The 144,179-nt window shown below is 36.1% G+C and overlaps 1 protein-coding gene across 2 annotated transcripts; it reads left to right on the top strand.

Moving 5' to 3' along the window:
• The first annotated feature begins 67,298 nt into the window (after positions 1–67,298).
• On the top strand, positions 67,299–139,815 carry Hycc1 (hyccin PI4KA lipid kinase complex subunit 1). Of its 2 annotated transcripts, XM_076835318.1 has the most exons (12): positions 67,299–67,490; positions 95,394–95,472; positions 102,226–102,327; positions 108,046–108,225; positions 109,125–109,205; positions 109,715–109,830; positions 110,215–110,310; positions 116,280–116,396; positions 119,614–119,701; positions 120,225–120,384; positions 133,832–134,127; positions 134,944–135,004. In XM_076835318.1, exons 2-11 carry the CDS (start codon positions 95,422–95,424, stop codon positions 134,098–134,100), a joined length of 1,260 nt encoding a protein of 419 aa, XP_076691433.1. In that variant the 5' UTR covers positions 67,299–67,490; positions 95,394–95,421; the 3' UTR covers positions 134,101–134,127; positions 134,944–135,004. The 2 variants fall into 2 exon arrangements, with proteins under 2 accessions (XP_076691433.1, XP_076691422.1); XM_076835307.2 differs by lacking the exon at positions 133,832–134,127 and having other exon boundaries at positions 134,944–139,815.
• The last annotated feature ends 4,364 nt before the right edge of the window (positions 139,816–144,179 follow it).

Here is a 144,179-nt window from a genome sequence, read left to right as displayed (position 1 = left end):
TGCTCAAGCTATTTGCATGCCTAAGAAAAAACTGACAAAGACTTGAACTCTCACTTGTGGTTGACTTTTGAGGCTCTGTAAAAGCAGCAAGTGATGGGTAAGGCAGAGTTATAAATGACAGTTGGAGTATTGAAGGCACAACTCAACACAAACATAGAGTCAGAGTGGGAGAATTATTGGCTTAAAACATTTAAGGAAATCTGGTGCTGAGGCTATGACTCAGAGCACTCACTTAGCATGTGAGAGGCACTAGATTTGATCCTCAGCACCACATAAAAATAAATAAATAAATAAATAAATAAATAAATAAAATAAAGATATATTAAAAAAACATTTAAGGAAATCTATGTGAAAACATTAGCTGATGATCAGCAGGTTGACTGAGCAGAGACACATGGCAAAGAATCTAGACTACACAGAATAGTCTAGGACATGTACTAGACAACAGCATAACAACAAAAACAAATAGCTACAAAAACTTTGTGGAGAGGAATTAATTTGATTCCTAGATTGACATATTAAAGTGGCTACATGTTAGTCTTCGACAAATGAATTATTACACACAAAGAAATAGAAAAGTGTGATACCAAAACAGAAAAAAAAAATCAGTCAATAGAAACCATCTCCCAAAACTCAATAGGAGGAAAACAAGCCAACCAATTTTTTTTTTTTTTTTTTGGTGGGGGGAGTTGTAAGCAGACGCTTCTCCAAAAAATATACATATATATTAAATAAGACTATGAAAATATCCTTAACATCATTAGTTATCAGGAAATTACAAATTAAAATCACTGTGATACCACTTCACACCTAAAAAGAAAACCTTATCAGTATATATACTGATATATATCATATATATCATATACTGCTAGTAAAATGTACAACCATTTTGGAAAACAGTTTAGCAGTTTCTTAAAATTGAATATCTACGTACTATATGAATTGGCCATTCTGCTTCTAGGTATTTACCCCAAAGAAATGAAAGTATATGTCCTATCAAAGACTTGTACAAAAATAATAAAACAGATTTATTTGTAATGGCCTAAAACTGAAAACAACCCAATGTCCATCAATAGGTGAAGTGATTAAAAAGGTGATATATACGTACAGTAAATCACTGGTTGAGCTTCCTTAATCTGAAAATTTAAAATCCAAATTGCTCCAAAATCCAAAACTTTTTGAGCATTGATATGACACTACAAGTTCATAAAACTTTGTTTCATGCACTACAGTATTTAAAATATTTTATAAAATTACTTTCATCCTATATGTATAAGATGTATATAAAACATAAAAAGAATTTCATGTTTAGACTCAGATCTCATGCCTCAGATATCTTATTATGTATAATAAAAATATTCCAAAACTTTTAAAAATACTTCTAGTCCCAAACATGTCAGAAAAGGGATACTCAACTTGTACTATGCAGCAATAGAAGGAATTAGTTACCGATATTGTAAAAAAGTGAAGATCAAAATCATTATGGCAAGAAGAACACAGAAAAAATATTACATATTATATCATTCTATTTATGTAAATTTCTAGATCATTGTGAGCTAATTTATAGTGACAGAAAGCAAATTAGTGATTTCTTGGAACATGGGTTGGGGATAAGGAGGGGTAAGTGGGGGAAGAATTCAAAAGGGGCATAAGAAAACATTTTGGATGATGGATATTTCATTATCGTGATTGTGGTAATGGTTACATGGGTGCAAAATCAAGCAGATTGTATGTTTCAAATATGTCCATTATACTTAAATTAGATTAAAAACAAACTATGAGTTCATGGAGAATTTGGATATATGAAACATAACACTTCATTATTTAAACCTCTTAATATTTTTAAAAAGTACTTGAAGATTTAGTGGATGAGAGTTGGTAACAAGTTTGGAAACATTGTATTTACCTTTTTTAAAAGAGCTTTAAATGTAAATTATGACAGTGGAACCCTTGCTTTTTTAAATCTTTAACAGTATGACAGGCAAATTATTTTCAGCATTACTTAAAAAATTCTTAATGAGATTAAACATCTTTTTATATGTTTATCATTTATAATTTTTTCCTTTGCAAGTTGCCAGTTTGTTCATTTCTCTTTTGGAATTTTTCTTATTAATTTGTAAGCATTTTTATTGAGTTAGGTTTTAGATATATTGAATTTGAGATCATGTACATGTAAAAATATCTAAGAAATCACTGAAGATTCAGGATAAGTTCTCCAAGGGAGAGAGGGGGAATGAGTTAAAGTGGATTACCAAATTAGAGTTCAAGTAAAAAAAAGATCCAGGGAAGCAAAGAGTGACTTGGAAAAACATGTCCTCGTATGACCCTAACTAAACACATTTCCTGTTACTATCCAATTTAATGCGGCATGTGTGATTGTGGGAAGTCCAGTCTTTTTTAGAATCCCCCTCTCTAAGTATGTCCAAGAAATCCCAAAGATGCTGATTCATGTTTCATGTCACATAAATGTCCTTTGAGCTGTTTTTTTTTTTATTTGTTTGTTTGTTTGTTTGTTTGTTTTTTCTTTAGCAAACTCAAAACTCAGTGTGCCCCCTTGAGGCTTTAGGATTCCATAGAGCCCTGTTGCTGGAACCCAGAATGTGCTGCTGATGTAGCATTGACAGCGACTCCTGGTGCACTGTGTTCTGAAACCCGAGTAGTCTCAAGACTGCCCTAACCAGGCTGTGCTCCAGTTGCTCAGTGACTATCAATGCTGTTGCCACTGTTGCTACTGCTGAACCTGAACCTCAGGGTTGCTGTCAAATAGGGCAAGCAAAAAAGTTATGACTCAAGATGGGCTAACCTGCTCTACAGGTTTCCACCAGGGATATTGCAGATCCCAGCTCCAGGGTATGCTCATTCCTCATTGTGCAGAGAAAATATGTGCATTTTGTAGTCAAATGGGGTCTGTATCCAAAACAGCCCAGCCTCATCACATTCAAACTTTCATGATTCAAATAGATATTCTCTAGGCCCTGATCCTGTCTTCAGGATGACTGTGTTGAAGGCAGGTTCACTAATGGATTCAGATTTAAAGCTCACATTTTCTAGCTGATCTTTTAGCCTGTCTTTTCCCATCTTTTTTTTTAATTTTTTTTTTATTGTTGGTTGTTCAAGACATTACATAGTTCTTGATATATCATATTTCACACTTTGATTCAAGTGGGTTATGAACTCCCATTTTTACCCCGTATACAAATTGCAGAATCACATCAGTTACACTTCCATTGATTTATATATTGCCATACTAGGGTCTGTTGTATTCTGCTGCCTTTCCTATCCTTTACTATCCCCCTCCCCTCCCCTCCCCTCCCCTCTTCTCTCTCTACCCCCTCTACTGCAGTTCATATCTCCCCCTTGTATTATTTTTCCCTTTCCCCTCGCTACCTCTTGTATGTAATTTTGTATAACCCTGAGGGTCTCCTTCCATTTCCATGCAATTTCCCTTCTCCCTCCCTTTCCCTCCCACCTCTCGTCCCTGTTTAATGTTAATCTTCTTCTCATGCTCTTCGTCCCTACTCTGTTCTTAGTTACTCTCCTTATATCAAAGAAGACATTTGGCATTTGTTTTTTAGGGATTGGCTGCCTTCACTTAGCATAATCTGCTCTAATGCCATCCATTTCCCTCCAAATTCTATGATTTTGTCATTTCTTAATGCAGAGTAATACTCCATTGTGTATAAATGCCACATTTTTTTTATCCATTCGTCTATTGAAGGGCATCTAGGTTGGTTCCACAGTCTTGCTATTGTGAATTGTGCTGCTATGAACATCGATGTAGCAGTGTCCCTGTAGCATGCTCTATTTAGGTCTTTAGGGAATAGACCGAGAAGGGGAATAGCTGGGTCAAATGGTGGTTCCATTCCCAGCTTTCCAAGAAATCTCCATACTGCTTTCCAGATTGGCTGCACCAATTTGCAGTCCCACCAACAATGAACAAGTGTACCCTTTTCCCCACATCCTCGCCAGCACTTGTTGTTGTTTGACTTCATAATGGCTGCCAATCTTACTGGAGTGAGATGGTATCTTAGGGTGGTTTTGATTTGCATTTCTCTGACTGCTAGGGATGGTGAGCATTTTTTCAGGTACTTGTTGATTGATTGTATGTCCTCCTCTGAGAAGTGTCTGTTCATGTCTTTGGCCCATTTGTTGATTGGGTTATTTGTTATCTTGTTGTCTAATTTTTTGAGTTCTTTGTATACTCTGGATATTAGGGTTCTATCTGAAGTGTGAGGAGTAAAGATTTGTTCCCAGGATGTAGGCTCCCTATTTACCTCTCTTATTGTTTCTTTTGCTGAGAAAAAACTTTTTAGTTTGAGTAAGTCCCATTTGTTGATTCTAGTTATTAACTGTTGTGCTATGGGTGTCCTATTGAGGAATTTGGAGCCCGACCCCACAGTATGTAGATCGTAGCCGACTTTTTCTTCTATCAGACGCCGTGTCTCTGATTTGATATCAAGCTCCTTGATCCATTTTGAGTTAACTTTTGTGCATGGCGAGAGAAAGGGATTCAGTTTCATTTTGTTGCATATGGATTTCCAGTTTTCCCAGCACCATTTGTTGAAGATGCTATCCTTCCTCCATTGCATGCTTTTAGCCCCTTTATCAAATATAAGATAATTGTAGTTTTGTGGATTGGTTTCTATGTCCTCTATTCTGTACCATTGGTCTACCCGCCTGTTTTGGTACCAGTACCATGCTGTTTTTGTTACTATTGCTCTGTAGTATAGTTTGAAGTCTGGTATCGCTATACCGCCTGATTGCTTAGCATTGTTTTTGCTATTCTGGGTCTTTTATTTTTCCATATGAATTTCATGATTGCTTTCTCTATTTCTATAAGAAATGCCATTGGGATTTTGATTGGCATTGCATTAAACCTATAGAGAACTTTTGGTAATATCGTCATTTTGATGATGTTAGTTCTGCCTATCCATGAACAGGGTATATTTTTCCATCTTCTAAGATCTTCTTCTATTTCTCTCTTTAGGGTTCTGTAGTTTTCATTGTATAAGTCTTTCACCTCTTTTGTTAGGTTGATTCCTAAGTATTTTATTTTTGGGGGGGGTATTATGAATGGAGTGGTTGTCCTCATTTCCATTTCAGAGGATTTGTCGCTGATATACAGGAATGCCTTTGATTTATACGTGTTGATTTTATATCCTGCCACTTTGCTGAATTCATTTATTAGCTCTAATAGTTTCTTTGTAGACCCTTTTGGGTCTGCTAGGTATAGAATCATGTCATCTGCAAATAGTGATAATTTAAGTTCTTCTTTTCCTATTTTTATGCCTTTAATTTCTTTCGTCTGTCTAATTGCTCTGGCCAGTGTTTCGAGAACTATGTTGAACAGAAGTGGTGAGAGAGGGCATCCCTGTCTTGCTCCAGATTTTAGAGGGAATGCCTTCAATTTTTCTCCATTCAGAATGATGCTAGCCTGAGGCTTAGCATAGATTGCTTTTACAATGTTGAGGTAAGTTCCTGTTATCCCTAGTTTTTCTAGCGTTTTGAACATAAAGGGATGCTGTACTTTGTCGAATGCTTTTTCTGCATCTATCGAGATGATCATATGGTTCTTATTTTTAAGTCTATTGATGTGGTGAATAACATTAATTGATTTCCGTATATTGAACCAGCCTTGCATCCCAGGGATGAATCCTACTTGATCATGGTGCACAATTTTTTTGATATGTTTTTGAATCCGATTTGCCAGAATTTTATTGAGGATTTTTGCATCTAGGTTCATTAGAGATATTGGTCTGTAGTTTTCTTTCTTTGAAGTGTCTTTGTCTGGTTTTGGAATCAGGGTGATGTTGGCCTCGTAGAATGAATTTGGAAGTTCTCCCTCTTTTTCTATTTCCTGAAATAGCTTGAAAAGTATTGGTATTAGTTCCTCTTTAAAGGTTTTGTAAAACTCTGCTGTATACCCATCCGGTCCTGGGCTTTTCTTAGTTGGTAGTCTTTTGATGGTTTCTTCTATTTCCTCAATTGATATTGGTCTGTTTAGGTTGTCTATATCCTCCTGCCTTAATCTGGGCAGGTCATATGACTTAAGAAATTTATCGATGCCTTCACTATCTTCTATTTTATTGGAGTATAAGGATTCAAAATAGTTTCTGATTATCTTCTGTATTTCTGAAGTGTCTGTTGTGATATTGCCTTTTTCATCCCGTATGCTAGTAATTTGATTTCTCTCTCTTCTTCTCTTCGTTAGCATGGCTAAGGGTCTGTCGATTTTATTTATTTTTTCAAAGAACCAACTTTTAGTTTTGTCAATCTTTTCAATTGTTTCTTTTGTTTCGATTTCATTAATTTCAGCTCTGATTTTAATAATTTATTGCCTTCTACTTCTTTTGCTGTTGTTTTGCTCTTCTTTTTCTAGGATTTTGAGATGGAGTATGAGATCATTTATTTGTTGGTTTTTTCTTTTTTCAAGGAATGAACTCCAAGTAATGAATTTTCCTCTTAGAACTGCTTTTAATGTGTCCCATAGATTCCGATATGTTGTGTCTGTGCTTTCATTTATCTCTAAGAATTTTTTAATTTCCTCCTTGATGTCTTCTATAACCCATTGATCATTTAGTAACCAATTGTTCATTCTCCAAGTGATGCATGTTTTTTCCTTCCTTCTTTTATCGTTGATTTTCAGTTTTATTCCATTATGATCAGATAAGATGCATGGTATTATCTCCACTCCTTTATATTGTCTAAGAGTTGCCCTGTGACATAATATATGATCTATTTTTGAGAAGGATCCATGTGCTGCTGAGAAAAAAGTGTAACTGCTTGATGTTGGGTGGTATATTCTATATATATCAATTAAGTCTAGGTTATTGATTGTGTTATTGAGTTCTATAGTTTCCTTATTCAACTTTTGTTTGGAAGATCTGTCTAGTGGTGAGAGAGGTGTGTTGAAGTCTCCCATGATTATTGTATGTTGGTCTATTAGACTCTTAAACTTGAGAAGAGTTTGTTTGATGAACATAGCTGTACCATTGTTTGGGGCATATATATTTATGATAGTTATGTCTTGTTGGTGTATGGTTCCCTTGAGCAGTATGTAGTGTCCCTCTTTATCCCTTTTGATTAACTTTGGTTTGAAATCTATTTTATTTGATATGAGTATGAACACTCCTGCTTGTTTCCGAAGTCCATATGAGTGATATGATTTTTCCCAACCTTTCACCTTCAGTCTATGTATGTCTTTTCCTATCAAATGCGTCTCCTGTAGGCAGCATATTGTTGGGTCTTGTTTTGTGATCCATTCTACTAGCCTGTGTCTCTTGATTGGTGAGTTTAAGCCATTAACATTTAGGGTTATTATTGAGATATGGGTTGTTCTTCCAGCCATATTTGTTTATTTATGTTACTAAACATGGTTTGTTTTCCTTTTTGATTATTTTTCCCCCCTTTACTGTCCTACCTCCCACTGTTGGTTTTCATTGTTATTTTCCATTTCCTCTTCCTGTAATGTTTTGCCGAGGATGTTTTGAAGACATGGTTTTCTAGCTGCAAATTCTTTTAACTTTTGTTTATCGTGGAAGGTTTTAATTTCATCTTCCATCCTGAAGCTTAATTTCGCTGGATACCTGATTCTTGGTTGGAACCCATTTTCTTTCAGTTTTTGAAATATGTTATTCCAGGATCTTCTAGCTTTCAGAGTCTGTGTTGAAAGATCAGCTGTTATCCTGATTGGTTTACCCCTAAATGTAATCTGCTTCCTTTCTCTTGTAGCTTTTAAAATTCTCTCCTTATTCTGTATGTTGGGCATCTTCATTATAATGTGTCTAGGTGTGGATCTCTTATGATTTTGCACATTCGGCGTCCTGTATGCTTCTAGGATTTAGGATTCTGTCTCATTCTTAAAGTCTGGGAAGTTTTCTCGTATTATTTCATTGAATAGGTGGCTCATTCCTTTGGTTTGGACCTCTATACCTTCCTGTATCCCAATGACTCTTAAGTTTGGTCTCTTTATATTATCCCATATTTCTTGGATGTTCTGCCCATGGTTTCTTAACAGTTTTGCTGAGCTGTCTATGTTCTTTTCAAGTTGAAATACTTTGTCTTCATTGTCTGATGTTCTATCTTCTAAGTGTTCTACTCTGCTGGTAGTATTCTCAATTGAGTTTTTAAGTTGGTTTATTGCTTCCTGCATTTCTAGGATTTCTGTTTGTTTGTTTTTTATTACCTCTATCTCCCTGTATAGTTGATCTTTTGCTTCTTGGATTTGTTTATGTAATACATTGTCGAAATGGTCGAAGTGATCTTTCATTGTCTGATTTTGCTGTCTAATGTCTTCCTTGAGACTCCAGATCATCTGCAGCATGTATATCCTGAATTCTTTATCTGACATTCCATCTGCTGCAGCTATTACCTCTTCTAAAGTTGAGTTGACCTGCATTGCTTGTGGTCCTTTCTTTCCTTGTCTTTTCATATTGCTCGTGTTTCTTTCTGCTTGGTGAAACTGTTGTGTTTTTGAAATTTTCCCCCTATATATTTATATTGCTCTTGTATAGTTGAAAAGTCTCCCTTGCAGGGGCAGGTGGCAGCTCTGCTCCTCCTCCAATTGGGGTGATCTGTCTGCCACGCTGGCGGGCCGCTGGGACTGTTCTGCCGGTCGGTCGCAGGTCTGCCTACCTTGGAGGCGCAGGCAGCGGCTCTGCTCTGCCCTTCCTCCAATTGGTGTGACGTGTTTACCACGTCCGTGAACCCCTGGGCCTGTTCTGCCAGTTAGTCGAGGATCTGACTACCTTGCAGGCGCGGGCGGCGGCTCTGTTCTGCCCCTACTCCAATTGGGGTGTCATGACTACCATGCCTGCGGGTCGCTGGGCCTGTTCCAGGCGCGGGAGGCGGCTCTGCTCTGCCCCTTCTCCAATTGGGGTGACGTGATACCATGCCGGCGGGTCGCTGGGCCTGTTCCGGGCGTGGGCGGCAGCTCTGCTCTACCCCTACTCCAATTGGGGTGACGTAACTACCATGCCGGTGGGCCTCTGGGCCTGTTCCAGGCGCAGGCAGCGGCTCTGCTCTGCCCCTACTTCAGTTAGGGTGACGTGTCTGCCACGTCCGCAAACCCCTGGGCCTGTTCTGCCGGTCAGTCGCAGATCTGACTACCTTGCAGGCGCGGGCGGCGGCTCTGCTCTGCCCCTTCTCCAATTGGGTTGTCGTGACTACCACGCCGGCAGGTCGCTGGGCCTGTTCTGGGCGCGGGCTGCGGCTCTGCTCTGCCCCTCCCCCAAGTGGTGTGACGTGTCTACCACGCCGGTAGGCCGCTGGGCCTGTTCTGCCAGTCTGTCACAGGCCTGCCTATCATGCGGGCTCGGGTGGAAGATCTGCTCTGCCCCTACTCCAATTGGGGTGTCGTGACTACTACGCTGGCAGGTCGCTGGACCTGTTCTGGGCGCGGGTGGCGGCTCTGCTCTGTCCCTGCTCCAATTGGGTTGACGTGACTACGACGCTGTCGGGCCGCTGGGCCTGCTCCGACCGCGGGCGAAGGCTCTGCTCTGCCCCTACTCCAATTGGGGTGACGGGTGGCATGTCTACCACACCAGCAGGCCACTGGGCCTGATCCGCCGGTAGGTCACAGGTCAGCCTACCTTGCGGGCTCAGGAGGTGGCTCTGCTCTGCCCCTCCTCCAATTGGTGTAACATGTCTACCACACCAGTAGACCGCTGGGCCTGTTCCGCCGGTCGGTCGCAAGTCTGTCTACCTTGCAGGCTCGGGCGGCGGCTCTGCTCTGCCCCTACTCCAAATGGGGTGATGTGGCTGCCACGCCGGCGAGCCGCTGGGCCTGATGCGGGCTCGGGTAGCGGCTCTGCTCTGCTCTGCCCCTCCCCCAAGTGGTGTGACGTGTCTACCACGCCGGCAGGCCGCTGGGCCTGTTCCGCCAGTCTGTCACAGGCCTGCCTACCTTGCGGGCGCGGGTGAAGGATCTGCTTTGCCCCTACTCCAATTGGGGTGTCTTGACTACTCCGCCGGCAGGTCGCTGGACCTGTTCTGGGCGCAGGTGGCGGCTCTGCTCTGTCCCTGCTCCAATTGGGTTGACGTGACTACGACGCTGTCGGGCCGCTGGGCCTGCTCCGACCGCAGGAGAAGGCTCTGCTCTGCCCCTACTCCAATTGGGATGACGGGTGACGTGTCTACCACACCAGCAGGCCACTGGGCCTGATCCGCCGGTCGGATGCGGGTCTGCCTACCTTGCGGACTCGGGAGGCAGCTCTGCTCTGCCCCTCCTCCAATTTGTGTGACGTGTCTACCACACCAGTAGCCCGCTGGGCCTGTTCCGCCGGTCGGTCGCAAGTCTGTCTACCTTACAGGCTCGGGCGGTGGCTCTGCTCTGCCCCTACTCCAAATGGAGTGATGTGACTGCCACGCTGGCGGGCTGCTGGGCCTGATCCAGGCTCGGGGAGCGGCTCTGCTCTGCCCCTCCCCCAAGTGGTGTGACGTGTCTACCACGCCGGCAGGCCGCTGGGGCTGTTCTGCCAGTCTGTCACAGGCCTGCCTACCTTGCGGACGCGGGTGGAGGATCTGCTTTCCCCCTACTCCAATTGGGGTTTCTTGACAACCACGCCGGCAGGTCGCTGGACCTGTTCCGGGCGCGGGCGGCGGCTCTGTTCGGCCCCTGCTCTAGCCGGGGCGACGCGACACCACGCCGGCGGGTCGCTGGGCCTGTTCCGGGCTCCGGCTGCGGCTCTGCTCCGCCCCTCTGGCCTCCACAGTATTCAGCAGGACAGTTTCCGCGGGTTCTTTATCCCTGGGCCAGAGCAGTTCCGGGAGCCAGAATTCGGCCTCTCTGGACTTGGTGCATGCTCCGACAGGAGCAGGCTCCAAGAAGCAGTTTCCGCGGGTTCTATAGCCCTGGGCCAGAGCAGCTCCGGGAGCCGGAGCTCCGCCGCTCCGGGCTCGGGTGCTTGTTCTGATAGGAGCAGACTCCAAGAAGCAGTTTCCGCGTGTTATTTAGCACTAAGTCTGAGCAATTTGTCTGCGAGACGCAGACAATTGTTAGCCTGAAATTACCTGTTCTATAGCTGAAAGAGCTGCAATCAGTCGAAAACAAGGATGGTGACGTCAGCTCTCCAAGATGGTGGCCGCTGGCTTCCTCCGTGGTCTGACCGGTGTGGAGAACTGAACTGGACGTTTCCTTCCCCCGTCTCCAACCCAGAATTCAGCTCCGAGCTCAGCAAAAGCCTAGCTGGCAGGAGCCCGCAGAATCAGCATTGCTGTATCTCTGCGCCACCAGCCCGTCGTTTCCCAGTGCGCGCCGCAGACTCCAGCCGCGGGGCGATCTGCTGAACAAGCAGCGCTCCATACGGACAGATCGCTCGCGTTTGAGCCCCTGAAGCTGATCCTCGTGCGATGAAAATCCTTCCACTAGGTTTTGGAGCACCCCAATTTTGCTGGAAATTCCTAACAAGATAGCTTTTAGCCGTTCTAACTCGTCATTTTCCCTCACAGTGACGCAGTACACGGAGTTACTGCACTCCCTTCGCGGCCATCTTCCCTCTCTCCCATCTTTATGGTAAATGATCTCACAATGATCTTGTTGCTCTTTCCTGTTCCTAATTTGACATGCCACCCAAGTCTATCAAACAATTTTGATTCATTTGAACTTGAGATGGAAAGAGACAAGTTCTCACTTAATTTCTCCCAGGAGTACTTCTATGTGTTGGAATCTCTAACCAACACGCCCTCATTCTAAGTAGCCTTGAAGTTTTCTACAATAACGATTATTTGGAGGTATAGAAGGAGGTGTCTGGTGCCATTGAAATATATTGCATCAAAAGAGAACCTTCTCCTACTTTCTTAACCAGGTAAAGGAAAATTGAAGGGTTGAATCCCCAGGAGTGGTGGATTTTCCATGACATTAATGAAGCTTAAGTATCACTTGCTCCATTTCTATCTAAGTGCCAGGGGAGGGTCCTTATAAGGTGTTCACAATGTCATGTATTTTCATAAAACTTACCAAATAATATATTTTTGTATTTGCTTTCTTAAAGATGATATTTCCCCCAAATTATATAAACTTAAGCTTCACAAAACTTGAGTCCATCTCTGATTCCAGGCAAAAATCGTGAGAAGGTTTTTTGATATAACAGGAGGCCAAGTGGCATGATAGAATCAAGCTGGTCTGATTCCATCCCTTCTCCATTTCTTAGTATCTGTGTAAATGCAAGGTGTGTTGCTTAACGTCTCTGAACCTGAGGTTCCCAGCTAGAAAATAGAGATAATAACGCATGTCTTACTGTACTCGTGTGGGAAACTATTACCTAATGGAATACCTAATGGTGTTTAGCATATAGTAGGCAATCAAAAATGTAGTGTGTTATTATGGTTATCATCACATTGCTAACTGTAAAAAGATCTATCCTGGAGGACTGGAAACTTATTTCCTATGTTTCTTACATATCTATTTATACTTACCTCTTACCTAGACCCTGATCAAACAAAGCCTTAAACATGAAGGAAGAGGAAGTCAGAAAAACTGGACTTGACTCTGAACTGATTTATCTTTGCATATCTCAAAATTTAGGTTTCCTGCATTATTAAGTTTCCTTGCATTTCCCAGTATTATATTTCTAGAAATTCATATACAGGCAAAAAGGTTAGAAAATGTCCTTCACAATCACACACTTTTGGTATAAGTATAAAAGGGAATTCTGACTTTGAAAATATAAGGAAATAACACTCTTTCAAACACGATTGCAAAGGGAAAGGTCGGTGGTCTTCAGACATAAGCCAATATGTCAATCCAAGTGCCCCCACCAGGAATATGGTAGTTCTTTTTCTTTTTCCCAATTAAAGTGCCAAACATTTAGTTTTCTACTTCATCTGATTCTAAAGTTGAGAAAAAGTATTATAATTAGACACAATCTCATTTTAAAAGGTATGAGTTACATATATAAGTGCCTTAATGAAAAAGAGTCAAAAATGAAATGCAATATCTCAAATATCCTCAAGTAATTGAAACCCAATGAGCATGATACATTTCTTATAATTACTTAATTGGCTGTTTGCCTGTGGGTCAGACACTAATTCACTGTAACTACAGCTTATAATTGAAATTCTATTTTAGTTAAAGAACACAACATGCCAATAAATCATCCAAAGAAAGGATTCTGCCACAGATTTGCTAAATGAACTTAAGTGTTGACTCTGGATCTCCTGTACTTAAAATAGATAAGGAGAATCTCACAACCATCTTGATTTAAGTATCTAAATATTTATGCAAAGTACTAAGCTAGAAAAGACACTATAGTAGGTTGCAAATTGAATCTTTTGTCATTATGTTAGTAAACAGTTTCACTTCCTTCTATTAACTTAGCTGCTCAAAGTCACTTATTAGTAATTCACTTAATAAAAATAATTAATGTCTACTGCCATAAACTAGTTAACATAGTAGGCACTTAAATGTTGATTTTACCAAACAACTAAGTACCAAAGGGAATTTTGAATTTAGAAATAGTCCTTGCCCTTAGTACTTTCCAAAGTTGATGGCAGAAGCCCAGTTGAGTGAATAGGACAGTATGTTCCCCGAAAGGACATAGACTGCCTCCCCATGAAGACTAAAAACTGTGGCCAGAGTCATAAAATACATATCGGATACTGAATACTCACTATGTGCTATGCATTGCAAATAATCCACCTTCATTATCTCACTTAATGGGAACGATAAAATATGCTACAGGGTATACTACCATCCTCACTTTACAGATGAGGAAATGGAGGTTTTTAAGACATTAACAATTTGCCTTAGGATGCAGAGATAGAACATGGCAGGCATTCCGACACCACAAGCCCACAATCCTGTTACACTAACACTGAATAGAGAAGTAAGTATTTCTCCAGTAGTGTCAGGTATCCATCCACTGAGTGAGCCTGGGTCCCTCCGTGTCCACTCTATGCTGTAGTTTCCCTGGTCCCCACCCCAGCCGTCCCTGCCTGTTTGTCCGGCCAGCACTGGCTTGTCTGCATAGTTTGACTTCCTTTCTTGCATATGCCTGGGTGAGAGGTCTGTTCCACAGCATGGTTCAACTCTTGCCTACTTGTTTGCTACTCTTGCCTGCCCAGTCCAATGCTGATTCAGATCATTTAGGCAACATTGATTATATATCTGCTATGTACTGGGTAATAAGCAAGATATTTGGAATGGGTTGAAAGAAATGTGGAGAAAATGTCATAGAAATAAAAATATGATAAGGGTTTAGTATGAGTATGTCCAAAGTGATCCAGGAACCTGGAAGAGGAGACCATTTAATTTGCCTGTGACTATGGAGAAAGTCTATATGGAAAGATCTGGGTTTTCAAGCATGAATAGCAGTTTTCCTGTCAGAGATTGTATAATAAGAGTAAGAAAGAATAACTGCATGGGCCAAATGTTCTTTGTTGAGGGTTGCTATGGTTTCCTGCTTCAGTAGTGCTTGGACAGAACCTGACACTCAAATCCCCTTTCTTCTGGGTGGGTGACTCAGAACCAGCTTCTTGCCACTTCTCTCAGTGTGTTCATACACCTAAGGTTCCCACCATCAGCCCAGCCAGCACCTCTCCTCAGACACTGCCATGATGACAACAACTCCAGAACTCCCATGGGAAATTGGAGGTTATCAGATGCCGGATAACCTGGAGCTCTGCCTTCCTACATCTACCATCCATGAGCTACTACTTTAACTGCAATGAAGTTGGGTTTTGTTTTGTTTGCAATGAAGTAGCTTTGACAAATTTTGCCAAATGCTTTCTTCTCCAATCTCACACACAAAAAGGAAGATGTGCTGGGAAATAGACGAAGCTGCAGAATTAAACAGTGAAGCCAAATCTTCCTTCAGGATATCAAGAAACCAGACCATGACCTCTGGGAGAACAGGGTCATTACTGCACTGACCAAACTGACCATTGACAAAAGGGACCCCCCACTTCTGTGACTTCATTGAGACTCCATTATTTCAATGAACTGGTAAAATCCATCAAAGAAGTGGGGTAAAGTGGTGAATGCCTGTAATCCCATTAGCTCAGGAGGCTGAGGCAGGAGGATTGTGAACTTAGTGAAGCTTAGAGCTTAGAGCAACTCAGTGAGACCCTGTCTCTAAATAAAATAGAGAAAAGGGCTGGAGATATGGCTAATGGTTAAGCACCCCTGGGTTTAATCCCTGCAAAAAAAATCCATCAAAGAATTGGGTGACCGGTAACCAACTTGCATAAGACAGGAGCCCCCAATTTGGCATAGCAGAATATCTCTAGGACAAGCATGTCCTGGGAGACAGTGATGACAAGACATAGCCATATGGTGCCGGGAGAACTGGAGATCCATATGCAGCAAAATGAAAATAAACCTCTATCTCTAACCATGCACAAAACTCAACTCAAAGTGGATCAAGGACCTAGGAATTAGTCCAGAGACCCTACAAATAATAGAGGAAAAACTAGGCACAAATCTTCATCATGTCAGATTAGGCCCCCGACTTCTTTAACAAGGCTCCTAAAGTGCAAGACATAAAATCAAGAGTTAATAAATGGGATTAAGAAGCTTCTTCTCAGCAAAAGAAACAGTCAATGAGGTGAACAGAGAGCTTACATTTTGGGAACAAAATTTTTCCACACACACATCTGATAGAGCACTAATCTCCAGAATATATAAAGAACTCAAAAAACTTAACATCAAAAACAAAACAAAACAAACAAAAAACCATAAACAATCCAATCAATAATTGGGCTAAGGAGCTGAACAGACACTTCTCAGAAGAAAATACACATTCAATCAACAAATATATGAAAAAATATTCAACATCTCTCTCTCTAGTAATTAGAGAAATGAAAATCAAAACCAAGATTTCATCTCATACCAATCAGAATGGCAGTTATCAAGAATACAGACAACAATAAATGTTGGTGAGGATGTGTGGGACAAGGCACACTCATACATTGCTGGTGGAACTGCAAATTGGTGCAACCAATCTGGAAAGCAGTATGGAGATTCCTTAGAAAACTTGAAATGGAACCACTATTTGACCCAACTATCCCACCCCTTGGTCTATATCAAAAGGACTTAAAAGCAGCATACTATAGTAATGCAGCCACATCAATGTTCATAGCAGCTCAATTCACAATAGCTAAACTATGGAAGCAAACTAGATGCCCTTCAGTAGATGAATGGATAAAGAAACTGTGGTATATATACACAATGGAATATTACTGAGCATTAAAAGATAATAAAATTATGGTATTTGCAGGTAAATGGATAGAGCTGGAGAATATCATGCTAAGTGAAGTAAGCCAATCCCCCCAAATCAAAAGCCAAATGTTCTCTCTGATAAGTAGATGCTGATCCATAATGGGGAGAGGGGAGGCATGGGAAAAATGAAGGAACTTTGATTGGGCAAAGGGGAGGGAGGGGAGGGATATCAAGATACATGTATAGGGGAAGGAAAGATGGTAGAATGAGATGGACATTATTACCCTAGGTACATGTATGACTGCACATATGGTGTGATGATATGTCATGTACAACCATAGAAATGTAAAATTGTGCTGCAATTGTGTACAATGAATCAAAATGCATTCTTCTGTCATATATACCCAATTAAAATAAATAAATAAATTTTAAAAAAGACATAGCCATGGGGTGACTTCCCTGGTCACAAAGGCAGTGCATGTAGGCTAAAGATACCTTCACCTTTCCTTGCAGTCATACCAAACATCCATTTAAATTCTCTATACCATTTCTTCAAATAAAGAAATTTGCTACCCGTCCCTGCAAAAGGAGAAGGAATAACAGTATGTATCTTTAGCCATATCCCTGGGTCAATGTCTCTCATTTTCCTGATGTTCAGTTCAGGATGTGAAGCAGTTTCTCATAAGCCTCCCTGGCAAATGATCTCTTACTTGAGGATCCACGACATTGAAGGACTCAGTAAGCAAGGGTGGGTGGGGACCATCAGCCTCTGTCCACACAAGAGAAAACTTTCAGAGTGTTAATTCATCAGTTGAAGTAAGGCAGCTTGGGTGATTGGCATTTTCCAGAGAAGTCCTGCAAATAGGGTCCATTTACCTTACTATTAATTTATATATCCCACCAACCCATCTTCTTCCTCCATTTCCCTCCTTTTCCACCTCCTCTCCTCTGCCTCAAGGAGATGTTGACTCTAAGGGACTTATTATCAACCCAATCCTTTGGGAAGTCAGAGTCTTAACCTACTTTGTGTCAACCTCTGCCACTCCATGCCCTGGGAGCTTCTGGGACTGGGAATGAGGCTCCTTTCTATCAGCTTTTTCTCTCACATGCTTAAAGAACAAGATTGTAAGCTTCTAGGTTTGCTTTTCAAATAACGAATAAGGGAGCTGTAATCCATCTTACAGTTAGCCTTAACATCAGCCATCCTAATATAGCCAACAGTAAATCTACTTGCAGCATAAATAAGAAGAATCCACTTTCTTCTCTTGCCTTCTTTTCTCATCACTGCCTGGGTCTCTGGCTTTTGCCCTCAGTGCTCCAGACAATTGAAATATCATCTCCAGACCCCCTCACCCATGGTGCTATTTCAACTTCTGGATCTTTTATCTGTTCTTTGCTCTTGTCGGGTCTCAGATGTTTCATGCAGCCTGGAGTGGATCAGCATGGTTTAGTAAGACTTAGAACAAGTCTTCCTTGATTCTGCCCTCATGCAAAAACAAGCAAACAAATAACAACAAAAACCCCAAGTCATATGTCATTCCTGTGTCTCTATCTGAACATTTAAAACACTACTTGAGTAAATTAAATAGTGTTTTACTTGTCTGTTCACATATCGGTCTCTCCCTGGTGGGCAGTCTTGTTAGCTGTGAGATCTGTAATTCTAACACTGAGTACAGTGCCAGCAGACTAGATGACGGATGCATATCTGTTGCAGTGAATTAGCTTATTAATCTATTTTACTTCATAGGTCAAGTTGGCTGAAGGAAGCAAGTCCTTTTTCCAAATTCATTTCCACTGAGCTTTACCATCCTTGTCCAGCTCCCTTAAGTATCGTCTATTTCACCTCCACTACCCACCTCCACCTTTTTAGGATGATTGTGTTCTCCTGTGCTTATGTTTGCTTATGTTTATCGTCATCCTTCCCCCATTACTATCCCTCTATCCTGCAAACACACACATCAGAGTGATCCTGTAAAGTTGGTAGAAATTCTGCTTCTCCATTCCCTTCTCACTATGGACTTGTGGACCAGACTTTCTAGGCAATTCCTTTGAGCATCTCTAGATTTACTGTCTAACCTCTTCCATTCCATGTTTCCACCTACTTTTCCTCAACAAGCATTTCCAACAATAGAAAAAACAAATTAAAAAACAATAGTTCCTACCTCCCCAGATAGGTTGGGCACAATTCCTAAGTAGTCCATGGCTATTCCAATATTCAAAATCTTTTGGGAGAATCTTTCAAAATTATGAGGAAAGGATTAATAAAGAAATCATTTTGACATGAAAAGTTGGCAGGAACATATTAAAAATACATAGAAAAATTATAAACCAATTGCTAATATTGGTTTTATGTAGGGGATAGGAAATATAAGAAATAAAAAGGGGTCTGGGGGCGCAGCTTAGTGGTAGAGTGCTTGCTTAGCAAGTGTAAAGCCCTGGGTTTAATCCCCAGCACACACATACACACAAAATCTCATAACCCCCTCTCCTCAGACATAGGCTCTTCTTATGTTGAGTTTTACTACTTATTTTAGAAGAATAAATAAGGAATAACAGATACAGCAAAAATTAGGAAGTTACAAATATCGTAAAGTTCTTTCAGAAAGGGCCCCAGGGCTCACTTCTCTTGGCACAGAGCTTTGGTATTTTAGCATAGTAATTGTTTGGCATTTTATCTTAATAAGATGGTTATACTTACGTATCCCAAAGGTCTGGGCCCATTTATTTGCTGTGTCAGTCCTTCCCAGTGGCAATCAACCAAGGGGAGGCTAAGAAGGAGAGGTCTGGCAAGTTTCTATGAACAAAAGTCTCTTCCTTTTTGGAGCAGGGGTTGTAGTAACTCAGTGGTGAACACTTGCCTAGCATGGTGAGTCACTGGATTTGATTCTCAGCATCACACAAAAATACATAAATAAAGGTATTTTTTTTATAACTAAAAGTAGTAAAGTCTCTCTCTTTTGATTCTGACCACACAGGCACCAAAATGATCAAGAAAGCAATATTCTTAGGTGGATGTTAGGATGGCTCCCTCCTGCTGCAGACACGCTAGGAGCACAGAGGAGTCTAGCCCCTGTGCACTTGTGAGCATTTAAAGACTGAGGGCAGGTGGCATCTCAGATCTATGGATCAGACAGAGCTTTAAGAGCAAAATTTCTGAACAAAATTATTTGTTAGACTGTGTCAAAGCATTATTTAAACCATTAGTGTGGAAACTGGAAATCAGACAATTAGGTAAAATGATTGATTTCCTTAAGTGCGTTACATACACACACACACACACACACACACATACACACACACACACACACACACACACACACACACAGTTAGCCTAAGGAAACATTGCTAGTTTGGATACAAAACTGGCTAATGTTCTACGGGGCAGTAAAACCATAGCATGTTTGAAGGTGATTTCTCCAAAGGTTATGCAACATACTTCCTGAGCAAATCCTTCAGGGTAACCTCTAACATTATAATGCTCTAGTACCGTTTGCTATTTTATCAATTGTGGGTTGTTAGTTAAATATACTTTGGAAACCATGTAATAATGCCCAGTAGAAGACAAGGAGGGCAAATCAGGACTGCACAGCTTGACTCCCTTGAGCATTGGAAGTTCTCAAAATTTCTCTTTGTAAAGGAGCCAGTATTCTCCTGCACCACAATTGCTAGACTTGTGTACAAAATTGGAATACGTGGTCTCTCAGAGTCAGATGTAAGGCCTCTACTCATAAATTTTAGTGTTTGAAATGTGTGAAATCCATTTTGGCTGTTGAGAAATGTCTTTTGTTTATCAGCTAATTTCATAACAAGTTCTATTTAAGAAAAATGACAATTCTCTTTTCAGGTGCTTTTATAACTAATGTTGCTTCTCATAAGTACAAGAGTCAGAGATCTGTTTTTAAATCAGGCCCGAGAGGAATCTTGGCAGCAGGGTCAGGGCAACTCTTTACTATTGTGTCTCTGGTCCTAACATGGAACCTGGCTCACCGTAGGCATACAGTAAATGAAGTCAGCATACGAACTTAGCTAGATTATAAATTCTTCTCACTGATGAAGCTTACCTAGTGCTGGAATGTGATGGAGTTGGATAAATGAAGCTTGTGAATTGCCTATTAAAATTCCAGTGTCTTTTCAGAAAGTAGGGCAACTGGGTATTATGGTATCTTCATCCTCATGTCTTTGATTTTTCACAATCTTTTCTCAATTTGTTCATTTCCCTGTATTTGGGAGGATAAATTTCCCAAATTTTGACCCTAATAAGTGCTTCAAAATAAATAGTAATGTAAATGTGTTCCTAAATTTGACTCATTTTTTATTTAAAAAGGATAATCTCCTTTTCTGAGGCCATATTAACTTCTCAGTGACCAGAAATGAACGGAACACTTCATTGTTAAAACTTCATGTTAAGTTAATGCTTAGTTGGCATTAACTGCTACTGGCTTTAGACTAGTAATGGGGAACTGTTTTCAAGACTGAAATATAATATTCTCAGTTAGATGCTTAGTATTTTCACAAAGTATCTAAAAGTATTTGAGTATATCCTGTAATCTTTGATAGAGTCTCAGGACAAATCTTATTGTAACACAGCAGCCTTTAACTATTTGAGCCCACAGTTAGAGAGAGAAAAAGAGGAGAGAGGAGAAAGGAGGAGGGGCGGGGGGGGAGAGAGAGAGAGAGAATTTTAAATGTTTAATTGTTTTGGTTAGAAAAACAATCTAGATTTTTTGAGAGAATTCCAGGTCATGTGAGCTCTGTGCTAAGACACCATCCATCAGATAGGACCACCCCTCTCTGCCCTCTGGCTGTCTATCTTGACAAAGGGGCCTGGGAGGATGCCTGAGCCCTCTGCTCATATGTGGCTGCTTTTAACACTGACTGGAACAGCTTGTAGATCCAAAAATCTGGCATTAGTCATTGAACCCTCCAGGTGGGGCAGGGTACAGTCTTGTTTGACAAAAACTACAATTAAGGGGAGAAAGAAAACTCTTTAGAATCAAGAAAGTGATATCTGATTTTCATAGGCAAAGAGAACGGAAAAAAAAAAAAAAAAACCACACAGTAGAAAAAATTGCATTTCCTGCTTTAGAGAAAACTCCAGAGGATTGTACACATAGTTCCAGTGTCCTTGGAGACCACGGAGCTCTCTGTCACTGCCAGCTGGAAGGTTAAAATGAATGTTTTACTTCTGTTAGCAAACATGAAAACCAGTTTGAAGCCAAGAGGAATGAAGATTGAGATTGTTTGAGACAGAATATTTGTTTTTGTTTTTTTGATGATGGTTCATATATTGTTCCCATTTTGTCTCTAAAGTGATTTTCCCAAATCCTTTGATTTTACACTACTGGAGAAAGTAGAAATCACACTACCGGAGAAAGTAGATTTCTATATTCTCCAGTAGTGTGAAAATATTCACACAGGATTAGAATGAAGAAATAAATTAAAATTCAATATAAATTTTATTTTATAGTCCTGCCCCCCAAGCCCTTCCTCTTTGCATCTGGACATCTATGTGTGTGGTTTGTTTTGTTTTGTTTTTTAAAAATAGGTCTAACATATTTTCTTTAGGGAATAAGTAGTAAAAACTCTTAGAGGTTGGTGAAACCCAGACTGTATGAAAATTAGGGCACAGCAACTTAACATATTTGGGAAAATCAGTATGAACTCAAGACTTGAAGAAGACGTGTTTTCCAGCTCTGCCACTTCTCAAATGGCCCAGCAGCAGTGGTGGCAGCAGCGTTCACCTTGGCCTTGAACTGGGTGTTCACAACACCCCAAAAGTTAAAGTTCTAGAACACCTAGTCTGGAGTTTGGGAGGCTTTTCTCCACCCGAAGGGGCCTGGACTTCTTAGATGATTGCAGTTTCCTGGACTTGAGATAGGGAAAGAGTTTTGTTTTGTTTTTTGTGGTGCTGGGGATTGAACCCAGGGCCTTATGCATGTGAGGCAAGCACTCTACCAATTGAGCTATATCTCCAGCCCTCAAGATTTTTTTTAAATACATCAGGAAATATCCTTCTCTCACTGGAAAATAAGTATTCATAAAAAATGTATTATGGTGTATTTAATTTTCCAAAGAAGCCAAATTAAAGGGGAGGCAGCTTTTTAAAGTTACGGATCAAACAATGATTTACATTAAGTTCATAATAATACTTAAAATAAAAAAGTTAAAGTGTCAAAATAGGTGGAATTTAAGACAAGAGAATGGTGAAGATGAATGCTTTGTTCAATTTTTACTTATTAATGAAAGTAATTACTAAATAAGACAGTAGTAGGGTTTTTCCAACTAACTATAAGTCTGGCTAAAGGACAATTTTTGACAGTAGGTGTTGTATTCACATGACTCCCATGTTGATATAAAATCAGTTCATGTGAGAGACTTTATTTAATTCATTAATTAATGAGGGAACAAGCATTATATTACCACTTGGTCAAAGAAGAACTCAGAGAAATATGTACACATACATACACACAAACATAGAGGCAATCGGGAATCCTGAAATGAATTTACAAATAGATGGAAAAGAGATTGATCAACAGGGTAATAACAAATTGCATTCCCCAGCAACTTGCATTTCTATGAAAAAACATCCTTGTATAGAATCATCTTTGTTTTGTTGTGTGTATGCAAGAAAAAATAAACACAAGGAACAGAAGAAATAGATATTGTCCCAGGAAGAGAAAAACTGATCACCACACATAATAACCATGCAGAAAGATAATGTGTTCCAAGAAAAAAAAAAAAAGGAGTCGGATGTCCAAAAGAAGAGAATTAACTACATAGACTCAATCCCTCATCATCCATGAAGAAATAGTCTTATATCTTTGCTATGCAATGTATGGTTAACTACCAGTATCATTAGCATCACAGTAAGTTTGTTAGCCATGCAGAATCTCAGGCTCTGCTCCAGCTCTGTTAAACCAGAATCTGTAGTTTATTAAGATTCTCAGATGATTTGCATGCACCCTTAAACTTTGTAAAGCTCTAATCTAGGTATTCTACTAATTATAATGAGATATTAATGAGATGGAAGTTTCCAATTATGCCTTTAGGCTACTCCATTATATTAGTGTTAAGACCATTGGTTAGGTACTGCTTAGTGTAGAAAACATGAAAGAATGAATCATTTTGTAGCAAGAAACTATGGATCAAAAAATTTAAATCTATAGGAAAGGTAATTAAAAGCAAAGATGAGTTTCACTTATAAAAGGATTTCAATTTAATAACCAGTGGTTTGAGTTAAATAATTTTGAACTGTGTGATCAGATTCCAGATCAGTTGAGAATCAATCATTTAATTGCCCTAATCCTTCAGTGCTAGTAATCAATATAATATTGGGTATGTACTTTGTTCTGTAGTCTGTTGTTCAATATATTTATGAGAACTTGATATATTGTTGTAATCATTTAAGTAGGTTTTTAACCAATGTTTGGGAAATTTTAAAGCATTATATCTGTGATTTGGTTTATTGGTTATATGAATAGTATATAAATGTTTAGGATGATTGTTGAATATTTAAAGAAATGTTAATTTCTTAATATACAAGTCATGTTTTTGCTGCATTATGGGTATATGAAAAGTAATTTCCAAATTACCATCTTCATATTCATGGGTCTGCAGTTGGGCTGGGGAGGTTGCCCTGCAGGCTGTGAGCTGGGTTTGGGTATGTTTCACATGTTCCTACTTTGGACCCAGTAGTGATCTCTCCAGGCTTTTCTCAAGGCAGATTTTAAGAGAATGCAAACATGTGATGTCTCTTAATTCCTTGGCTCAAAACTGACAACTCTCTTTTCCTGGTCAACATTATGTTGTTTAAAGAAAACCATATGGCCAAATCCAAAGGAGTAGGGAAGAATGCTTTACCTACTATGAGCCTTGCAAAGATGGGGAGGGAATGGAAGAACTGTGAGCAAATGATGTCATCTATCACACTTAAAAAGTTGATAAGAGCCAGGTGCAGTGGTGTTCACCTGTAATCCCAGTGGCTTGGGAGGCTGAGGCAGGAGGATCGTGAGTTCAAAGCCATCTTCAGCAAGTTAGCGAGGTCCTAAGCAACTCAGCAAGAACCTGTCTCTAAACAAAATATAAAAAAGGGCTGGGGATGTGGCTCAGTGGTTAAGTGCTCCTGGACTCAATTCCCAGTACAAAAAAAAATCTATAAGAGTAAAATATTAGATATTAAAATACAAATAATGTTGATTATTATTCATAAATAAAAGATTTTTGCCTATAGCAGAGTTGTAAATACTGAAATTATTTATTTATTTTGTGGGATCAAATGCAATATCATGTGAATTTAATGTTTATCTCAGTGTTTTTATAGCAGGTTTGCAAAATTACTCATGATACAGAAATTTAAAAGAGATTTAGTTTTTTTATTTTGTCAATGCTGATTTAGTCTTGTGTGGGAAAAAAAATAAAATAAAACCAAACAAATTCTACTTAATTTGGTTTAAAATGTATTCTGATCCAGTTATTTAATCTTTAGGGAATTCTCAAGTTCTGAAACTTGTCACATTTCACCCTCATGGCTTCTTGCCTGAAATTACAGGGCAGGAGGATAGTTTACTATATTCTTTGGGTGTAGGGTTAGGTGAGGGCTGTCTATGGCCTTGTCCTTATCATCAAGTGTACATGGATTGGGTTGGCTGAACCAGGTTTTTGCCTACAGATTTCAGCAGCTGTTAAAGTTATCTGTTTTGTTCCTGGTTGGATCAGTGCCTACCCTTAGTTCTTTCTGCTGTAGACACTTCCAGGTCTCTTTCCTGACCAGCCCCTGGTCAGGCTGTCCATCCTGAATATTTCTGGTATAACAAGGTCCAGAGGAAGCGTCTGGCTCCCAGCTCTGCATCCAGCTTACAAGGATGCTAAGGTAGGCTTTGGAATGCAAATTGTTCTCTCTATCTTTCAGGAACCTCAGTGCCATTCTCCTAATTATGTTAGAACATATCTTTCTGAGGTAAAAAGCATAGCTCTTCCAGCATAGCTGTCCCAGAATCCCAAATGAGTAAAATGACCGCCTTGGAATGTGAATCTCTTATCCTCCACATTCCCTTTTTTCTGTTTTATTCTCACCATCCTATGAAACATAAGAGGTTTCCTTTTACTTTTCCTCTTGCTTTCACCTCAGAGTAGGAAGTTTCATCTCATAGTGTTATAGGAAAAAGAAGAAAAACTCAAAGATTTGGTTTTCCTGTTCTTGGATAGGAAGAATTAATTTTGTTGCAATGGCCATACTACCAAGAACTATATACAGATTCAGTGCAATCCCCATCAAAATACTGATGACATTATGCATGTAACTAGAAAAAAAAAATCCTAAAATTCATTTGGAAAATTAAAAGATCCTGAGTAGCCAAAGCAATTCTAAGACAAAAAAGTAATGCTGGAGGTATCACAACACCTGACTTCAAATTATATCATAGACTATTGTAACAAAAACTGCATGGTAGCAGCATAAAAACAAAAACTTAGAAAATGACGCATAATAGAAGACACAGGAAAAAAACCTACTCATCTACAATCATCAGATCCTTGACAAATGTGCCAAAAACATACATTGGAGAAAAGATAGTCTTTTAATCAATGGTGCCTGGAAAACTGGTTATTCATTTCTGGAAGAATGAAACTAGACCCTTATTTATCTCTCACCCTGCACAAAATTCAACTAAAATGGATGAAAGACCTGGGATTAGACCAGAAACAATGCAACTCCTAGAAGAAAACATAGGGTCAACACTCCAGCATATAGGCACAGGCAATGACTTTCTCAACAGGACCCCTAAAGGTCTGGAAATAATGCCAAGAGTTAATAAATGGGATGGCATCAAATTAAAAAGCTTCTGCACAGCAAAGGAAACCATTAAGAATGTAAAGAGAGAAACTACAGAATGGGAGAAAGTCTTTGCTAGCTATTCTTCTGACAGGGGATTAATATTTAAAATATATAAAGAACTCAAAAAATTTAACATCAAAAAACCCAAATAACCCAATTAATAAATGGGTAAGTGAATTAAACAGGCGCTTCTCAAAATAAGAAATACAAATGGCCAACCAATACATGCAAAAATGTTCAACATCATTAGCAAGTAGGGAAATGCAAATCATCTCACACTAGTCAGAATGGCAGTCATTAAGAATACAAATGATAATAAATGCTGGAGAGGATGTGGAGAAAAAGGAACACTTTTACACTGTTGATGAAATTGTAAATTAGTACAACCACTATGGAATTCAGTATGGAGGTTCCTCAAAATACTAGGCATGAAACTATCATATGACCCAGCTATACCACTCCTGACAAATTAAAGTTATCACACTATGAGATAACCATGTTTATAGCAGCACTATTCACAATAGCCAAATAAGGAACCAGCCTAGATATCCATCAACACATGAATGGATAAAGAAAATGTGATCTGTATACATAACGGAGTTTGATTCAGCCATAAAGAAAAATGGAATTATGCCATTTTCAGGAAAATGGATGGAACTTGAGAGTGTTTTTAGTTAAATAAAATAAGCCACACTCAGAAGGTCAAGGGTCATATGTGGAAGCTAGAGAGGAAAAAGAAAATAAAAGTTGGTGCGGTGGGGGGGATCACATGAAATGCAAAGGAAGATCAATGGAAGAGAGGAAAGGAACTAGGAAGTGGGAGGAAGGAAGGGAGGGGGAAAGTGCTGAGGAGGGATATTGTCCAAATTATATTGTTATATTGTGTTCATATACTAATATGTAACAACAAGTCCCACCATTCGTACAGCTATAATGCACCAATTAAAAAATGTGAAGGAAAATAAAACTCAAAAGACTGCTGCTGTCACATTGACAACTTTCAACTTGTCAAGGCTCAAGCTGAACAGTATTTTGAAAAATCATGTTTTCACTTTTGGGTCAATAACTTTTAGGCAACATGGTGGAGAGAAATCTAGGACATGTGTGACCTCAGGTTGATATGCACTTGAAAACAGTTTTTAAATTTAAGTTTGTACATATTTTGGGGATTGAGGGCAGTCCAGGGGATGAAAATTATCCAAGAATAGGGAAGATAAATAAAACGTGCCATCTCCAAATTACCTTTCGTTACTTCCTTATAGGTCCTAGGAGTCCTTGTCATGTTTATTACTCACCCTAATCTTTGATCAAGAGAAGTCTTGTTTGCATTGCCATCCTCCTGCATTGTCCTTTCTCTGGGGCCAAATCCTAGGATATACAACTTTTGGACAAGATGCTGCTCTGTGAACTTCAGCATCTCAGAAAGAAATCCCACCTCTTCTCTTGGTTGGCAGCTGTCTGGGAAGATTAGGACATTTATTATGTGTGTTACTCTAACAGGAATCATAACTCACAAAACTAATGTTATTCTTATCTGGGCTCTCAAGAAATGGAAACCACCTCCTACATGCCATTTATTTCATATGATCCTATCCAGCAGAGAGTTTTGTAGAATTTCCCACAGGAGATTTCAAACAAATTTCCAACTCCTTCAGAACTTGCCAAAGTCTGGGAGGCAAACTGACTTCAACAATTAAAAGCAAAGGCTGTACCTACCTGTTTTGGTTCTCTGACTGTGCTGGAACATGGGGCTGTCAGAGATACCTTGAGAACAAGACACCTCGATAGCATCATGTTATCAAAGTGACAATCGGAGAGTTACCATTGCCTTGGTGAAAGATAGTGTCTCTCTCCTCTGTCTCCCTGCAATCCTTTTAAAACCCAGAATCATATTGATGTAAACTTTACAGGAAAATTCAGACTCTTAGATTGATTATTCAGGCAAGAGGAGAGCTGCATATATTTAAGAACCATTCTGGACAAAGGGAGAGACAACGTTCTAAGGACCCTATGGTATTTCTCACTGATTTCTACAGTCTTAGCTCAGTTAGCATGAACACGAGGCCCCTGAGACTGAGGGTCTGTGTTGAGACTTCCGCAGTGCAGTCAGCTTGGCTATGCATGGCCTTTGAGCATCCTAACCTCATTGAGCTGCTCTCGTCACAAGGAAAGCAAATAAGTGACTCTTATTCAGCTGTCTCACAGCTCAGGTCTAACGGGTCTCCTAGATCCTTTCTGCTCTTATCAACCTAGGAGATCCTAATTGTATCATGGCCTCAGGGACTAAGCATTTTCAGTTTTTGCTGCAAATCTTGTCAGATTCAACTACCATTTACAGCTCATCAAATGAAATATTTTGTTATACCTGGACAGAGGTCCCTATGAAGCGTCGATCCCAGGCACCAAATTTGGGTGAATTCAAAGATATCTAGAGACTTAGGAAGAGGATCAAGAATGTTAAAATCGTTTAATATATAAATAGTGCTCTTCTTCAATTAGATGGGAAGCAAGTATAGCTCCTTGAATGGCCATTTAAGAATCTATGGGAGAAGATTCATTTAAAACATTTACTTTATATTGTAATATACTTTGGGAATGGGATTTTCACATAAGTTTTTCTGTTATCTCAGAGTTTGGGCAGAGGATCCAAAGGGCAAAAATAATATAGTAGGTGGCAATAATTTCTCATGTCCTAAAGAAAAGGCTAAGCCACCTTGGGTTGGCCCATTCTGCTTGTATTAGCCTGTGACCTACTCTCAGGTTATCTCAGAGAATGGGAACACTCATGTTAAAGAAACTTGAAAGAGGTACAGTTTGCTTTCTGCAAGAAGGGAGGATGCAGAGGCAAGAGACTTCATCTATTTAACTTCATAGAAGCCAGCTAAATAGGCCTTACTGGAGAACTTAATATATGTACCGGGGTGGGAGGAACACCAAGACAGGCACAGCCTCCTGGTACCTAGGTGTAAACCCCTTCCCCCTACCACCGTCTTTCAGTAGCATCTCCTACATGTGTTAGGGATTTTGCATTTGTTGTTGCGGAATCTGAAAAAGATCCAATATTTGACATGAAGGATAATGAAGTGCAGATTTGGGGTAGCTCAAGAAGACACAGGAAACTAGAGTGAAGGGGACCTTGTGTTCACAATTCACTGATGTCTTGGAGAAGCTCTCAAATTTCCCTTGGCCAGGAAAATTGAAGATTTGTGGGGATGGAAACGCCTCCAGTCATAATGAAGCTGTATGTAAGGTGGAAGAATTTGAACAAGATTATTTCTAAATTGACAGGGGAGGAGGAAGTACAGGAGGGAGGAGAGAAAGAGAAAAGAGAGCAAGAGAGTGCAAAAGGGAGGAGACATAATAGGAAGAAAATCCATTCATCAAGTCTAGGATGACTGTGTCTTTGTTACCTGGTCAATCTCAATTTAGATAATAACTTATATTGTCAGTGAATCAAACTCATCCTCTGTGCCTGAGTCTGCATAATCAAATGAGAAATCAAGTAAGAGAATTTTTTATGTTTATATTTGATTCTTACAACACATGCTACCAGGTAAGTATTATATTCCTCATTTGAAAAATTTCAAAAACAAAGCTCAGAAATAGTAAATAATTTGCACAAGATACCCTGCTGCTAAGTGGCAGAACAAACATTCATGTCCCAAAAGCTCCTCTTCTTTTCCTTCTTCTTCTTCCTTTTTTTTTTTTTTTTTGGTGTGGTGCTGGTGGTTGAACCCAGGTTCAACCACATGCCAGACAAGTGCTCTGCCATTGAGCTACCCTCTGAGCCCCTTTTCCTTTTTCATCCTAGTGAATGAGTAAAGTTTTTATAAATAACAACACGATATTAATGTGACCAGTTATGATTCATTCCCAGGTACAGAATCTGTTTTCCCTAAGCTACTGTTGTCTGCTACTTGAACAAACTTGGCATTCTAATAACACTGATGAGGGAAGAATGACCGTGGCAGGCACAGTGTCTGCTGCACAAGTCTGTGTCAAAGGTCCAAGCAGAGGCCTGCCTGGGCTGGCTGCAAAGCTGACTCACTGCTTTGATGGAGAAGATCCTCCTTCGTCACCAAGGCCCCGTCATTCCCGCCCCAAGCCTTAGTGGAAAGAGTTGAGTTTAAAAGTTTTTGACTTTTCACTTGTGAAAAATAACTACCATTCTTTGGTATACAGTGTTGTGAAATAAACTGTATTATTACTCCAAATTCATATGACTTTGCTTCAAATGGTTTTGAAGGCAGAATAAGTCTTCTTTCACAGAACTGGAGATGTGTCTTTGTAAATAGCACACAAATATATAACCCAAACTGGCAAGTATTCCTCATCGTCATGTTTTATGTTCCTGGTGTAGAAGTGACAGAGTAATATAATAATTGTAATAATGATGATACTGTCCATAATGAGAGCTATCATTTGGTGAGTGCTGCCAGCCAATGGGTGAGACTATTTACATGCACATGTTTTTAATGCTTGTAACAATGACATGACATAGAATTGAATATGTCCATTTCATAGAAGAGGGAACTGAAAGAGAGGTTGCAGGACTGGCCCGATTTTACACAGCTGGGTGTTAGGGTCTGTAAACAAGTCAGGATGGCGCCTGGCATTTTGCCAGAGGGAGTGGTTTGTGAAGTAACGCCAGCGAGTCATTAAGTGTGGAGATCCCTTATTGGTTGACTGCTGTATCTAGTTTATGTTAATTAAGATAAGCTGTGTGGAATGGATATATACCCCTCCTGTCCTACAATAAACGGCTGCCACTCCTGCTGTAACAATGTACACAAGTTGCTCGTCACCCCCCACCCCCGACCCCGGTTAGTTTGCTGCAGCTGGACTCTGGCAGCTGGGAGTTGGGCTGTGCCTCTTTTGCCTGACTCAGGAGGGAGGAGCTGAATGACTGTGGTGTCCTGCTTCCAGGAGGGTTATGACCTCCTCTCCCACAAGTCAGAAGGGAACAAGAAGGGGGAGGGGAGATGTTTTCTAATGGCTGAAAGTGATCACCATGGGAAAATCATTCAAAATTCATTTCTATGAGTAGAAATTTTGAGTTACAGTTTTATACAAGTAGTATTGTATTATCAAGGCTGTCTGGGGTCACTCCCCAGCTTTATCACTTGCTGGTGACAGGATCTCAGGAAAATTATTTCAGCTGACCCTACCTCAGTGTCCTCATGTGTAAAATAGGGATAATAATAGTAACTACTTGACAGAGCAACTGTGACAATTAAGTTAGTTAATGGATATAAAGCATCTGTAACAATTCATGGGTCATTGAGAGGATGTGGAAATAATGTGGGCTTCAAGTCATAAGGGTTTCAGCTGGAGTCCTGACTCTGCTCTTTACCAGCTGTGAGATCTGGGCCAAAATGCTAGAGTCTCTGTGCCTAATATATAGCTTATATTAATGAATGGGTTTTCAATATGGCCTGTTTTAATATTACATCTGGAACACTGTCTTCATCTCTAATCATTTCCTCCTATTGATAGGTCTGATTGGTATCTAGTGACTTAATCAAATTAAAGGCTGGGGATATAATTCAGTGGTAGAGCACTTGCCTAGTGTGTGTGAGGGCCTAGGTTTGACCGCCAACAACAACAACAACACACACACACACACACACACACACACTCACAAAACCAATCAAGTTGTTGCTGCTTTGAGTCTTACAACTCAGTCTCCTATAGTTGAAAGATAACTAGATCTCATACAGTATCTCAAATTAATATATGGCTAAAAGAGTGTTACAAGTAAAACATAATACAAAAAGAAGGGGGAAATACTAGGAGAGGTGATAGCAATACTTCAGTAGATATTTAATTCTATGACTTCCTTTAGTGCTGGAATTTGGACATCTGAGTAGGAGGCAAAGATGTGACTATTCACTTTTTTGCTGCTCCTTATGATCCCGTGAAGCAGAGGTGCAGGTGCTGTGGTACACTTGGGCAATCTTCTGAGTGTCCTCAGTTTTTCTTCTACCAAGATGTTTCCTCCTCCCTATCTTCAATATGAATATCAGCATAATTTCTTTTTTGAGAGAGGGTCTGGCTCTGTTTCCCAGGCTGGTCTCAAACTCCTAGGCTCAAGAGATCCTCCTGCCTCAGCCTCCTGAGTAGCTGGAATCACAGGTACCTGCTATTGCACCCTATCTATGGTTCTTTGGGCCCTTCTTTTGGCGAAACACTGCAGAAGAGGAAAAATCTGACAAATGAATTTATCCAAAAGTGTCTTTGATGTATTTAATCACAATTTACAATGAAGTATCAAAACAATCACAACTTACAGAGTAAGGTACAAATATACATCTCTAATAAGACTTTAGGCAGGTAGAGATTTTAGGCTAGGAGACTCTCCAAAGCTCCTCACAGCTCTTGCTGTCTGCTTTCTTGATCAAGAAGGTCCCACAAGTTCTGGTGGATTAGGCTTCAGTGGGAAGTATGTACCTACTTATGCCCTGGGCAAGTGAAGTGCAAGGTAGGAAGGCAGAAAGAGTATGAAGATTCACTTTCTTTGGTTTTATGTCCTCATTTGGGGCAGGATGTTTTCCGTAGAAACAACTTAAGCACATGTAGTAACATCTAATTGGATCACTATCTTTTTTCCTAAGTCATGGCTATAATCTTATCTTACATTTTTTTTTTTTCCTGATAGTTAATGTTAAGCCTGCTGGGTCATGCTCAGTAGCAAAAGCACAAAATTTTTATTTTGTGGACATTTTTATTTCATCAGGCCAAAACTCCCAAAAAACTCAGGTCAAAAGTTAATTGTTGCCCTGAAATTGCACAAGCCATTACCTAAACGTCCACTTTTTTTTTTGAGCTTTTTATGGGGGCATTCTAAAAATATTTCAGCATTGGTAGGCAGCAGGAGGTTCAGAGGAAGCCTTGTAAAGATCATGATTTGTTAGACCGCCATTCTGCTTTCTGGGATGAAATGGTAATCAATTTTAAAGCCTATGACTTTTTTTTTTTAACAATTGTTTTTGAAAAAACTAAAAGCAATTTTCGGTTTTTCACAAGGATCCAGGGAGTAAAACTCTGTACCACACTATTAAACATTTCTTGGCAGCTTCCTGGATATGACTGACAGCTCTTGGCAGAAGCTGTAATAGAATCGTTCTTCTTCCCTCTGTCACCCTAGCAATTCACAGTTGATTTCTAGTACTTTCTGGGAAAGGCAATTTTCAGTCCTAAGGGACATCCAAATGAAAAGCAGTGTTTAATTTCATCAAACAAAAGATTAAGTAAAAAGTCTTTTTCTCCTTTGGGTTCCTACAAGCTCTCTGTTAGAGAGACTTGATCACATGAGCACTTTAGGAAGTAAACTTCTATCATAGATGATGTACCATTTAAAATTGTAACATTTGAAGGTAACCTGTTCAATGCATTCCTTAAGGGCTGACATGCATTTTGTTAAAGAAATATAACAAATAGATCTAAAAACGTATTTATCAGAATAGAAGTGTTTTTTACCTCTTAATAGTTTTTTTTTTTTTTCGGTGGGGGGGGCAGACTTTGGTTTACAGAAAAGTTGAGCAGAAAGTACAGAGACTTTCTATGAACTTCCACTTCTCCAGATTCCTCCTTCCCTCTTCCCTACAGTTTCCCCTACTATTAGCATCTTTTATTAGTGGTACATTTGTTACAGTTGAGCCAATATTGATACATTATCATTAAAGTCCATAGTTTACTTTAGTGTTCACTCTTTGTGTTACATATAACATTTGATATGACATATATCTACCATTTTAATATTGGACAGAACAGGTTCACTGCCCTAAAAATCCCTATCCATCTCTCTCCTTGAACCCTTGGCAACTACTGACTTTTCTTCTGTCTTCATAGCTTTGCCTTTTCCAGAATATCATATAGCTGGAATCAATGTGTATGCTTTTCAGACTAGCTTTTTTTTTTCATTTAGCAATATGCATTTAAGGTTCATCCATGTCTTCTTGTGACTTGATAGCTTATTGCTTTTTGTTGCTGAATACTATTTCATCGTGCCAGTATTCCACAGTTTGTGTTTTCATTCAACTATTAGAGGTTGCTTTGGAGTATTAATGAGTTTTTGAATAAAGCAGATATAAACCTTTTATGCAGGTTTTTGTGTGGACACAAGTTTTCAGCTCATTTGAGTACATACCAAGGAACATGACTGCTTGATCATATGGTAAGATGTGTTTGATTTTCTAAGAAACTGTCAAGTTGTATTCCGAAGTAGCTGTAGCATTTTGCATCCCTGCCAGTAATGAATGAGAGTTCCTATGCTCAACACCCTTATTAGCATTTGGTGTTGTCAGGGGTTTGGACTTTAGCCACTCTGATAGGTGTACAGTGGTTTCTCATTGTCTTAATTTGCTCACATACCTTTTAAAGTGTCTTAAAACAAACTTCTATCTTCTGGATCTGGGGTCCTTGATCTTGAGTTGAGAAACAGAATTCAGGACTTTCATGAAATTGTATGTAAGATTATGTGCAATTTTCTGGGAGATGGGATTTATTTTTTAATATTTATTTTTTAGTTGTAGTTGGACACAATACCTATATTTTATTATTTTACTTTTATGTGGTGCTGAGGATCGAACCCAGGACCTTACACATGCTAGGTGAGCGATCTACCACTGAGCCACAACCCCAGCCCCCGGGACTTATTTTTATTATTAGAAATTTTAAAGAGTTTATCAATAACAAAAATGAAGAGTTCTGTTTAACATCATTTTATTATTATTTTTTTTAAATTTAAATTACTCCTAACAGAATTGATCCAATTTAGAGCTCGTACTTTTAAAAAAGTTAGATTATAGTCAATGACATTTATGGTCATTCGACATACTTTTGGAACATTTTTAATGTGACTAGATGATAGCACTGGAGATACATAGCTCAAGAACACAGGATTTCTGTTTTCAAGAAATTTAGGACAGTGTTCCTCCTGTTAACAGTTAGTAACAAAAAAGAGAAAACAAAGGCTGCCTGCATTCTGAAATATCCTCTGGGTGTTCAGTCCTGGTTGGGCCAGTAGATGTCATCATAGTGTAGGCTAGCTAACCTGATCCACTAACCTAAGGCATGGAATTCAGCAATCTCTCTTTGTCTCTCATACAGATTAGAAGGGCACCATGCAAATGTCTTTTCTTGCACAGATTCAGAGTTGCCAGAAGCATAAAGTTGTAGTTACTTTGAAAGTTAAAGGAGATTTTGAAGCCTAATTAAAATATTTCTGAAAAGAATATGCATAGTCAACAGTATTATAATTCAATACATAGTGTAGCTGGCAATTTGAGACTTCAAAGTTTTCAACATGATAATGAAGTAATTGAAGCCTCCACATTGAAACAGATTCCATCTACGACCATTAATTATATTTAATAAAATCTGGATTTTCTTCTGTAAAACCCAAAGACAAATTGAATACCTCAAGTAAAAGAGTTAAATTTTAGCCTTTATAACATCTATGCTGCTTCAGAGAGCATTCTTTAACAGAAAGAATTTTTTTTTTCAGCACTAGGAAACTCAGGGCCACTTTTTCACTAAGCTACCCCCCTCTCCTCCTCTTTTTTTTCAGACGAGGTCTCTGAAGTTGCCTGGGCTGGCCTTGATTTTGTGATCTTCCTTCCTCAGGCTCCCAATCAGTTGGGTTTACAGATATGTGCCACTGTGCCCAGCAATAAGAAAAATTTGGTACAGGAAAAGCTGAACTAAAAATTAAGAACTTCAATTTAATTTTTAAAGTGCTCATTTGTTCATTAAATAAATTATGCTAACACAGCAAATTTCCTAAGTTTGTACTAACATTGGGAATACAAAGATAAATATGTTATATGTCCTGTTCATAAGGAGATCATATATCTAGAGAGTGTGCATTTTTTTAAAAACAAAAATTAGAATAGTGATTATATAAACAGACTCACTTGGATTTTATATGTGTCTTTAACTAGTCCAAAGCCACTAAAAAACTAAGAAAATACAGCAATATACATAATGCGAGACTTAGGACTTCTTCTTTAATAATAACGAGCTGGTATCCTAGATCCAGTCATTCCATCATTGGGGAAATCTAGTTCATGGCTTAACATCCATGTCCTAGAGAGTCTCTATCAATGCAAATTTCTCTTAATATAGGAAGTCACTGTAAAGTGGTCTTTTGTTTTTAAATATTCATCAAGTAAGTGGGTGAAAATTTAAAAGCTATCTGATTTGTGCAGGGAAGGTTGGCATGGGAAAATTCAGCATTATCTTAATAACACTAGCCCAAACCATAATAAGAAAAGAAAATTATAGACCAACATCCTCACAAATAAATCTCCTGAAATTTCAAGCAAAATACTAGCAAATCAGATTCAGGATTATCTAAAAAAATAATAAAGCATCATGACCAAGTGGAATTCATTCCAGGAAGGCAAAGTTGCTCAATAGTTGTACCTAAATATATATAATTCACCATATGAGTAGACCAAAGAAGAAAAATGATATGATCATTTCAATAGATGCAAAAAACTGACAAAATTTAATCTTCATTTACAATAAAAACTCTTAAGTAGACAAAACAAAGAAGGAAATGTCCTCAACTTAATAAAGGATATCTATGAAAAACCTATAGCTGACCTATAGCTAATACCATACTTACTAGTTGTCTTTGTTAGTTTAGCTTGCTATAAACAAACACCATAGATTTTGTGGCATACACAACAGACATTTGTTTCTCAGGGTTTTAGAGTAAGGGAGATCCAAGATCAAGTTGCTGGCAGATGTGATGTTTGGCAAAGGCCCTCTTTCTGGTTTGCAGATGGCTATGGTCAGGACAAGGAAAGTTATCCATGTTCCTCAATGCTGTAATCTTCCTGGAAGTCATAGTGCAATAAAAAAAAAAGGCAGAAAAAATTTAAAAGGAAGAAACAAAAGTATTTCTACTTCCAGGTAATATGGCTTTCTGCATAGAAAATACCAAAGAATTTTAAAAAAAAAAAAAAAAAAAAGAAAGACACTGGAACTAATAAGTGAGCCAAGCAATAATATACATAAAAATTGTATTTCTATTAGCAAGGAATAATTGAAAATTGAAATAAAAATATCACTTTACAATAGCACTAAAAGCATTAAGTTCTAAGTATAACAGAATATGTGTAAGTTTTATGTGCTGAAAATTAGAAAACTTTGGCAATAGAATCAAAATCTCTAAAGAAATATGTTCATTGATTTGAATATTCAGAATTATTATGGTGGCAATTATTTCCAAATTGATCATAGATTCAGTGCAATTCCTAATGAAAATCCTAGCAGACTTTATCTTTTATAGAAACTAGCAACTGTTTCCTAAATTTACAATTGTATCCTAAATTTACATAGAAAAGAAGAGTCAAAACTGTTCTCCAAAAGAATTGCTAAAACAAATGAATGGTGAAAAGTTTGAAGACTTACACTGCTACCTATTTTCAAAACTTACAAATACAGTAGTCAAGATATTGTAATAAGATATAAATCAACAGAATAAACTAGAGCAGAATTTGTGAAACTATGGTTTGCAGGACTAATTTGACCTGTTGTCTGTTTTTCTAAATAAAGTTTTGTTGAAATGTAGCCATGCTCATCTGTTGTGCTATAATGGCAAAATAGGATATTTGTGAAAGAGACAGGATGGCCTTGAAGCCTAAGGTCTATCTTATTTGTTTTTTTATGGGAGAAGTTGCCCAGCCCTCAAAACAGGAACCAGACATAGAACAACACTTATATAGCCAATTGGTTTTTGACAAACATGCTGAGATAATTCAATGGAGAAAAGGTAGACTTAAACAAATGCTGCTAGAACAAGTGGACATATGTGTGCAAAAATTAGAACCTTAATTCATTTCCCCATATTGTATTAAAAACTTAACTCAGAATGTATCACAGTCCTAAATGTAAAACTATAAAACTGGTAGAAGAAAACAGCTGAAAATCTTTGCAACCTTGGGTTAGACAAAAATTTATTAGCACACACAAAAAAGTACTAACCTTCAGAAAAGAAAAAGTTGACATATCAGACTTAATCAAAATTAAAATAATCTACTCTTCAAAAGACTATGAGAAAAGCAGTATGGAGATTCTTCAGAAAACTGGGAATGGAACCATCATTTGACCCAGCTATCCCACTCCTTGGTTTATACTCAAAAGACTTAAAATCAGCATACTATAGTAACACAGTTACGTCAATGTTTATAGTAGCTCAATTCACAATAGCTTGACTATGGAACCAACCTAGGTTTCCCTCAATAGATGAATGGATAAAGAAAATGTGGAATATAAACTCAATTATTTTACTCAGCTTTAAAGAAGAGTGAAATTATGGTGTTTGCCAGTTAATGGTTGGAGTTGGAAAATATCATGCTAAGCGAAATAAGCCAAATCCCACAAAACCAAAGGCCAAATGCTTTCTCTAATATGTGGATGTAATTCACAATTAGGTGGCGGGGGAGGGCATTAGGAAAGAATGGCATTACCTTAGATTAGGTTGAGGGAAGTCCCAAAAAACCAAGGAAGTCCATTTAAAAATTCATAAAATATTTTATGGACAAGAGATAGGGATGGAGCAAAAACAATGAAAGTCATTTGTCACTAGGGAAATGCAAATTAAAGACACAATGAGAGGTTACTGCACATCTATTAGTGCTGGTGAGGATGCTGTGCCACTGGAACCTTTAAACCTTTGTGGGTGGTAGGTAACAGTGCAGCCACTTTCTTTTCTTTTCTTTCTTTTTTTCCCTTTCTTCATTTTTTTCCCCCTGGTACTTGAAATTGAACTTGGTGCCTCACACATGGTAGGAGAGTGCTCTACCACTGAGCTACATAAAACTTCATCCCTTTTTTTTTTCTTTTTCTTTTAAATTTGTTTTAATTAGTTGTATGTGACAGTAGAATGCATTTTGACACATCATATATACATGGCCTCCAGCCCTTTTTATTTTTATTTTTTTTAATTTTGAGTCAAAATAATGCTATTTTGCTAAGTTGCCCGGGCTGGGCTGGAAATTGAAATCCTCCTGCCTCAGCCTCCTGAGTAGCTGGTATTGAAGGTGTGTCCATTATGCCCCCTGGCTGGTGCAGCCACTTTAAAAATGGTGCGACAGCTTCTGATAAAGTTAAAAATACATGTATTATATGACTCAACTCATCTTCTAGGCTTTTACCCCAAAGAAATGAAAATATACATCCACACAATACCCTGCACGTAAGTGTTTGTAACAGCTTTATTCATAACCACCAAAATAATGCAAACAACTCAAACTTTCATCAACTTGTGAAGGTATAAATAAAGCATTGCACATCCATGCTGTGGTATATAACATACAATGAAATCCTACATAGTTCAATGCTATTCAGCAACAAAAAGGACAAATCTAAATGCATATGCTAGTGGAAACAAACTGTCTATAAGGCCACATATGCTATATGCTTTAATTTATATGACATTCTGAAAAAGTTAAAACCATAGGGAGCATAGGCTTGGGGATAACTTCAAAGGGGCTTGTGGGAACTTCAGGGGGATGGTAGAAATATTCTACATCTTAATTTTGGTGGTGGTTATGTGACTGGATCTGTTTGTCAGAATTTATAAAATTGTACAGCTAAAGGATGGATTTTACTCTTTGTAATTTTTTTTTTTTAGTTGTAGGTGGACACAATTTCTTTATTTGTTTATTTTTATGTGGTGCTGCAGATTGAACCCAGGGCCTCATGAGTGCAAGGCAAGTGCTCTACCACTGAACTACAACCCTAGCCCCAACTCTTTGTAAATTTTATCTCAATGAACCTGACTGTTAAAAATGGCCTAATGAGAGAAAGATCTGAGTAAAAGTTTAAAAGCTGGCTGACATACTGGAAGAAACCCAGGATTCAATCTAGAAATTTAATTTTAGAAGAAATCCACAAGCTTGTATCAACATTTTTATGCTAAAAAAAAAAAAAAAATTGGATCTGTGAGGTCTCAGAGTCAGGCCTGAAGGAGATAAGGATGTTATCTGTTTAGAAGCTAATTGGAAGATGAGCCACGAATGAAATGGAATAGAAGGACTTTTAAGCAAAAGAAACTATCTAAGGTAAAAATAAACAAGTCAAGATTTTTGTTTTCCAGGAAAGCTCATAGGCTAGTATGGGAGTGTGCGTGTGTGCGTGTGTGTGTTCTCTTGTGCATGTGTGTACATATACACACATTACTAAATGTTATTGGATTTTTTTTTTTTTTGGTGTTTCTGTGGCACTGGGGATTGAACTTATGGGCATTCTACCACGGAGATGCCTCCCCAGACTTTTTATTTATTTATTTATTTTGAGTGAGGATCTTGTCGAGTTGCTGAAGTTGACCTTGAACTTGCTATTCTCCTGACTCAGCCTCCCTAGTTGCTGGGATTACAGGCACAGGCTACCATGTCTAGCAATACTATAAGGTTTTCAAAAAGAGGCATATGCATGTGCATGCAAGTTGCACAGAGAACAGAGGATGAAGTTGAAGAGGAGATGTAGTTAGATAAGAGGATGAGGGAAAATCATAAGGTCTTCTTATGCCATGTAAGGAATTTGAACTTCTTCTGTAGATGGTTGGAAGTAGCTGGAATATTTTATTCAGAATAATTATATGATATGATATGTGTGTTAAAATGGTTATTTTGCCAGCATGCTGGAGTATTTTTTAAAATAAGAAGATACTAGAAAGGGAACCAGTATAGTGATTACTGCTGAAACTGAAGTGTGGGATGTTGAACACCTGTCCTAAGACAATGACTGTGTAAGTACAGATTAATGGATATTTACAAAAGAGATTTGAGAGATGAAACTGATGAACTTGATAATCAATTGAAAGTATGTACGGAGAGACCTGGTAAGGGAAGTATGGGGATTGACCATATCTACCAGAGTTCTGGTTTGGATGATTGGATGGAAAAGTCATTAACCGAGTTATTATAGGAGATTCTAAACACAGATGTCTAATAAGCATTCATTTTTCACACAAGAGACTTAAAAACAGCACAAATTTAAATTAGAGAAAAATGTCAATTGAAAAAAAAAATAACCTTTGGATCCTATTCTCTCCCCCAGGCAAGGACATATTTCTTTGCTATTTTCATTCAAATCCTAAAAGGAATGAAATCTGAGACCTTGCAGACCATGTCCAATTTATGCCTGAACTGTGTCACTAGAGATACAATGGTTACCTTAGAAATGAGTTAAGTAGAAAGTTGTTTCCTTTGTGTTTTGGATAATTGTCTTGTTGCCTGGGCAGAAAAATTCTAACCTCAGGCTCTCAGTGAAAAGGTACCACCTCTTCTTCTTTGTTAGTTTACTTCATTCTGCTTTGAGATTTCCATTGAAATCTGAAGACATGTTGTTCCAAGTCTGTTTCAAACACCTACATGGTTAATGACTTCTACCTCTGTAACAATAGCTGCTGAATGTCTACTACGCTAGCTGTAGAGCTGATTTCTTTTAATTCTGAACTTTCTTATAAAGTATAAATTAGACTCATCTCTTTGAAGATAAAGAAGTAAAAGTTCTATAAGCTTAAGAATCTTAACGTAGGCAAGCTTTTAACTAGGGAGTGAAATGAAACAGGTATTGGTACTCAGGTCTATCTGATTCCAAAGACTTCAAAATTTCCATATATCTTCATGATTAGAGCCACACACACACACACACACACACACACACACCCAAACCCAAACAAACAAAAAAACAACCAACCAACTAAACAAACAAACAAAAAACCCAACAAAAACCCAAAACCAAAACTTTTTAATGAAAAATTTGAAACATAGTAGAACAGGGAATAGTAAGCAATAGATAATATATGTGCATTATATTATAATAAGCCTCCAAGTAGTTTTCTGATTCTCTAATTATTAACTCAGTCTTGTGTCATCTTTGCCCACCTATTTCTTCACTCCACTCTGCCCCCCTAACATGGAATTATTTGTAATAAATTCCAGACATCGTGTCATTTCATTTGTAAATATTTTTGAAGGTAGTTTTTATACAATTTAAAATAATTTTAGTGACTTGAAAAATACATATCGATTTAATACCAAGAGAAATAAAGTATATAAGAAACAAGAATTGTACTTGTAATATTTACAGCATAGTTATACATAGGTTTGTGAGCAGTTAGCAGAGGAAGCCAAGCAAAATGTGCTCATTGTTGATCACAGCTGATTTTTTCCCCATAAATATCAGTTTTCCAAAATGCAGATATTATCTTTTTAATGATGAATGTTCCAAATCAAAATTATAGATATTCCAAGGAAAGTTATAGATATTATCCCAAGGAATGTATATATTGGGTACAATTTGGAAAAAAAATCTATACATCAAAACCTTAACTTGTCAAACTACAAAGCTGACTCTAATTATATAAACTGTGATTTTTGGGTAGATTTTTAAACCTGTTAAATATGATTCCATTTGGAAAACATTTGAAAAAAAGTGTGCTTATCTCAAAAATATATATTTAATTCATTCTTTTAAAAATGACTGTTAAATATTATGGTTTTATTTGATTCTATTAACGAATTATGTTGGGTCTATAATGAAAATATGCTTTTTATCAATGAAAATTTTTTCTCAAATAGTAAGTGAATTTGCTACAATTTCATTTTTTCCTTCTTATATCTATGTTGTCCTATAGAATATTTGAAATTTTAAGTATTTCAATCATTCAGTCAAATAATATTGCAAAGAATATTTAAGATAATTGAAAAAGTAGTCTTCTGAAATTTGCACACTTTTTTTTGTCCTTGGAGCCTGCAATTCTTTGACTCCCTATGCATGCAGCAACAAACACCATTGAATAAGCAGATAGTTTGTAGGCATTATTAAAAACTAAAATTAGCTATAGTAATGTGCTGTATCTGACCAGGACTCTCAGATATCAGTGGAAAGAAATAATGGGGTACGCTGTCAATTACTTGCAAGATCTGCCATTGCTGCCAAGTTTCTCTTCTTTAAATCAGAAAAAGGATTAAATACACTGGATTTTCAAATAATTCTCCTAGAAAATGTAGTTACTATCTAGGAGTGAATAATTAGCAAACTGTGCTTTTAGACCCAACCCTAGGATGAGAAATTTCATGGTAGAGATGATTATTTTGGCAAAGGTGAAGTTTCCTTGATATATGCCCATTGTCTCTTATCTCTTCAAATTCCAGGACGCTTTCATTTGTTCTAGAAAGGTGGTAAGGGATAGCTTACAGATAGAAAGACCCAGAAAATCCAGGTTTCTATAGTTTTCTTGCATCACATCCCTATATAAATTCCACAAGCAGGATCCAGGCATTCACATTCTTCTTGAGAGAACTGCATGGCCACATCCCTGAATGTCAGCAATTACATTTTCTGGCTTTCAAGGTGCACTGCAGTGTTCCTACAGATCTTTCAACACTTGCTAACTGGGCCTTTGAGCTTATGAGAAGGACCCTAGAGACAGATTTCAAGAATGCAGTCTTCAGAGATAAAGCCTGTATCAGATTGTCTTATATGCACTTTTAAAGGATAAATATTCTAAACAAAAAAACAAGAAGCTAACTAATCACGATATTACCATTACACCAGTAGAAAAAGGGTATAAGCACATGGCTTATTGCAGGCCTGTAATCCCAGCAACTCAGGAGGCTGAGGCAGGAGGATTACAAGTTGAAGGCCAGCTTGGGAAATTTTAGTTACCCTTAGTAACTTTGTGAATCTCTGTTCCAAAATATAAAGATAAATAAATAAAAAGAACTGGGGGTATAGCTCAGTTGTAAAGTACCTCTGGGTTCAATCCCTAGTACTGGGGGAAGAAAAAGTAGGAATAAATTTTCTAATATTATCAAATATACAGTCAGCATTAATCTTTTCTTGTCTTATACATTAATACAATAATCTTGTCTTATACATTCTTTTTTGCAATTGGTTATTTGAATGAGGATGATTGGGCTAATTTTTACTTAAGGCTCATTGTTTAAATTTGTTTAAGCTTCACTTCATTATGATCTATCATCTTATCCACAAACACAAGTCCTAGGAATTATTCAAGGACAAATTGCAAATAAACTAATGATCAATAAGTGATCTGTGGATCTCTACCTCCAAGATAAATCTGGGTAGACTGCCAGAAGTCATCTGTAGGACATCACCCTTCACTTGGGTGCCTTAACCAGTGCTAAATGTCACCATGCTTGACCACCTGTGACAAATCAGACTATCTTGGCTTCCTCTGCTAACTGCTTCAATAAGCCAAAGAATAAAATGAGCAAAAAATTTGAATGTGGACCTATACAGTTAAAATGTCACATGATAGAAAATATAAAAACTCTGTGTGTGTGTGTGTGTGTGTGTGTGTGCGTGTATATATATATATATATATATAAAGTTTTTATTTGTTCTTTTTAGTAATACATGACTGTAGAATATATTTTGACATATTATACATACATGGTATATAAATTTCCATTTTTGTGGCTGAACATGACGTGGAGTTACACAGATTGTGTATTCATATATGAACATAGCAAAGTTACATCTGATTCATTCTACTTTCTTTCCTATTCCCATACTCCCTCCCTTCCCTTAATTCTCCTTTGTTTAATACAGTGAACTTCTACCCTCCCCTCCCCACCCCCTTATTGTGTGTTAGTATCCACCTATCAGAGAGAACATTCAGATTTTAGTTTGGGGGGATGGCTTATTTCACTTAGCATGATAGTTTCCAGTTCCATTCATTTACTGGCAAATGCCATAATTTCATTCTTCACTATGGTTGAGTAATATTCCACTGTGTACACACACTACATTTTCTTTATCTATTTTTGTGTTGAAAGGCACCTAGGTTGTTTCAATAGTTTAGCTATTGTGAATTGTGCTGCTATAAACATTGATGTGGCCGCATCACTATATTATGCTGATTTTAAGTCCTTTAGATATATACCGAAGAGTGGGATATCTGGGTCAAATGGTGGTTCCATTCCCAGTTTTCTGAGGGATCTCTACACTGCTTTCCAGGGGGCGTTGCACCAATCTGCAGTCCCACCAGCAATGTATGAGTGTACTTTTTCCCCTACATCCTCACCAACATTTATTGTTACTTGTATTCTTGATAATTGCCATTCTCACTGGAGTGACATGAAATCTCAGTGTAGTTTTAATTTGCATTTCTGTAATTGCTAGAGATGTTGAAAATTTTTTCATATATTTGTTGACCAATCATATTTCTTCTTCTGTGAAATGTCTATTTAGTTTTTCTGCCCATTATTGATTGGGTTATTTGTTTTTATGGTGTTAAATTTTTTGAGTTCTTTATATATCCTGGAGATTAATCTCTATTTGAGGTATGGGTAGCAAATATTTTCTCCCATTCTGTAGGTTTATGAAATATTTTATTGAGTATATTTTATTGTGCAGGGTTTCTAGTTGTGAATTCTTTTTAACTTTTGTTTATCATGGGAGTTTTTATTTCTTCATCAATCCAGAAGCTTAATTTTTCTGGGTATAGTATTCTTGGCTGCCATCCATTTTCTTTGGGAGCTTGATATATATCATTCCAAGACCTCGTAACTTTGAGGGTCTAGGCTGAGAAATCAGATGAGATCCAGATTAGTTCCCTCTAAATGTGATCTTTCATTTTTCTCTGGAAGTCTTTAAAATTCTATCCTTGTTCTGTATGTTAGGCATTTTCATAATGATGTGCCATGGGTGGGTCTTTGTAAATCTTGGGTCCTGTAAGCCTCTTGTATTTGATTTTCCATTTCATTCTCTAGGCTTAAGAAATTTTCTGATATTATTTCACAGAAAACTTGGGCATTCCTTCCTTTTGTATCTCCGAGCTTTCATCTATCCCAATAAATCTTAATTGTTTTTTTCAGGTTATCCCATTTTTTGGAAGTTCTGTTGATTTTCTCTTAACATCTTTTCTGTATGGTTAACTCTGTTTTCAAGATTACATATTTTGTCTTCATTGCTTGAAACTCTGTCTTCCAAGTGGTCTAATCTGTTAGTGATGTTTTCATTAAATTTTTAGTTTGGTTTATTGATTCTTTAATTTTGAGGATTTTTGCATGTTTTTCCCCCAGAATCTTTATTTCTTTAAAAGTTAAAGTGATCTTTAACTTCCTGTATTTTCTCTCTGATCTCACTCCTTAAATTGTCATTTATCTCATAGATCAGTTTATCTATGTACGTTCTAAACTTCTTCTCTGATATTTCTTCCACTGAAGTGTTGATGGATCCTATTCTTGAAGTATCTTGGTTTGTTTGGGGTAATTTTTTCCAAACCTTGCTTTTTCATATTGTTTGTGTATCTACCCATTGAACACTATGGATTTGAAGCAGTAGAGATTATACCCTGTGAACTTATAGTGTCCCTGAATGTTTCCAGTACCTTACCATTTAGGGGTAGACAAATATTTACAATAACCAATGCAAACACTATCCAGCATTAAAACAAATAGTTCCTGCTATGATGTCTACATTGTTGTCACAATAAACAGAAATGTTACGATCAGTTATTGCCTACAATAAAAACCATAAGTTTGCAAAAGGATTTATAATTTCAAACGGTGGACAGGAAGAGAACAGAAGTGGTGTAGGATACAATGATTGTGAAGGAGGAGGAGAGAGGATAGAAGTAAAAAATTAAAGGAAGAGTGAAAGAGAGAACAATAGAGATTGGCTGTTAGTGGAAGAAAAGAGAAAAAAACAAGGAAAACATATAAGTGAGAGAAAAAATATATAAAAGTAAAAATATTAAAAATTAAAAATAAAATAAAAATAAAGAAAACAAAACTGCAATATACTAACCAAACATCTGGTTCTCAAAAAACTGATCAATGAAAAACAACTGGCTTCAAAAATGTTAGAAATGAGACAATAACAATAATGAATATGTATAAATATCCATGAACCATTAAGGTCGCAATTAAACAAACAAAAATTTTTTTTAAAAAAAGGAAAGAAAAAAAGATCTTAATGAAAAGTTAAAAAATTGTTTCTGTTGGAGTTCAAAAGATTCTCATCTTTCCTTCTCAGCAGTTTAGGTGGGGTTGTCTAGAGTATGACGCTGGCTCCACGCTCAGGGTGGGGTTCCTAGAGTGGGAGAGGTAATTCCATAGGTGGAACTCCTGCAGGCAGGGTTTAGGCTTAGTTGGGCTCCAGGCCCTTTGGTAAATGTCAATTGGTCTGGAAATTTTAAATCAGTGCACCTCTAGGGCCCAGCAGTTGCTGGTCCATGCTGGAAGACTGCAACCTGGGATCTCCCCCTGGGTTCCACTTGTGTAGTAAAGGAGCCAATTCTTAGTCCACTTTGTCACCTTGCTGAGAAGCTGCCCAGCCGCCCTCTTGGTTTCATGCCATAGCCAAGAAAGTGACCTTCTCTTTTTTGCCATCTTGAAAACCTATCAGAACTGTATGTATTTAGTTAATACCTAGATATCAGAATCCATTATCAAGATTTTGAAGTTGGGTATGATTGTCTCTAAGGTCCTTCCTCTCTTTTCCTTCTTTCCCAGCTCCCTGATTGCGAGGGACTGGGGTCCATATTTTTGTATGTCTTTCTAGAGACCCTTACTAAAGTACTGATTTCAGCCTGGTCTGATCCCAAATTTATCTGTTCTCCAAAATAGCTCACTTTTTTTTTTTTTATCTCATTCTCCAAACAAAACTCTTTCCCCTTGGGTTAGGCTAACAGTGGAAAGCTAGTGGGCTGTGGAGTCAGAAAGGTATGAGGCAAAGCCCCATTTCCACTACTATGTGACCTGGGTGGAGTTGGCTAACTTCTCTGAGCATCGGTTTATGTCATTGTAAAATAACAAAATTAACCACTGGGTTGCCTAAAAGCATGGGGGCATTTCTGCACCCTGTACTTTTCAGATGGCATCTTCCTCCAAGTTCTCTTTTGTATGATGAATCACAATGATCAGTGTATGTCTTTGTGATTCAGTACAAAGCCTGAAGAGGACTCTAGTGGAGACTCAAGGTGGCAACAGAGAGGAACCGCTGCCAACTAGCCTTTCTTTATTTTGTTTTAAATAAAACCCACAATTCCATCTCTAGATCATCAAAGCAAAATGGCTGAGTTTTTCCACATATCACTTTCAGGACAATGATTGCCTTCTCATAGTGGGTATTCCTTCTTGGATCCTTTGGGATGTTCCCTGAGACCCAATTTGGAGGCAGAGGGACAGCGGGTACGAGGAAGAAGCGTCTACCATTGAGTTCGCTTCATTCTTAGACCCATTAGAAAAGGCTCTGCGTACCGCTATCCCTACCAGGGGTTAAAGGAGAGCAATCTTCCCAATGTCCAGTCACAGGTGTTTCATAGTGCGTCATGGTCAAGGGGAGGTAGATCCAGGATTTTCTGGGCAGGGTTGATTGTTTCATGACTTCAACAAGGAGGCCTTCATGTCACCTGTGTAATGAGCCTTCCCTTAGCAGTCACTCTGGGAGACAATGAAGTTCCCCTAGTGTTTAAAAGGCATATTTTTAAAATGATGCTGTGGGAAGCCCCTGGGTTCCAGTGGTGATGGAGGAGGAACAGCAACATAGGACAGGCATGAGCCCTCCCCTCTCCTGTCCAACGCTGACAGTTCTCTTTTGTTCAGTGTCCTTGGTTAAAATCAGAAGGAAATTTCATTTGGAAAGAGAACAAAGAGCCTTGCTATTAAATATCTGCGCACATATGCACGTGTGCTCATACGCGCACACACACACACACACACACACACACACACACCACACACCAACAAATAACTGTCTTGGTTTTTCTGCTCAAGGGTAAGTTAAAGAGAGATCTGGGTGTCAGGCTGTACAGAATTTGCCTATACCACAGAACTAGATGGAAAATATATTGCTAGAAGTATTTAATACCTTCCCAGTGAAGTTAAAAATGCATGTGTTCAGTGAGTGCAGTGGTGCATGCCTATAATCCCCAAGGCCCAGGAGGCTCAGGCAGGAGGATAACAAGTTTGAGGCCAGGCTTCACAAATTAGTGAGACTCTGTCTTAAAATAAAAATAAAAGGCCTGGGGATATATCTCAGTGATAGAGTGCCCCTAAGTTCCCAATACCATAAATTCCACTCCCCACGAAAACCAAAAACAATCATGTTTAAGTGTCATTGGTATAATCTTTGGGATGAATGATTCTCAACCCTGCCTGTACCTTATAGTCACCCGGGGAACTTTAAAAAATACTTGTGCTCCTGGCCTTCACCCCACACAAGGATCTCAAGATCCTTGGTATTAAACCAGTTCTTGTTCTAGCAACCAAAAACATGTATTTATACAGTAGAGTTAGAATAATTACACATTATGCACATAAACATATATAAAATAAGTATATGTAAACTTACAGGAAAATTTGGCACAATTATAGGGTTTGAATGATTAAGAATGACTACCAGTAGTGATATTTTGGGATATTTTCTCAATTTTATATTCTCCTTTCTTATGAAGACAAAATAAATGGCTGTTGGACTTCTTGGCATTGTGTTAAAGAGATCATAAAATTTTGTTTTATAATTTTGGGTTTTATATATCAACCAGAGGGAGAGTAGTATACATTCATCTTCATTATCTGTTACTGCCTCTTGATTACAATAAAAGGGCATTTTAGAGGGTTATTCTCTAATTAAATTATCTGATATCAAGCATTTACTTCAAAATCTGACTATAATGGGTGTTGGTCATGGTCTTGGAAAACATCCAGTCATCAATGACCACTTTGCTCAAATGATGTTGCAAAAAAGCATAAGCATTAAGTAACTTCAGAAGCCATTTGTGGTAAATTTACTACAAAGTGTCTGTTATTCTTCAAGTATCTGTTATTCACAACCAGTGGAGCATTAAAATTTAAAGCAAACATAAGGAGCTTCTTACTTTTCCGGCATTTGAAATGAATGTTTCCTAATTTACGACTTCTCGCCCTTAAAAATAATATGATGATGATGCTACAACATACATGTCTTAAACAATCCTCCAAAACCATAGAAGCAAACCATGAAATATGTACAACTCACACCCTTCTGAGTTCACAGGGCAAAATTCTTTCCTCCTTGATGTGATTGCTCAAAGTGAATGTTCTTTCTTGGGAAACATGGTCTTCACTGTTATGAGGTAAATAGCTTTCTCTAAACCCTATGGGTACTGTCCACCCCTCCAGAAGGGCCTGTGAAAGGAAAGAGCAGACTCCATACCCCATAGAGACTATTTTATTTTGAGATTGACACAGGTTAAGAGAGGATACTTCCAAAATTTGAAAATATTATTTGGTATTCGAATGTACACCTTGCATATCCCACTTGAAGAACAGTATGAGAAGAGATGGTTGAGAGAGAGGAGGGACAAGGGGAGACGGAGAGGGGGGCTTTTCTTGTCTGCACAGGGCCCTCTGTCTGGGTTTTTATGTCTAGAAAAGTTTTAGGCAATAAGTCACAGGCAGAATTTTTCCATCTCTGGTGGTACTTAGTAAGGTCACTTATGAATGGAAATATTTATTTTGGGAAATAAATAAATAAATGTTCCAAAATAATCCCCCTTCATTCAGCAGAAAACATTTCCCACAGGGCAACAGCCAAGGGAGGAAATGAATACTTACTGAATACCTACTATAGCTCAGTCACTGAGCTAAGCACTTTTATATGTATAATTTCATCTATCTATCTATCTATCTATATCTATCTATCTATCCTCTTTTAATTTTTACAAATACCATGTAAAATGTTATTTTATAATTGAAAATTAAAGTTTCAGAGAAGCTAAATAACTTTTATCCAATCATTTATCAGGGGAGTGGTGAAACCAAGATTAAAATTATAGCTAAAATTCAAAGTCTTCTTTCTTTTCATTATATCAAACTGCCTCTGTGTTAAAAAGTATAATGAGCTAGTCCTAAAAGATAGCAAATAAATGACAGGATCACAGAGAGTTTGTTAGGGGATGGGGGAGGGTGGGAAAGTACAGCCTAGTGGCTAAGCAAATCAATTTGTGGTGTCAGACAGACCTGAATCCCAGATTATTCCCTCAGTAGCCCAGTGAGTTTGGGCAAGTTACATACTTCAAGGGACTACTTCAAGTATTAAAGGAGAGAGTGGTAGGTGAAATCCTTGGTGGTCCATGTACATAATAAGCGCTTAATAAATGCTGGCTACAATCATTTTTGTCCTTAGGAATTTAAAGACCAACACTCTTACATGGGATCCGGAGAGTCTAAGTGAAGTTCTCAAGGACATGGGGTTAATCAGTGATAGAACTGAAATTGGAACTCAGCTCTCACGGAATATTCTCACTATCTTTCCAAGACATTGTACTATATGAGAGAGTTTGAGGTTTTCATCTTCATGGTACCATGTTTTGCAACCCCCAATGAAATGGAAAATTGGATACTGTTCTTGAAAATTCCAAGATTTGGACACTGAAAGAAGGGCATAACTTGCCCTTCTTTCTTTCTAACAGAATCTAATTTGTTCCACATATCCACCCTTTCCCCATCTCTAGGGGTGAATTCTAATTAGTTTAAAACAGTGCTCCTGAAACTTTAGAATACATGGAGGATTTGTTAAAACTCAGATTGCTGGACCCCACCCCCAGCATTTCCAATTCAGTAGATCTGAAGTGGGGCCCAAGAACTTGCATTCCCAACAGCTTTCTGGCAGCTTAAACTGATGGTCTATGGGCCACATTTTGAGAATCCTGGTTTTAAGACGACCAATTCACTCCCCTGTTCTAGGGATGGGCCTGTGTGGTCAGTTGGTTCAATTAGATTAAAGGCAAGTATTCATTGTAGTTGGTTGGAGGATTTACTCTGTGCTAGAGCAGATGAATAATAAATGATGTTGCTCTACAATTTGCTGGTGGCAGTCTTATCCCCATGAAGAGTGAAACCAGCCTCAGTAGCCAGTGCTATAGATGGCAGAGTAGAGAGATGGACAGTGCCCAAGCCTTTGATGGCATCACTGAGCCATGGAATCAGCCAAGCCTGAGGCTGATCTTCCTCTGTACTTCCCAGCATGCCACATTGTGCAAATGTCCTTGTTGTTTGGCTAATTCAAATCAGAGCTTATGTTATGTTGGTCATATTTAACTACTTAAAGTCAAATCAATTCCTAAGACTCAGTCAAATGAAAATACATGTATTCAAAACAATCATTTTAATTTAGTGCCAGCTTTTCCTCTTCCTAATAACGGGAGATTTTATCTTTCATTAATGAGATACATAAATACATTCATACATAAATACACATTTATTTCTGAGCTTTAAATCACAGAAAGTGCTAAAAAAAAAAACAACAACAACAACAAAAAAAACCCCATGACCCTATTATTAATGCTTTCTTGCTATATTGTGGGCAGGAAAAAGAATTCTCTTTCAAAAGATTCAGTGTGATTAGTTAGTAGATATTGGTGAGAAACATACTCCAGTACATTACTAAATTAGGAAACACTTGAAATTCTCAGACAAGATACGTTCCTTCTAAGGAAGTTGGTTCACATAATCTTAACAAGTGCCAGTTAGTTAGAGCTTCTGTTCTGTTTTATGAGTCCAGGTAGGGGCAGAAGTGAAAATAAATTACTTTGACTCTTTCATGCTTTTATATTGTTCCCATAAATAACTGCGACTCTGATAAGGATATTAAAGAGAAAGAGGCAAACTCTCAAATAGCATTTTAGATCTGCCTCCTAGCACCACAGAATTGGAAGATATATATTATTTACTCAGTTCATTTCTTACTTGTAGAAACACGCTATTCATTGTTTATGACCACAAGCAGACAATATTTTGCCTGTGATTTGGATACAGTTTCATGTAGGCTTCTCTGTGTGAAAGGTCATCTTATTGTGAGAAATGTTTGATTCTCTTTTAGAAAAAATGTGTGTTACCTTAGGGCAGAGTCTAAGTCTTAAGTCATTTGGAAGGAGACCAATAATAACATGTTTTTAAGTTTTTCTGTATCCCCCAAACCAAAGACTAGGCTGACTAGCAATAATAACATTGTTCCCATTTCACTCTGTTCCAGACCCTCCACTAAGTGCTTCAGAGTGGTTTTCATTTCATTCCATCAGTAATTCATTCAATGAACATTTGAGGAACACCTAACGCTTGTCAGTGTGGTACAGCAGAACATTTTCTGCTAAGGTGTTCATCAGGATGAAAAAGAACAGCAGTCTGGGATTCCAAGGCAAGATCCATTTTGCTCAAGAAACAGAAGATGGGGACAAGAGAAATCATGCTTTTCCCTGAGTTTCTGTTGCCACTCTGGTATGTGTTTCTCAAACTGTGTTCCTTGAAATTGCAACCAGAGGGGCTGGGGATGTGGCTCAAGCGGTATCGCGCTCGCCTGGCATGCGTGCGGCCCGGGTTCGATCCTCAGCACCACATACAGACAAAGATGTTGTGTCCGCCAAATACTAAAAAATAAATATTAAAATTCTCTCTCTCCCTCTTTCTAACTCTCTCTCACTCTTTCTTTAAAAAAAAAGAAAGAAAGAAAGAAAGAAATTGCAACCAGATAGTGACAATAGGTGATCTTTAAAAACCTTTTGTGCCAAATATTTTGAGGGGGGACATGGGAATTCAACCATTAAAAAGGATTTATGACTATAGCAGCTTTTACTATGCTTTGGGGGCTAAGAGGAGTCACATTTGGCACTATGTCCCATGGTAGGCTCCCCAGAAAAGTCTGATCTGTGCTATTTTTTCTTTTAAAAAATTTTTTTGTTTTTCAGTCCTACTTCTAGTTCGAAGCTCTCTACTGCTCTGAAAGCTTCAGGTGTCGTCTCTCCACAAGTGCAAACTCCCCATTTGTCCCAATCTTCTGCAACTTCAACATTTCTAGTTCTTGTGTATTTTTTCAATGCTTCTAGTTCTTAATAGCCTCATAGACATTTTTAGTCAAATTTAGGGTATCTGTGACAGACATTCAGTTTCTCAAATCCCTCAGTTGCTGGATGAGGTGGTGACCTCCATCTGAAATGACCAGGTGGGCTGACTGGGGGATGGGGAGTCAGAGGACATAAAGAGGAAGGTTGTAACCAAGAATGGAGAATGTAAATTTCAGTAAGGAAATGAAAACTTGGCACAGCCCTTCTGAAAAGCCGCCAACACCCGACTGAAACCCAAATGTATTCAAATTAAAGTCATGGATCATGTCTATCTTGGGATGCAAAAACGAAAGGGAAAACTTGGAAACTGCCTGCTGAATCTGGCTCCATTTCAGAGTCAGTCCAATAACTCTGATAGGAAGAGGTGTGCAGAGGGAGGAGAGGGGCCATTTGTGTGAAGTTTGTTGCACGGCAAGAAGTCCAATTGGAAAACAAAAGTCGAAGTGATTAAAAAAGAAGAAAGCTCTTTGATTCTCTCTCTGTCTCTCTCTGTCTTCTCCAAGTAAATAAAATCCACAAGATGGCATCTCTTTTTGGAAACCAGGAAAAGAGTGAAAGCCTCAGCATGTACATGTATGAAGTCATGGGCCATAATTCATAATTTTCTTTTCAAAGAGAAAGTTTTTATATCCAAGTCCTGATAGGAAATCAAGTTCCCTATTCAAAATAGTTCCACTGCAGAGTTTTTGTAAAAAAAAAAAAATTGCATTTGATTGATTCATAATAATTGTACATATTTATGGGGTACAATGTGATCCATTGATACATGTACACAACATATAGTGATCAAACCAGGGTAATTAGAATAATTCCTTACTTTAAACCTCATTTATTTGTGGTAAAAACATTCAAAATTCTCTCTTCTACCTATATTGAAATACACCATATATTATTGACAATAGTCACCCTACTGTGTAATAGAAAACCAGAACTCATTACTCCTATGTAATCATACTGTCATACTCATCAATCAATCTTTTCCCATTCTCCTCTCCTCTCTCCTCTCCAGCCTCTGCTAACCAATTTAACTACTCTCAACTTCTATGGGATCAACGTTTTTATGTAAGTGGATGAATGTAAGTGATGAATCTTGCAGCATTTGTTTTTCTGTGTTGGGTTTATTTCACATAATACCCTCCAGTTTCATTCATATGGTTGCAAATAACAAGATTACATCCTTTTAAAAGGCTGTATAGTATTCCAGTGTGTGTGTGTGTGTGTGTGTGTGTGTGTATACACATTTTCTTTATTCACTCACCTGTTGATAAGCACTTAGGTTGATTTCATATTTAGACTGTTTATAGAGATGAAGGCATGGTTAGGGGAGTCAGCAACAATGCTGAGGTACTCCAGGATAAGCAGCAGTGGGAGGCTGTTATTGCTGGTAGGCAGAGATGGCAAGGGAAGAAAAGGGAGAAGGTTGCAGTTTGCTCCATAGAAGTTGGACTTGCAGATGCAGGACACCAAAGCAAAAAGACGCAGAAGAGAAATACCTTGCTGTATTAACTTATTTGCACCTCGGTAACAGAATATCACAGGGTGGGTAATTTACAATGAACAGATGTATTGGCTCACAGTTGGTGGAGGCTGAGAAGTTCAATATCAAAGTGGCAACAGATTTGGTGACTTAGATTTCAAGAAGATGTCTTGAATGCTGTGTCAAAAGCATTGGCAAAAGGCCCAAGGGCAGAGAGAAGGCAAGAAAGACCTCATGACTTGAGTATGATCCAATGAATTTTGGAGGGGATAAACATTGAAACCCTAACACCTGCTCTCTCACCCTCTTCTCCAACCCCTAGTTCTCCTGCAGATGTCTCCATTGGCCAGATACAGGTAGATGCAGAGAGGAGGGAACTAGGAGATGCAGAGCAAGGAGAGCCTTTTAGGGACAGAACAAGGCAGGATCTGAGGAGGAAATGGAGCATCTCCAGGCCTCCTTTGCCATACTTCCAACCTCAGGGAAAAACTTTGAGCAAAGCTACTGTGTGTCAATTAAGGAAATATTTAACTTTCAGATCAGAGTTCAAGCCCCTCATTTCACAGGTGAGAAAACAACATGAGTGACTTGTCCAAGGTCACCCATCTTTCATGAGAAATGTGAGCTTTCAGCTTTTAGTTCATTCCACTCCCCGCTTGGTGTCTTTTATAATCTTTCTGGTTCTAGTAATTATTTAACTTTTGAATCCAAATTCAGTTACCAAGATCTCCTCTGGGAAGAAAAAAGATGAAGAGCTCTCTCCAGGGAGATGTACACCACTGGCACGGGGCTAGCCATCTGAATAAGGATGGCGTTCTCAGTTCTTACAAACAAAATAAGGTATAAATTGCACAGAAATTAAAATGTGCCTGCTACGGCTTGGAGATGATCTAATTGTGTCCTCTGCCCACCCCAAAGATTTCTGTTGTAGAGACTTGGTCCTCATGGTGGTGCTCCTGGGAGATGGTAGGACTTATGTTTTGGTACCAGGGATTGAACCCAAAGGCACTTAACCACTGAGACATACCCTCAGCCCTGTTTTTTAAAAGAATTCTTAAATTTTGATTCAGGATCTCTCTAAGTTGCTTAGGGTCTCACTAAATCGCTGATGCTGGCTTTGAACTGAGATTCTCCCGTCTCACAAGTTGCAGGGATTACAGGTGTGAGCCACCACACCCACTGAGACAGTAGAACTTTTAAGAAATGGGTCCTAGTGAGAAGTCCTCAGGTCACTGGATAGTGTGGCAGTTCTTGCATTACCACTTGGCAGTTCTTGTGAGGGAGTAGGTAGAAAAGGAGCAAGCCTTGCCAGGGCCTTTCCATCCTCTGTGTTGCTCTACTCTCTGTCCCTCTTTCTTGTTCCTGCACTTGCTCCCACCATTGATATCTATGCCATGCGATGATGCAGCCAAGTCAATCCTAACTTTAAGACTTGCATATACCATTTGGACTTTGACCCTCCAAAACTGTGAGCTAAATAAACCTCTTCTTCAGAAGCAGCCTGCTCCAAGCATTTCATTCTAGTGACACAAAGCTGACTAATACAATGCCTATATTATAGCCCAGCTGTGTCTGTTTGGGCCAGCTGGATGGATCTGAAGAACTGGCTCACCAGGTGAGGTCAACCTGATCTGTCCAAGCGCACCCCAGGTGTGCTGTGTGGCAATCTGAGTGGGGGATATAGATGCCAAAATGCTGTTTCTCTTAGGTTCAGTGGTGGCTTTGGCTGCCCAATGAACTCAGGGTTCTTTAGGTGGCAAGGCTGGCTTTAGGGAAAATTTGTAGGTGACCTCATGCTTACATGTCCTTTCACAATTCCCCCTTCCCTTTCCAGCTAGTTCCTGGCTCGCCCTGGAGCTGCTCTCTTTGCTCCCTGAATGTAGCCCCCTATTTTAGGCTCTTCTTGGTCTCTCTACTCATCAGAGGCCTATCTGTCCTGTAGAGTTTCCATTTCAGTGAGATTTCAGCTAACTAAAGTGTGCCTGTTTATGGTTGCTATTTGACTTGTAATGTGTTACCCTTCCCAAGTTGTCTCCCAATGTTCTTATTCCCGGCCACTCTCTACACATTTATAGTATCTCAGTATAATCAGTAGACCCTGCATGGGTTATTCATACACTTCAGTCATCCTGCAAAAGAAGCAGCAAGGGCAGGTCCAGCCAGTGCCACCTCTTGGCTGGGATTCATAGGAGGGTAATTCAGAGACCCTTTTTCTAAAATAGAGAGAGCCTCTCATCAGCGTTGTATGTCACCTCTGGGCAAAACTCTGTCGGTAGAATTTGAAGGGAAGGTAACCTGTCTTTGGCCTTCAAAGTACATCATGTTACCAGAGGTTCACCCACGTTTTCAGACAGCCTGTTTTCTCTGAGTCATTCAGGGAAAGATTTTCCTGGGAAAGTTTTATTTCACAATACCATCCAATACCAGTTCACCTTTTTCTTGCTTATGAGGACTGGCATTATCTGGATCAGTATTAATTATCATCCTATTTATATGACTGATAGGTTAAATTATTTAGTTTTAGAAACTGTCATCAACTCTTTTCAGGCTGTAAAGTTTGAAAATCCATCCCCAGTGTTCACTTTCCACATTCAATCTTATTCCTACCCCTTTGTTCCTACCTGTGCTGGAACATTTTTCACCCAGAAGTTCTCCTTTTACAATGTCAATGATAACATATCCTAGAGCTAAACCAGCAGGCCTGGCCAGAGACTACCCAGTCCAGAAAAATTCTCTCAGTACCATCTTTAGGCCCAATCCATGGAGGCATTGAGTATGTAGAGACATCGAACACATGTAGACTCTGACTCACAGGTGGGAACTTAATAAATGACTGTTAATTCCAAATCTAAATGTGGCTGAGCAGTGATCTGTAATGAAGCAGACATGTGGAGATGCTTTAAAATGGCAGAGCACGAAAAGGTTTGCATTAGTCATCAGGGAAATGCAAATTAAAACCCCAATGAGATAGAGCTACACACCCACCAGAATAGCTAGAATTTAAAACATTGATAATTCAAATATTGGCAAGGATTTGGAGCAACTGGAATTCTATACTCCACTAGTGGGTGTTTAAGAGACGCAATTACTTTGGAAAATGATTTGACACTAAAGGAGAACATGTGCTGATCCTAACCGGGCAATTTCATTCCTGGACAAATATAACAGGAGTACATATTTATGTGCCCAAAGAGACAGGTACCAGAATTCTCCCAGAGGCATTCTTTGTTAAAGCCCCCTCATGATTGAAACAACCCAACTGTCCATCAGCTGTAAAATCATCAAATAAATCACGGTGTATTCATACCATGCAACAATGAAAATGAACAAATCAAATTTACAAGAAACATAGACTCTGCAAACATAATATTAGAAGAAAAAAGCCAGACAGGAAAATACCTATTCTATTTGATTACACTTAATGAAAATTAATAGGCATACATATACTAAAGCATTGGAAGTCAGAACAGGTTATCTTTGGGGAGAAGAGTAGGAGTGGTGGGTTGGGAGTAGGCTTCTAGATTGAGTCATTATTGTTTTTCTTGACCTGGTCATAGTGTGTGCCTTGTGACAATCCATTGAGCTAATCATATTTTTTTGTGTTCTTTATTTTTCTATGTATTTATTGTACAATAGTCCCCTACTTAGCCGAGGTTTTGCTTTCTACCATTTCAGTTACCTATGGTCAACAGCTGTTTGAAAATATTAAATGGAAGTTTCCATAAATAAATAGCTCCTAAGTGTAAAATTTTTCTGAGTAGCATGATAAAAAACCTCATGCTGTCTTGCTTCTTCCTGCCCAGGATATGACTCATCCCTTTGTCCAGTGTATCCACACCATATATACTACCTGCCTGTGAGTAACTTCGCAGCCATCTCCGTTGTCAGACCATTGTAGTATTGCAGTGCTTGTGCTCAAACAATCCTCATTTTATTGAATAGGGCCCCAAGGTACAAGCAGAATGTTGCTAGCAATTTTATTACAGCATATTATAATTGTTCAGTTTTATTGTTAGTTATCATTGTTGATCTATGTCTAATTTATAAATTAAACTTTCTCACAAGTATGTGGGTGTAGGGAAAAGCAGCATGTATAAAGTTGGCCATTATACTCAGTTTCAGGCACCTCTGCAAGTCTTGGAATAAATCCTTTGCCATGAAGGGGGAAGTATACTTCATGTACTTCGATTTTATAAGGTTACAATTGAAGAACTGATAGGACTGGCCCAGGTCTTTACAGCTCACCTCTCCTTGATCTTTATTTTGTCTAATTTCCTTCAACAACTATCTTGACCCTTCTCAGCCCCAGTTAGTGTTGTCTGCCCATGGTCTCCAGAGCTTGAGTCCTCCCTATGTACTGAGATATCTACGTTCCTTTCTCTACTCTTCCCATTTACTTTCCTGAAACCCCACTCCTTCTTAAGGACTTACCACTTATCTCAGCTTTGAAAAAAATCCTCAAGAGAGACGTTAAGGGTTAGTACCGTGTCCAGCCCATAGGTAGAGGTTTTGTGGATGGTATTCTTTAAATGACACAGGGCAGTTGCCCTGAACATGTCTGTGCTAAGGTAAACACAGGAGATGAAAGGATGTGTGATTTGGCTTGTCAGCATTATGAGAGACTGTCTCGATGATGGGCTGGGCCACTTCCCAGTGGTGGTGGAATTGATGGAAGCCAGGCTTGTTCTTACTGAGTGGTGGTGTGCTCACACACTGGCACTTTTTTTTTTATTGGCATAAATACCAGGGTGTGGTGATGATGACTAAGTAGATGAGACCAAAATGGAAAAAAATGCAAGTATTATTCATTTGCTGGACTTCCTTAGCCCTTAGAAATCAGAGACAGTGGGCTGCAGAACTGTTTGAGGGTGTGCCTCTTCTTGCCATTCCTTTCATCCCTCTTCATGCCTCGAGGTCTCAGGCTCATCCATCCCTTCATTCAGTGCTTGAGCTTGTTGAACTGACTTGGCAGTCCAGTGCCAAGGGCAAGGGAACAAAGGAAGTGTGTGGCCGGGTGCTGCCTCTGCTCTTGGGCACAGAGGTCAACACAAGAGATAGGATTTTGGAAACATTCAAAGTGACATACAATGAGATATTAAACTGAACACAACTTTAAATGCATTGCTCTAATGAATACAGAAAGTTGTCAGAGAGGGGAACTACTATGTTTTCCAACACTTGGCCTCGGGACTTGGGGATAGGCATGCAAACCTGAAAAAAATCCATAAACTAAACTGAGACAGAGGAAGAATGCTACCAGCATTTCATGTGTTCCTTTAACTCATGTTTCTGAAGTTCCTTTATGGCCTAAGCATTTTACTATTGCAGAGGACCCAAAGATGACAAACCACAGTCAATTTCCTCTGGGGGAGTCACTGTTTATCATATTTACCAACATATTTCCTCTGTGTTATTTTTTGTTCTCTGGGTCCTCATTTGGCAGAGAAAATCTATATAAAAGTTCATACTTCTATACTCTCTGGTGAGGTCTTCTGCTTGTCAGCAACAAGAGGAGCTTTTCTCTAGGATTTGTGAGTACATTTAATTTTTTAAAATAAAATAATGCATTGGTTTAAAGTGAAAGGAAGAATGTTTAATTGAGATTCACTTAGGCAGAATTAACAATAAGCAATGTACAGTCTTTTCATCTTAAAAAATAATGTGTATTGCTTTTTATTTGGTTATAAAACTAACATTTATTGTAGTACATTTGGTAAATTAAAAACATGCATGAAAAAGAACATAAAATTCTTATGTGATTTCTCGATGCTTATCTATTGCTGACATGTCCTCCTGATATAAACATTTATGAAATTGTGACTATGGCATGCACGTAGTTCTGTATCCATCTTTTTCATCTAATGTGATAAAAGAAATGTCTTTTTCCTTTATCATAAAATATTCTTCAAAAATATGATTTATAAGATGTGTGATATTTCTCTCAATAAAAATTCTTCTAGCAGGCATTGGCTAATAAGATGTCTTAGAAGATATATGTGGATATTTTTCATTTCCAATCACTTGAGGTAGCAGTTAGTCATTGGATTCTCCACCCCTATCTGTATAGCTTGCTTATAAAAATGAGCCAGGCTGGTTCAGCTATTAAAAGACAAGAAGAAGACAACTTTTTTTCCTCCTTAAAATACCTACTATGAAGTTTTAATTTATGAGTCTTTTTTAAGATATGAAGGATATTTTCTTCTTTCCAGAAATGCTATTCCTAGAAGAACCCATTACCAACCTTGAAGAGTAAAGTTCTCTTTGCAAAATGAAATTGGTCCAGCTTCTTTCACTTTATCCAACTAAGGAAATGGAGGGGAAAAAATGCAGTTTCTCCTCTTTTATACTCACAATAGGAATCACTTCTATGATCCCCAAAAGTGTGCTAATTTTTCCCCATCAGCAAGCAATCAAGAAATCCTGCAGCAGACACCAGCTGGGTTTCTCCTAATTCAATACAGTTCTGTCACTATCTGGAAATAGCGTGGATCCCACAGGTTGAGCACTCAGACACTAGTCACAAGTCAGAGTCTCCAGAATTTCTGAAAGTCTGGCTACCAATTGGGGCTTCCATGACCCCTATCTTTTGTCTTTGTTTATTTCCTGAAATGGCCCACACAATTCCTCAGGGAAATGCTATTTAGGTTTGCCGGCTTGCCAAGAATATTTTAAAGGCTACAAATAAAGAGCCAGATGAACAGATATATAGAGTGAAGTCCAGAAGGGTCTCCAGTGCAGGAGCTCTGTCCCCATTCAGTGAGGTAGCACCACCCTCTGGCAGCTGGATGAATTCCTAATCACCTTGTGAGCCTCTATGTGTTCAGCTCTCCAGATCTCTGAAACCTGTCCCTTTGAGTTTTTATGGGGACTTCATTGCATAAGTATGATTGAAGCATGGACAATCATTAGATATGTGATTAGACAAAAGGGCATGATCTAATGCTAACAGACTGAGTGGGGGAAGCCTGGGGAAGCCCGGCAAAGCCTGTCTGTTCAGATTCTTTTCAGCTTCTCTTTGCAGCATTCCTTCTGCCTCAGTGTGAGGAAGGACCCCTTCTGAAATGGTGGTCTTATAATCTACCATCAGACAAGGCAGGTCGAAGAACTTCTCTATAGGTTGCTCCAAGACTAAAAGGCAGGGGACAATTAGATTATGTTTCTAATTTCTTTGGCCTTCCTCAGGGAGAAAGAGGAGCAGGTGAAAGGAGGCCCAGAGAAGGTCAAAGGGCCTACATCCGAGGCCTAGAGTGTCCAACATTATAGCAAAAGATCATTTTTTCAACTTTATCCCTCTGAAACTGTTCTAACGCTGCCTCAGGAACCAAAGACTAATGACCAAATAAATACTTTAACCTACTTGTTCTAGTCATTTAGAAAATAACAAAGGCTATGGGAGTTATGAGTCAGAAATTTGGATGAAAACCAAAATATGTATCATAGCATTACAGTCCACAATTCTGGAAATCCATTTAGTGTTTTATGCAGTGTAAAAGTTATGACAATTCACTTAGAATACCATATTCTCTTAGGATACCTTTAGGTGAGGGAGATGGGAATCTTATGGGATTCTGGGAACAGATGCAACTAGACCTCACAGATGTGGGAACTGGGGCACTCCAGTGTGGCTTCAGGAAATGGATTATCTCGTTGTTCCCTTAACAACAGGACTTCCCTACCTTACTTTGTGATTGTCACCTGTTCTATGCTATCCCTACTTATATTGGACCTTTGTTGTCAATCACTTTGCTCTTCACTATGTACATCTCTTCTCTACCTAATGGTTTCAGTTTACTCATTACTCATCCCACTTATGGCTTCTCAAATCTGCTTTCTAATGCCTTTTTAGCTTCACCATGTGATTGATTTTCTCTTCCCATTTCCAGTTCACATTCTTAAATGACACTGGGTGTAAGTAGTCACTGCCATCACTGTTTGGTTAGAGTTTTTGTATCAGGTTACTTAAAGCTTGACTACCCCCAGGTTACATGGTTCTATGAAGGGGGTTGTATGGTACAGATCAGGGTTCATGCTGCTTGTCACCTCAATTGGGGGCTCTGGTCAGGGTAGTTTCCTTAGAAAGGACCTCTGACACAGCAAGTCCTTCAGTGACCCTTGAGATGCACATGCTCTCTCCCTCCCTCTCTCTCTCATTTTCTTATAATATAACATAAAAACATTACATAACATAAACATTAAAATATTAACACTTTTTTACATCTTTTTTCAAGACAAAAATCTTTTGTTTTATGTAAAAATCATGTTACTTAGCTGACTTTATCAGAAATATATTTGAGCTATTTTTTTCCTTAATGTCCCTGAAATTTAATATTATAAGGACAATGTTTAGGCTTTATAATATTCACAGGCCTTTTCAAAAACTTATTTTAAAGAAGGTAAATGTATTTTAATAGCTAATGTAGAATTGTGCTTCCAGATATCAGAGACTAGCAAAGATGGATAGGAAGGGTCTAGAATATGCTGCCTATTATAAAGTAGGTTAAAAGCATTTCCCTTTTAAAACAGAATGTTCTCTTAGGCATTTTCCTGGTGTTTTGCTACTAAAATATAAATGGTTATGTGTAACAGTTAACTGCAGACAGTTATTGTTGGAAATTATTTTTATATGCACAAACTCTGGTGGAGAGTGAAACTTGTACTTTGGTTTTACTTTGACTTAGAGGAAGTCTTAGATTGACTTTTATATTACCTTACCACTGTAAAACGGGAAGTGAAGTTAGGCAATAACTGCTTCCTGTCTTTTGGCAGGAAGAAAACAAATTATATAAAAATATGCCTAGGCAGATTTCAGTTTCTTTTTTTATTTTTTATTTTAGTTGTACACAACACAATACCTTTATTTTATTTATGTGGTGCTCAGGATCGAACCCAGTGCCTCACACATGCACTCTACCGCTGAGCCACAACCTAGCCCCTGCAGGTTTCAGTTTCTGTCTACTCAATCCATCCTATGTACAATCCTGATTCAGCATAATTAAAATATTACAATGCCACCCCCCTTATCTCAACCCTGGGTGATTTTCTAACCACTTGGGAAGCTTTAAGAAAAGTTTCTGTATTCAAACTCCATTCCCCAATTTTCTGATTTACTTGGAATGGGGGTGTGGTTTGGGCATTAATATTTTTAGAAGTATCTTAAGTGATTCTAATGAGCAGACAAGAAGCCACGCGGCACAAAGAGAATATTTTCCTTCTGAACATTCTTCAAGGTGCTCTATTATCTACTTACAGTCAAGCTTGGCAGGCTCTGTCTGGCCCCAATTTCCTCTGACACCCTCTGAACCTTTTGCTTCCCCTCTTCCTTTTATTTTCTTAGTCATTCTATAAATTTCCTCCTCTCACATTTTTTTTTTCTGATTCTAATTCCTATCATTTTTGAAGACCCAGCTCAGGTTATTAATACCTCCTTCATGAAGCCTTCCCTGACCACCCTTGATGGGATGGGTGTGACTGGAAGGGTTGATCTGTCCCTAGAAAATCACTTGAACCTCTGCCTTGTGTCATCTCTTCTGTTGCATTAAGTGATGAATCTTTGCTTAACTTTTCACCCGTTTCTTATCCAGCCATCTACTGTAAGCATCTAGCATTTATTTGTATCCTTGACAAACCAAATGCCTTGCAGAGCACAGGAAGTCAATATTTTCTCCTACTTTCTATTCCCAATTCTGCAGGTGTGGTTCACGTCTTCAGCTGCTGCAATTCTGCTCTGTTCCTAACCAGCTTTCCTGCCACCAGACTCCTTGACTCTTGAAATCCAGCTAACACATCAGTGGTCCATATGGCTAATGGCCAGTAAAAGCTGATTGAATGAGAGAGAGAAAGAGAGAGAGAGAGAGAGAGAGAGAGAGAGAGAGAGAGAGAGAGAGAGAGAGAATGTGCACACGCACATTTATGTGCACTTCTTTCCTTACTCTTATTTTATGATCTAGTTGATCCTTTGGCTTTCCTTCTCTATCTGGTCCCTTACTCCTTATTCCCCAGGACTTCTTGGATTTCACTGGATGTATTTTCTAAGAAGTTATGGCATCATATACTCTCTGGAATTTCCTGTCCATATTGCTTTAGGTAAATACTCCCACCTACCAGGTTCTGGCTCAGGAGATCTAATACTCTATACACTGTTATTTAGAATTCTCATCCTTTAAAAGAAATCTGATTATGTTAGTTACATGATTAAAAACTTCTGTTGGTCCTTTATTGCCTTTAGAATAAAATCTAAACTTGAGCTGTCCAACAGGGATTTACTAAAAGTAAAATTAAAACTTGAGTTCCTTGGTCATGTATTATTTGAAGTGCCCCATAGCCATATGTGTCTAGTGTCTACCATTTTAGAGAACAAAAATAGAGGACATTTTTGACATTGCAGAAAGCACACTTGGACAGAGCTGTTCTAAATACCTTATACCAGCCCATGAGGCTTTTCACAGTTTCATCTCAATCTTTTGCATTAGCCCAATTTTTGACTATTTCTCATCTTTTAGCCTCATCTGTTTCCTCAACGTTCCCCAACTACTTTGTGCCTTTCCACAGTTCTGCGACTTTGAACATGGTGTTCCCTTTTTCTAAAACGACTGCTACATTTCTTCTCTGGCAAACTCCTGTTTATCTTTTAAGCTCCAACTCAAACATCATCTTCCTTTTGAAGATTTCTGATTTTCTAAGACCCAATCGTTTCTTGCCCTGAATTATTTTTGCTCATGAACCTGGCTCTGGTGCCCTTATGATTATATTTTGTGTTATTTTCTTATAAATCTGGCTATGCCCTTGGAGAGGGAATTCTTACTATTTTAGCAATCTGCTCTAATGATTACCTGAAAATGCTTGCTTGATACCCTTTTGATACCCAGACATATTTTTAATTAATTTAATTATATATATATGACAGCAGAGTGAATTTTGGTTCATTGTACACAACTACACACAACTTTTCATTTCTCTGTTTGTACACGATGTAGCTTCGCACCATATGTGCAGTCATACATATACCTAGGGTAATAAATGATGTCCATCTCATTTCCCCATCTTTCCTGACCCCATACACTCTTTCCTCCCCTCCCTCTTGTTATTTATGTGTTTGGCATGTTTGAAAAGATCACTGAGTGCTTTTGAAGAAATCCTTCCCATTTCTAGTGTAAAGCTAGAATGACTTCCTGTCTTCCAGGTTGGAGGTCTGTTTTTCCTTCTGATTAATCTAGATTGGACTAGAGAAGGATGTGGCAAGGTAAAAAATGGTGGAACTATATGCAGGAATTGGTTCAGATGTGGTCAGGTTTCCAGTCCTTATACACCATATTTAGTGCAGTGTCTTGGGGGAAGCTAGGGGAGGTAAGATAGAGAAAATAAAAACAGTCCATGGAAACAATTTAGGGGAATATATTGGAATTTTCTTCAGGCTAAGGCCAAACACAATGATATAAAAAGTGGGGGAGAGTTTAAAATTACCATTTTGCAAAAAAACGAACCTTCTTTCCCCCTAAGGGGATCCGATAAGATTTTGATAAATTCTTGTGTGTTGAATTACTGGAAAGTAAATCCTCTTGACTAATAAATTAAAATATCAATTTGTTTTTCTTATCTGATTACAGTTCACATCAACTGGTGAGGCTTATTTTCTGTGAGAAGACCATAAACCCCAAAGGGCTCAGAGTTTAAGAGACCTTCACTGATCGCTATCTCCTAGCGGCCACCGCAAACCCTACAGTCAATCATCTCCCCCAAGTGCCCGGGTCACGCCCATTGCTCAGACCACGCCCACTCAAGCCGCCCTCCCTCCCACCTGATGGCCCCGCCCCAAGCCCAGCAGCGGAAGACTCTCATTGGTGGAGAAGTTGTTCTGGTCCCACCCTGGAGGACGGCGATAGGCTGAACTGGTGTGGGGAGGTGGTGGTTGGCTGCTTGGGGACGGGTCCCTAGTAGTGCCTGTCAGAGTGGCTGGCGGCAGTGGCGGCTCTCGGGGCTGGGTTGTCAGTCAGTGAGAGGAGGGGGAAGATGGCTCTCCCGGACCCGTTCTGCTAGGAGGAAGGGGGGCAGGTGGTGCTGCTACTCTGGAGAACGCAGAGCAGCCGCCGCCGTTGTCGCTGCGAGCCGCACAAGTCGAGGTTCTGTAGCTGGAGCTCTGGAAGCTGCTCTGGTGAGTCTGGCCGAGCGACCCACGCCGGGGCCCCAGGGCGGCCGGCGACCGATAACTTTTTTTGTCAGGGAGGAGCCGGGGCGAGGTGGCGGCGGGGAGGGGACAGGGCTTTGTCCCCAGGGCCGCGGTTTCGTTGGGGGTAACGGCTTCGCGCGAGGCTCGTTGGGTGAGCGCGAGGCGACGCTGGGCGCTGGGGGCGTCCGGGACGGATGGGTGGGCTGCGGCCGGCCGCTGCTTGCCCCGAAGTTGGGTGCAGCCCGCCCGAAGCCTGGAAGACTGCAGCTTTGTGCGCGCGAACTCGAGTATCTTTCCTTCCTAGCAGGGAGCGGTCCAGCCTCCGGGCGCGACTCGGGTGCCGCAGCCCCCCGGCCCCCTCTGCAGAGTCGGCCTAAAGTGGGAGCCCCCTTGCCTCTTTTTCACAGCAGGAGATGCTCCCGCCTTTCCTATCCCTCCCACGCTGTCTCTGCACTCCGGGGAGGCCACCGCTATTCGGCCAGTCTGGTTGCCAAAATGGTCACTGTAGACCCCGCTCCTGTTTGAAAGCAGTGTTCTCCTCTCGATCTTTGGTCCCATGCAAGGCAGAAAGGTTCAGAAAGCAACCACATTTCCTTCCTTGGTTATTTCTGTACGAAAATCTCTTCAGCCCTTGCCCTCTTCATTCCATGAGTTATTTCTCTGCCGAGGCTGACTTTATCATATTCGAGAATCGTCGGGGTTTTAGCTGAAAATTGTTGCATTAAAAGACCCCAAGTTTTGCACGCTACAGCAAACTAGATAGCCACCCTTCAGCGTGCACATGTGTGCTTTGTACCTTCAGAGTTTAGACATTCCTGAAAGATTTTAATTTGCCCTCTTGGTTTGGTACTGCACAGAATCGGGTTCTCTGATAAATACGCTATCACACGCCTAGCAGCGGCTCCACTCTTCAGGTAGGGGGAGTGTGTTGCACTGGCAGCTATTACTTATCTCAGAGCCTGCACGACTACAGACAGAAGGGCCAAGGGGTCCTTTTGTAAATTATTTGTCCTTTGGATTACACAGTAGCTTTTAGAGCAGGTATGCTAACTCTTTGGTTCATGGAATACAGTTTGAGGTTTTAAAAATTTTGTCTACTTTAAGGCATAAGGATTTGTGTAACCTTGAGTCAATGTGGTAGTTCTGGGAGGTTTGTTTTCCATAAGAACATTCTACATCCAAAGTCATCATTTGTAAGCATTTTCCCCCCTCCCTATAGGTCAATACATTTTAAGGTTTAAAGATGAATATTAGTACTCAACATATTCCTGAATTTCAGGCAAGAATGAAAAATACATCCTTAGGATCTGCTTGATCAAGAGTGGTTTCAGTCAGATATTCAAATCATAAACGGACAAGGGGGAAAACCATCACATAGTTAGAAAACACATTTAGACTTGGCTCATTTTATCCTTATTTGATTTATTAAAATTATTACCATAGAGGGACTAGAAGATCCCTGAACAGTACCTTGGTGTGGATACATGATGAGAGATGGGCTAGGCCTGTGTGATGTCCCTGCTGTGCTTTTTTGTTGTTGTTGTTGTATTTCTGTTTTATAAAATCTGCTCTTGGATGTGGTTTTTAGAGTGGTGTAGTTTTGACAATAAATTGAAATACATTTCAGTCAACTCTGTTTTTCAACATTCTATTTCCTAATATTTATTTTATAGTGAATCCTAAAAAATCTTTAAATTTTTTTAGTATTCAAGACATTTTGTATAATTAAAATGATGTCAAAATAAATTTATTTTGCATTACCCCAAGCTGCATAGTTACTAGGAGTACAGAGATGAATGTCATAGTTCTTGTCCTCATGGAATTTACTGTCTAATGTATAGGATATTAGTAATATTACAGTAGAGCAACATTTATAATACCATGTAGTAACTATGAATAGAGGTTGCCTGGTGTAGTAAAGGAGCTTGTGTAGAAGATGGCCAACTCACTTTGGTTGTAGGTGAAGTTGGAAACATGCAGCTCAGTTTTGATCATGAGAGGTGAGTAACTAGCTTTCAAAGAAGTATAATGAGTGAGAAGGCAAGGAGGTATGGAAAACCATGGCAGTTAGATTAGTCACTGATGGTGACAGGTCAATGTCAATTAACATTGTTGACAAAGTCAATAACATTGATATTGACATGGCTTGATGAAGGGGTAGTAAGCAAATGACAGGAGATAAGGTAGTGAGGGTGGTAGAGGGTCAGGCCAGGGCATTCTACTCTTAGCTAAAGAGACTGGCTTGAAGGTGATGAATGAGAAATTCTTTATTAGATTTCTATTTTATACCCTCACTCTGGCTTAGTGAGGTAGAATCTAATAGGAAGAAAAGAGGAGGAATAAAGACTATGAGGATTTGAACTGGTTTCATTGATAGGAAATGAGGAGCGCATACATTGAAGAAAGATGATAAATTCTTTTTTTTTTTTTTTTTTTGCTTTGAGGAAGCAGTGAGTGGATCAGGCAGATAAAGATGTAGAGAGATGTTTAGGTCTATGGATGTGGAATTTATAAAGGGAATCAGGAATGGAGAGAAGATTTGGAGTTGAATTGAAGCTATATTGATTTGGTTTTGTAGAAATGACTCAGGGAAAGCCTTCAGCATGATAAAAATAGCAGCCAGAGCACATACTCTGATAGCAGAAACAAGTAGAATAGTCTGAAAGAAATAGAGGAGTGGTAGTTAGAAATATAGGAGGAGCAGCAGGAGAGATGCTCAGGGTAGAGATATTTTCAAATGGAGTAGGAACAGGTCAATAATTTTAAATGCTGTGAAGTGGTGTATAAGAAGAGGACCCAGTGACCAGTGACTTTGTCAGGAGTTCAGAAGTAACTTCTGCAAGTTCATATTAGCTGAGAGGTGGTTGGTTCAGAAACCAAGCTTCAGAAGGTTGAAAAAGAATGTATAGTGACAAAGTGGATGTGTTTGAGGCTTTTCAGGAAGAATAAAGTGAAGAAGGGAGAAAATAATAGCTGTAGACCAGTCGTTTTTGAAATTGACTACACATTTGCCATCTTCCTCCCCACCCCCCAATTCTGGGGATTGAACTCAGGGGTGCTATACCACTGAGCTATATCCCTAGCCCTCTTTTATGTTATCTTGAGATAGGGTCTTGTTGAGTTGTCCAGGCTGGCCTCACACTTGCAATCCTCCTGACTCAGACTCCCAAATTGGGGGATTATAGGCATGTATAGTCATGCCTGGTAATATTCTGGGATTTTGAGAATTTTGATTGCCAGAAGGAGTCTTATACCTTCCACTGAGGTCAAGATAGGACCCAGATATTGGTATTTATTTAAACAAGAGCTTTTTGAAGTAAATTGGCATATAATAAACTACACATATTTAAGCTATGCAATTTAATGCTTGACACATTTACAACTGTAAAACTATCATCACTATCACAATAATGAACATATCCATCACCTTCCTAAGTTTGCTCATGTGCCTTCATAATCTTTCCCTCTCATTCAAGGAAGCCAGTGATCCACTTCCTGTCAGATTACTTGCATTTTTTTTTAAAAAAAATTCCCTAGATAATTTCAATTTGCAGACATGGTTGAAAACTACTGCCAAAGAACAGAGGTTGAAAGAAGGTTATATTTATTTGTTTACACACATAAGAAAAGTCAAAGTAGAGACTAGAAGGTAAGAGATGCAGGCAAGATGAGATGTATATTGGAACTAAGTCCTTGAGGAAATAGAAATGGAAGGAATTCAGAGCCTTGGCCAGTAAGAAATTCTGGAAAAAACATCTCTAACAACAACAACAAAAAAAAATTGTGTTAAAGATAGTATATTCCTTTATTACCATCATTGTTGTTGTATAGTGTCAATATTGGGTCTATGTAGTATCTCTCAGGTACTCAAAAATATTTGAGAGCATCTTAATATTGTCAAAATGGATACACTTAGAAAAGCCCCTTGCATGAAGCCTGAGACCCCTGGCACCACTGTGGAATGCTTTGTCTTTTTTTTTTTTTTTTTTGGAGGAGAGCGGATGGAATCAACAGTTTGTCAATTGCTTATTACTGAGAATCAAGTACTGCCAGAGTCTTTTTGGCCTTCTCTTAGGCTGCATATCTGCCCGGAGGAAAGGGAACATTTCACACTTGACAATTTCCTGTTTAAAGCATCTTTACTCAAAAGAAATCCTGTGTGCTTGCCCTTTGGATATTGCCTTATAAATCATTGGAGAGAAAATTATTCCTCTGTCTCCAAAATGAGACAGAGAAGAGTTGAGATTAGCTGTCAAAGACCCACGTTCTTCACCTGAGGAAGATAATACATAAGTTTCCCCACCACTTTCATTTTCTTTTTACAATTTCTAGTTCAGGATTTGGATATCGAGGTCCAGAACTTGTTCCTCACTCTTCAATCTTATCTTTTGCAGGGGAATGAGAATAGTATGGCTAATATCTGAATATTATTTGGCATTGTATTTGATTATAAGTAAAGATGGAGTGAAGTATTTTGTCTGATTGTCTTCTAGAACTCTGAAAATTTCTTTCATAGCGATTAAAATGCAGCTTAAAACAATGGAAGAATCAATGTTAGCATGATTTTAGATATAATTATTCCTATGATCACAAGAATATCATAAATGTTCTATATTTTCCTAATTACTAATGTCATTGTAAGACAAGGACAATGATAAATGATAATATTATTATGCATTCATGAATTTTCTAAATGATAAGTAAATATTTATTTAATATTTTCCAAATGATAAGTAATGTTTATCATTTACCTGCCATCATCCAGAGATACTTATTATTAATATCCTTATAGGTCTTTTGGAATGGGTATTTACATTTTATTTAAAAAAAAAAAACACAATCTGCTATCTGTACAACCAGAAAAATGAGAATTTATACCCCAATTGATTCAAATGTATAAATTGCCAAGATCATTGTAATGTCATGTGTAGCTAATAAAAAATAAATAAATAAATAAAAATGTTTTTTATGTGCTGCTTTTTCACCAGTTATGTTCCCTTAACAGGTTGTGAATGATTACTCACATCAATAAAATATTATTTTTTACAACATAACATTAATTTAAAAAGTGTGTGTAATATTCCAGCATATGGATTTACCATAGTTTAACTAAATACTATATTAATTTTTGAAAATTTATGCTCTTTCTAATAATTCTGAATGAAGAGATAGTAGTTAGCTAACCATTACCCATTTAATGGGTTTTGTAATAACTCATTTATTCCATTTATAAATGATTATCATTTGGTCTTCTTGTCAACAATAAATTCTTTTGATGCATTGATCAGAACTTCGAGAATACCATTAAATTATAGTAATAAATAGTGAGCATTGTTGGCTCATTTCTCATTTAAATGAGAATTACGTTAGGGTTTCACAGTTGAGAATTCAAAATTTTTATTTATGGCATGTTGAGAAAATACTCTTCTATCCCCCTCCCTTCCCATTTCTGGAACCGAGATAGATGTTAAATTTGATCAAACTCTCTCACACTACATTTGAGATGATAATGTGGTTTTGTTCTTTTACCTATTGGTTAATGAGTTGTATTAGAAAATTTTCAATATATTTCACCAAATTAGGATAAAGGTCACTTGATAATAACTTGTCTTTTAAAAGTAATGCTATATTTGATTTGTTGTATGAGAGTAATATAGTAAATATCCTTTATATTTTGCTTTTTAACATTTTGGTTTTTGAATATGGTAGGTTTGGTGGGGAGAGAAAGCTGTCCATCTTTTCTGTATCCTCTAGCAATTAATCTCTTCCTTAGAAGGATTGAAGTAGTTTACCTGTAAAAATATCTAGGTCTTTAATATGCTTTATTGAATCCTAATATGTGGTTAAGTACTACAGAATATTTTGCATAATTAATTTCATTTAATTATTTAATTTTATGAAGTAAGAATTATTATTCCTATTGTACAGATTAAGTCTTGTTCAAATCAACACCTTGTTAGTGGTAGAGTACAGAAATTTAAACTCAATTTCTATCTGATGCTATTCTATTTGAAAATCAATTTCTTTAATTTTTTTCTATGACACTTCTCTCACTTCTTATACTTGATAAGTAAATTTAATCATTTATTTGAGCATTTTAAAGTTTTTCTTTTGCACAATTTGTTTCAAATTTTGGTAACCCCATTATAATTATTACTAGTCAGTTCTGTGATGAATTCACATCTGCTATTTTAATAAATATAGCCTAATAAAGTTAAAGTAAATGACCCTGGAGTGGGATGGGGTGAGATGGAGAAACTTAAAATTGATATTTGCATAATATACTTAATTCACATTTCAACTTGTGGGTCTTCAAGATTAATTTGCATTCCTGAATCTTGTTTGTATGTTATAAAGAATGTTATGTTAAATGTATCATATAGAAGAGATAGAGGAGTTTTGGAAACATAGTATTTTTTTATTATAGTTCAAACATTTATTGTTTTTGATTCTTGCAACAGGGTAGCATTTAGTAACTGGTAAGTGATATTTGTTTGGTGTGCATTTTTGAACAAAAAGCCTTTTGGTTAGCTGATGAACATAAGTTTCTTTCTCCTATATGTGCATAAGGATTCATTTAGTCATTGTACTTGACTTAATGAAAATATTATATATGATTTCTAAAACTGTACTATTCAAATTATCTTAGTTTTCAGCTATGGAAAGATATACATTTACTTTTGTATAGAGTAACATATAGGCTTGGAAATTTAAGAGAATAATGTAAGCCTTAAAAGTGCTTAAATTGGGCAACATTTACAAACTCCATTTTTTATCTAATTGAACTCTTTTGTCTTTCCATTTTTAAAATATACATTTTTTAATTAATTCATTTAGGGTCCTAGGTCTAATCAATACATAAACAGTACTCCTATCTCCTTTCATTGGAGATATAAAAAGTTGTCCTTTTGGCCTCTTGGAACTTTCTGGACATATCTATTCATGTTTGATCTGAATTTCAAAGTTTCTGCTGATTTTTTTAGTCAATGGTTATTATTATGGCAGAGACACAACACAGTGCCTAAAGCAGTGCACACTTGAGTAGTTGAGAAGAGCAAGGGAGCATTTTGTGGAATTAGGAAACTTCAAGTGGGTCCTGATAAGGAAATGGAGAGGATGGTAATAGTAGTTTAGAAATGGGGGACAGAGAATGGCTATAGTAGTTTAGAAATGGGAGACCATGTGCTTTCTGTTTATTGAATGTTGTAAGAGGAATATAAGGTATGATGTTGTAAGAGGATATAAGGTATAAGGAATATAAGGTAAGGCATCATCAACTAGAATGTGCAAATCAAAGAGACTGTTAAAGAAGTGTTCAAAATTTGGGAAATGGTTACATGGGTGATGGAACAAGAAGATTGAAGTAAGTGAAGTCAAGAAGCAGAGTTTCAAAAAAAAAAAAAAAAAGAAGCAGAGTTTCAGCAGGGAAGATACTTGTTACAAAGTCAAAGAGAAAGAATGAGCATTGAGAAAGAGCTGATAAATTTGTTTATAAGGTCATGGAGAATATACGATGAAAATCCAGTTTATATTATAAAGTATATTAAGGAATAGGTTGATGGTGAGCCATTGGAGGTAAAGGCTACCATATTAGAGTTGTGAAGTATAAAGGTACTGGAATCTGATGAAACCCCCCTCTTGGACCCCTCTTTTTGGAACTGTAAGCTCCTGAAATAAATTCTCCGTTGTCCAAATGATAAATACTCTCTTAGTGATAATTTGAGCTATCTTTTGTTAAATATCTACTATATGCTGGTGCTTTATTTGTATTATTTTTAATCTCTAAAACATTTTCATTTGGTATAAGTTACCATCCACTTTTCATAGTTGAGGAAGAAGAGACTCAGAAAGTTAAGTAACTTGCTGAGGTGTCATTTTTTTTGTCTCTGAAGTTGGCATTAATTTTGTTATGCCATGTGCTTTCTGTTTATTGAATGTTGTAAGAGGAATATAAGGTATGACGCCTCTTCTTACAGGAAAGAATGGGAAAAATTTCAAGTATGCTTGCCATAATTTGTATTTTTTAATTTAAATTGTTTTATAAAAGGAATCCTATTAATAACCTTTTATATATACTAATATCTAATTTTTAATAATTGCTGTTATTTGTAGATAAAATGTTCTTTAATACTTTTTTTTACTTATAATAATGATAATAAGGTTGAGAGGAAAGAAAGGATAGGTCAAGAAAGAATATATAAATAAGAATGAAACTTGTTTTCACCATGAGAGACATAAATATATTGTAGAATTTCTCATAAAAAAGGTCAGCCTCTTCATGACAGTCTTATTGAGTTGGTCACAAGATAGTAATCAGAGGATATATTCTTCATATCACCAGGTTATAAAGCTCCAGAAAGTTTATTGTAATATAAGGTGAAGTATGGAATTTTGATTCCATCAATCTGGAATGAATTACTAGTAGAAGGGTCCAAGCAAATGTTTGGGTTTTTTTTTTTTAATAAACCCTTTATTCAGAAGCAATGCATAATGGAAAAAGAAATGCTTGAAATACTTTAGGGATCTAAACATTCTTATAGCACTTTCACATACTTTGGGAGGAACCAAGATAGAATTTTTTTGCCATAGCAATTTTAGTTTCATATTCAGCTATAAAGCAATGTATAGTGTACATTTGTTATATTAGTATAAGACTTGATATTATTGAAAGATAATTTTATAATTCAGTTTGCTAAAACAAACCGGCTTCTATCCCAGTTAATACAAACAAGAGTGATTATACTGAACTATTTATTTCTGCTTTGCTTACTGTGATCTTTTTAAACCAAGAAAAACAACTACATGAATAAGATCCACTAAGTTTCTGATTGGAAAGAATCAAATAGAATTTTGCATAGAAAATAGATTTGTTGCTTTTATTTTGATGCCCTCTCAGGAGACTTTACTACCATCAACCACATTTTCTTGCATTTTCTCCTTGCACCTCCCTCTTTGCCCCCCATTTTCTATTGAACATCTGGGTCTCAACTGGCAGACTTCTTTAATGGTTGAGAGTCTCATTCCAGCTTATTAAAGGGCAATGACTCATGCTAAAACATCAACCCACAAGTTAATTGGAATTTGGTTCTCTTGACATTTCCCTCTTCCTTTGTCCCCAACATTGCAGTAGGGAAAACTGCTACTTAGAACGCAAAAAGCTTTAAGGAATTAAAGTAGAGCTGTGCTTTGGAAAGTGTATTTCTGTATACTTTTATGTTTGAGGAAGAGAGAGGAAAGAGGGGATTTACCCTCTTTAAAAGCAAAATGATAGCAAAATAATTGAAACATAATATTTGTTCTGTGTTTTATTTTATGTTCCTCCTCATTTTCCTCAAAGCATTTATTTTTATTATTTTACTTTATTGCTTATATCTTGATTTATTTCAAAAAAGATTCAGGGGTGTTTCCTTCTCCTGTGTTTTAGGTTTACTTGTCTCCTTTAATAGACCATGAATCCTTTAAGTCAGCTACTGTGTCATATTCATTTTGTAAACCTAGCATCAAGGGCAGAGTAGATATATTAGTAGCTTATGAATAAGTGGTTGATATTTAAGCATGTTTAGTACAAGAAAAAAAGAGCCAGATTCATGGCTGGGTCCTAGGTGATCGCATCGTTGGTGCTTGTATGGGTTAACTGTGTCCCCTTCAAAATAAATGTGTTGAGAGTCCTAACCCCTAGTACCTCAGACTATAACTCTGTTTGGAAGTAGGGTCTTTACAGAGGTAATGAAGTTAAAATGAGGGCTTTAGGGTGGTCCCTAATCCAGAATGACTGGTATCCTTAAAAGAACAGGACATTTAGGAAAGAGAGGGAAGACAGGGTGAAGTCATGGGGGAAAGATAGCCAAGCATAAGCCAAGGAGAAAGGCCTGAAACAGATCCTTTTCTCATAGCTCTTAGAAGGAATCTACCCTGCTGACATCTCCTGGCCTCCAGAACTATGAGAACATCAATTTCTGTGCTTCATCCACTCTGTCTGTAGTACTTTCTTATTGCAGCTCTAGCAAACTAATGTAGATGGCTTGTATGCTTGGATGTAGCAAAACCTCAAATACTCTTAATTTGCCTATTCCCAAATAACAGATTGCTAAACTTAATGCCAAAACCTCAAGAATTTTTACTATTTCCCCTGGGAGAGAGAGAAATTTGGATAGTTTAATGGAGACAGTAATAATTATTTTCCTCCTTTCAAATTTCTCCCAATACAGTGGCAAGCAGCTGGTTAATATTTAGTTTTATTGGATTTATTTGGTTTGGCAAGGACAAAGTATTTATGGGGCTTTAAGTTTTTTTTTTTTTTTAAGTATAGCAAAATTTATTAGAAGAGAAAGAAGACAGGGAAAAATGCTCTCAAGGGAGAGAATGGGTTGTTTTAGAGAGGAGATGGACAGGGTCATTTGTTTTCTTAAGTGTTCAAGAACCTCTGCTAATAGACTTGGTGGCGGCTTTTTCAAAGTAGAAAATGGAAGAAGATTGAGTAAAATAATTTTAAATATGATGTTAATTTATGCTTATTGCTTATGCATAATATTAGTAACATTGTTCTGTCTGAAGTATAGTGAAACAGGGGTAAAGCAGGACCTTTGGGCTCATACACATTGCTTTGGTAATTGCCACACCCTGTAATCATCAGCCAGTCATACTGAGTTGCTATGGCCATTTTCAAAATTTTTTCATTACAAGCTAAGTATGTATGCAATTTTTACCCTTTATTTCTCCTTGACATTTAAAAATTGAGTCTTATATCAAATAGTGCTGTGTTTAGTCATTCTTTTATAGTGTTTTGAGATACTTTGCTGAAAGAGATAGTTTTGAATATATGCAAAAAATAAAACAGTTGTTCTTTCATTATTTGGAGGTAGTTTACTAGAGTTCTGAAAGTAGGGTAAACTTAATTAACTAGATAGTGGGATAAAAGTCTAGTCCCAGGGTGGGTGGGGATATGTTTGTCATAAAGCAAAGAAAAATAGACTAGAGAACTCCAATTTATAAAGATGTGAGAATTTTTGTCTAATTTTGGCATTTAAACTTCAGTCAAACTTGTATGTTTGGAGCATCCTTGCTACTGGTATGTGGGCACTGTGGTAAATAACAGTGATATACTTTTCTTTCTTTCTCTCTTCTCTTGCTCTCTACTTTCTTTCTTGGGATTGAATTTAGGGCCTCATATATGCTGAGCACATGCTACCACTGAGCAATACCCCATTCCCATTCTAGTATAATTTTTTAAAAATCCCATTTCTTTCCCTTCATTCCAACTGAGGAAAATACTAAAACCAAGAATTTCCTCAAAATGAGATGCAAACAAGTGACAGTACTGGATCTAACTGTGAAGATTTTAATTCAGTACCCTATTATGTTCTTTCTATAGACTCTGTAGTTTGCAGTCTAACTGCCATCAGTATGCCCAGTATGCCATTTATGTATTTCTTTTGGTACCAGGGATTGAACCCAAGTCCACTAAACCACTGAACCATATCTCTAGCCCTTTTTGTTTGTTAGTTTTTTAATTTTGAGACAGGGTATCTCTAAGTTGCTTAGGGCCTCACTAAGTTGTTGAGGCTGATTTTGAACTTGTAATCTTCCTGCTCAGCCTCTTGAGCTGCTAGGATTATATTCACGTGCCACCGTGCTTTGTTATACATATTTTTGCTATTTATATTTCATTCGTGTGTGTGTTTGTGTGTATGTATATATTCAATCAAAACAAAATAATCATATTAGTTTAAATTCCAAAGCAATTGTGAGAATCTAGATGTCTTCTATTAAGACAAAATATTAAAGAAATTTGCAAAAATGTGAAATAATGCTACTCATCTCAATAATTTTTGTTGTTTAGGAAATCATTATTTTTAAATAACAATGTTATTTGTGTTGACACATAATACATTTATCATTGTTATTTTTAAATGAATTTATATTTAAAACTTTGCCTTTAAAAATTCCAAATATGATAAAACTTAGTAAGTATAACCACCATAACCAAAAGCTTTTCAAATTCTCAATAATTTTATTTTTACTTTTTAACTTGTTCTTATTAGTTATATATGACAGTAGAAAGCATTCGTACACATAGTATATAAATGGAGTATAATTTCTCATTCTTCTCGTTGTATATGATGTATAATAACACTGGCCGTGTAGTCATATATACACATAAGGTATTAATGTCCAATTCATTCTACTGTTCTTCCTACCCATCTTCATTTTCCTTTGCCTAATTCAAAGTACTTCCATTCTTCTCTAATCATCCCCTCCCCTTATTGTGAATTAGCATTTGCCTATCAGAGAAAACATTCAGCCTTTGATTTTTGGGGGGGATTTGCTTATTTCACTTAGCATGATATTCTCCAGTTCCATCCATTTACTGGCAAATGCCATAATTTCATTCTTCTTTAAGGTTAAGTAATATTCCATTGTGTATATATACCACATTTTCTTTATCCATTTGTTGGGAGCCACTTGTTGGAGTTATGTGTGGACTGTTGTGCATTGTAGCCTAATGAATAGGGAATTCTGGTGTCAGGGAACTTCTAGTGGACATTTCCTCTGTGGAAGACTGCCCAGACAACATTGTGAACCCTATTCAAGCTTTGCCACATCCCACACAGCACTGGAGATGGGGTTGACCTGCTAAGATGCCAATCAACCTGCTGACTGCAAGATGTCAGGAAGTAAGACTCCACCCCTGAAACCTTACCCCCTACCTTTGATGTACTCCCTTAAATAAACCAAGGGAGCCATTTTCTAATTGTCTAGCTCCAGCTCCTATGTGGACTGGACCTATCAGGGGGTCCAGCTCCTTAAAACTATCCTTTCCGACTCTTTGTTTTTTGTTCTTCACTTATTATTCTAGACTTTAATTTCTTAGGAGGTTTATTCCTCTGAGCAGGCAATAATTCCCTGGCAGAGATGTTGGTCACCCTGTGATATCCATTCATCTGTTGAAGGGCACCTAGATTGGTTCCATAGTTTAGCTATTTGTGAGTTGAGCTGCTATAAAAACTGATATGGCTATGTCATTGTAGTATGCTGATTGTAGGTCCTCTGGGTATAAACTGATGCTTTCAATAATTTTTAAGAGTAAAGTTTTGAGAATTGCTATTTTTGTAGCATAGAAAAATATTCAAAATAATGCACAACTAACTTTTTTTTTTCTAAAGCACATGATAGCAACAGTGAGAAGGTTGAACATTTCTTTCAATTACATGGTAAAGATTTAAGTATAGCAATTAAAAAAGAACTCTGATGACCAAAAATATTAGAGGATATAGAAGATATGTATTCTACCAAAGTGTTCAGTTTTTTTTTGCTTTATTTTTTTTCCTCAACAGAAATTTTGCGATTGTTTTATAGTTGCATAGTTAAGCAGAATCTGCATTTAAATTCTACATAAATGATTTTGTGAAGTTCTTATAATTTTATCATGATACTAACACTTGTAATTATTCATCTGGAAAATGTAGGATGCTACCTTGTTTCATTTTTCTCCTCATTTATTCCATTCTCTTCTTTTGCCATCTGGGTTATATGATCCTTAAGAACATAGACCATATTTTACTGTTCTTTTGCCATTTGTGCGAAGTAATAGAATCACTTTGCATTATACTCTTTAAGCACTCAATGGCTTATTGAATTATTAATGTTTCAGTTTAAATAGATAGCAGTATTGACTTTTGTGTACATAAAAATGTTGAATGCATTATCTCTTAACATGACCTCCCAGTCTATGTCTGTTTTTGACTAGTCCTATTCTCCTTTGTTCCCACCTATTGAGCCTATAGTCTAATAAATAGTATGAACTTGAAGGATAGAAAACAAATATGTCAACTTGAGATCTTGGTCTATATGTTAAAAGCATTCCTTATCCCTATGCCATTTACCATGCAATTGTACAATAATCATGTCAATAAATGCTTTTGAGATAATTTTTAAAGTTCAAATTTTTATAGCAATCTCTTAAAATCTGTCATCATAGACTTTATAATGTATGTATTAGTTGTCAGGGTTAAATGGACTTTGACTTATGGAGGCAATACTTGAATCATTTAATATAGCTATCATTGTATTTTGTAAAAGATGATACAAACATTTTGGAAAATATTATTTCAGTCAATAATTGCTCTTACAGATTTCTACCTACTACATTTAAAGTAATTCACTTGTGATATTTAATGAAGTGCCTAAATGAATGGATTCTAGAATTTCTAAAAATGGTAATGGAAGATTTTCTAAGTCAAGGTTATCTACATCCATCAATAAATCTTTAAACCATCAGATGATGCTATTGTGGCTCAAAGATGCAGTGCCATAGTTCTCTCCTGACAGTTTGCCTTGGCAACCCATATAACTCATTGGTATGAGCTGAGTTTTTCCTGGGTCGTCTGTAAAAAGCAGAGGAGAAAAAGGAAGCCAGAATGGGAAGCACATGGAAGTTGGAATGACTTAGTGTATTTTGAAGATTATGATAAGTGAAATTTGGATAGGTAAATTGTGGCCACGTTACAGGGCAAGTTTGCAGTGAAAGATCTCATTAATCTTATGATATATTCAGAATAAGAGTGGTGTTTCAGGAAGATTAGTATGGTAGTAACATGCCTAGTGTACTGCAGAAGGGAGGTGACCAGAAACAGGAGTGCTGTGTGAGCAGCCTATGCAGAAGCAGTAAGAGCCCAAACTCAGGGTGTTGCTGTGGAGATGGAGAGCAGATGGTAAATTTGACAGGCATTATGAAAGATGAAATTTATTCCCTTATTCAACAACTATTTATTAGATACTATATGCGTTTATGCTAATAATATTTGAACTAACTTGGCCTGTAATTGTTATATAATTTTATTTTAAAAACTATGATTTCAAAAAATGAATTATATACACTGGTGGTGAAGTTCTTAATATTTTCTGGGAATTTGTGATGTTAAAAATAATGAATGTTGAGGACCTTTCTTAAATGAAAAGCAAACATTTTCTCCTTAATTTTCCTAACTGTTCTATGGTTTATTTGATTAACAAGTTGAAAGGCAGCTACTTAATCACGTATGTAAGAAATCCTTTGGCAAGAAAATGGACCAGAGGGCTTTATTTTTAAAGACAGCTTATATTTATATTCTTGAATGATTATGAATGTTCTAGAAGTGCATAATAAAAGCCATTTCTCTTCACTCTTGCAATGAAATTATCACTTTGTATTATAGTTTTAAACATTTGTAAATGTGATTTTTACATCAAGCATGATAGAGAAGGTTGTTAGTTTAAAGGAAACTGAAAAGTACTTTAAGTTCAAGGTCATTTCTTTGGTTAAAGCCAATGATACAAAATATGTATGAATACAAAATATGTAAAAACCACATTAGAACATTTTTTATAAGTAATATTGGCTAATGTATAATAGTTTTCATGTTGGAATATAGGCAAAAGGGCAGAGTAAGGCAATGGAAGTATGTTCAATTATTCATCATTTTACAAGTAATTGATGCCTTGGTTTGTTGATGAGAAAGTTAAATGTGAAAAATTTACCATTAATGGCATTGTCTTCAGTTACAATAAGAAGAAATACTTTTTTCTTACCTTTATAATTGCAAATAAAATTGCCCACATCATTGTTTTTATATTCTTTCCATTAGATTCTAATGAAAACCTGGCTTTTGATGATTCTACTTCATTGAAATTATTTTGCTTTCTGCATTGTCTTCCTGAACAATCATATTCTTTGTGGTAATTGATTTTTATACATATTTACTATTTCCTTATTGGTAAATCTCCTATTATATATTTCAGAGATTTCTATCTTAAGGCTGAATCTGGAACCTTTCTCTGCATAGACCCCTATTTCTTTCCCATACTAAACATATTAAGATTTGAATTTTTATCATGGATAGTTACTTAGTGTGGGCCCCCCTATGCCTAGACTATGTCTACTTTGGGAATCTGTATTTATTGTTATCGCACTAACTATTACTTATTTGGGATGACTTTACAACATGTCACTGGAATTTCTTTAGTTTTTCTCTAGTATGAATTCCCCGGATTCTAGAACAACTTTTACTGCATGTTATAATATCAACAACTGTGTTGGCATTTCTTTGCTGTGACAAAATATCTGAGTAAAATAACTTAAAGGAGGAAAAGATTTATTTTGGCTCATGGTTTCAGAGGTTTCAGTCCATGGTCAGCTGGCTCCATTGTTTTTGGGTCAGTGAGTGTATCATGGTGGTGGAAGGACAGGGCAGAGGAAAGCTGCTCAGCTCGTGGCAGCCAGGAAGCACATAGAGAAGGAGAGAGAAGGGACGAAGGACCAGAGTCCCTACGGGCATGCCTGCAAGGAACATTCCCTTTAACTAGGTCTCACTTCCTAAAGTTTCTACTACCTTCCAATAACGCCATCAAATTACAAATCACTGAATGGGCTAATACATTGATGAGGTCAGAGCTCTTGTGATCTAATCATTTCCAAAAAGTCCTGAACATTGCAAGAGGTTTTTGGGGAACATTTGGATCCAAACTATTAACAACTACTTTGAAGAGTCTAATGAGGTAAATGTGATGTTTAAAACTCAGAAGCTAGACATGGTGCATGCCTGTAATCCCAGCTAGTGAGGAGGATGGCAAGTTTGATACCAGTCCAGGCAACTTAGTGAGACCCTGTCTCAAAATAAAAACAATATGATTGTCTTCCTGGAGATGGAGATATATCTCCGTAGAACACTTGCTTAGTATGCATGAGGCCCTGGGTTCAAACTAGTAGAGATCTATAATTTTGTTAACTTATTCATTCTCTGGACAATGTTTATGTATCTGTTATATGTAAACCAATTTAACAAGGTTTCATTATAACAGGTGTTAAAAATTGATTGGGTAAATACATGATTAGAGTAGCCTTATTTGAAAGGAGTTTTTACAAAAATGGTCTTCTTGTTTTACTGATTCCAAGCCTAGTATGAACACTTTCTGTGATACTTGATTGCTAAGGAAGGTTATACAATTTTAGGTTTTCTTGATAGACGTGTTATAGCCTGATAGCTTGTTAGATTTCTTCTGAGCTGTTACATTTGCACTAGATGCTAGATATGTTTATCTTTTCTGCTCATACAAAGACTCTTCTAAATAAAACTGTATCTACATGATCCTATACTTTTGGTCTCAAATGTTGGCCCAAGGGGAGACATCTATTTCAAGGATAGGCCATCTCTGGACTGGCCAGTTTTAGTCACACTCAAAGTAAAGAACTGGCAAAATCAGAGATTTATATAAAGAATTTGGAATTGGGAAATTGAGAAATACAGGTTTGCTGCAGAGGAGAATGTGGGCCTGGAACAGAAAAAAGGTCATGATAGGATTAGAATAACCACCATGGGCCATAGGAAAGTGTCTTATAGTTAGCTTTTTTCACCACTGTGACTAAAAGATCTGACAAGAACATTTAGAGAAAGAAAAGTTTATTTTGAGGCTCAGAGTTTCAGAGATCTTAGTCTATCTTAGTCTATATGCCAACTCCATTTCTCCAGGCCCAAGATGAGGCAGATTATCAGGCAAAGAGTGTTAGAGGAAACCAGCTTTGGACATGGTAGGAGAGAGGAAGAGAAAGAGGGAGAGAGACACATGACCCACCTCCTCCAGCCACACCCTACTTGCCTACCTATTAGTTACAGTTAATCCCTATCAGGGGATTAATTCACTGATGGGTTATGTGGACCATAATCCAATCATTTCACCTCTAAACCTTCTTGCATTGTCTCACATATGAGCTTTAGGAGGCCATATATCTAAACCAAAAGAGCAGGGTAATTAAGAAACCAGTCAGCAAATAGAGAGTGCACCGAACAAAGCAGAGAAGTCACAATAAACTGGCTACCTTTAGAAAACAGATCGGGATTTTAGTTTCTAGCTTTAGGTCCAGTTTCCTTAAGTCCTCATTATGCTACAATTCCAATCATTAGATTTGTGCACTTTTTAAATATATATATATATATATATATATATATATATATATATATTTATTCTCTCCCACTTTTTTGAGCTAGCATTCAAATAGCCCTGACTAAAATCATGTGCAATTTATTGACGAATTAGATTTATCTGAGCTAAGAGGTTCCAGAATGGTGAGATGAGCACTTTTTTTTTATTGATATTAGAATAATGCATGCCTGAGTGGTTCAGTAATTTCTTTAAAGCATTCTGTTCCATACCATAGTTTGTGATGGGCTTTATGACCTGTGGTTTCCTTAATGGAGTGGAAATGTGTTTCTTAGTTTCATTGTACCAATTTTCTTGTTTCTATCTTATCCCACCATTTTGTGGAATGGATGGCTTTGTAAACCCCCAAATTTAGGATTAATTTGAATTCATTTTACATAGAATTATATTCTGGATTTTGCCATCAAATTAATAAAAATCATCCCTTGGGAAAACATCTACATTGTGGAAGCAACCTGTATGTTCATCTGATGCTTTGAGTCAGTATGAGTATTGGACAAATGAATTTTATGGTCTTCTACATATGTCCCTACCTATAACATTAAAGTATTGCATTGTCTGTAAAAATGTCTAATTGTAGCAAGTATTACTTTACATTGCATATCTTAGTCAACTTGCTTTTGAATAATTTACTTTTATGTATGGTTGTAGGATAAGCAGGGACTTTAGAAATCTTCTAGTTTTCCCCCTAATTTTTATGAGTTTTTCTTAAACCTAGAAAGAGGAAAAAACAATCTATCATTTTGAAAATGTTATTTTCTCTCAATAGTCTATCTTACACTGAAGTTCTCAGTGATAAGGATTACTGATTATTAATTATTCTATCAAACCTGAATTCCTTATTGTATTTACATTTTAAAAGGTTTTTTTAATTAATTATATTGAAAATTTAAAGATCTAATACCAGAAAGCAGAAAAATCCAGATGAAACAATTTTTCTTAACTGAAAATTTAAATAAAATCATTTGACATTTCAGGAAGATTGTATTCTAGGGAGCTGGCATCAAGATATGTATATATTTAGATTATTTATGCTTAATAAAAAGCTTTTATATAATATCATTGAAATTGTGATTGCTTCCTCCACTGAATAAGTATAACACTTATGACAAGATGATTATTAGCCGGTGAGTTTTCTTTTGTTCTGTGGCCATGGTTCTCTAAACTTTGAATTCTAGCCAACTGTTTCATAATGTCTGTCATTATTGACAATAGGGATCAAGCAAAAAAGTACACATGAGAAGAATGTAATCACCTTTACTGGACAATTCAGGAATTATGTCCTGTTTACAAAGGGTTTTATTACAAGTTTTTAGAGAAAAGTCTAACTCCTTGATGGGAGAGACCATCTCTTTGATCAACCTAATGCTCTCCATTAGGAGTTACCGTAATGCTTTGCACCAAGCCGATCTGTCCAAATATTTGGTTAAGATAGTGTTTTTGGTTTTTCTGTTGCTGCCTAATAAACTATCCTGAAACTTATTGGCTTCAAATAGCAACTGTTTATTATCTCTTAAAAATATGAGGCTGACTAAATTTAGCTGGGCAGATATTCTGCTTGTTGGTAGCAGAAATTGCAATCATCTATCTGGAGTTTTGACTTGGCTGGGAGGTCTAAGATGTTTCAGTCCCATGGTCGGCATGTAGTGCTGTTCTCAGCTGGCAGTTCAGCAGGCACCTCAGCTGTTTTCCCTGCAAGCTTCTGTGGTGGTTTGGGCATCATACAGTGTGCCTACTGGATTCCTAGAGGGATACATGCATGAAGGTGGAAGTTGCAGATTTCTTAAGGCCTGGCCTCAAAGGTTTTTTGGCACTGTGTTCATTATGTTCTTGTGGGAAATTAGTTAATTAGTTAAGAGGATCCATCTATATATCAACATGGTTATTGAAAAATACTTCTTTCTAAACTCCTATTAGAGTTCAAATCAAATATTCTTCTGAAGAAGAATTGAGAAGATTTGAGAAGAACAGGAAGATGGAAATAAGAAGAGGAATTGTTATCTTTCCTTCTATTACTCTAGCTTTCCCAACAGAAAAACACTGGGCTGGTTGTCATAGTACACTGAAATCCCAATGTGATCTTATCCATGGGTTGTGCAAAAGATGATTTAGTCAAAGAATGTTTCCCTGAGTAAAAATTTATGTTCACTTTTTGATAGCCAGATACTTGTTTTTTTTTTTTTTTTTTTTTTTTATTCAGAGGAGAAAAGACCTATGCAATAGGCTTTGGAAAAAGACTCCCTACCCCTCTCTTACTAGCCCTGTAAATTATATTGCATCTCCCTGTGCCTTGAGCAGAAGCTTTATTTGCTCAAGGGCACAGGCCTGCCATGAGGCATTCAACAACCTCTCATTTCAAGAAATAGCACAGATTCCTTGTTCCTTCATGAGTTCCTGCTCCTTCATAGGACTCTTTAGTTGATCTGTTCGTTTCTAAACAACAACAAATACCTAAGATGGTATCAATATTGTTCTGTAACATAATTTGGACATTTCTTTCTCTTCTGTTTTCCTGAACTTTACCTGAGAATTTTATTAATCTGACAGCACTTAATTTAAACACTTCAATGGCTTTATTACATAGGACAGAAATTTTAAACTTAGTGATATGTCATAATCTGTGTATAGAAATTTGGTTATTCTAAATTTATAGAAGGTTGATTTTCATAATACACAAGGCAAATGGATACAATTTTTTGTTGTTGTAGTTTATAGTTAATACCACATAATAAAGAAGATAATGTAAAATAATAGTAGAAATTAGGAAATTTCTAGTTTTACAGTTCAGATTTTTCTTTTTGTATTTTTTCCTCAATTGAGTAAGAGTAAAACAATTTAATGTTTTGTGTCTCTGATGACAACACTGGAAGATGAAATCCGGTAGTCATCATTAGAGTTAAGATAAGAATATGGTACAAAAATTGAAGAATAAGATATTTGATTAAAATGGTTTTATTATATATTACATATAAAAATTAATTTTGTACAGATTAATTCTGCTTGTGAAGTACTGCATACAACCTCAGTAAACTTTCTAATACAATTTTAAATATTCTTCTCTTGAACATATTTGAGAAAAATAGGAAGTTTTGTTATACAGCAGGAAGATCTTTTAAAATTTTACTCCTTTTACCTTAGAGAAGAATATATACATATTTTTTAAAGATGTGAGAATATGTTTTGAATATTACTTGATGCATCTATTTAGGTTTATACAACCTACAGAGTTATATAATCAAGGCTTTGCCATAATGTTAATAAGTTACATATTAGGTATAAATATAGGGCTGGGTTAGTAACTGTAGAAAGACTCTTGTTGCCTGCTGGTAGAGAGAAACAGTTTTTAAATCACTGTTTCTATTTTGTAGTCACTTTATTTTTTGCCCTACCTAGTCTTTAGTGATGCCTATAGTTATAACTGTTACTCATCTTGGAGCCCCGGGCAAATGAAAAGTTTTTTTTTTTTTTTTAAATACAGTGTGGTGAGGACAAAGAAAAGTATCAGTCAACAAACAGTGTTGACTTTTTTATCTTCTATTTCTTTAATACTTATCTATCCACATAATCCTGTTTTTCACAAAATGAATAATTTTTAAATACCATTTTTAATATTTATATGCTTTATCTTCTTTTTAAGATATTCTCATTTTCATGAAGTTAAAAGAAACCTGTCACCTGAAAGAATTTAAAAAGTTTTACCCTATGCAGATTTGGGGGAGGGGTATTCAGTTTTATTAAAGTATAATTAATAAATAAAATTGGCACATATTTATTGTTCAATGATTAAATAAATCTAATTATCCATCTCCTAAGATACTTATTTTTTGTGGGGGGTGGGATGGAAGAGCTTTTAAGGTTTAGTCTTTTGGACTGGGATTGTGGCCCAGTGGTAAAGCACTTACCTAGCATGTGTGAGGCACTGGGTTCGATTCTCAGCACCACATACAAATAAATAAAAATAAAGGTCTATTGACAACTAAAAAAAATTCTGTATACATATATATGTATGTGTGTATACACACACACACACACACACACATAAAGATTTCGTCTTTTGGCAAATTTTCACATATATTAGATTTCTAGAACTATTTATCCTGTCTAGCTTAAACTTGGTACCCCTTGGCTAACATATCTCCTCTACCCTCAACCCCTGGAAACCATTCTACTCTTAGTTTCTACTGTTCAGAGTTGACCTTTTTAGACTCCATATATAAATGAGATCATGCAGTATTTATCTTTCAGTGCTTGGCTCCTTTCATTTAGCATAACATCCTCCAGAAGCTGGCTTAATTTGGTAATTTAAAATTATATGTTGTCATTTGAAATTTTTTTTTTTAAAGAGAGAGAGAGGAAAGAGAGAATTTTAATATTTATTTTTTAGTTATCGGCAGACACAACATCTTTGTTTGTACGTGGTGCTGAGAATTGAACCCGGGCCGCACGCATGCCAGGCAAGCGCACTACTGCTTGAGCCACATCCCCAGCCCCTCTAGGATTCTTAACCACCATAATGTGACCAGCTTCCCTCTGCCACACACTGTGCCATGACGTTCAGCTTCACCTTAAGCCCTGAGGAATGGAGCTGGCCTTCTCTGGACTAAGACCTCTGAAATCATGAGCCTTCAAATAAACTTTTCCTCCCCTATGGTTGTGCTGATCAGATCCTTTAGTCAGAACAGTGAAAAAGCTGAATAAAACACTGATATAAATCAATTATTAAATAAATAAATAAGAAATAAACCCTTCTTTCAAAAAAAGTCCCAATAACAAATGTAGACCCTTTCCCCTCCAGGAGAAAGAGCTTAGTACCTGTCTCGCCTCTAAGGGTAGGCTGGAAACAGTGATTCACTTCTAAAGAAAAGAGTATGGAAAGGGTGAAATGATAACAGTATAGTGAAGAACACTGGGTTGACCATGGTTAACATCAGCTATGATGCCAAGTGAATATCATGTATGATTTGATGTGATGAGAAGGGCACCTTGCTCTGTGATAGTCTTTCTAAAACTCCATAAACCCAATATAACTATGTGACAGACACTAGAGCACCACATACGAACAAAGATGTTGTGTCCGCTGAAAAAACTAAAAAATAAATATTAAAATTCTCTCTCTCTCTCTCAAAAAAAAAAAAAAAAAAAAAAAAAGCCTAGAGAGACTCCAGCTCCAGAAACAAAATATATACCCCATAGCCACACCCCCAATTAACCATTTCCTCCAGTCACACCCCACCTGCATCTAGTTACCACTCTGTTAATCCCATCAGTGATTAATTCACTGATTGAGTTAAAGTTTTATAATCCAATTGTTTCTCCTCTGAAACTTCTTGCATTATTTCACACGTGAGCTTTTGGAGGATCCCTCATATCCAAACCATAACAATGAGTGGGGTCTTGTATATATTTATTTTATATTTTGGGTTATATATCAGGACTACACTTTTGTTTTATTTTGACCATTAGGTGTTTGTTAAGGTTGCACTGACATTTAAGAGCATAAAGTGCCCATGACCATGTTTGAGAACAGCTCAATGATCGTAAAGTTAAGTAGCTCAGACAAGGAGGAAGACAATATTTGGAGTAATTAAAAATCATGGGGGTGAGGGAAAAAATCACCAAGAATTTAAGTAGGAGTGGTTTGACAGGGTGATAGTGAGCCCGGAGCTCAGCTCATCTGGAAATGGAGGGAGGGATGGAAGAGGGCAGAGCATGGGTGTGGGTTGAAAACTACCCATTTCAAAGTAGTGTTGGTTAGATGGTTCAGTGGGAGAGAAGGAAAATGACCTGGAGTGATAACATGGAGGAAGGAGGATACCTGCTTTACCTTCAGGCCCAGTGATTTTTTCCAGGGCAGTGTGAGGAAAAGGAGTCACTTTGAGAAATTTGCATGCAGGGAAAGCAGTGTCTGCTGGTCAATTGCAGAGGGTACAGTGGAGGGATTTCTTCTTCAGAATTAGGATAGGTAGGATAGGAGATAGGATTAGGCTAGGTAGAGGATGTGCAAAGAGTTATGAAGATTTGTGTATAGGAGATGAGGATAGCCTGGGAGTTTGTAGCTTTTTGTGATGCTGATATCAACAAGGATGAAGGGAATAATGACTTTAGTCTCATTGGACCTAAGGTGGAGAGGAATGGTAAGACCAAAAGTTTCTGTTTGGAAGTCATTTCCCTAACTCCTTTTTGAGTTCTGCAAAAAGAGACAAAGAGATACAAGGAAGGACAGTTTTTTTTTGTTTTTGTTTTGTTTTCCCTGAGCTCATCAGTACTAACCAAGTGAATATTCATGTGAGTTCAGTTATACAAGGAGCTCTCCCATTTGATCTCAGATGGAAAATAAGATGCCTGGGGCTGACTATTGTTACTAAAGTATAATATTCATGTAGAAAAATGCACAGATCATAAGTGTTAGTCTTGGTAAATTTTCATCAAATGCACACACCTGTGTAACCAGCTCCTAGATGATGAAGCAGAATGTTTCCAGAACCTCAAGAGCAACCACTCCCCCAACTTCTAACTTAATTAATTTTACCTGTTTCTTGAAGTTTTTATAATGGAATTATAGAGTATGTACTCTTTTATCTGCCTTCTTTTGCCCAACATCATGGCATGGTTGTAGTTTTAATTTATTTATTCATAGAGATATATTTTGTTGTGTGAAATACTCTGTGTGCTATACCAAACTTTATCCATTCTACTTTTGATGGACATTTGTTCCTAGTTTGGGTTATTTAAAAAATTGCTGCTCTGATGAACATTCCTGAACATATGTATATGTCCATGTTTCTATTGGGTATAATTTTTATGGATGAAATTGTTGAGTGCATAGAATGTGCATATGTTCAAGTTTAGAGGATATACATTGCTAAAGAGTCTTCCAAGATATCATACCAGCTTATATTCACACTAGTTCTATGTGAATATTATGATTGCTCCCAACTTTACAATACTTGGTATTATCTTTCATTCAGCCATACTTAGGAGTGTGTATGTGTGTGTGTGTGTGTGTGTGTGCGCGCGCGCGCTGGTGTGCGTGCAGTATATTTCATTCTACATTTCAGTTGACACTTTCCTGATGATTAACAAAGTGGAGCACCATTCCTGTGTCAAATTTCCACTTGGTTAAGGGATTATCTTGTTTTTCCTATTGGGTTGTCTGCCTTTAATTTTTAAGAGTTCTTCATTTGTTCTGGATATAAGACTTTTATCATTTATATATGAATTTTAAGTAATTCTTCCCATTCTGTGACTTTACCTTTTCATTCCTTTAGCAGTACCTTTTGATGAATAGAGGTTTTTACTGTTAATGAAATTCAATTTATTCTCTCACCCCCATGATTAGTGCTTTTGTGCCTCTTGTTTAAGAAATCTTTCCCTACATTATGGTTATGAAATTACTCTCTTAAGGTTTTCTTTTGAAAACTTTGTGTTTTACCATTCATAATCAGATGATTCCACTGGAACTGTTTTTTGTATATGGTATGAGCCAGGGGATCATAGTTCTCTTTTCCCTCCTCATGTAATAGTCCAGTTGGCCTGGTCCTGTTTATTATAGAAGACAGTCTCTTCCTTGAAGAATTCAGTATCACTTTTGTCATAAATCAGGTGACCACGTATGTGCAGATCTGTTTCTGTTCAAATCCTTGTTAGTTTTTCTACCCTTATGACAATATCATTTTATAATTTTTGTATGGTTTTGGTAAGTTTCATAGTAAGCCTTGCTATCTAGAAGTATAGCTCCATCACTGTTGTTCAAAGTGCCTTACTTGGCAACTTTGCATATTCCTACTGATTCTTTTAAAAATTACCCTTAATTTTTTTTAAAAAAATGTTTTTTAGTTGTAGTTGGACACAATACCTTTATTTTATTTATTTATTTTTATGTGGTGCGGAGGATTGAACCCAAGGCCTCACACATGCTAGGCGAGTGCTTTATTGCTGAGCCTCAGCCCCAGCCCTGAGCCACAACCCAGCCCTTGCCTTAATTTTAACTAGAAAGTTATTTGGACTTTTTTGGAAAATACATGCCGCATTCTTTGTAACTTGATATGGTGTACTATTTGTGATGACTTTTTAATCCTAATTAAACAATAGAGTATATAAAGGAAAAGTTTTGTGTATTTATGTTTACTTTGCTTCATAAATATGCATAAAGGAGTAAAACTAAGTAGATACAGGGTAAAAGAAAACAAGTGTAATGATATAAAGTAAGGCAATAGAAAAGTTGATCTAGGCTTGCTTTTTATGTGAACAAAGTTAGGGCAGAAACTTTGGCTCCCAATTTTGTTAGAATTTGAGCAAAGCTAATCAGCTATGAGATTCAAAATACTCAGAATACAAAACAGCCCAGTTATTTTAAGGGAGAGTTTTCCTGTACTGAAAATTGAGGATGTGAATTTTGTCCTTTGTTGGCTTTTAAGAGAGATAATGTGATCTAGCATGCTTTTGGTAATATTTAGGATAACATTCCAAAGCCAACTTTATCCATACAGTTCTGACAAATCAATAATGTAATGAAATATGTGATTTTTCTGTTAGTCTGACTCTATTGAAGGAAAAATGAGCTATTTTTTATTCTAAAAAATGAGATACATAAAACTCAAGTCATCATGAATGAATGAATAGAGTATATTCATCCACAAGAATCTCTGTTTTTCATTAAGATAGCTCAGTAAACTTTGATGAACAGCGTAGCAAAGATTATGTGAGTTTGTAATGTTCTTTAATAATAATACTGTCTGTAATAATACTCTATTGCCAGGCCTTGTAATAAGTGCTTTTATCTTTATTTTAAAATTTAATCCTCACAGTAATCCCTTGAAAATGGGTTCTATGATTATTACTTTTTCACTGATGAAAAGTGAGTCAAATATCCTGCCCAAAGATCCTACAATAGAACAATCAGGATTCAGTTTTTGGCAGTTCTGCCTCAGGTACTGCTACATTGTAACATTGATGAAAGTGAAGAAAGCTACTCCAGTATTTGTGCAGAGTCAAGGGGTTAGGAAGTTTAGACAGAGCTAAAGTTTTCCCTTAGGAAACAGTTTCTAAGTATACTTCCATACAGATGGATGGTTGAAGGAAAATAGGTTGTACTTTTAACAAAAAAAAATTTGCTTGAAATAAAAATATTATTCAGAGCATGGCAGCACATGCTTAAAGCCCCAGTGTCTTAGGAGGCTGAGGCAGGAGGATCATCAAATTGAAAGCCAGCCTTGACAACCATCTCTCAAAATGAAAAATATAAAGGGTTGGGGGATGTTGTGGCTCAATGGTTAAGAACCCTTGGGTTCAATCCCTGGTAACCCCCCACCCCCCGAGAAAAAATTACACATTTCCTTTAGCTTGCTTGTTATTGTTTTCCCTTCTTACTTATGTAAAGCCCAATCTTCTGAATAAGTACTGTTGAATAGGGTTAGTATTTTGGATATTGTCACTTTTTTTAATGAATATTAAGGTATTAAAGAACTGAATGTCTTGTCTAGGTAGTTGCTGCTGTGAAGAACTGAAAAAATAAGCAAATTAAATTACTTCAATTCTTTCTATAGATTCAATTTTGGGTGTATTCTTAATTTTTCACAGTTTTGAAATATTTTCCGCAATTTTAAGACAAATGATCTTTTTTGAAATCATTTAATGGAAACTAGAGAAAAAATTTCAGTATGTTTTGCAGCTGGCATTCCTGAAAGCTGAATCAATTGCACAGCCAATTTCATCATGTTATGATATTTATACTTTTGTCAAAATACTTGCATTTTAAGTCTTGTTTATGCACATTGGTTTTGAAATGAATGTAGTAATTTATGTTTGAATGATTTTAATTTCACAAATGGGCTTAACATTATAGGATTACCTCTATGCATAGTAATCTGAACAAAAAATATTCAAATTTTAACATTTTTCTATGTTGATTTTCAGGTTGAAGGTTTGGAACAGATGTGGAAAGATGTTTACTTCAGAGAAAGGGGTTGTGGAGGAATGGTTGTCAGAGTTTAAGGTAATATTTACTGTTAATCTAAAAATTATATTCCAGAGAAGTTTTCAGTGACTTTTTAAATTGTATATGACTGAAAAGATAAATAGCTGTGGGACAAGCATGTTAATAATATCTTAATAGAGAACTATTTACACATGGTAATCTTTTTTCTAGAAAATTAATTTCTGTTTTCTCCTGAGTGGTGGTGCAGAGTTTATCCATTTATTTGCTTGCATATTTCCTCCCTTCACGGCAGCTCCACTAAGAATGGTTATGAATGTTGATGTGACTCTCCAGTGACCATCAATGATTCATTGTCAAAATGTTTCTCCCAGTCATGGGGGAGGGCAGTGGCACCGGGCATGATCAACAATGGGGAGAAGATGGGAAAGTACTTGCCCAGCTTTCTACCACTGGATCTTTCTCTAGTTGGGCTAACCCAGTGGTTATTTAAGAAGTATATAACCTTTATTAGTTGGTGAAGGACATAAATCTCATGTTTGCTTGTCTCATGAATTCTTTTAATCACAACTAAAATTGTGTTCCCTAACCCAGCTAATTCCTTTTTTCTGACCTTATACAACACCAAAATTGTGTGAGCTTCATGATCATAAACCACAGAAGCAAAAGGTTTGGGCTGAAATTGTCACTTTGATTTTGTTCAACCCATTACTTCCAAAACCTTAGGGAAAAACTTATAGTCTGACATTATCAGGTTTATTGACTTGTTGCAGTGAGGGATATTGCACAAGAAAGGACATTTCCTCAAATAAAGGAAAAGATAAACAGTATAAAAGGAAGGGTAGAATATAGGTGATATTTAAATAAAGCTGTCTGTATTTTGATAAACTCAAAACAAAGCAGAGCTGTTTGTAATGAGCACATTGGTGTGGACTTCAAAGTAGATCCAGGATCTTGCAGTCTGGAAAACTACAACAGTAACGTGGATTTGGACTGTTGTATTCAGAAACCCCTTATCTGAAGCTCTGCACCTGCATTGGAAATCAAGGTTGATTCTCTGTGTCAAAGTGACTTATGTCCTCCAAACAAGAGTGGGATGTTTCATTGTTACTGACATATGTTTAAATAATAAAGTTTTTGATAATCTCTTTTGGACAACAAGGATTTTCAGGGAGTAAGAATTCAGTAATCATTAAAAAAAGGAGGTTGTTGTGACACTTTTCAATTGCATTGTGACCTTGGGAGAAGCAATGTATCCTATTCATTTTGCAGCTGGCCTTATCTGTCTCTTATCTAATCCTGATGAGTGTCTGGGTAGATTTTTACTTTCTCAGCTTTTATAGTCATGAATTGAGCATCCTTCTATATGGATCCCTTGTCATCATGAAGTGTTACAGAATGTTATAAAAGTGTGCAGTATATAGTGCTTTTTTTAATTTTTAATAATTTGATTAAATTTTGTATGTGCTTTTTTCTGCTAAGTTTGTCTTAGTAATAAGCATTCAAGATGTTTTAAAGTTTTTTCTTTTCTACTTTAAAAGTGTTGAATATGATTTGATGTGTAGTATCATGATTTTTTTTCCTTTTTTTTGTGGGGGGCAGGTCAAAGAAAATTGTCAAGTTTGACAGTTAAGTACCATTTCTTCTAGGGCATACTTATATTTATAATAATAAAATCAAGCTTGCAAAAACAAATAGCCATTTATCCATTCTTTATGATGGGGGTTGTAGAAAGAGGACATACTAAAGTGTGGATCATATGGGAAAGATCAACTCTACAGGCAAATAATTGAAAATTATGACTTTTTCCCTTCCCTGCCCATCTGTTTGTTCTCTCTTTCCTCCTCCTGATTTGGTATGTAAATACCTAGGAACTTCAATAGGGAGGACTGAGAGGGGGCAGGGCAGCAGTATAGGCAGTGATATGCCCTAGTGTCTGAAGAAGTGGGTGGTTAGGGCAAAGGGTTGCAGAGGTACAAGAGCCAACTAGAGAAGTTGCACTGGTAGATTGATTACATTGAGTAAATAAGTTAATTGAGAAAGTAAGTACATATATTGAGGATAATGGGAGTTATGTTTCTGTCTTAGGAATTACAAAAATGGAATGGGTTCTAAATATGTATATGATACATACATATGTTCATACTTATATGAACACATATTTCCCAGCACTGTTCTCAGAGAGGACCTAGAAGTAATGGCATCCCAGTAGCACCAAATAAACCAGGTTTTATTTTCTAAATACCATCTTCTACTAAAAGAAGCCAAAGTGTGAATAGCTGAAAGTACTATTTAAGTGGTAGTTTTATCAATAAGACATATATTATCTGATTGTTGAGATGAGCAAAAGGTGTGATTTGTGCAGTTGAGGGGGAGAAATAAAGAATGTCCATGTGCTTCTGCCCTTTTCAATACTTTACTCATTCAAATCATTCAATACAATTTCACTCTATGGGTTCTTAATCAAGAAAATGGCAATTCTTAATGCTAGGTACTGCAATAGACATAGTCAATTCACAACAAACAATTCTAGATTGATTCTAAGCACTGCAAACACACTTAATCATGACAGACTCATGACAGACATTCCCTCTGCATGCTAAGCTCAAGTGTCACATCAGAAGTCTCAAGCCCTAGGCTCTAAGTCCAGCAGATACACCCTCAATTAGATCATGGTGGTCAGATCAGGAACCAAGGCAGGCTTCTCCTGGGGTGGAGCTGATGGCTGGTTGAAGAGAGGGTCTTAGGGAGATGCCACATTTCTCACCAGGGTCAAGATATGGCTGTAGAGTTTGAGAATGGTGAGGAAGATACAGAGGATCAGGCAAATGATGAGAAGAGTTGGGATGTCAGTCCAGGTCCTCATCAGGCTCTCCAGCGTGAGGGCATCAGCTTCAGCTGTCTGAATGACTGTTCATTTGCTCCATCATTTATACGAAATTTCAGGGCTTCTGACCACCCTTTCAATCCCTATCAGCTGCTACCAGATTTCTCAGTCATTGGTCCTGATGTTAAAGCGTCTGGCCTGGTGGTCCCCACCCTGATTTTCTTGCTTTCTCACTCTTATCAGGGAGATCCAGGGCAGAGGTCCATGCCAGAGACTTCATTTTGAGTTTGTATCAGGGTGGGGAGAAGTGACTTGTTTGTGCCTGAGGGCCGTACTGGAGGGCTCTATAAGGTGCCCGGTGAGACTGCAGGTTTCAAACTGGAGTTTTAAAATGGAGTTGCTTAGGCTAAAACCTAAGGCCATCCTTACACTGGGTAGCAATATTTTCTTAAATTTTAAAATTAATTTAATGTAAAGTTAAGGAAAATTTTCCATTGGGAGGAGAGAGTGAAATCATAGGCCACCTGGAATAAAAAATAATATAATTTATTTTCTCCCTACCTTCCATATTAAATTTACCTAGTTTCGAATAAATTTGTTAGCACAAATGTTTAAATTATCTTCAAGTCTTTATGACAGCCAGTTTAAGAAAAGATATTTCCTATTCCTTGACTAATTTGATAGGCATTCCTGAAAATGATTTTGAGTGTTATTCTGAATTATGTTAATGTGTGTTGAATTCAGCTCTGTGTTTTGATAAAAAGAACAAGATTGTCAGGCTAAACCAGCATACCAGAGGTAATAGAAGGTAGAAAATTGCTTGGGAACAAATCTGCAAAGTACTTTTAAAATTAGAGTAACTTGTCTTTTGAAATGGTTTGTGTTATTAAATTGAATATTTTAGTTAAAATACTTAAGAAGGAAGGTTTTGAGGGTACATACTTATTTTTAGAGAAATCTCAGTTTGGTTCTTTAATAATAACCATGGCATTAATAAGGCCAAAATCATTGTGATTTATTAAGTAGACCTAGAGTCATATTCCCTTTGATCTAATCCTAATTCTCCTATTAGGTGGTTTTATGACAATGGGAAAATCATATAACTTCTCCACATCTCAGTGTCTTCAGAAAATTTGAAGTAGTTGCTCTGTGAAGATGATTTTAGTTCTATGCTCTTCCATGATGACAATTTGAACTCCTAACCTCAAAACCTGACTCAACAGACTCTGAAATGCAGAGACAGCAATTTGCTTTGTGCAAATCTTTTGTTTAAAATCTTAAAAATGAAAGAAACATTTGGAAAAGCTATTCAATCTCTTATTAGTATTTTCATTATAAACAATTAAGTGAAACTTGGATTTTGCATTTTAAGATTTCATGAATGGTTTAATTTCTATCTTTCCAAAGATTCATTTATACAATATTACCTTGCAAATTATATTATGTTTTTCTCAGAATAGCTAACAGATTTCCAGACTCCATTTTTTTTTCCTGATAGTCACTAAATCTCAGTATATTACTCAAAATCCAGTTTTAAGTGTGATGTTGTTGAACAAGGTTGTTTTATTTAGTGGTTCTTTACCCATCTGTCCATCTTCATTAATTCTCTTCCACCCAACCCATATTATTTCCTTACATTTTTGAAAAACCATCTGCCAAATGATACTTCAGTATGAAGCATCTGTCTTCTTCAAATTTTGCCAAGAATAATTTCAACAAAATTTCCCATTATTACTTTTCATCTTCATTTGAAACATGAGAAACCTTACTAGTACTTAAGAAAACCAGTACATTTGAACTAGTATGCTACAGAAAATTTAAATGTTTTCTGTAACAGTACTTATATTCATCTGTTTCTTTCAGATCTTAAGTTTTTCAAAGCATCCCTTGTAAACATAGTAGTTATATCCCACTGCTTTTACATTCATAAAATGAAATAATGACAGAATTGTGAATAATATATAATAGTTTTGCACTAAATTTTAAGATAGCCTTTCTCTCATTCAACTGTAGTAGCCCCAGTTCAAGGTATTTCCCAGACCTTGACTTTTCAGAAAAAAAAAGTTGTTTTTTTTTTCTTTCTTTGGCTGTTTCACAGAAAAGGTTGTACTCTGTGAAGCTAAATTGATACATACACTGAGGATTATAATTTGTGTTTTTAGTGACTGTTCCAATTTTAGCCTAGATAGTATAGATAATATTATAATAATCTTTCTATTCAATAGCAATTTAAAAATATTTGTATTTTTAATACATTTATTCTTAAACTTTATAGACATAATTATACTAGAAATATATTTAACTAGGTATGTATATTAGACATTTATATAATGTTTTCATATAGACTATATCTATTTTATACTTATAATTTAGGCTTGTAGGTTTCTATTCAGGGATTAGAAATCTGCTGTATATTTGACCGTTACTCCCTTTTATATAAATTTCCCCAGTGTGAAGTTACTCTTAATCAAATTACGGAAATGAAATGTTACCTGGATATCTTTTGTTACTTGCTTTTGAAATATTGAAGAATGCCCTAATCTCTTCTTTATGTAAGCAGTACACTGAAAGTATTTTCTTCCTCTGGAAAATGGTGGAAGGTTCCCAAGTAGTTCACATTAACTTACCATTCTGGTAAACCAAATTTTCTCATTAGATTAAAACAAAACTATCCACTTTTGTATCCTAAGGTGAAATATGACTTCTTTTGAAAGAACCCTCTGAAGGGTAAACAGTGACAGCTTCTATTTCTTATTCTGTTTCTTTGTAATATGTTCCCTCAGCAAAGATTTGAGTATGGGGCTTTGTGTTGAATGACGTGAATGGGAAACACGATAAGAGTGTTCTTTCCCTCAAGGAGCTCACAATGAAGTAGAAATGAATCAAGTATCCTAATTATGAGAATGTCGGTGGTTTAATTTTCTACCCCTGTTTATGCACACAAATACCTATATCACATACCACAATCCATATTAAATCATGAAATGCAAGGTTATGAGATATGTAAGAAATAGTGTATATCTTGGAGTGACAGGAATATCTTGAGACATGGTATCCACTGAATTAGCATCGATTGAGTGATTGATCAATTGAATAAGAAAAGTCATTTGGTAGAGGAAAAATAACAATGCTACAGAAGGGGGTATGCTCTAGAAGCATATGTTTTTGTTATTGTTATAATGAGTTGTTTCCCCTCCCTTTCTTTCTCTCTCTCTTTCCTTTTCCTTGTTGCTATTTTACCCAAAGTTTTATGACTTCTTACTGAATTTTGTCTCTTTCCATTCCTCTCTGGTCTTGGTGTCCTGTGTGGGTGGGTGGGTCTGGCAAGCTGTGATTGGTTGTCCACACTTTTAATGACATTTTAGTTTGCTGTGGGTATGGATATGTTTTTCTCCAGTTCTGAAAAGTCTTAAATTTTCTGCCCAAATCCAGAAGGTAGATCAGCTCAATAATCTCAACATGTAACTCAGTAGTTACTTGGATCAGGTGATCTGTGGCTTTTAGGTGGAAATGTTATCAAATCCTTATATAACATGAAGCAGGATCAACATAGTTAATGAAACTATAATTCATACAATGCTACAAAAATATATCTATAGCTTTAAACCCAGTTTGTTTTCTCATTTCTAACCCCAAACTGTAATTAAAGATGAAGGTTTAGTATTAATTTATGTTTCTGTTGATAAGAGAATAAAATACATTTTTATTTTATTTGTTGAGATATAATCCACACCATATAAAATTCACTATTTTAAGGTGAATACAATGGTTTTTAGTATGTCCACAATGTTGCAACCAACACCAGCATCTAATTCAGGACATTCCCATCCCCCAAAGAAACTCAGTGCCTATTAGTGACTTCCAGTCACCGCCCCCACCAACTGCTCCAGTTTCTGGCAACAGCTAATCTAATTTTTTTTTTTTTTTTTGCTTATTTTGGAATTTCATAAAAATAAAGTGAATTTTTTTTTTTTAAATTTGTTTAGACACTGCCAGAAACATCTTTACCAAATTATGCCACAAATTTGAAAGACAAGAGTTCTTTAGTTTCATCACTCTATAAAGTCATCCAGGAGCCACAAAGTGAGGTAAGTACTCTTACGGTTTATTATGCTAGTACCATTCTGTTGATCGATTGCTGATTTTTTACTGTGAAGTATCTTTGTACTCTTGAAAACTCCAGGTAGCTACATACATTTTATTCATTTAGAAAATATCTGTGCCCATCATAAGCTGTCTGCTCTGCTGTTCAATAGAGAATCATAAGATCGATAACACATGATCTTTATCCTAACAAGGGAAAATGAGGAGGAAATAAGTAAATGTGTTTTCAAGGCAATGCTTAATTGGGTCTATGGGCACTATGGTTTGCTTGTTTGTCCCCTCCAAATCTAAATGCCACTATAACAAGTCTTAAGTGTTGTGACCTTGAAGGGGTGATTAGGCCATGAGGGCTCCATCCTTGTGGGTGGGACTGTTGCTGTTATAAAAGGGCCAATTGGGCACCCTCTTGCTCTTCTGCCTTCTGCTGTTGGATGATGCAGCAAGAAGCCCCTTAAACTTGGATTTCCTAGCCCAGAGAACTATGAGGGAATTAATTTCTATTTATTATAAATTATCCAGCCTATAATGTTCTGTTATAGCAGCAACACAAGATAGACTAAGAGTGTGGATAAGGACAGGTTTTCCAGGAGGCAAAGCAAATAACATTCCAAGAGAGGCCTGAGAATGTACAAGGTGTTATAAGGACAAGTAGTTTGGATAAACTGGAGCCTTTTTCCTTTCTCCTCTTTTTCTTTTTGTCAGGAAGCCAGTTTATTTGAAGATGATAATCTATACTACAGATTCTGATGTTTATAAATCCTACTACTCACAGGAAAAATAGAAAAGGATTGAAAATGGCATGAAAAATAAAAAGGCATGGCACTTGGTAAAAGACAAATAGGCTAATGTAATAGTTGACAAGAAGAGGGTCCAACTGGTAGAACTGAAGCTGAAAGGATAGCCATGGGGCTTAACCAGGATGAGCCTGGACTTCTATCTTAAGCAGTTTAGACTTCCCCGCCTCACTGGCGGGTAGATTGGAGAATGGGAAAAGTATAAGCAGGAAGACAGGGGGCTGTCTATAACAAACAATGGCTTAGCAGGGAGCTATTAAGAACCTGAACCTGGATAGGGCTGGGTGGTGGTGGAGAGAAGTAGGGTACAGGAGAGAGATCTGCACAATTTCTTTTGTTCTTAAGTTTGGCAAGTGAGGTGATAATCTCTAACACGACTAATCTCATTATTCAGTGGTAAAAAGACATAGGCTTGAGTCTAGTCTTAAGTGGATCCATGTATCCTTAGAGTGAAGCTACCCAACCCAGGATTTTTGTTATTTGAATAGTTAATCTCTTTTGGTGGTAGTGTAGAATAGCCCAACTTCTATTTATTATACTATAAAATACATTCATTATACATTTTAAATGCTACAGGGATTATATTGACAAGCCAACAAACTTTAACTGGAATAACAATTAACAATCACATTGGATTTATTTCCTCCTCTTCTCCAAAGCAGAGCTTCTTAATTTGTATAGAATGTATGGATAGCCTGCTTCTTATTTATTTATTTATTTATTTGATTTGTTAAAATGGGGTACCATTATGTTGCCCAGGTTGGTCATGAACTCCTGGACTCAAGTGATCCTCCTGGGGCTGGGGTTGTAGCTCAGTGGTGAAGTGCTTGTCTTGCACTTATGAGGCATTGGGTTCCATCCTCAGCATGACATAGAAAGAAATAAAGGTATTCTGTTCATCTACAACTAAAAAAAAAAAAAAAAAAGGTGATACTTCTGCCTCAGCCTCCCAAGAAGCTGGGATTATGAGTGCATGCTGCTGTACCCAGCTAACCTGTTTTCTTGAAAGGTTTGCCTTAAAAGCAAAACCATTTTTTGGAACTGTTTTTGTTTCCCATGTTTGTTTCAGAATTACTTGACCTAATAAAGTAAGTATAGCTATGTTTTTTTTTTAACAAATTAAATTTGCTTGTCAGGTACTATTTATTATTTTGGAAGGCTTAAAAATTATTCCTCTTTTGACATGTGTTTTAACCAGGCTACTTTGGAAAGAGTTCATAGGATAAATTTCTGATTGGGTATGTTAATTAGAGCATTTCTTTTATTAAGATAAATTTAGTGACTACAGCTCTAGTGATTCAGAGCAATATTTCTTAAATTATTGTAGTCTTTCACTACAATAATTTTTAAAAATGTTTCCAATTTGTCACAGACTAGTATTGTGCATAATGTGAGGCACAACTCACATCAGATGTGAGGCATCACACATATTTGGTTATCCCTAACTGACCTAAACTCTGGTAAGTCTGGTGATCACCACTTGGTTACTACAACAGTATAAAATTGCTTTAAGAGTGTTTAAATGTTTCCTCTCAATTTCTGTATTTTTGTTGTTGGGGACTGGTGACAGTTTGTGGATGGTCTAAGGGCCACACTTGGAGAAGCAGTGGTTTCAGAAGTTTTATAAATGTTTTGTCTTATGTTTTCATTCTGATTAATGTGGTGAGACAGTGTGTACTGTGTATTCTTAAAAGACAACTCAGCCTTTCAAGGCTTTTCCCCAGTCTTCTAAAATGTAACAGTGTGCTCTATTTTAACTTTGTTGCCTCCCTTTTGTTCTTTAGAATACTTTGTGTCTGAATTTGGAAATATTCCTGAAGAGTTCATATGACTGTCTCTTGGCATTTTTGAAATTTGGAACATTGATTTTTGTGTTAGTTGAAGTTTGGGAAATTTGGTATTTGTATTTTACTAATAGTATTTTTCTATTATTCAGTTTTATTCATTTAATCAATATTTATTGAATACATATGTCAGGAACCAGGTAGGAATATAGCAGAGAATAAAATAGACTATATTCTTCATCTTATATGTAGAACTTGTGTTCTACTAGGTGGAATAGATGTTAAACAAACACCTAAATGTATATTATAATAAATGCTATGACAAAGCAGAGAAGCTAAATAAAATGGAGTAGGGGACATATATATCAGGACTGAGGAGGTGATAGTCAACATTTGAATCAGTTAGAGAAAAAAAAGGGAGGGCAAGAGATTTCCAGGAGGGGAACAGTGGGCATGGGGCCCTAAGGTATGTGTGTTGTATTCAAGAAAAGTACAAAGAGACAGTTTGTATAGGCATACCTGCAGTTTGTTTGAATGGTGCTTTTTCATTAACTGTAATTTTAAGATAAATATGAAATTAGAGGATAACAAAGCTTAAGTCTTGTATGAAATCAACTGTTTTTGTTTGTCTTTTTTTTTTTCTTTTCTTTCTTTTTTTTTTAAAGAGCCACATAGAGTCTCCTATGTTCTAGGAGTAGGAAACCCAGAGTGAGGGAGGTCAGGTCCCATTGACTGCTGGTACCAGAACAGTGCCTTCACAACTTCTCTGTATCTTTTTCCTACTCATATTCATTAGTAATCATTCAATTAAAATTTTCTTCAAACTGTATTCTTTGTTTGCTTAGTTAAGAGCCTTTTCCTAGGTTAGTGATTGGGGGACATTTTTGTGTCGCATTTCTACCTTTAGAAATCTCTCTTAGGATACAGACTTCTAATTGATGAATGGATTGTTGTAGAAGTTCATTTGAGCTTAGTTTAGAACTTAGGAAGTATGTTAAAATGGAGAGAATAATAGTGATTGGGTTCTTGTTAGACTCATAAAAGCCCACCTAACTCATGAAAATATACTTGAGGTACAGTTCTTTCTTACTAGCACTTAAAACCCCAATTGCCATATATGGCAATTTTCCATGAAAAAATACATTAAAGAATTCAATCCAGACACTAAGAGCACAGCATGTTCTAATGCTCCATGGTTGCCTCAAATATATTCAAGTTAGGTGTGTCAAACACTGCCTGTATTTCCCACATTGTATTTTATTTTATTCTTTTATGACATATTAAAGGTGTGGTTGTAAAGGAGTCAAAAGACCTAACTCCTTTCTGGCCCTTGTAAGCTGTGTGATATTGTTCATGGTAGATAGCCTCTTTGTATCAATTTCATTATGTGGAAAGTGTAGATAATGCTATTCTACCTGTAGTGACGAGGAAATTGACCAGATTCATATGTGGGAAGTTGTTTGCAAGCTGTAAAATATTGAACAGATGTTGATTTTTATCTGTACTGGTTTCAAATAGGTAATTTCTTTTAATCTTTTTGCAACATAAATTCTACCTCCCTTTGAATCCACCTTCATTTTGTTCTGCTTGCATTAAGCAAAAACCCATTTAATTTGGGATTTGGAACTGTTTATAAAGCCTTTGAGTATGTTTTGATTAAAATTGATTTTATGTTCAAGTAGATTGTCTTGAATAAATTTTCCAATTTGCAAACACTTATTAGACTTACCAAGTTTTATGAAATGATTTAATCAAAGTTTGCCCAGGGATTTAGAAATGAGGGATATTATAAGATTATTTTGGCTGGTCTACAAAGAAAAATTTTAAAAACTCTTCCAAAAGCTAGACCTTCCTCTAAAAGTCTTTTTTCCTGGCACCTCTAATCCCATTCTTCCAATTTCCTACCCTGAAACCTTTTCTTGCCATCTATGGATGGAGTACTTTGCCTCCTGCCTTTAAATTTCCTATTATCTTCCATGGATAGAATGGATATCAGTTGTCCTCCAAAGACCGTTAGAGATTGGAAAAACTATTCTTTATGGAAGAATAAGTGTTAGAAGTTAGATAATTTTTCAGGAGAGACTTTATTGATATAGTCAGTGTTTATTAAACTTGTACAAATAATATTTGACTTTATATTATTTATATACTTGACTTATATGAAATAAAAATGTCTACTGTAAGTTGGTTTCTGCTCACTAAAATTATTGGTAATGGAAAATTTGTTTAGTAAATTGATTCAAATCTGTTCCTGTCAGTGAAATATAATTTATTGAAAAATACAATAAACTGATAGTTTCCTTGAAAAATGAGTACCTTTGTTAATATCTTTGCATATTTGATTATGATTTGTGTGTGATCATTGTTTAGGCTTTAAGACAACACTTACCTAAGTGGTTCTCTTATCTTGCCTTTTGGCTGTTTTTTAAAAAGAGCATGATAAAGATGCAGTCAATTCTACTAACTTGATAAAATTGGTAGCATGAGGGAAAAGAAAATGTTATAAATGACTATGAACTATGTCTAAAACAAAATTACAGCAATGTTTAGATTATCCAGGGACAATTAACCATGGTTGCAATAAGAATCTAGATTTAGGCACTCTGTAACTATTTAGCTTCTCTATACTTCAGTCATTGCTGTCACATGCTGCCTAATTATAAGCTCAGAGGTGATGTGTAACAGTAACTGCCCAGGATTTCCATTTCAATTTCTTCTACCCTATAACTATAACTATATATATATATAGTTATAGTTATATATATACATACATACACACACACACACACAAGTAATTTATTAAGAAGAAAGGCGTTAAGGAAGAAACTTCCTATAACTTAGCTATTATAAGACATTCAAAGACATGTTTTAAATAACAATATTACCTCAGAGTTACAGAATATGTCAAAGATAACATGTGTCCATAATACTTGCATTGCATTTTTGTCCTTCTACCAGAATTTAAAAGGTTTATTAATAGCTTAGCAGTGAATACTTTGCTTAAAAAGTTAAAACATTTGTATATTTCTGTAGTTATCGATCTGAGAAAACTTTTTATATTTTATATGATAGTGTCATTCAAACAGAGTTCAGTTCTTGAACTAACATTTCTTCTTTCTTCCAGTTGCTAGAACCTGTCTGCCACCAGCTCTTTGAATTCTATCGAAGTGGAGAGGAACAGTTGCTTCGATTTACACTGCAGTTTCTCCCAGAACTGATTTGGTGCTACCTTGCAGTCTCAGCCAGCAGAAATGTGCATAGCAGTGGATGTATTGAAGCTCTTCTTCTAGGGGTTTACAATTTGGTTTGTATTTAATGTATTAACAAATGCTTTTTTGGGAAAATCAAATACATAGTTTTGCAACTACTTTTTGTTTTAATAAAGCTGGTACTATTTTTATGTATTCTCCCCAAAATAACTTTTTATGGAAATTGAGAACTCTACAGTCACACATATAATTATTTAAATATACCTTTATGAATTGTTTGAAAGCTGAAAAGCATATGATTTCAAAATTTTATAGTGGTATCTGCAAGATATTAATATTATATAAAATTTTAAATAAAAACAATTCAAACTTTTATAGGCTGCTTCTCAAAAAATTTAGAAAAGATTTAGTCTAATATTCACCAGTCATAGTTCTATAAAATCTGTGCTATCTCCAGAGTTTACATCTTTGTTTTACATGTATTTTGCATTATTAGTAGTTTGTGTGTTAATTATGATGATAAACTTAATGGCTTGTACTTTTTGTATGGAAAGGAATTTTAAGATTCTTTTCTTGACAAATTTTATGTTTAAATCATTAATTTAGAAGCTGTAGCTTGTTGCATGAAAAAGATCAATGATTATTAAGATAGTATATCGATATCTCAGTTATCCTAGAAAGTATGTATTACCTTTATTTTAGAATTTTTTTTTCCAGGGCTGGGAATTAAACCCAAGGCTTTATACATGTGAGGCAAACATTCACTGAGCTATACCCCAGCCCTATTTTTTACTTTAAATGTAGAAGAATGTACTTTAAATGACTGTTATTTATGAATAATTGATAATGGATTGTCATTGTCTAAGAGTTTGAAGAATCTAAAATTTTCTACTCAGTTTTTTAAAAATAGTTTAGCCTAACAATATAAATTTAGTTTTAAGATTTGTGTGTATAAAAGCAAATATTTTAAGGCATTTTTCTTTCATTTTTGTAGGAAATAGTTGACAAACAGGGACATAGCAAAGTATTGAGTTTTACGATTCCATCTTTATCCAAACCATCTGTATATCATGAAGTAAGTGACATTTTATCAAAGTAAGCTTATTGGGTTCTAAACTTTGATATGGTCAGAAACTAGATTATAATTTCATATGCAAAAATATTGATAAATTTTAATGTCTAAAAAATTATAAAGCACCAAAGTGTTACTATTTCCAAGATGAAATGGAAAATCAAAATCATTAAGCATTGATCTAAAATCAGATACTCAGCGACCTATTGAAAGTATTATTTTTGAAATACTTGCTATTTTTTATAGGTAAGACTAGTCTAAAATTTTTTGTACATGGTAATTGTATATTTTCATGGTAGAATATTTGGAATTTATGCTATTTTTTACTTGTCATTTGTGATTTGGTTTTTAATTTTTATTAAGTCTTTGAGCAGAAAATTTGATAGGCAGTTTGAATGAATATTGTTAAGATTTATGTTTCTAGTAGCCATTCTTGGTAAGGTATATATTCTGAACATCACATTTTCAACAGAATAGCTGTTTTCTCCTTTGTTTAAATGTCTTTTCTTTAGCCTTCCAGTATTGGGTCCATGGCTCTGACCGAGAGTGCACTCTCCCAACATGGTTTATCAAAAGTCGTGTACAGTGGACCTCATCCTCAAAGGGAGATGCTGACAGCACAGAATAGGTATGCAGTGGAGCCAAAACTTCTTATCCTACCACAATAATTTTTCAAAAAATGATTTCAGTAAATTTTTGAATACTGTTTAATGAAGTTATATGTAGTAACTTATTTGAATATTGAGTCATTTTGTAGAAGAGAAAAACATCTAGATTTGTCATTGCACCCTGCTTCAAATGTCATCTGGAACATTGAGTTTTTAAAATGTTGTGTATGGCTGTTATCTCTTGGAAAGTCCTTTTTCCTTTTAGCTCTTATTGTTACTGATATGCTTATGTTGTATAAATCTGTTCTCTAACATAATAGCTCACCTAAGGTGCCCTCTTCCCTGTTATGGTTGACTTTTTAGAATTCTAAAGATGTGTTAGCATTCCTTTGTCTCCTCCTTAGGTTTGAAGTGTTGACATTCCTTTTGCTGTGTTACAACGCTGCCTTAACCTATATGCCCAGTGTTTCTCTTCAATCACTGTGTCAAATTTGTTCAAGGTAAATTGAAATTTAAATGTTTTAATATTGGAATATCTTAATCTAGGATTATTAGTTTGTTACATACCTCAGTTATTTTTGTGTTTATGTAACTGTTTGTTTAAATTTTTAAGTAAGGACCTATGGAGCTCAGTCTACAGAACACATAGAAAGCTCCCTCTAAGTGATAGCCACAAAAAGCAAAATGAGACTGTCAAGCTAGAGCACATTTAAATAAAATATTTAATCAAAAAGGGATTATGCTGCATGTCTGAAAGGGTAGAATGCCTGAGACCTTACCATTTTTGGATTGTGGTTGGGCTTTTTGTTGTGTTGTTTGCTATTATTTATTTATGTTTACCACCCTTTAATTTGGTACCAAGAAATAAGTAGGAGATGCATGTTTTTAAGTTTTTTCTTTCAAAGAAAAATTGAGTGAAAATGTGGGTTAAATAAATATTTTTGGGTATATTATGCAAACATTAAAAACTCCTTCCCTTATCAACAAGTATTTAATAGTATTCAAATATTTAATAACATATATAATATGATGGCAGCCATATATACTATAAGGTATATTATTATTTTTGTACCTGTGGAATATGACAAGGACATTAACAATGGTTGTCTCTCATTTGTGGAATTATGATTTATTTGAAGGTTTGGAAAGTCTTTTTTCCTTTTCCTTTTTATTGTTCCTGATAAGCTTATATAACATAAGTCTGTTCTATAACATAATAGCTCCCCATAGCTGCCCTCTATTATCTCCTCTGTAATTTTTCCATGATTCTCTACTTCTCTGTGATGAACATGTTACCTTTAAATAAAAAAAAAATAAAAATGAAACAAAAAAGAGAAATTATTGCTTTTGATAGCCCAAATAAACTTAAGGAAGTTGTAGAAAACAATTTGTTTTTGGGGAAATTATTGAGAACATAAAACTTAGCCAGAGGGAGAGTCTATTGAGCAATACTTAGAAATAAAATCAATTAAAATAAAATAAACAAAAAAAGCAGAACTTGGTCATGCAAGATCAGCTGAGGAAGGAGTTAAAAAGACAAGGGGCTTGTTAGAGAAGTGAAAAGAGTCTTTCAGATAATTTCTGAATTACAGCAAACTTGAAAGATAATGCCAGTGCCATCTCTTTCACTTATGGAACCTTTCTGATATATTCCTTGCTTTAAACCTTCTAAAGGCAGAGGTGCCTGGCTTGAGTTCCACAGATCTACAAACATTTCAAAGAGGTGGAGCATGTAGGTTATCTACGTAGTGTTACCAACTTTTTATTTTGCTAAGTTTTTGTAAGTATCTAACATCAACATTATTTATGATTTATCAAAAGGGAGACTTGTGTGTGTGTGTGTGTGTGTGTGTGTGCACACACACACACTGACGATGAAACCTAGGGCCTTGAGCTATATCTCTAGCCCCAAGGGAGACTATTTTTAAAATCAAAAAGGGAAAAAATTGGAAGGGAAGAACAACAATTCATAAATGAAAAGTGGGTTAAGTTTAGCTTTCCTTGTTTCTGATTTCACTGTGGTCCAGTGAATACTTTGTTATGTACTAAAATGTGTATAAGGACCAACACTTCAGAAATACTAGTTTAAGTAGAAACTTGATATAGCAGTTTTTGCTTGTAGAATTTGAAACACACTACACCAGCCAGGTCTTGATCTGAAACTTTGAAGCAATGTGTTAGATGATAGGACCCAAGAATATGTTATGTGCACACACGTATGTATATGTGTGTGTGTGTGTGTGTGTGTGTGTGTGAACATGTGTTTGTTTACGTGTAATATGTAAATTTGAAGCTCCATAGATGTTCAAATGCTGCCCTAATAAGAACCATTGTTGATGTTTCCCCAAAATCACTGATGGAAAAGTTAGGAAAGAATATGTTTGGCTTGTTTTGTCCTCTGTAACTCTAATGCACTGCCTTCTAATAGAATTACTTTTACATTATAGGTAGACAATTGATAATTATGGGTAGACAATTGACAGTTTTACTTAATCAGGGAACTGAGTAACACTTCAATGAAGAATGCAAGCAAAAGTCTGTTTTGAAAGCAGAGAAACATAGATTGGCCTATGTTTCTCTAGCTGTAGGATTTTGGCCAAGGAAGATTTTAGTAGGAATGTATTAGATGAATTTATACCCCAAGAGAAATTATTTCTGTGTTCACCAGCTGTAAAGGAAATGTGAGTACTTCAAAAGATTTAAATTACACTAACTCTTAAGCCATTATTTAAGAGGAACTCCATCAAACTGTCATTCCTATTTTTTTTTTAGTTGTTTAGGTTTTTAATTTCTATTTTAGGTTCCCTATTATTCTATTCTCAATGGTGACATCCAGTTATTCATTAACTCCTGGCTCCCTTAATCAATTATGATACATTCTAATTTAGAAACTTTGTAGGTTTTGAAGATGAATCAGAAATAATTAGAAACACTTGTATTTAGTCAAACTAAGCCTGATTCATATCTATGGAAAGAAAGTTGTTGACAAAACTTCAGTAAGTTATGAATGATGACAGTAGTTATGAGCTTCATGATGCTGCTGGGGATGGTATAGGGTTTCCCAGAGGTTAAAGTGATCCCTTGGTTGTGGGGCAAATCTAGTCCTTTGGCCATGTGATGGTTGTTTTAGATTCCTTGTTGAAAGAATCTAAGGCTGATTTTTCCATTGCTTGTTATTTTATTTGGAAACCTTTTTCTAACCTATCTAAATCTTGTCCATCCTTCCTAGTCCAATCAAAATAACTTTTCCTCCAACTATTTGATCATAGTTTTAGTGTGTGGCTTTCACTTATGGGAAGTAATAGAAGATGCAGTCTTTATTAATCTCCTAATTTGGGAGAACAAAAGGCCGGGGGAGGGGGGAAGCACTCATTACTAATTAGGCAATTCCTCCATTTTCTCTTTTCTCCCTAAATTATCCTTCTTGTGCTTTCCTAGGCTTCTGTTCTTCTCCCTACGTCTTAAAAAGCAGAACAGAAAGGAAAGCAGCTTTGATATTGGTTAATATCACTTCATATTCCGTATCTTTTCTCCAGATGGCTATGAAGTGCAACTGGACCAAATTTTAAATATTTTTTCAAACTAAAAATTAGAAAACAATTGCTTCCTTTTTAAGGCAGACTTCTCCACTGGTTTGGTGATCTGGAGATCTGATCATAGTAGCTGGCCTTTCTTTTCCACTTTAGGTTCTGGTATATTCATGAATACATGAGCTTCCTAAATAACCTCATTGGAATGGGGCTTCTGATTGCCTTAGAACTTATGATGCAGAAGTTTATTAACAGCAATCTCAAAAGTTTACTTTACCCTAAGAATGAGACAAGTGTCTCTCAATGGAGAATGAGAGTCTCAGCCAGGTTTTCCTCACTTACAAATTGATTCTCAGATCTTCTCCCACAAATGTATTGGCACAATACTTACCAAAAGGGATTTTATTTTAACGTAGTTTAAGAATTTGGCAGACATCTATAACCACAGAGTAAACTGAACACAGAATAGAGATGATACCACTTAGTTACCCTTTGTCAAGGTTGGACTTTTGGGTTTTGGATTTTATAGGAAAATCAGAGGACTTCAGGGAAAAGCCCTGGTGAACTGAAACATCAGTATTTCTGTATCAGTTTTAGTTTTGTTTTGCATTTTATTTAAATACAGTGAAGGGTATATGAAAAATGAATATCTTTGGATAGAGAGATCAGATAATGCAAGAGTGATTCAGAGAATTCTCAAGTACTAAAAGAAATGGAGAAAAGAGATCCTGCTATTAAGTTAAGATACAGCTAGATTTCCGGTCTCAGCTCAATGTTGCTTCCTTGGAAAGTCCTTCCAGGACCATCTTTTCTAAAGTACTACTTTTCCCACTCTACAGTAATATTAACAAAAAAAAAAAAAAAAAAACAACTTCTCTGGGCATAGTGGAGCATGCCTATAATCTTAGCTACTTGGGAGGCCAGCCTCAGCAACTTAGTGAGACTCTGTCTCAAAATAAAAAAAAAAAAATAAAAAGGACTAGGGATGTAGCTCAGTGGTACAACACTTGCTTAGTATGCATGAGGACCTGGGTTCAATACTCAGCACCATAAAGAAAAGAAAAAAAAGAGAAGAAAGAGAAAATATATCTGATCATGTTACTTCCTTGCTTAAAACAAACACCTTTATTTGCTTCCCATTTTCTATGTAATAAAACCTTACTCATTATAAAACACCTCAGGATCTGACCTTGCTAGCTAGTTTCTGTTATTTCTGAGCTAGTGTCCCAGCAATCATCTGACTAGAATTTACCAGGGCGCCTCAATGTCATTCTGTTTATTTCTCCTCTGCCTTTGCCCTTTCCTGTTCTCCAAATGGAAAATATCACTTTTTTTCTCAAGACTCAGGTCAAAGGGAACCCTTCTCTGAGAAGCCCTTTCTGACCATCTACTTCTTTCACCTGAGGTCCATTCTTTTCTCTTGCCAACTCTGGAACTTGTTCATTGCAGATATTTGCCTACTGCACATTCTCCATTATTCAATTGTGGATCTCTATGGGAACTACATCTTTCATCTGAATTACTAGTATCTGGCACAATATCAATTTCTAATAAGCATTTACTGAATAGATAAATGGATTAATTGAAAAATCCTATCCTTTCATACATTAGTTCTCTGTTATTTGCTACCAATCTGTGGTAAAGTAAGAAAGTAAAACTAAATTTGCTTCTTTAGATAACAAGAATAAGATGAGTCTTTACTCTAGTTTGGGTATAATTTTTTTTGTAACTTCAGACAAAATTAGTTTTATTTATTTCACATGAAGCTAAGTTTTCTATTTTCCCACTTACTTTTATTTATTTATTTATTTATTTATTTTGGTGGTAGGAGTGGGGTACTGGGGACTAAACTCAGGGGCGCTTAACCATTAAGCCATATCCCCAGACTTTTTAAATATTTTATTTGGCACCATGTCAGTCTCTCTCTTACTTTTTATTCTTAGTTCCAAATAACTTTGAGATCCTCTTAATATCAAATGTGTATGTATTTATTCTATAAAGTTGCTTTGGTTGAAAAACATTCCCAGGGAGATATTTTTGAAATGATCTATGATATTTAGGCATTTTGTAATGAAGGTATAGATTTATTGAATAGAGGGATAAGTACTAAGTTCTAGGCAGTGAGCAGAGGAGAAAGTGGGTAACTGATTACAGTCTACTGGCTAGTACTATATTAATTAGTACTATATCAAACATAACACATTATGAGAAAGCAGCTGTTTTCTAGTAAATTTATTAAAAATAGAAATGTATAATTCTAAAAGAAGCTCATGTATATTGTAGAAAATTCAGAAAATACATATAAACAAAGTAGAAAATAGATCTGTAATCCCACAGATCAGAGATAACTATGACTGTGTATATGTTAGTTTTAGAACATACTAGACACTTCTTTGTTTATTACAAAGTGTGATCATTCAGATGTGTCATTATATACAGCTTTTTCCTGTCATTTAGACTTTCAAATTATCAAGTTTAACTGTATCATAACATTTTCTGAATAATATATCTGAAATTTATTATGGAATATTGCATGAGTTTTGAATGAAATTTATAGTAATTTTTTGATCCTGAAGTTTGTATCAAGAACTTTGTCAGGAATTGACAGTCATACTGTGGATCTATTGATGACAAGTTCTGTATAATGTGCTTTGTTGTTGTCAAAAATCACTAATAATTGAATTAACCAAATTTATTAGACCAACCAATAATGAATCTGGTTCACTTACTATATCAGCATTCCTCTAACTTTATAAATTTTTTTCCAATCTAACTTATTCAGGAAAATGTTGCAAACAAATGTTCTGATTTCTGACTTTATAGATACCATGAGGTTTGTTATAAGAATATACCTAATTTATTATTGTCTTAAAATGTTTAAAAATAAATTACTTAAACTTTTATGAATTTTACAAATGTATTTGTTTTTGTCTTTCTAGAATCTGTGTTTGTGGATATCCTCGACAACATGTAAGAAAATACAAGGGTGTAAGTAGCAGGATACCAGTTTCTTCAGGATTCATGGTGCAAATGTTAACAGGAATTTATTTTGCCTTGTAAGTTTATCTCATATACAAAGAAAACCTTTGATCTTTGGAAAATTTTATATTGTTAATTTATTTTTACTATATTATAATCTCAATAGCATATTTTTACTATATTATTATAATATAGCATATTATACTATATTATTATTATTTCTTACTATATTATAGTCTCAGTCAGCATATTTTTATGAAAGAATAAGAATCAATATCTTAATAATAGTTTTATTATTTAAAGCATATCTCTTAAAGCTCTGAAGAATTTTAAACCAACTAAAATATTTTGTCATTTTTCTTCCTTTCTTTGCCTTTTCTTCCCTTCCTTTCTCTTCCCTTCCCTTCACTTTCATTTCCTTTCCTTTTGAGATAAGGTCTTTCTATGTTGCACAAGCTGGCCTAGAATTTATGATCCTCTGTCTTCAGCCTCTAGAGTTTCTGGGATTACAGGCATATCCCACCATGCCTGACTTAACTTTGTGTGTGTGGGTGGGGGAGTTCTCATTATGTTGCTCAGGCTGGACTTTAACTCCTGGTCTCCAGTGACTCTTCCACCTCAGCCTCTGGAGTATCTGGGATTATGAACACATCATTTTTCTTTAATTAAAGGACAGAATGAAAATGAATACCATAATATATCCATCATTCCTTTCTTCATTACTCTTTTTTTGCAATAAATTCCAAATTGGTTTTTCCCCCAATGAATGTCTTTTACTGTTTCCAGAAATTTTAATTCTTCCAAAGCATTTTAGAACCACTTTGGAAATAGTTTGCTACTAATTTACTATTAATTTCTTATATTGATACAGTCTTACCTAATGACTTAGGTAGGGACTAGTTATTTCTTTGAACCATAAATTTTTCTTTGTAATTCTCCTATCATACATATCATACTATACTTTGGATTATATTCATTTGACACTTTAATTTTCCCCCATTGATTATATGCTTCTTGGCTGAAGGCAGAATTATTGATCTTTGGATCAAATCTGACCTGCGGCTTGTTTTTGCAAAGTTTTACTGAAACACAGTCTTTCTCATTTGTTTATGTATCACCATGGCTGCTTTATTGCTGTGCTGGCAGAGTTGATGAGTAGTTGTGAGAAGGACTATATGGCCCATAAGCCTGAAATATTTGTTTGGTCCTTTAAAAAGTTTTTTGTTCCCTGTGTTACACCATTCATATTGTCCCAGAGTTCTTTGATGCTCTGATTCATTTTGAGTAATTTCTGTTGATCTATCTTCACATTAGCTTATTCTTTTATCAATTTGTAGACTTGACATAACCTACTGTGAGGACACTGAAGGTATTCTTCATCTCTGTTTCTGTTTTATTTCTAGCTTTTTCACTCAACTCTTAATAGTTCCCATCTCTGCTGAAATCTCCATCTGTTTGTGCATGTTGTTAATTTTCCTGACAACTTCAATATCTAGATCATCTCTGAATTTGGGTCTACTATTGGATTTATTTATTGACAGGATTATTTTTAATCTTGCTTTTTGTATGCCTTGTAATTTTTGATTGTTTATGATGTTGTTCAGAGATAGGACAGTGGAGACTGAGGTAAATATTTATGCCTGAAATGGGCATGGTTCTTTTCTTTTAGGCTGCTGGTGGAGTTATTATGGGCAGGAGTGTGTGTGTGTGTGGCAGGGAGTTGGGTTTTGCTGTTGCTATGGTTACCTCCAGGGTACCACTTACTTCCCTTTCCTCTAGTTCTACCTGGTATTAGGGTGGGAGCTGGGTTGCTGGAGGGTTTTCTTCCATATTCTTGCTCCACTGTCAGCTTTCCTGAGTGCCTGTACCTCACAGAGGGTCTCTCTTTGTGTTCTTCCCCTCCTCTAGCAGTAGAGTGTTGCTGATTGTTTTTAGGTGTGCAGTAGCCTGCAGGTTTTGGTATGGGTGTGTGGTAGCAAACAGTGTCTTCTGTTGTCCTGGTCCAGCCTCAGCTCTAAGCAGGCTTATTGCCCCTGAATTTCTCAGTGACTCTGCTCCTCTCTAGGTAAATGACCCCTAGTGATCTCACATAGAATGAGGTTTTAAAATTTCTTTTGCTTTCCTCAGAACCACAGTCTTTACCTATGCCCTAGAGTGAAAAGGTTTGCTGCTCTTTCCCCTAAAACTTTGAAAAAATTTTTCCACATGAGAAAAGGGTCTGTCTAGGTCTTCGTGCCTTTCCCATATGAGTGGCCACTCAGGTCCTTCATCCCTGTACTACCCCAGGGCAGCTTTCACTGGTTCCCTGCCCTGTTTCCAGTATTTCTTGTGAGCTTCTACATGAGCTCCTATGAGAGGTGTGTGAAGAAGAGCCTGAGAGGATAAAGGATTACCTTGTATGTGCTCCCCAGACATTCTACTCTCCCACTAGCCAGTGACTCATCCATTTGGCACTTTGGCTTTAAGGAATTTATTAAGAAGTTTAGATGAATTCAATGCAAAATGCACTTATATTGGGGCCCACATCTTAGGGTTCTGGCTGTTTGGTTGCCTAGGACCTTAGCTCTTTGATGGATTCATGAAAAGCAATGATTTTTGAAGACTACCTGGATCTATCTTGTTTTTTAGGATGGAAGTAATGCGCTTTCCAGTTGTTTAGATATCATTCATGACTCTCTATTTTGTTGACAGATGACTAAGTCATTATATCTCTGTTTACCTCTATTATTTAGCTGATGGTTAGGAAGGGTTTGGTACACCTTTGAAAATTATTCTTATGTATTACACACCCCAACATACCACACTTTTCCCCCTCATATTTCATACATCATGTGCACTTCTAAATGGCCATCAGAATACAAAGAAATAAGTACTCAGGGCACTGAGTAGTGGTTGGTTCTCATGAAAAGCCACAGGAGTTACAGAATAATTTGACCATAAAGTGTTCTGAACATTATTCTAAGGTATATAATTTATTATGTTCTGGTTTGCTTTAAAAATATAAAATGCTTTGAAACTGCCTTAGCTTTTTTGATTTTGTTCTATAAATAGTCATGTTCTTTAGAGAAGAAATGTACATCTATAAAATTTTCTTTGCTATTAATAGGATTTCAGATACAATTGAAAGAAACTCAAAAGATTTGAAAATTCATTTTTAAGGAGAATAGAATGTTAAGCAATGTGCAAATGTGATCTGTTATTTTCCTCAGTAAATAATTCTTCATTACATTTTGTTCAATAATATTAAATTAACTGAAAATAATAACACCTTATTTAATTTGCTTAATTTTGTAGATATAATGGAGAATGGGATCTAGCTCAAAAAGCATTGGATGATATTACATACAGAGCCCAGCTAGAATTATATCCAGAGCCATTGCTGGTAGGTGCCTCGCTTATTTATATATATTTTAAAATTTATGCTTTTTCAGTTTAGAATTATAAATTAAGAAGAAGTCATTCATAGTGCATTGATATGTCATTACTATTCAGTGATTCTGTTCTTGTTATATACAGGAAATTTTACACTTAAAGGGGTATGTTTACAATTTTAAAATTTCATTATATGAACTTCTTAGATTTGTGAGTCTTTTTAACTTATGAGAATTTTTCCTTAGCATTTATGTTTAGGAACTTAACATAATGTTTTCCTTAAGGTACATTTGTTAATTAATGTAGACATTAGGAAGCTTGATTTAATGTTTTGAAATTTTTAACCTCATCACATACGTATTGTTTTTAACTGAAAATTTCCTTCTGAGCCTCTTACTCCTTATTCTAGAGGATTTATGTATTGTCTTATGGAATACTTTAGAGTGTTTTTTAAAAAATCCTATCCTGTTTTATCTCAGGGCAAAATAATACGTCTGTTAATGTCAATCTCAAACTGTATTATTCCTTCCTAGGTTGCTAATGCAATAAAGGCTTCATTGCCTCATGGTGCCATGAAATCTAGTAAGGAAGGTACACGGTGTATTCAAGTTGAAATCACACCAACTGCCTCTAGAATATCAAGAAATGCAGTAACCAGCATGTCAATAAGAGGTCATAGGTGGAAAAGACATGGTAAGAAATACATAACTCTTCCAATTAGAGCATCCATGGCTCTTTACATTCTGCTCTGCACTTACGGTGCTGGAACTTATAACTTTAGTAAATAGTATCCTGGAAGAATGGGCTACTGAGTCACTTTAATTCCTAATTTATCATCCAGCTGCAATAGACAAGGAAAATGGAGTCCCTTATGGTACACATATGAATGAAAATTTATTTAAAAGTTGTATTAGTTTTTAAGTTGAATTTCAATAGAATAGGAAAGTTAGAAAAATGCATTTTCAATTATTCATGCATTTTGGTTTTCTATTCTTACTTTCAGATATTCTCTTAATAAATGCTTCTTGTTTCTTAATGAACCCTTAGCAGGTAAATTTGCGTATAAAAGCAGAACAACTATCAGGGACTTTAAACATCTTGTCTGGACTTCCTGGTAAAGATGTATTGATGCAACCCTAGGCATTTCCAATTTTTTATGTTAATTTTCTTTCAAGATTGTTTGTGTTAATCTTTCTTCTTGTCTGCTTAATTTTATTATTTTAAAGTTTTACTGGAAGTTAATTTTATTCACGGTCTTAATACTTTCCCATTTTCCTCCTTTGTCTTTTATTTTTTTCCCTTATTTAATTGCTTAATCTTTTTATAACTTTCCTCCTACCTAGAATTCATTGTAGTGGCAAGAATCAGTGCATGAAGAGGATTATTATTACCTTCCTCAGAAGGTGACCTTTGGATGAGAGGCAAGCAGCTACTTTTTTGCCCCAAGCAAAATGTGTATTGGGGGTAAAACAAACTCCTGTCTCTGTTTTTCTACTATAAACTGAGGTGAAAATTGTAGCTCTTTTGGTATACTGTATTGAGTTCAGGTGCTCTATGGTCTCTATAGAGAAAAGGGAAAGTGAGAAGGAAGAGGTTATGTATGGTGGAGTAGAAAGCTGATGAGAACACTTGCCATTTTCTCCCTTAAACATTCTGGGGGATTGTGTGCAAAAAAGAATGAGGATGAAATGATCTCATTTAATAGTGATTATGTTTGCTCATTTTCTGTTTTTAAGTCAATGTGACAATTTCTTAAAGTCCAATAGGAAGGCATAAAAAAGATGGCGATGTTTGCAATTATCAAATTATGGTACTATTTAAAACAACAAAATCTAAACATACTTCAGTTTTTTAAATAAAAATTATGCTGTTGAATGAAACTATATTATAGGTGGAAAGTAATTTAGTTAGAGTCCTCCAATGGTCAAATTTTCTGTGATGGCATTAGTATGTGAAAATAGGCACAGAAGCAACCAACTAGACCCTACAGGACATTATGACCATACTTGGACCCAAAATACTGCTACAGAAAATGCAAGAATTAATTTTAATTTCTCTTTTACTTTCCCTTCTTGCTGTTTAGGTGGACATTTGGGGAATTAGGGGGGGAAATGTAGGTCCTATAGTTAAAAATGTGAAAAGTATCGAAGCTCTCTTGTGCATGTATGTGTGAGAGTGTGCGCATGTCCAAGTGTGCGTTTAACAGAAGGAGGTATTACACTGTGATAAAATGGAAGCTGTTTTCCAGAAATATTTTTTAAGGAAAAAAATTACCAAAACAAGAGAAAAGACTATTTAAATATATTGTCTATTAAGTTTTTACATATCCTCTAGGTTCAATTTTGGCTACCAGTTGAGGGGTTGTGCACTGTTTCAAGGCTGCAGCCTCACTAAAGTAGCCTTTTCCCCTTATACTTATTCAGACCTCACAACTCTAACACTTGAGCAACTTCTGCTTATGATAGCAAAAAAGGTCACAGAAGAGAGTGAACTATGAAAAGCAGGTCATGTGCATGAGCAGATACAGAATACAGTTGAGCCTTGTTTGCCACCTTCTGTAGTGTGAATTCTCTTCATCTGGTGGACTATATGGTATTCCTAGTCAAAGGTCCTTCTGTCTCTACAGATAGGTTGCATTCTCCTTTTATAAAGTTGTCTTAGCTTTCCTGCTATATTAGTCTCTTTTCTGTTGCTATTACAAAATACCTGAAGCTGAGAACTTAAAAAGAAAGGAAATTTTTTTCAGCTCACAGTTTTAGAGATTGAAAGTCCAAACAAAATCAGGCAGCATCATCTGTTTGGTGCACCCTCATCTGGCAAGGCCCCCCCTTGGCTGGTTCACAATGTGGTCAATGAGAGGAAAGGGAAGTAGCTGCACACAGAAGAGGCCAACCATTGTGGGTGGTCTTACTTTATAGCAACTCACTCTATCAGGGTCCTATATCAATTAATTCCAAGGGTAGCATCCTCAGTAATCAGATACCTGCTACTAGGTCTTACCTCTGAATGGTTCTGCCTTTCTTATAGTATCACACTGGGACTAAGCTTACAGCACATGGACCTCTGGGAAACACACTTAAGCCATGACACTTTCCTAAAGCAGTATTTCTCATGAAGTTACCATGTTTTGCTGACTTAAAGGCTTTTTTTTTTTTTTCAATCCTCATGGTCTTTCTTCCTCTAAGGATGTATTATTATTCTGAGCTCTCTGGCCAGCATGGAATTCCTGTGGGGAAGATAAATATCTTTTATATATCTCTTAAATATATAGATAGTTCTCAGATTATAAATCTTTAAATTCGGTTTTATTTATACATAAAATTATATTTGTAAGTAAATTATATATATATATATATATACACACACACACACACACACAAAATGTAATTAATACATTTCTTTAGAAACAGTGTTAAAAGACTTCCAGATTCCAGGATAACCCACAAGGACCTTTTTATGCCACAATGTTTCTGAAGAATATAGTACTGTAAAATGTAAATTCAATTTGTGACCATTTGAAAACACATTTAGGATTCTTTTATTTGTGGAGCCATAAATATATTTCCCATTCCACCCATATCTCTCTGCTTGCCCCTCTTTCCTTTGTATCTGGGTAGAAGAGAGAAAAAGTGAGGCTCTGCCACTGAAGCAGCCAAGCAGGACTTTCTTTTTTCACTTGTTTCCTTTCCATATCCTTTCATCATTATACACAATTAAACTAGTGAACAAATGTGTTTGCATATCTGAGGCAATTGTTACATTAATTGTAACAATAAGCCACATTTATTCTTTTCTATTTTTAGTAACAGAAAACAAATTTTAATTATCTTTACAGCCAAAAATTACACTCTGGTGTTTTAAAAGTTATTTTTAATCACTATATCTTAAAAGATTTTTTAACTATTCTAGAATGTATTTCAGGATTCTCTGAAGCTCCACGCATCCATCCACTGTTTATGTTTTAGTGCAAAGTATCCTAATGAAAGGTAAAAAATTACTTTAGTCTTAACATTTTCACACATTTCAGACTATACATCCCTTGCTGCAGTTTTATTGTTGTTGTTAAATAATAACCCAAAGTTTCAGAATTGTATTTTGACCCATTCTATTATTTGCTTGACCCTGTATTTTATTTTATCATTAATAGACTTCTTTTTTTTTTTTTTTTTTTTTTAAGAGCAGTTGTAGGTTCACAGCAAAACTGAGTAGGAAGTACAAAGCATCCTCATCTCTACTCTGGCCCCCCACACATGTAGCCTTCTCCACTACCAACATCCCACACTAGAGTGCATTCATAAGGTCCTATAATTCAAATTTTGATCAGACAGTGCATCCTTATTTTAATGAAATGTTTTTTTAAGTTTGGTTTCAATAGAGGTATTATTTTGGAGAATTATTTGACATTTAATAATAGCATGTTCACCTGATTATCACCACTTTTCACTTGATTATTTTAACATTGTACTGACATGGCTTAACTTAAAATTTTGTGTGTTTCAAAATTTTTAAACATTGTATTTAATTCTTTGAAAAATTATATTGATTTTTATGAATCCATGTCAATGCATATGTTTGGAAACTAAAGTTAGAATGTGTTATTGCTTTTGACTTTTAAAGAATATAACTTCATAAATAATAGCTTTATTTGCATAGTGGTACTTTTCATTCAGTCTAGATGGTAGATAATTCAAGGCAAAGGTTTATTTTTCAAACCTAGATTTTTCAAGGCATCTACAAATTGTGGGCTATCTAGAAGTCATTATTGGAAAGTAAAATACAATTACAGGAAGATAAAAATAGAGTAAACTTCAAAAAGTATTAAATAAAGGAAGAGAAAAATGAATAGATGATGACCACAATAACAAGAATCAAAATGAAAATTCCATTAAGAAAAATAAGCTAAAATTTAGTGAAGTAATATGTTAATTTTTGTAATTTTTTAAAAAGTTAATCAAAAAGGGCAATATTGCTTAAATATTTCCTTTAAAAATAAACACAATAGCTAAAATGGAAACAAAGTATTTCTTTATAATTAAGCTTTATTTTTATAGTTTTTCTTAAATATTGTTTCTAAAGCTATCTTCATCATCTACCCCTGTAGCTGTAAGAGCCCCTTTTCTTGAACCTGAGTGGGTCTCTAGCATTGATTCTGGTATACAATATATTTTTATTTATTTCCATTGCTGCCCCTCTTCCAGAGAAAATTTCATTGCTATTTTTTGTTTGCTTCCCCTGAGTCCCCCCACCATATGACTCATTATTCTACGTTTTAAAAAATATCTATACTTGTTATTGTTCCAACATAAGCAATTTTTCTGTCTTTTAAAATAGTTATTGAACTATCACTCATTCATTCTATAAAAGTCCCTTGGTTTATGTATGGTTGCAAATAGTGAGTACTCATAATTTTTGCCAACTAATATTTTTAAAAAGGCTTAACTGGTAAAATCCCCATCTTTTTTACTACCTACCATTCTTTCCACTTGTGATTTTGTGAGTTGATGAGACAAGTAAGTGGAAAGAATTTAGTATACTTTAAAGCACCACATAAAGGCAATTGTTAATTAAGAACTATAATGAGTTTTATTACCTACACAGTAATTGTATCTGTGGTTTTTGTTGAATACTTTGCTGTTCAAATAGTTCTCTAATAGATTAGCCCTTTAATAAATTGGATACTTTGAGATAAACTTGTATAGTTTAAGAGTACTATAAAGCACAGAAATATTCATATGTTATGAAATCGCAAAAATCATCTTAATGATTTTTGTAGTCCTGAAATATAGAATTCTATTATTTAACACTTAAGTCACTATTGCAGTCAGAATTTTAAAAATGTTATTTTAATACCTATTATCCTCACCTAATCTCAAGTTAATGTCAAAATAGAATTAGATTGAACTTGTGTTTCTCATTTATGTATAGTTACACCTTTGCAAGCAGGTAGGTTGCAATAATAAAAATAATACTTACAAACTAGATACTTTGAATTTTGTCATACTTTTGGTCCTCAGATATGTTAAGTAGTTTATTTTAATAACACTGTATTTAAACTATTTTGACTTGAAAAATCTAAGAGTACATAATTTTAAGTAGTGAAAAAGAATTGAGGGCTGGGGTTGTGGCTCAGTTGGCAGAGTGCTTGCCTAGCACATGTGAGGCACTGGGTTCGATCTTAGGCACCACATATAAATAAAACAAAGGCATTGTGTCCATCTACTAGAAAATGTATTTAATATAAATTGAAAATAAGATCGATCCCCCACCCCTCTTTCTTTGATACTGGGGATTGAAAACAGAGGCACTTACCCATTGAGCCACATCTCTACCCTGTTTGTATTTTGAGACAGGGTCTTGCTAACTTGCTCAGGCTCTCCCTAAATTGCTGAGGCTAGCCTTGAACTTGTGATTCTCCGGTGCCACTGGGATTAAGGTGTGCACCACCATACCTGGGAAGAACTCTTATCTCTTTTAAATCTTCTAATTATTGATATAAAATAAATATCCTGAGAATTTTAGAATATATAATCATATGAAATGTTTAAATGAAAACTCAAACTAAATACAGTTTACATATATTGAATCCAAACAAAGTGCAGTTTCATCTTGTTACAACAATTTTATTGCATTTTTGGTTTGTAAAACTGTTTCTATTTAATGAATGCCATAGCATTTAAATAAAGTTAAATTATTGTAACTAAGTCAGAGATTTGTGATTATAAAAGAAAGAAATCTGTGTTATTATTTTCTCAGTGGTTTAGTACTAATTTGTTACATGAGGGGGAAATAAGCAATAATAAAAAGTACAATTCATGTTTGAAAATAATTTATTTAAATTTGGTTAGTGATATAGAAAATGTTAATGAATTTTTAATATAATAACATTTTTGAGGCATGAAACTAATTTATAACTATTAAACAAGTGTGAAAAATTGCAAACATATTTCAGTAAAATATTTTTAAATAAATATTTATAAATATTCAAAATATTAAGATCATCTTTCTAGATACTGCAGAAAACAAACTGTCATAAATTCTCAGATGGAATATTTATTTTGTGAATCAGATTTCATGACTTTATGAGAAAAGTCTTAAATTGAGGAAAAATAAAATTCCTTAGAGTTAACAAAAGCATTGGAAAACAAAGAAATGGTAATGATTTTAAAAGTTTTAAAATTATTTTAAATTAAATAAATTGGTTTTAAAATTAAAAGTAGCAAAACCTACTTTTGCTCCGAAGTGCAAACTTTTAAGAAGTGGCTATTGGAATCACTTCTTTAGCTTCAATTAGAAGTTTATAATATACATGCTTTATTTTAGAAATTATTTATACTTAAGGAAAATTAGAAAATAAAACAATTTATGGCAGTTTTATAAAAAAGACAGTTTTTGGAGAAGCTCTGTTTCTTCATTCTCAGATGCTATTTGAGGAACAAATTTTCCTTTCCCAATATAGATGATAAAACATTTGGGCCAAAAATGACTGAACTGGCATTTTTGATAGAAAACTTTATATTCATGGAGAGCAAAGAAAAATATTAGGAAATGTTAGATGATTCAACAAAAAAGGACATAGTAGCTAAAGAGCTAAAATGTTATGTTGTTGGTACATTTGACACATGTGAACATTAGGCTTAAGAAAGAAAAGACTGTAGAGAATTCTGTCTTATCCAGTTTTTTTAAGAGAACAAAAAATCTTATTCTATTTCCAGATATAATAAAGTTAAAAAAAATCTGCACAGCAGCAAGACAGCTCAGAATTATTGGTCTTATGAGTCAAAAGCATTGGTTTGTAGATTACTGTGAACTACGTTTTTACTAAGGAGGCCTTATAGAATTCTTGCTATAGTTAAGGAGGTTATTGTTTATTAATGAATATTGCGCCTCTTCACTTTTTTTATGAGCATTTTCTGCACATTGCATACCAAGGAAGAAATTAGGCTTTATAGATAGCTTTGTAATAGGTATTGCTTATCTGTTGTTGGTCTCTCAAGTCAAAAGGATCTTTAATAAACATAAAGCATTCACCTGGGTCAGCAGTGTTTGTATGCTGCAATTCTCAAAGTGTGTGTGTGTGTGTGTGTGTGTGTGTGTGTGTGTGTGTGTTTTAACTTGAGACTTAATAAAGATGACAAAAGAAGTAATTGAGGGTGTTTGAATTCACCTCAATAAGGAGAATTCTATCATTTTCTAGGTGCACAACAAAAGTGAAATATTTGACTGTTTTTTACTTGAGAAAACTGGAAATAGCTCCAATGAGTCTAAATAAATTATTATGGTCCAGACTTTCTCTGTGTGCCCTAGGCTGATCTTTTCTTACCTAAAGAGCAGGATTTCTGTATCTAAGTCTTTGTTTCCATCCTTGCTCAGAGGGCAGCCCTTTAACTTCTTGATACTTACTCTTTCTGTGGCAGTTTACATTTTCTCTAATCTGCTTTGCAAATTACTGGCTGAGGTTGCACATTGCTACAATGTATCTCTTCTAACTTTGGGTATATTTTATGCTCAATATTTTGTGTTACACAGTGTTATTTCTATTCATAAAAATGCAAATAATTTATATTTGTGCCTGTCAATGATTGCCCATTTCACTCAGAATGAAATCCAGCCTTTATATTATGACATTCATGACCTACTACTCTGACCTTGTTTAAGACTACTTCACCCTGGTCCACTAGACTCTTTTCTTCTATCCCTTTAACATACTAAATCATTTCTCTCTTAAGTGCTTGATCTAGTTATTTGGGATATTTGAGCTAAAATTTGGATTATGAAATTGTGCCAAATTGCACTTTCCTGCAGATCATTATGTAGCCAGCATTACATCATTCAAATCTCAGCTTAAATATCCCTTTTACAGAGAGTTTTTCCCAGACCACCCATCTAAAGTCTTTCTTCCTCACCATCCTGGTTATTTTCTTCATTGCACTTTCTGTCTCAACTCTCTTGTTTACTTAGTTCTTATATTGCAGCAAGGGCAAAGTCTTTGTCTGTCTTATTGGCTGTTGTATCCACAGTACCTAAGACAATGTCTGACACAATCTAGATGTTCAATAAATTGTAGTTGAATGCATGGCTGTGTGAATGCATGATAAAAAAATTTTATGACAGGGTAAAAGTAACTTGTTCCTTCTTATTGAAATATAGTGTAATAAAATGATGGTAAACTGGGTAAGGAGTTATTCATTTATTCCAGTGCTTAGAGTTTTTTTTCCATATGTGTATGAGTTTTTCATAATTGCACCCTATTTAAAAATTTTTAGTATTTTTCTTTTGTTCAGTTAATATTGTCAAGCATTTCCTCAAGTTTTCTTAGTGAATTTAGTTATTTTCACGACTAAATAATATCACATTGAGTTGATATTCTGTCAATTACTTATCCATGTCCCTAATATATTAAATAATTTGTTTTTATTTTTTTGCATCTACAAATAACACTGCAAGGAACAGTGTTATAGATTTAAATGTAGTTATTTTTCTTCCATTGGATGGAATAAATTGTAATTATAAAATGACCAGGTTGAAGAATATGAATTTGTTCAGGCATCTTATGCCATTTAAAATGTCTACGTAATAAGTTGTAAAGGTATGTGTATGACTTTCTTTTAAAGTTTATTCTGAAATATTTTCATAATTATGTCAAAAGTTGTATTATACAAACATTATAAGTATAATAAAAGCTTTGGCTTATTTTATTATTTTCATAAGTTTGTAAGTGACTCATATCGTAGTCAGTCTCTTTAGACTCACAAAGATGTATAAATTCTATAAATATGCAAAGTGTTTCTTTATTAATATTGTCATCTTTAATAAAACAGGGTAGCCATACAATAAATTATAATATCAAAAACTGGGGTTGTTTCACAAGTGACATATGGAATAGATACTTTGGATTATAAAATTCAATATTTAAGAGAAATCATAAATTTTTATGATCAATTTTAATGATATTTGCAATTTTTGTTTCTGTTTGTTTGCAATGCCAGTGATTAAATCCCAGGTCTTGCGCATGGTAGGCAAAAACTCTACATTATGCTACATCCCCTTTTTAAACTTTAATTTTGATATTTATTTATTTATTTCAGTACTGGAGATTGAGTCCAGAGGTGTTGTAACACTAACGCTACATCTCCAGTCTTTTTTACTTTATTTTTGAGACACAGTCTCCCTAAGTTGCTTAGGCTGACCTCAAACTTGAGATCTTCTGCCTCAGCCTCCAAATCACTGGGATTACAGTTGTGTGCCACTCTGCCCAGCTGCTGCACTTTTTTTTTTTCCAAAATGAAGAAGAAATCATTTAAGGAGAAATTTTTTAGTGCTTTTGAGAACCAATTTAGAAATGTCTATTAAAAGTATTCTTTTCCAAATACAGAGAGAATTTACACTCATAGAGTTAAAATAAATAAAAGTTCTCTAAGAAATTTCTCTTTAGATCTTTTTTGAACTTTTCAAATTATTGGAAATCAAATCTAAGTATTAACATTTTATAGATATGAATTAACCCTGACTCCTTTGGTATAGATTTTTTAAGTTCTGGGAAAACCAAATTCTATTTTTTAGTATTTATCTTCTCTTAAAACATCATTTATATAATTTTTTAAAATGATTAATTACTCTTATTAGTTATGTATGTTATGTTTTAGAAAGCATTAAAAATAACTATACACTTTTTAAAAGATCTTTTTGATGTTATTATGCATTTTACTAGAATTTATATTTAGAAATAGCTGCTTCACTTTTCCAAAACAAAGAGCCTTTGCTGTTTTTTGCCATTTAAAAATTCTCATTAGCATAATCTGTATATTACTTGACTGGATAAAAGGAAAAAAAATACATTCCCAGGTTACAGTTCTTGGGTCTTCTGCATGTTTTTCCACCTTGATTTACTCCAATAGTAATTTCACCTCATAATAGGAGATTCTTTCAATTCATCAAACATTCATTGAATGCCTAGTATATAGAAGCTTCTTTTCCAAATATTTGGTATGCAGTGGTGACCTGAAGAAAAGAATCTATCTAGTAAACAAGAACAATAAGTAATTGTACATTAGAAAGTGATAAATACTAAGAAGCAAAATAGGTAAAGAGGGCATTTCAAATATAATATTGAAACTTTTGTGGAGTTGACCAGGGAAGCTTCACTGAAAAGTGTTCTGGGAAAAGACCTGAGGAATTAAGGAGCCACTCAGGGGATAGCACTCTCCGCCTGGAGGACAGCCAAGAGACCAGTAAGAAAGTGGAGGCTGATGGGGGATCAGGTCACAGAGTTGGATACAGGAAGAAATCACCAGATTAGTTAAGGAGCAAGATCAAGTACAAATGTTTGTTTGTGTCACATAATTACCTTTCTTAGTGTGTAATTTTCCTGAGAATTATGTTTCTGTTATTTCTTGTTCTGTATAGAATTACATGCTTTTCTTTTTATGACTTTAATAAGCAGTTTTAGAAAATCTCCCATTATCACCATTTTTTACTGTTAGCATACATCAGTTAGTCAAAGATTTGTTCTTGTAGAAAAACATATGATCTCGTTTTTCTCTATGCCATTTAATTTCATGTTTCTAAAAAAATTATAATTATTTATAAGTACATAATTTATAAGTATATAAGTATAATTTCTCCTCAGACTGAAGATCTTTACCACTATCCTGATAAATGTGATTAATAATTCAATTGCCTAGTGCTGCTTTCTATAATATTTTTTCATTTTCTAGTTTTTCTTACAAATTTTCACCATATGAAAGTTAATAATGTAAATATGAAATATAAATATATAAATATATATATGAAAGTTAATAATGTTAAAATATATATAAAATATATATATAATGTTAATATATATATATATATATATATATATATATATATATATATATATCTCCCATAACTAAAAAACAAACAAAAAACCTAACTTTGGGAGTTATGACTTTCTTTCAGAATTTATTTGGTCTAGTCCTGTGTTCAGCCAAAGTAAAATAATTTGCTGTCTGTGAAATGACCAGGGATCTAAGCAAATAACTTAAACATAATTGGGAGATGTCAGAGGATATTTAACTCAAATTGACTCTAATGAATTGAGGAGTTAGAATTTCTAGTATATTAAAATGGACGTTTGAAGTAAAAATATTTCATAATTTAGCTTCCCCACTGAATAGTTGCATAGCTCTATGTGAACTTCAGTTTCCTTTTCTGTAAATGGGAATCAAACGGCCTACCACAGAGGCTCACCAACATATTGTTTTGAGAATATCATGAATATCATTGAATAATCTATACGAATACTCAAAAAAAAAAAAACCTATTTAGTGCCATTCAGTGTTCTCTATTGTATTAGGCTGCCTGTGTGTATCTTTTAATGTTGTTACATTTTAATATTCGTAAGTTTTTTTTTTTTTGGTCTGTGTAATTTCCAACCATTTATGATTTTCTTTTGGGACTGAAGGTCCCTTTAATGGTCTTTTGTGAAATGGCTTCTACAAAGTAAATGGACAAGTCTTGGCTGTTGCCCAACAGCGCCATGGTGACTTTCCTCTCAGCTCCAGTGACCTCTGGTATTTACCTCAGTAAGACTTTGAAGACAGGGAAATGGGTTTGGTTAGGTTTTTTAGTCTCATTATACCTTTAGTACAGGGCATCCAGGAGCAGCTGGCCATTACTGCTTCACCCAGTCTTTAGCCTATCTAGGAACTTGAAATTTCATTTACGGATTCTTTGGTTGAAAGTGTGTGAGGCACTTAAGTTAAGGGGAAATACTCAAAGCAGCACATTGGCTCACAGGCTCAGGGCCGGTCTGGGGGTCATGCACACTTCCAGGAGTGTGTACTGCTGCGGGGCAGAGTGTGCAGGACCCCCACATCAACTTCTAGGTTTTCCCAATTTGAAAGAATCAGAACAGAGCAATGCTTCCCAAACTTTTCTTCATATTAGTCACCTGGTAGCTTTTTAGACCCCTAATATCAGGTCCTCACACTAATGGTGAATCAGAATGTCTAGGGGTAGGAGGAGGCAGGCATCCATAGTTTTTACAGATGCCCCAGTGATACCACTATGCAGCAAACTTAGGCAATGAAACTGTGTGGCTCTAGTCTAAGTTCTTTACTTCCTGATACTGTTTCTCAGCCTTTTGCACCATTAGTGAAAAATATTTGAAAATAGAAGGTAATGCTCCTCAGGCAGATTTGTGTCTACAATTTTAACGAGTATATACTGTTTCATGTAGTCTTGTGTTGTTTTGAACTGGACTATTCTAGATCTCTTTATGTTATTTTCCCCTCCATTTGCTACAGATAGTTACTTAACAGCTTTGAATAGAACTGTGACTTTGTGATTTAAGACACAGAATAAAATCACATCTACAGATGTTAACTAGTTAGGGGTTTTGTTCCTTTGTTTCTATTATAATGGCTATTTTCAGAAGAAAGAACTGACAGCCAATTGTTTTGTTCAAATCAATTTTTATTTTTCTCCAGGATAGTAGTGATGTGTAACAAGCTGGCCTAAATTTATGGAATCAGTATGAGTCTGATGAAATTGACTGCTTAATTCTCTCACAGCCAAATTCATGTTTATGGTGGGTGTGTGAGACAAAAACTATACCTGTGGCATTGCTAACCATGGTATCATAATGAAAAATCACTTTCCCAAATATCATGGGTTATTAAATCAGTCTCAATATAGTCTAATAAAAAATAGAATTTTAAGGGTACAGAATGGAATTTTGAAATGGCTTCATTCCTGATGTTAAGAGCTAGGGTTTTTCTTGTACATTCTTGAGCATTTGCCTAAGGCTTGACATAAGTTCATGTGGTCACAGTATTATCTTAAAAACAATAGAAATTCTGTTTTGATTTACAAACAATTTGTTTCATATTCCATGTAAAATATTTGTGTGAAAAATGCAAAACATGAACTGATGCTCTGTGAATTTTTTTGTCATTGTAAAATTAAAGAAAATGACCCTGTTGTCTCCAGTGCTGTCAGAGTATTGTAAACTATGAAAATTTCTATGGTGTAAATATTTGGCTTAATTCATAACATCCAGTTGTCCAATTTTTGTTTTGGGTCTTTTGTTTTTCTTGTTTTGCATTTTTATTTTGTTTTGTTTTCAGCCATTATTTTGTCTTATCATCTTCAATTCTAGAGCAACCTGACAACAATAATGATACTACTGAATTGGGCATCCTTGTCATTCCTGAGATTAGTGTCACAAATGTGTCCGGAGAGAGAACCGGAAATGGGGAAAAAGGCAGAACACTAGGAGAGATTGATGCTCAGCATATGCAGGGTGTGCAGGAAACAGCCACAGATCCTAGAACTGAGAGCAAAGGCTTGCCAGAGATCAGGAGACAAAAATCTGTAAGAAAAATGATGGAGGATGGAATAAACTCACCTGGCAGAGTGCAGTTTTAGCAGAGCACTTTATAGCTACACTCCAAGGTATCTCAAGGCAAAGGGACACTGATGCATGTTAAACAACAGCTGCACAGTCACAAAATTTTTGCATGTCATCTAATAATCAAAGTGCATGACCTATGCATCACACTCTCTCAATGACTCTTAATGCTCTTTGGAATGGTAATACCTATGTTGTCTCTTGAGTAAACTGTTATGAAAGCTGAGACAGAAAATTGCTTCCAAAGTAATTTTCTGGTTGTGTTTTGGTATCTAAAATTAGTTATCCATTTTTGTATTTTTGTCATATTTAATATGAAGGACAATGTACATAGAATATTAAGAAGTTTTGAGCTTGTGATATTTATAGTCATTTTTTTTAATTTGATAAAACAATCTGGAATGGAAAATTCAGCCTTCTAAAAAAAGCACTTTAAAACATTCTAATACTATTTTTTTTTAATGTTTCTTGGTGTAAGAGCTTTGCTTTTATACTGTTTTGCTATTGGGGAGAATTTACCCCTACTTTTAATGTGTGGTAAATTTTCTAATTGTTTCTGATCTTTTGCATGCATAATAGGAGAACTCTCTCTAAAAATATAGTGGGTTGTGGTTATGGCATGCTTTTTGTTTAATACATTCTAAATAGCTGTCATTTAATTCCAATAAACTATTTTTTGTCATTTTTATAGAATAGCTGTTTTGATTTATTCTTTGATTTTTTTCTATAATCTGTTGCTCTGTGAAATTATGATAAAGTTTAATTGATTTCAGTATGATCAATTGATTTGGTATTAATCTTTTTAAAAGAATTGCTTGAGATACTTAATGTTAATTAATCTTTGTCATTTCTTTGTTTAGGAAATACAGAATTAACAGGTCAAGAAGAACTGATGGAGATATCTGAAGTTGACGAGGGATTTTATTCCAGGGCTGCGTCTAGTACCAGCCAGTCGGGTTTATCAAACAGTAGTCAAAATTGTAGTAACAAGACAAGTGTAGGAAAGAACCAGAGACGGTCAGGAGGAAGCAAAACTGGAGGAAAAGAAAAAGAAACTCCAGGGGAATCTTGCAAAGATCACTTTGCTCGAAAACAAACTCAGAGAGCCCAAAGTGAGAATCTTGAGCTTCTCTCTTTGAAGAGACTAACTTTAACCACCAGCCAGTCCCTGCCTAAGCCTAGTAGCCACAGTTTGGCTAAGACTGCTGCGACTGTTTTTAGTAAATCCTTTGAACAAGTCAGTGGGGTCACAGTTCCGCATAACCCACCCTCTGTCATGGGTCTCGGGACTGGGACAGATGCCAATAGGTTTTCTGCTTGTAGTCTCCAAGATGAAAGGCTTGCTTACGTTTCAGAAAGGACTGACCTTCCGCTGAAGTACCAAGCAGGTCCACAGAGACCTCCTAGTATTAGCATTACTCTGTCCACAGATTAATCTGTAACATTTTTCTCCTATAATCAGTGCACCTAAAATATGACTTTGCTTCTTTATGAAAATGCCCAGGTCTATTCCTGATGGGAGCCCCATGTCTTAAATTCTGAAGGCTCCCTTGACTATATGAAGGAGACAATGTCTAGGTTGCAGTAAGTTGAAATACGATTTTGTTATTTCTTGATATTTGGTCTCTCCCCGCACCCCACCTCGCTGCCCACTCCTGTTTTCCTTTGATTCTGTTTTGTTTTAACCTTATTTGTTACTGTTGCCCTGAGATTGTCAGTGTAACGGTAAATTTTGGCAGGTTGTCTGATCAAGTTGGTTACATCTCATGTGAGGTTGTAGTTGGTTTTTAATGCCTCCTATTTTCATAACTGTGTTTGCCCTTCAGAGTCAAAGGGGGTCTCATGTAAGGGAACTGTGTCATAAAGAATGGGGCAGAGGAGCAAGTCCACGATTTGCACAGCTGGTCTTTCAGCAAGCCACGCTGACAAACAGGCATGTGAGAAAACAAAAGGGATGAGTATGAAAAGTGCCTGATAAAAAATATTTGTCGCCAGATCATCTTGAAGATTAGAACAGTTTGTTCAAAGCACTGGAAAATGCCTGACAACTCAGTACTTTGAGATGATTATGTGATTCCAGAGATGGGTAGGGGCATTTCTCTTGGTATGTTTGGAACATTTTTATGTCAAAACTCAGATTGCTGGTAGAAAATGTTGTTTGAAGTGTTTGATCTGAACTTGGCAGGTGAAAAAATCTCTTGTCAATTTGAAGGTGTGATAGGCCATAAAGCTGATTGACCCTGCTTCTGGACTTTGGACATCCTAGTTAGTGTGGATCCCTTTAACTTAGAGCACACATCACTGAAGACATCCTGGAAATCACTGTAAATCTTGCAACACAATTCTCAAGAAACCAGCATCGACGCTGTGATATTGAATTGCAAATGAAGGAAATTAGATACATTTTTTCATCTGTAAAATGACATGAAAAAAATAAAGATAGTGAAATATGAACAAAGGACATTTACATGTAAACTAATTTAGGTTTGCTTATGGTTGTATTCTTAAATTTAAAATATGAAGAGTGAAATGTGTTTCTTGTTTGTGAACAGGCCTGTTTTCAATGTTCTTGTTATGATATAGAAACAAGAGTCAATTCAGTTGCCTCCAATCAAAAGACAAAAATAAGAATGGCAACAAAGGTAGAAGCTGAACAAATTTTTAGGTAGCAATTGGGAACTAGGTGACCTCTAGATGGACATAAAAAAATTTTGTTGTTTTTTAGTGGTGGTAAGTTCAGCTCTGGTTGAGGTTCCCTATAAAGCAAGTTTATCTAAGAACTAATTTAGAGTGAGAGAAAGGAAGAAGGGCTGCAGATTAAAGGAGGTGACTGGGGAAGAGAGCCTGGGAAGCTGTCCACCTCTGAGCTGCTTTACTTGTTGTATGCAGTGGTGTCCTTCCTCATGGTCCCTAGCTCTGGTCTCTTCTCACAAAGAGAACATGCTAATGCTTTCCTTTTTTTCCTGCTTCTGTACAACTCAAACACATGAAAAACTCGATGTGTTGAAATGTGCTAAAGCATTTACACTCCGAATACAGCTTGATTATAACTTCTTTGCCTATCAGTTTAAACCTAATTCTTCAAAAGGCATGAATTAGTTTTTATCCATTATCCTTGAGTACAGTGTAGTTTAACATAACTGTATTTGATATTTTTACTTCCAGCAATAAAATGGAATAATATTGATTGTCATGAAGTATAGTCAAAAACTGTAGGGAAACCAGACAGTGAAAGTTGACATTGTATTAAATTTAATAGTAATTCTGTGTACAATGTAAAATATTTGTAAAATGTCACTGTGAACTTACTATTGTCTTTTCGTAACTCCTTAACAAAAAAAAATTCCCCTAGGCATAGTTACTAACAGTATTGAAAACATTAAGAACTAATTTTAAAGACTGGCCTTTTAAGCAATTTGAGGTGCTTAGAAAACAGAATAAGTTTGCAGAAACATTATCTGTCACAAATGCAAGATCAAGTCTTGAAGTTGTAGTACTGTAAAGAAACCTCATTTGGGTTTTATTCTTGGCTTTTGCTATTCAAATGGTTCAAAGACTAGTAAGTAGGATTGGTGTCACCTGGCATCTTGTTAAAAATGCAGAATTTCAGGTCCAAACCTAATGAATCAAATCATCATTTTAACAGGATCCCCAAGTGACTTTTATGCACATTAGTATTTGAAAAGAGAGTATCAGAGTTCAGACAAATTAGTTGTCGAATATGTTGGATTTTCAGTGGCCTCACAACCATAGGTAAAACATACTAGATAGTAGACCATTATAATTGTCATTGTTTTTGACAACTAATTAACTTTTTAATAACATTGATGCATGACTTCTTAAGTCTTCTAAATTCCTAATGATTCTCATTAATTTTTGTGATACAAATGTAACTTTTAGTATTTTTATTGTTAACCATAAATGAAATCAGCTATAGATGCTTCCAAGTTCAAGTACAAAAGGGTATCCTTTTAAACAATGCACAACAAATTTGCATGTGTATATACTTTTTAAATTTTTTTTTTCTGAAAGCTTACTCATTGAATGAGTGATTCTGAATTTTTGCTCCAAGTGATTTGTACCAGCTGATTTTCTGCAGTGTGGAATCATGTTAATAAAAATTTTTTTGGTAATACCTTTGATACTATTTCCAAATAAGGATATACCCTGAAAGTTTTTCTAATAATTATGAAAATTGAATAATATTAACTGTGGCAACAATGGTTATTATGCTTACTACTCTTTTTCTACTCACCTTTCAAATTTGAAAGGTGGTGGCTTTGGTAGGTTACTTTCCTATAAAGATGCTAACAGACCTCTTGTGTATCCATAATAATAACCAAAAGGATTCCACACAGAACTGGGGTCTCACACTCAGTTCAGAGGATCTAAGCAGCTCCACTGCACATTTTAAAACTCCGAAGATTCTTGACATCACTAAGTCTCTCACTCTCGAAACCCAGCTGGTGCAGTGGTCTGGCTACACTGGAATCCAAGCAGGAGAGAAAAAAAGTACACTTTTCAAGGGAATATCCCAGAGTACCCAGGGCAGGTGTCTTTCTTTTTCTTCCTGAAGCCACAGGAAAGCACCCTGGAGTCTTTTGTATATCACGGTGGAACTCTTTAAGACAAGTTTTGCAGACTTGAAGAGTGGAAATTCTTAGTCCTTCAATGATGACTAAAGTTTGTTTTGAAAAAGCAATATATTTCGTTGCTCTTTTCAATTGTGAAGCAGCTGTTCAGCAAATATTGCTCATTTTTTAAAAAAGGTTGACTTAAGGGGAAATGTATATTTTAAACCAAAATAGATCAACATAATCCCAGTTTTAAGGGATTTTTGCCTATTTTGGAAAAATAAAACAAAAAAAGTTTAAACTGTTAAGTTATGGAGGGAAAAAAGGCACTCACCTAATTTTAAACAAGTATTTAAAATAAGGCAGTTTAATGTTTGAGTCTATAGGCACAATAAATCTATATTAAAGGAAAGCACATCAAGGAAATACATACAGTGAATAATGTAATTAGAGGATATATTTTTAAAAACCCATTTAGAAAGATAAATGATTGGATGGATACTTAAATTAAACATTGTAGATAAAAATTAATGTATAATAATGTTTTCCCAATCTTTGAATGAAAACTTAAAACTCTGTAGTCCTTTAATTAGCATGAAAGTGTACTTTTAGATTTTTTTTCTAATGGAATTGTACTTAATACTTTGATTCATTCAGACTTATATTTAATATTGTTAACTTCTTCATCAGAGAGTATAAATATGTTGTCTTCTGTACTTTATAACTTGTGCACGTCTGAAGAGACTGGCAGTGAACACTTTTGTTGATGTTTTCGTGTTTTGATAGTAGAATTCTAGAGTACCTGTGTCTGAATATGAAGCTTTTACTGGAAAACACAAGATCCTATTTCACAGATTGTTGCTTTTGTCATCAGGACCTGAAAGTATATTTTTCATCTTTACTTCAAATCATGTAGTGATACTAATCTCTTCCTAGCAAGCATAACTATTTCTAATTGTATTCCTGGAGTTTACATTCCTAAAGAACAAACATGATTTTGGATATATTTATGTGCTCTATACCTTTTTAAGGCTATGGAAATAAACTGGAGTTTAGGTTTTTTTAAGTTTTGTATGTTTGTGTAAATGTTCTCCATATGTAGTACTTTATACAGCAAGTGTTGCCTCTTGTTTTATTGAAATAAAAACTGAAAAAATATTTTTCCAGATCATTTTATTCATTAAAAAAATATTATATAAATTTGCAAACATCATGATATGGAAAAAGTAAAAGAGGAAGACTTAGGTGAGTTGAGTCATTGAGAGCTGTAGGGGTAAGCCAGAGAACAATGATATCTCATTCCTGGTTTTGTGCTTGACATGGCCTAGGGATGAGAAGCGCAGGAAGTCCATTAGTATCTATCCAAAGAAGAAGTGCTTCATGGGTCACGTGGCAATGGTTTATTATTTGTTATATCAGAAGCACAAGCAAGTTTAGGTTATTCTTTTTTGTAACTTGAATATGAGTTTACCTTTTGAATACAGAGATTATGTAGGGAATTATGCTAGGTACTTTAAACACTGATTGAATTGGGTTGATGCCAGCTTTAGTGTATTATTTTAGGGTAAAATTTTAGAATTTCATTTAGGAAATCTCAAAGGCATTACATGAAATATGTACTTCACAACAAAACCCTCTTAGAAACTTGCAAAAAATTCTGGTGTATAATTAACTGTGTATTTGGATAATTCCATTTCATATAAGGAACTAAGTACTTTAGGAAAGATTTCCTGAGCTGCTTTTAGGGGAGGACTTGTAGAGAACCAGAGCCAGAATCCAATTTCATGGACAGTGTGGTAGCCTATGATATATGACTAAATAGTTGACTCACCTAATAGAATCTGACTTGTTAACATCAACATACTTATAATTACAAAGAAAGATTGCAATTTTAGTTATTTGATAATTTCCCTTGCATTATTAATGTGGCAGTAGTAACAGCTAATATTTGTAACTAAGATGATTACCTCATTTCTTACTCAAAACAATCATTTTATGAGTGGAAGCCCCATTTCACAAAAGAGGAAACTGAAGCTCTCAATAAGGGTAGGCGGGGTGGCTGGGATTATAGCTCATGGGTAGAGCGCGTGCTTAGCATGTGTGAGGTACTGCATTTGATCCTTAGTACCACATAAAAATAAATAAAATAAAGGTATTTTGTCCATCTACAACTAAAAATATGTAAATATTAAAAAAGAATGGGTAGGTGACTTGCCCAAGGACATCTTATTGATGAATGGTAAAGCCAGACTTTGAACATAGGTCTTAGAACTCTCACTTTTATATCACTTTGTAAAAGAAAATGCTAAGTAAGTGCTACCTAGTGAAATTTATTCATCTAGTCTTTTTATAGGGCCAAGTTTTAAAATAAAATAAAATAAAAGTTCCTAAAATGAAATTATGATATGTTTTGTAAAACTTGAGATAATTATTTCCATGGTAAACCGAATTCTGGTTATTCTGATATTAAAGATATGGTAAAATCAAATTTAAATATGCTTTTTTTAATCTGTTAGATTGTTAAAGATGAAAAAGGCTGATACTAGTATTAGTATAAGTATGGAAAAAGTCATTACTTTGAGACAATTAGGACTGCAAATTGGTACAAACTGAATTACTGGGCAATTCAACAGGCAGGATCTATCAATCTTTAAAATGCATCATATACCCTCTGACCTAGCAGTCCTACTCTCCATTTTCCATATTCTGCATAAAATTTAGCTTAATATATAAACATAAGCATGCAAGGTAGTCATTGTGCATTGCTTGTAATAGAAAAAAGAGAGAAAGAAAAGAATAACAAAACAAAACAAAAAAACACCCACAGCAAGGCTGGGGCTGTAGCTCAGTGGCAGAGCATTTGCCTAGCACATGCGAGGCACTGGGTTTGATCTTCAGCACCACATAAAAAAATAAATAAAGGTATTGTGCCCATCTACAACATATATCCCCCACAGCAATCTAAGCATTCATTAATTGAGAAATGGATAAATCATAGTGTGTGTGTATATGAGTATGATATAGCCATTTAAAAAATGCAAATCTATATGTGATGATTTAGACAAATTATATAATATGTTTTGGAAAAAGCATGCCATGGAAAATGTATTATAAAATGTTGCATATATTTTAAATATATATAAATATATATGTATGTAGTATGACCCCACTTTCATTGTGAGTGGAATAGTTAAGGTGGGTGTGTATATATGCATAATATACATGTGTTTACAGCTATATGGGGAGGAGAGCATTTATTTCTCAAAGGAAGGTATAAATACAGTTTACATTTGTGAAAAACAGATGGTTTTTAATATGTAGATTCTTAGGTCTTGTGCTAATTCCCCTGAATCAGAATCACTGTACATGAAACTTGTAAACCTATATTCCTAACAAGTTCCTCAGTTTGATACTTACGTACTCAGAGCTTGGTATAGTAGTTGACAGCAATGATTTGGTTATCTGATAGTGGATTGTAGCTAGAAAGGACTTATCGAAAGGGTCTTGTCTTTTAAATGAGGCTTCCCTAACTAACACTGATTAACATCAACATAGACTAGTTAGTGAAAGATGAATTGACCTGGTATAGAAACCTGGTTTTTCTGTACAAGAGTATGTACAAATTAACAAAAGCAATCCTTTAAAAAAACTGTTATTGTCTAACTTCCCAGAATATTATTAGATAATTTGTTAGTAAAGCAAAACTAAAGAATAAAACTCTACTGAAAAAATACAGTATGCCACTTTGATATGCTTAGCTGTGTTTCAGATCTGGAAAGTGAGATATTTGTAGGACTCTGGGATCTGTGCACAGATGGTTTAAGGCATCTCTAAGAAGGGAAATTTAGGAATGGTGGTCATAGTAAGCGAGGCTCTTCAAAAGTCTTAATATATCAACATGTTTAAGAAGCAATTATTGTTTCTAACCTGTCAGAATCCCCTTATACAAACAAAAATTTAGAGAGCCCATTCTTGTTTTTGTTTGTTTACAATCTTGTCTTTCCTGGGCACAGATTTTCTGGAATAAGCAACTAAGTTACAAGGACATAGGTGGGCTGCAGTCTAAGCCAGGGTGATACTGATGGGTTCAGTTCTCTTTTTCAGCTCTCCCTATTCAAAGACAGTAAGTCAAACGTATAGCATATAGATATGTCTGTAGTGACCCTTCAGAGTTGTACTGAAGACCTTGTAGATTTCTTCTGAAGCTTCTTGGCTCCTACAGCACTGGGTCACACTTCTTCTGTGCTCTAATACAAATCTTCATCACGTCGTACTATGATTATCTTCTTATATGCCTGTCTCCCTCACTGGGCCATAACTCTTTGGGACTTTAATGTGATACCTAGTGCATGCTAGTGAATAAAGACTTGTTTTACTAAACAGACTGTGAATCTAATCCAGGAAAGTGGTGGTAGTGTATGAGAGACTGTTTTGAGAGAAGTTTGCGAAACTTCTCTGACACTCCAGTGTACATCTTTCAAGAAATGAAGGTTGTAAAAATTGATTACTTCGATTCTTTTAAATGTGCCTGCATAAAAATTCTTTTGAGGAGCACATTATAATACATCATATTTCTTTTTACTTACAGAAATGGATGAAGTTTTCCTGGGCTCATCTATGACATTTACTTTTTCTTACTTTCTGCCATATTATTCCCTCCTGTATACTCTGTGGTGCATATGAATGATGTCTAGACACATCCAACAACAAAGTAGGGAAGACTTCACTTCAATGCTATGAATTCTCGCTTTTGTCTCACTTGCTTCCTTTTGTAGAAACTACAAGTTTATTTGGTGGTTGTATTGTAGGCACACACCTACACATGAAGGCCTACAGTACATTAACCTTAGAATTTGTAAAGTTTCTCAGTCAGCCACGGGTTTCTACTTCTTGTCCATTATTTTCTGCTAACATTTTCTTCTCTCATTTCTCTTGAAATGAGACAACCCCTCACCAAAATAACATGGTACCACTTTCTCTTCTAATTCCACAGTAGTTCAAAATCTTGTTCAAGTGTTTATTCTTTTTTTTTTTTTTTTGTCCCAGGGATTGAACCCAGGGATGCTTAATCACTAAGCCACATCCCCAGCCCTTTTTAATATTTTTTAGAGACAGGATCTCACTGAGTTGCTTAGGGCCTTGCTCAGTTGCTGTGCCTGGATTTGAACTTGTCATCCTCCTGCCTCAGCCTCCTGAGCTTCTTGTATTATAGCCACTGCTCCCCAGCTGAATGTTTATTCTTTCAAGTCTTTTAATTCATTTACATTAACCAAGTTAAATTTGATGAAGCAGGGATATGCCTGAAAGGAGGAAAAAAGCAAGCAACAAAAGCTATGAATTATATGTGCATTAGGAATAGTAAACTTGCCAGTTCACTGAAGAGAAAAAAATTAAGCCTGCTTATACATGCAACAGAATTACACTGTACACTGTTACTAGCGAGAAGTAGACTGTGGTATTACAATCCTATCAAATAATTCTTGAGGACAGCAAGGAAAATAATTATTTCCAGTGGGAATAAA

This window comes from Callospermophilus lateralis, chromosome 1 (genome assembly GCF_048772815.1).
Source record: "Callospermophilus lateralis isolate mCalLat2 chromosome 1, mCalLat2.hap1, whole genome shotgun sequence".
NCBI classification, from domain to species: Eukaryota; Metazoa; Chordata; class Mammalia; order Rodentia; family Sciuridae; genus Callospermophilus; species Callospermophilus lateralis.
This window is presented reverse-complemented; position numbering and strand designations above follow the sequence as displayed.

Coding starts and splice junctions, on each gene's coding strand:
- Hycc1 (XM_076835307.2), top strand. CDS start 95,422: ATGTTTACTTCAGAGAAAGGGGTTGTGGAGGAATGGTTGTCAGAGTTT. Junction 95,473..102,225: donor AATGGTTGTCAGAGTTTAAG/GTAATATTTACT, acceptor AAATTTGTTTAG/ACACTGCCAGAAACATCTTT. Junction 119,702..120,224: donor TATATCCAGAGCCATTGCTG/GTAGGTGCCTCG, acceptor ATTCCTTCCTAG/GTTGCTAATGCAATAAAGGC.